Here is a 142861-nt window from a genome sequence, read left to right on the forward strand (position 1 = left end):
GGGATTTTTAAGTGCGTTCGTTGAACTACATTAAAACAAACCCGTCCACGTTCCCGACCAGTGACCTGATCTCCCCTCTTTTGTCCCGGCGGCTCAGAAACAGGCCGATTTTGGTGACGCATCACCGGTTAGCCAATCGGCGGCCTTCGTTAGGGGTTGTGTCCTGATGCTAGCATCACCGAGATGCCAAAGTGAGATTTTTTTTTTGCTCCCTCCCAGTGACACGCATGCGAGAATCCGACAGGGCGGGCGAATGGGAGGAGCTGGCGGCGTGGGTCGAGGGGCACGTGGCGCCCAACGAGGTCTCAGCTTGTCACAGGACATCAGCGTCAGCCCGCGAGCAGGCATGCGCACTTTCTAAACCTCAGAGGAAGGAAAGGGGAGAACGTGCAGGAAAGCATCCGCCAGTCTGGCTCAAACCTGTTTTTAAACACAGGGGTAGAACCGTGACCCCAATGAGAACACTGATCTAGTGTGACCAGAAAAGGTCTGAAACAATGTGACTTCATAAGAATATAAGGAAATCATATTCTTTGAGGATGTTTCCCTTCAGACGTCGTGTGTTTGGCATTAACCTAAGCCTTCGATCTGGAAGGGAGAGACGATCTTCTCGCAACTCAATTTCCTTTCCTAACGTGCCAACAGCCATCTGAGACACTCATCCTGCCCTACTCAGCCACATTTTTGCAATTTCTCTAAATTTGGGCTTGCACGTAAAGGGGACTCACTAGTGTGCAGAAAACTAAGACGGAACAAAAACCTTGCAGCCTCAATTCAAGAGAAATTGCGTGCAACAGGCTGGCTGCTGCTTCCTGTCCGAGAGACCACGGATTCTCTGATGCAGGGAATAATGTGGCTCTGCTGTGTAAAGTGCCGACCTCAGGCCGGTTTGACCCAATCAAAGAGCTTCTCCTTAAATTAAAAAGTTACGATTAAATTAGATTTCAGTAAGTCAATACTATCAAACACTCACCTTATATCTTTAAAAGTATTCACAGCTTTATTAAATCATTACAAAATAAATGTACATTCATCAATAGAAAAAAAAAAAAAAACAAGATAAAAACACAGGACTCAAATTTTGTTTGGATCCAAAATCGGCACACCCATGCAATTCAGAGTAAAATATTTTTTACAATAACCTGCAAAAAGTGTCCTTAAGTGCTTATCGGGGTCGCCCCCCCCCCCCAGACACACGCACGCAACTAGAGTAGATTAGATGTTAAAATTGAAATCAAAGGAAGAAAAAAAGAGTAGTGAGGAGTTTTTTAAAGTCCCTTTGCAGATGCCGTTGTAGTTTTTAAAAAACATTTCTGTAGTTTTGTGCAAAATGTCACAGAGCCTTTAGACACCTGACAGACAGTCTACATCTATATATGTACTGACAGTTTGAATACAGCTCCACATCGGTTCAGAGGCTCTGCAAAGTTGACTTACTGAAGAGGGGGGGGGGCAGAAAAAAAAAAAAAAAAAAAGAAACCTTCTTCCTCCCCTTGCACCACGCTCTGGGCCCATCATCACTTCGTTACAAGGTACAGCACAAGAAACAGGCAGGACGAGAGTTTTCACAGTAAGTTTTTTCCCCTTTTTTTTTTTTTTTTAAGCTGAGAACTGCATTGACCACGTCTTGTGATCATGTACCTTTTCTAACGACTAATGTTCAGACCCAGTTGGCGCGCTTCATTTTGATCAGCCACCCAGTTTATCAACCCACGACTGGAGTGAGACCCCCCCCACCCGCCCAAACTAATCCCTGACAACAGAAAAGTACAGAAAACACCAAGCAGAGGCCCGGGGCGGGCGCCGCACGTGTTACACTGACGGGGTCCTGCAAATTTTTTAGTGTCCGAGTGTGACTTTGACTATGAGGTGAGAGAAGCGCGGTCCAGAAAGACACCGCCGTGCCTCCGCTCCGGCCTCCTCGCTCCACCTCCTTCACTTCTCGTCGGTTCGTCCATCGTCTCCGTGACCGGAGCAGTCGGGTCTCCTCAGGGCGCGGGCTGGGCGTTGACCTTCTCCGTCATCTGTTTGGCACTGTAGTAGGACAAACTCAGTCCCATGATGGCCAGCATCATGGCTATCTGATTGACGGCACGGTCTTGTGGCTGCGTCTGCACCTCGCCGGCGACCTGCCTCTGCAGAGACGAGAAAATAAAACCAGATCAGTCAACATCGAGGCTCATCTCCGGTGAAACTTATGAGCAAACATTCACAATATATCTAAAAAGAAGCGTCTTGTTCCTCCAAAACATCAGACACTGCAGATATTGTTTCACGGTCATTTCACATTTGCAGGAACAATCATTAAACTTTCAGGAGGAGAAGGGATTTTAGCAGGAGGGGAAACACGATGTTCTCCACACAAAATGGAGCGTAAAGAACCAACTATGCGCCCAGAGTCAAAAAAAGAAAAAGCTCTGCCTCATAAAAAGGACCGCCTGTTTTAATTCAAGCGGTTTGCATGAGCCCTCTGGATGTACAGCCCCTCCCTTCAGACCTGGAGTGATCAGATGGGAATGTCAGCATTTTATAAGCTCAAGAATTTATGATCGTTGCTCGACACTAGTAAATACCCTTCAGCTTCAGGCAGAAACTTTTGAAAAGATCCGTTTCTTTTATGCCGTACTGAAGCAAAATATGAGGTAAATATCCAAGAATGAGGAACAGGTTGGCCTGCTGTGATCTATACTTGCTATATAAAAGAGATTCAACTATAATCAAAGTAATCCTCAGTAGATTTAAGTTACAGTTACTCAGGTTTGGTTAAGTCAATGTATCCGATCTTATGTAACAAGAGTCACTTTTCTCCGGTCTGCTGAGCTTCATGGTCACTGTACAGCCACAGAAAGGGACAGGCATTGTCTCCACATTAGTGCCATTCAGTGAACTGAAATTCCGCACAAAGGCCAGACATATGGAGGCTCACAACCGATGAAGAGATTACGATGACGGCAGAGGGAACAAAAGACGCTGAGGGGAAATGATTTGACAGTGATTAGTGTCACCCCTAATTATGGAGGTGGTGAAAGCAGATTGTGGGGCGCTCAGCGGCGTCGGGGGCCGCATGCTGCAACGCAACTGGAAATCCAACCATTAAACTCTGGAATTTTTTTTAAGCTGCAGTTTTCTTCTTCCACGTTTTATGATTGGAAATTGGGACTTTAGTGCTTATATAAAACATCTGGCATTCATTTCTCTAATATAAAACACTTGCATCAGATTCTGGAGTTTGTTTTTTTTTTTTTTTTTTCTTTTTCCCGTTGAGACAGTAAGCATGAAGAGGCTGTACAGACCTGGAGGAGGCGAAAGTATCCAGGTGTCAGCCTGCCCAGTCTGATGATCATGTCTGCTGTTGATGTGAGGTTCGAAACCGACGGAGGAACTGAGGTGGTCCTCAAAACCTGCAGAGAAGAAACCAGAACGCAAACATTGGTAACAGAACTAACTCAGAAGGCATTTCCAAGTCGCTGATGGGGGATTACAAACCGCTTTCAGACCAAAACAGAAAAGTCGATATTAAAACAGGAAGAAGCGGCGCTGCGGCTGGATTGCAAATAAACCAGAACCATCCGATTTAAGAATGAGGAAATTACATTCCATGCCATGACAGAAAGATTTGCTGACTAAATTCAATCTGACTGTTATGCAAAGAAGATAAAAAAAAAAAAACCTGAAATATGTCAGTTCTCATGTTCAATCTCTCACATCTGAATCAGTGGCAGATTTGCCCTATTTGGTCTTCAGTCAGTAATGCTCCTCCCCCCCCCCCCCATCTATTTCATGAAATCATCATGTTTGAACCAGAGTTGGACAGCGCACATATTCACACTGCGTCATACGCCGACACAGCAGAAAAAAACAAGTTCATTCATTTCCACAAAGGGCAGCTCAACATGCACCCCAGCGAGGATGTGGCGCTTTGCATAAGTCTGGAAATACATCCAAGAGTGAGCGCCAACGCAAAGGTGACGCAAGGATGGTCGGTTATGGTTATCCATCCTTTACTTAGTAACAAAATCTACCCAAAAGTTTGAAAACAGAAACTCGGACAGTTTCATGTGAATCGTCTTTATTGGTGCCGGGACGGGAAGAGGTGAGAAAGGAGGTCATCTGGAGAAGCATCCCAGCACATTTAGATGATGCATTACAAGATGCAATCCTTGACTGCTGGGTTCCAATGTACTATGGAAGTTAAGGGATGCGTTTGTGATGAAGACTCCAACACAGGTGAGGAAGAGGATTGTGGAGAATGCGAGACGTGTCAACCCGGTTGGGGTTACACTCCTCAGAAGATCAAAGAAACATAATCCAAACCAAAAGTTGGTCCGCGTGTCAGAAGTTGGTCTGAGTTATAAAGACCTGTGGTTTGGAATTTCTCACCTTCGAAGTTAAAAAAAATTAAATAATAAAAAAAAAAAAAAGAAGAAGAAGGCAAAGGCAGGAAATGCCGGTCCAGCGTCCCGGGAGGACCTTCTAACTCTCAGCCACGCTGAAAATCCGAACCGATGCCAACCAGTGGTGAACCTGAACAACAGAGAGCTCTCAGCGCTGCGCTCCGCCTATTTATACTGCCCTCCTCTCGCCCAACCAGATCTTCAGGCTCGCTCATAACGCACGCCCACTTTCCAACACATACACACTGTTGTCCAGATGCATTACTCTCAATGGGTCGCTTTCCCAAACCCACCCCTTCCGCCTCTTTCTAAAACAAGAACTGTCAAAAACCATTTGCTGTGCGAGTCAAGACAATGTGAGAAAATGAGTGAAGGAAAGAAATACAGCATTGGTAGACATTCTCAGAGCGTGCATGTCACAATATGTTGAGGGTGTTTTCATCTATTCTCAACTTGCAGTATTAAATGTCAATTTCAGCGCTGTCAGGTCCATCCTTGAAATATTGAACAATTTCATCTCATCTGGTTATTGCTGGTTTGACTTTAGAAAAAACAATTGGATGTCCGTGTTACATAACTTGTTTCCACTTCTCTGAGGTCACTTTTAAAAAGATTATGTTCACAATCGTGCAATCCGAGCTGTGAAGTACGCAAACAGGTTGTTCAAAAATGTTTGGTTGAGCTGGAATAAACCAGTTATCAGTTCCAATAAGGAGCTTTAGATAAGCCGACAGAAAGAAAAAGATCTCAAAGCCCTGCCAAAAGTTGCAACGAACTGGTGACTGAGCCACATTAGCAACTAGGTAAGCTCATTATTGGAAGTCAGTAATCAAGCGATTAGTCCAAAGCTTGTTATACCATTCCCAACCGCAGTGCTCCACCGGCAATGACCCGACATCATGACAAACCCTCCAATTTCACATTTACAAAGGAACACAAAGGGATTTAGTCTGTTGAAACATTTTTTTAGACCACTAGATGAAAAGATAAGCAACTGTTTGAGGTGTTCTTCAGTGGTTAATAATATACCAAAAGTGGGTTTTACATCAAATACCTGCAGAGTGGTCAAAGTTAAAGAAGGGGGTCATTGATCCTTGAGTTTTCAGCCCTTTGTGAATGGCATGGGATCCCCTCTGGAGGTTCTGACCTTTGCTTCAGTGAAAACAAATGTAAAAGTATATGGATTATATTTGCACCCTCTCTGCTCTCGTTGCCCTCGCCTAATAACTAACACTGCAGATAGTTTGAATGCTTGGGCTCTGTTAACCAAACACCAAATAGTAATAATACTTTGCCAGCAATCCTGCCGATTTTCCATTTGCTCAATGTTCACAGGATATTACACATTCTTGCCCTCAGCTGGTTTTTTGATGAGGTGTGTCGTACATCACAACAAGAATCACAAGCCACTTGTGGAAGATCCGCTTCTGCATGCGCCACATTCTTTGTAGTTGGCGTGTATTAAGGTGCGGCTCGCAGCTGGCACAAGCTGCAGTCCAGGTGAGTCGAGTGCAAGCTATTCATATTTACCTTGAGCGTTCCATAAAAGCAAAAGGGTGTTTCCCATGTACGCTTCACTTGTGATCATATCTCATAAAAGAAGAGCTACATAGCTACTGGCGTAATTTGTTTTGAGTCAGTTGGTGGATCATCTGGACTGGTTCCATAATAGCTGAGATTACTTTGCAAGCCACTAAACCACCTTGCAGGCATTTTCAAATGTCACCCCACACAAAGAATCTGTCTGATTTCAGCTTTGAGCCCTGTCTGCGTGGAGTCTGCATGATCTACCTGTGTGTCAGCGGCTTTTCTCTAGTTTCCTACAGTCTGAAGACAAACACTAGTTGTGGTGGTGTCTTCATACTGAGAAGTGATCGAGCTTGAAATGGCTCCAATCAAACCATACCATTAACTGTATTTGGACTGGCACTTTACATAGAATGGTTTGTTGCATGTGATGCAAGCCCAGTGTCATTTCAAGCATCATGAGACTGGACCAAATGTCCTCTTTAAAACAATAAATCACCCTGAGCTGAGCCAGTTTAGCCTTACCAGGAAAAAGGAGCACACAAACTCCAGTGACACCTGAACGCCATTCAGAATGATCTCAAATGGGACTTGAAAGGACACGCTTGCAGTGAGAACATGACCCTAAACACACATAAACACACACACAGTCAGATCAGACAACCAAGTCTTCTCATCTGAGAAAATGGAAAGCTGGAGAGAAAAAAAAGCATTTTTCACTAAAATGATGAAAAAGAAATAGAAATGTCAGCTCTAAAGGCACTTGCATTGCAACAACAACAGCGTTCTGTCGTGCAGTTGGACTGAACCGTCTTCATGGTACATCGTGTACTCTGCTCCCAGCAGCCAATCACAGTCCACAAACGCTCATTTCCATCCCCAAGTCCCGCCTCCTCGAGTCGCTGCTGCTGCTGCTGCTGGAACCGCATCACCCCGCAGCTCGGCATGCACTGCATGTGCGCGCGTGCATGAGTGTGTGCGCGCCCGCGGACATCACCAGCAACTAAAGCCGAACTATTGACCAAATCCTCCACCAGCAGCTGAATTACATAAGCATTAATCTGGAAGTGTGGTTTCACCGTCAGACCAGTCTGAGCGTCCTTCACTTTCATGCTCGTGGCATGTTGTGAGAAAAAAAGCTGCTGCAAAAAAGAACAACGCTGCCAATTAACCCCGGCCACACACCTACCACACCTTGGATATATTCTCAAAAGAAGAAGGTGATAAAAACACACCAAATGCCATGAAAACAAGAGATCTGCATCTCAGTCACACTTGAGTATTTACATCCGCATATGTTAAAGATCAATACATTTGATTGCACAAATATATGGATTAAAAAACGCCTAAAGTTAAACAATTACTTTAAAAAAATCTTTAACTTCACTGTTTCGTAAGTTAAAAATCAAAGTATGATAAAGTATGCGCGCTGTTAAACTAATCATGACTAAATAAGGTGCGAAGGCTTTAAATCCAGCCTGATGTGACAACAGCTGACCAAACAGGAGTCAAACAGACCACCTCTGATCCACAGGGGGGAAAAAAACATCTCATTATACCATAAAGCGCATTTCCTCTCCAGCATTTACCTCCAATTCCAAGAAAACACATTAAAAGCAAGGACGCTTCAGTTTCAGTGTCCCAGTACAAAATGTTCAGATGACCTGCCAATCACACCTGCTCTCCAAAAACACCACAATGGCAAACACAGGGGACGCACAAATAGAAAGAAATGTATAATAATACTCCATTATTGAAACTAATCATTTAAATTAGCAGCTACACATAAGTTACAGTTTATGAGACAAAAGCTGATCAGAATATGCGTCGAAAAAAGAAGAAAAGAACAAAGAAAGGCTTCAAACTTGCAGCTTCAGGGTTAAATTGACACCAGTTCTAAGTGGAACCCCTCAAATTAAACTCAATAATTAAATACTTACAAGAGAATATGTCAATTGATCTATTTGTTTTGAATCACGGATGGTAGATTTTAAAGGCTACACGCAGCTGTTCCTTTCAGGAAAAACTGTTTAACAGCTTCTAATTTCCAAAAACACTTACAAGAGCTTATTTTCATCTTCAATGTGAAGCTTTACAAAGATCAGAGGCAAATAAATTTGCAGCAGACTGAAATTTCAACAAACTACAGGAAAAAGTGGAACCAGCAACTCCAATCAGGTGATCAGACGTTTTTATCTTTTAAAAGGGGAAAATGGAAGATGGTTTAATTCTTTTTAAGTCTAAACTGAGCAAAAACATGAATGAAGTTTCTAAATTAAAAAATAGAAATCAAAACAGAGCAAGATAACTTTAAAACAGACAATGCAACACTTCCCTTGTGAACAGCAGACCGGCTGTGGTCGCTTCAGAATCAGCTCTGAAAACATTTTAAACTCATTTAAAGTACCTGAGGTGCAAAAATAAAAGCCTCACCTGCAGCAGCACCGGGTCCTGGCGGGTTTCTGGGGCTCTGAGGCTGCTCTGGGTGAGAAGTACACTGTGTCCACTGGGTAGAGTCTTTATAGCAGGCCGACCCGCACATGTTCTATAGGAGAAAGGGGAGGGACTCTCCAGCCCCGCACGAGACGGCAGGCATGCTCTACAACACGGATCCCCCCCCTACTCCATGTACTGAAATGGGCTCGTCCACTCCGTGGTTTCACGTGTAGTGCATGAAGGAACATTTTGTCTCAGTTCATATGTTATCATGTTTGAAATGCCCACACGTGTCATGTGTAGGTAGGTGAGAGTTTAAATTCTACGGAAATAGACGAGATGGGTTTGGAGAACTGGTCGCCTTTGGGTAGAGGATGAAGATCAAGGTTGATGAGGACTGGTTTGATCCATCATTCTTGGCAAGTCTTCATCACTGCTGATGATAAAAGGATGTTGTTTGTATTGTTACTTTTCTCTTTAAAGGGCTGTATATGAAGAATACACCTGATCATGGAATCTAGAGGAGTTAGTTTGATCTTCCTCGGCTCATGGTCATGTTTCAGTTCTTTGAGAGACCTTCCTTGTCAAGTTGGATTTGGACAATGTTTTGGAGGAGAGCTGGTGATTTTCAATGATTTGCAGCTTTTCATTAGAGATCTTTCGTGGTTTCCACCGTTAGACTTTTCTGTTGTTCCTCCTCCAGGTTCATTCCCACTGTTCTGAGGAGATGGGAGTTTGACCCTCATGGTCCTAGGGTCCCACCACTCTGCTTGTTTTCCCATCAGTTCGTCTCCCTCCTGCTTTAACTCTGCATGTGTTTCATTCCCATATCTCAAATAAAGGAGATGTTGTCAGGGTCAGCAGCAGATGCAGAATTTCTTGCATTATAATGTTTTGTTGCAGAGATGTTTTATGGTCATGTCGTAGGAGACTTCCCAAATCCCAAAGGTTGGTTGATTCTCTTGATGCATCAGTTTTCCATGCTGCGTTATCTGAATTCATTTGAGAGATCAAATGAAGTTTTTGGGTCAAGTTACTGCTTGTAAACAGGCAATTTTATTGGACAACTTTTGACATTTGATCTCATGGTGTCTCACAAATTCTTGGTCTGCTCCAACAGATGTACTCCCACAAATGTCGAGAGATCAGTGAAGCTGCGTGTTTCACATCTCATCCAAAGGAAAGACACAACTTGTCGAACTTGATTCCTTTTATTCTTGCTGTTCCACCAGTTGTTCACCATCTTTGAAAACCTTTTCATTCAGCAACTTGCCAGGCTTAATGATTTGGTGTCCTAAACCAATTTGGCCAGAGTCGTTCTGCTGGTCGATTCTCCATGCTTCCCACGCCTCAACTTCTACAACTGTCGATTTGCTGCTTGGTGACTCCCAGCCTGGGACGCGATGGTCAGCGATTCCTCGTCTGCTGTCAGAGGTTCAGACATTCATGGGCATGTGTTTCCTCGACAGCAGCGTTTTCTCACTGAACTCTCAGGAATTTACTGCCCAGCATATTTTAGGCTCTACCCAGCTCGAGCACACCTATTCAGATGGCCGAATGCTTTTCTCACGCTTGTGAAGAGATCACCAGCAACCCGTTCACTTGAATCAGGTGTGTTGTGGATGGGAGACTTCTGATGCATTACAGTTCCAACATAGTTTTTCTCTGATCCCATTAAACAGGGTGAATATATTCCAAACTTGCTTGAAATCCTCTAATTTGGAAGAGTTGCACTTTCCAAGCAAGTAGAGGGTTAATTCTGATACGTCACAGGTTTTCATGATGTGTGGGGGAAAAAAGAACACAAAAACATATCTTGAGCTTCAACAAAATTGAAATTCAATAATTTTCTCATAGTTCTATGCGAACAGTGCCACTTTGACAGTTCTGTTTAACTTAACTGTGTAACAGATGGAATGACATTTTTGCAACATTTTTAGATTTAGGTTATAGTGACATGTAGCAACAGTTTAAAGGACAAATCAACTAAAATTAAGAAATAAAACTTATTTTAAAACCCCCAAAACAATTAACCAATATGATCCTCACGTGAAGCTGAAAATTACATTTCTTATCTGTATGTAATAAACAGTTGCGTAAATTATGTTAATGAGCATCTGCGTTTGGTATTAGCATGACTTTGTTTACAATTGCACATTCAAATTTGTTTAATCTTTTTGGGGTTTTTTTTGGTTTACAAAGTTACATTTCACCCTTACATCAAGTCTATTGTCCAATTTAAATCTTTATGGAAGCGGATAAACGCTGAAATGCATCCATAAACTCTGCTCCGCGTTTCCAAACACTGAGCGTCATATTTGACCTACTTTCAGTGTGGGAGAAGTTGAGGAGGGGAAAGCTCAGCTGGAAGCCAGCCCGCTCCCCTCTGTGGTGATGACACACTGCCACCTACTGGTGGCATCGAGCACGTGCAGTGCAGACAACGTCCTCAGTACAACAGCTCCAAAAATATCCCAAAATATATATATATTTTTTGCTACGGATTTAATCTTCAATCCAGAAAAACACATTTTGTACTTTTTTTTTTTGGCTCATCCAGATATCATATTAATGTGTGTTTACAACAAATAAACATGAGAGAGTTTTCTTAAGAGCTTGAATATCAAATAGCTGAATATTAGTGTCTTGGAAGCACCTGAAAATACTCATGAAAATATTTAATACAGCCAAAGACTTATTCATTGTCATAATGTATTTACCTGCGGTAGTTTGTAGATTAACTTTTGTAACAGTGTTCGGTTCAAAGATATTCTAATTCAGGGGTAAAATACTGCCAAAATAACCTTTTAAGTTTAAACTTTAGAGCATTTCTTTGGTTTCTTTTCATGGAGCAGAGTACATGTGATGAAATGATGAAAACGTGTATATTTTTTTTAGCAAAACCAAACAATCCCCACAGAAAATGACTACAATCCCAACATGAAGGCAGGTTTATTGATGATTGAGTTATCTTGCTGGAATTTGAAGTAAAATATCTCTGGATGTTTCAGTGAACTTTGCAGTGTGAACAAGGTGATATTTTGATTCATCTGGCTGCTCTGAGTGGTTCACAGAATATCAGCAGTCTGGAGTGTGGTTGAGGGATTTGTTTGGAATTTGCATGTTCACCCTGTGCACTTCTCTGGTTTTGGATTCCACATAGTTCCAAACGTTGATTCGAGGTTATCTGCAGACTCTTGAGCTGGATTTCTATTATATGAGCTTTGCTGCAGAGAACAGAGCAGCTGTTCTGGATCAGCTTGACATCTGTGGACTGAGTGAACACTGGATTTGGTTCAATTGTGCTGCTTTCTAAAATGCTGGTTTTGGAGTTGTCTCTTACCTTTTACAAATAGTTATTAAATGCTACACTTTTTTTTTCTTTAAATCTGTACCAATTAGTTTTTCAGCCTGTAGAGAAATGACACTAGTCACCCTGGACCTCCATGTTTTCAGTGTCTCCTGAAAGTGATTCTCTCTAGAAAGTCTGATAAAAACCCACTCAGTCTGTTCAAGTGTCGAAGCCGTGCAGGTCAGTCCGTGGCCCTCCGACACCCACCTTTTCTTACCACCTAAAATGGATCTCCAGACAAAATGGAGGAGCTGAGGTTTGCTCTGTAATGACACCATTCAAGATCACCGTGGCACAACGTTTTGACATTTTTATTCAACACTTAGATCAACCATTAAAGTCAGAAAAGCTTTCAGAAACATAACTTAACAGAACCTTCATTGAGAGGACTGGGTTCACAGATTACAGGTTTTTGGGATGCATGAAACTTTTGACCTAATAAGTTTGTGGTGGCATTTTTTTTAAAACTCACTAAATCTCATATCGACATAGTGTTTCAAAACATTTGGTAAGCAACTCTTTTTATTAGGTCAACATCAAAATACAAGAAGATACAAAGCCAAAATTTCTCTTCTCCTGCAAAGTTTAAATTGCTTTAGCTGCCTCATAATTAGACTCAAAACACAACTTGTTGGAAAATAACTATTAATCAGCAGTTCGAAAAAAAAAAAAACTGGATTAGACAATCTATAAATGCCACGTCTACAAGATATAAGATATGGACGGAACTCGTTTTAAAATGGATATAAAATGAGATATGAATGTGAAAACAAACTTGTTACATCAAGTGCAAGCCGAACACAAACCTATAAATGACATTTGTAATATAAAACTTGGTAAAAAATACTTATTTAAAACTGTACAATCACCAAGTACACAGAGTGAGCACATCAGCTGTTCTTCATTTGGCTTCAGTGGCTTCAGCCTTGGGCTCCTGGAGGCAGAAAGCAAGACATAAGTCATGTCAGATGAATACTAATCCATTATGCATTAAACATCCTCACAATATGCGAGTCTTACAAAAAAGTTAATACGATCTAACAATTGTAAATGCTGAATAATAACTATATAATCTCTTTGTAATCTTTCAAATAGATTACTGTCCAACATTTACAACAGAAGGTAATTTCTTCAGAAATACAAACCTCAGCCTTGGTGCTTCCATTCTCGGCTGGCTTGGCCTTCTTTGCTTTGGGTGCCTTCTGCAGGAAACCACAAGACGGTAATGAATAACAGGCCAGAGCGCTATCTAGTGTACAGTTATCCAACATGCACAATGAACCACAAAGATTCAATCAACGGGATTTTAATGGAATGTCAATCAGTGCAGTTATAATTAAAACTTCATTGAGTGCTTGTGGTACATGGTGTCTTTGGGTGTTCTTAAAGTTCCTTGATTTTTTTTTTTTATTTTTTACCTTCGGAGCAGCTTTCTTCTTGGTCTCCACAGGAGGAGCTTTAGATAGTTGCTAAAACATAAATAATACATTAAAAAATGTTCCATTGCATGTGATCGTACACTTCCCACCACAACACAATCAGATGAACAAAGAAAAGTCACTATAGGAGTGTTTTAGTATATTTGCTGTCAACACAATGAACCTGACTCCTCAAATCACCAGTACATAGGATGATCACTCAATTCAGATCAGAAAAATATGCTAGTCTGAAAGAATAAACTATTGAGGAAGAGCTATATATCAAAGAGGAACCCTGAATACCCTAAGGGGAGCAGTTGAAAAGAACTTTCACAAATAGAAAATAGAGACTAAACATCACGATTGATTCTTTAGATCATAGTACACTGCAAGGTGAATACCCCTGGCCTGCTTTAGAAAGCAAGATTTTTGTTTTTTTTATCTGGTGTATTCTTTCTGCCTGCCTACATTGTATTTGAACATGAGTGCCATTCAGTCAAGTTACAATACAGTCAGCAAACTTCTTTTGGAAAACACTTGAAAAGACAGCTGGGTTTAAAAAGAAACCTTACAACCTTACATTTTCAAGGCAAATATTTGAAAAGATTTTCTTTCTTTTTTTTTTTAAATAACGACATAAAATACATGTGAAATATGTAATGAATAGAAATGTGGTTGTTTATCAAAAATCAATTAATTGCTTTGTGTGCTTTGGAATCCTTTAAGTTATTTTACTTTTGTAAGCAACTTACCGCTGCCACCCGTTTGGAGCGTCTTTGGTTCTATGGAAACAAGAGAAAAATATTTTACTTAATAAACTGGCATTTGTGCATTCTGAAAATAATATATATGTATATATAATGATAGCCAACAAACCTCAGGGGGCACGGTTTGCTGAAAGAGAAACAATAGAAAAACAAGATTAAATTGTGAGCAGTTTTACAAATGACATACATAACAATCTATTTGTGTTTTGAAAATGAGCTGAAAATATAAACAAAGAAGAAAACTGGCATCCGATCGGGCAGGCGACAAAGTACTTCCCGCGCGTTTTTGAATTCGAATTCGGGCAGAGCCGTCACCATGACAACGCCTTGGCGCCCTGACAGCTTCCTTTGTTTTGTATCAGTGCGCGCCGACAGACAGCTGTGGGCCAACTGATAAGATTAGGACGTTACTAATCTGTGGCTGCACAATAAATGCAGCCATACGTGAGCCTGTTCAGATTGACAATCAGCCACGGTCGCACTTTAGATTTAAAAAATAATCACCTATTTATGGAATTTGGTGTGATGACGCAATAATATAGGTCGAATGTGCGTTTGACATACATAGAATTAATATGCACAAATTAAAAAAAAATGCAAATTATGCAAACCACCGCGTGTCTATTGCAAACACTACATCTGCACGCGATAGTTTGTCTGCACTTTTTCATTTTTATTTTACTGGTAAATACATTGATAATTGCCGTTAAATAAACATATCTTTCGATTTCCTACAAACTATTTCGCATCAACTCGAGATTAAAGAAAAATAAGGGTCGAAAAGAACAGTTCTGAAGCAACATGCACAAACAAGTCGACTTTTCCGATTCAAAACAGATTACAAAAAAAAAAAAAAAAAAAATCCCCTCCCCCAACTCCTTCCTCTATTTCGCAGGCTGTATGTTTCTTCCTATTTTAATACATGGTTAAGCGTTCGCTATTAAGGTCCACGCATTTGGACGGCAGGTTATGCGTTTCTGTTGAGACCACGACATTAAAAACAACACAAACAGCACGCGTGGAACCGTGGCTGCTGCGTTTAAGCTGTCAATATTTTGCCCTGCCTCCCGCCATGGAGGGAAAACACGGTGACAGAAACCGAGCACAGCGCAATGTCAACGGCTGCGCAACGCTGAAGTGACGTGACAGTGAACTTCTAACCGCTCAAATGACTGTTTTCAGGCACATATAACCGTCTAATAACACCCTACGCTATTTGAGGATGACATTTATTTGTTTTTTTACCCCCCAACAAGGACTCATAGAGATCACCGTTATCAGACGCCATTGCTGCACCGTTTATTAGGGACGATGACGTTCTTCTGATGCAGAAAAAAATCAGGCGCTGAAAAGCACTTCTCCCCCAGTTCGCCGCAAAACTAAGACCCTTACGCGAAATAAATTTAATAAAAATCTTACCTTTGACTTGACCATGTTGCTGGCTGCAAAGAAACCAAAAGCTCACAAAAATATAATCGTGAAACAGGTTTTTTTCCCGGAGAGGAAACCGACGACAGGCGACAGGTCTGAGCGTAAAATGGCGAATGTGTAATGCAAACGAATGTTTTTGTAGTTTATACAGTGAAATATAAGAACGAAACCGGTCTGAACCGGTTCTGCATTCAGCCGCTGCTCATTGGACGCAGTCAAGTCACGTGACTTGGGGCGCCGCCCACTTGTTAAAGAGGCAGGGGGCGGACGTGGCAGTACCGAGTAGCACCGCAGAGGGGGCGCTCTGTCGAATAGCTTCCATTGAATAGGCCACTCATCAAAACAGCTCAAGTTACTGGTATCAGCTTTTTATGTAAAATAAGTCTACTTAAGTACTTTTAATAGCGTCTTCACTAACAGCAGATATGACTATTTGTGTAATAAGTAATCTGGGAGGGTCTGTTATTAACAGTCAAAACTGAAAGTATCAAATTCAAATGATCCACAATACAATAATGAGGAGTTATTTATATTTATGAGAACGTTTTTCCAAGTATTTGATTTTATTTAAATAGTAATTACACCTTGGAATCAGTTTTGTTATTTTCATTAACTAGGCAAATCGAATCTATCTAGGCAAATTCTATCAACAATGGATCAAAGAAACAAAGCAGTTTCTGAGCACTTTAACCTGAGTATTTGTTGAGAAAGCTAATTTTGATTGAATACAATTTAAGGAACTGTAGTTATACTTGAGAACACAATTTCAATTCTCTTTCCATTTCTGATATGAATATAATAGGCACCATTTAATGTTGATAAAGTAAACATTGTCGAAAACTTTTAGTATCGCAGTGTTTGCACTCTGATGGTCTATGATGGACTGCTGATCGGCCCATTGGATGAAGCTATATGTCCATTGGTTAACTATGTTTTAGTTGGTATAGAAGACAGATGGGATTATGTTTGTGACTTATTTTTATCTTATAAGCCCTGAGGTAACACTTGAATCCCTATCCTCAGCGTTCTTCTCCCTTTATTGCAGGATGCGATCAAAGTTTACACACACATGTCTGCATTTCACTGACAACCCGGTTAGTTAAAACATCCCAGAGAATTGTATGCACAGTAAGTCTTGTGCTTCCTGCTGTCATCTCACAGCTCTGGTTGAGGACCTTTCAGTTTGGTATTTGCATTTTCCCTTTGCATTGGTATGGATTTTATTTGGATACTCTTAACTTCTTTCCCCTTTGCAAAGACACGCCTGTTCGGCTGAGTGAATGGCGTCTATCTCCGACGGCTTTACGATGGACTGCCGTAGGTGTGACCCGCCTTCCCGTCCAGCCTTGGCTGCTGTGGACTCCAGACCCTTGCGACCTTAATCTGGTTAAAGCGGGTATAGAAGATGAATGGACGGCTGGAGAGTCCCGGGTCATAATGGGATAAAAGAGGATTTTGATCCTGTGGTGTTGCTACTTTCATCACTGTATCTCAGAGCTGGCTCTACCGCTGCAGATAAAGACATGCGAGTTATGTAAAATCAGTTTCCCATTGAAGAGCATTCAAGGACACAGACAGAATTAAATTATTTATAACATCACATCTGCTGAAAATGATAAATGTGAAAATCACTTCCACCAGTTCAAGGTTATCCGTCACTTGTTGCTTGAAGGGCCTGATAGAAATGATCACCATCTTCATAATTTTAATTACTCACCTTTGTAGTAATATAGTTTATAAGAATAATGCAGTATGTTTTCTTCTCTAGCATAGAATAAACACACGGCTAAGTCTCCTTTAACTGGGAGATTAGAAAAGGAAACGGTTTCAAAATTCTCCTCCGCCTCCTTTTTGACCCACACCTTGAAAAAAAAAAATTGAATGCCAACAACTGAATACATATTGGTTAATATCTCATACAAACTCGCATTCGTGATTGATAGTAAATGAAGAAAAGTATTCTTTGTATCATTACACAGTATTTTGAATAAAAGGTCATACTCAGAAATGTGCATTTTCTTTCTGTCCTGCTATGAAATGACCCTCCAATGAGCTGACAGTGGCTCCACTCAGCCTGGAACCTGTTCTACATCAGCAGTCAGGGTTTCATGAAGTTACTGAGAAGCGTATCGAGGTTGTGGAACATCTGCTGCCCTCCTGAAGATCCTGCTTGATTCATCATGGAACGCTGATCTCCGCGTCGCAAGGCTCCACAGGAAAAGAGTCCGGGAACGGAACTGGCAGGTCTGCAGTCCAGATGGTTCAAAAATCTTTTGTGCATCATAAAACAAATCTGAACAAGATGCCGAGGTGGTAAAAAAATCCTACATCACGCCGCAATTCCACATTCTGCTTCCTGAACTTCATATGGATAAAGGAATGACACACACATCCTGATTATATCTGACATATAGTTATCATTTTATTCTGCTTATGAAAGCTGGTCAAAATATAGTTATTTCACTAATATCACACTCAACACCAGCACTCGTCTCAGATCTCGTTCAACAAAACTGAACAGACGTCTGTTAACACGGATATGTGTGTTTGAAACGTTTCCAAAAACACACGGTCACAAGCTGGCACTCTCAAAAGCTCACCTTCCAGATCAATAGCATGCATTGGACACACAAATTACACATTTATTTAACTACATCTTGACCAGACATCTCCACGTATTAGACTTTTTTTTTTTAAATCTACAATCATAAATATCACGATTACTCTACAGCCCCATAGGGGTAAAATTTCCCTCTGGTCTCGTGTGAAGATGAAACGGCTCCTGATGTTGCTCTTCCGTCTTTTTCCACAGAAGCCCTTTTTTTTGGGGAAGAAGACAGGAGAGGTTTCATCCCCGCTTCAACGGAGGATTTGTTCTTCCTTAGCCCTCCCTAGGCCGAGACGGCTTCGCTGCATAAGTCGTTAAAGAAAGAGTCTCTCTTGTGCTTCAGTGCTTGTAGGAAGTCTCGGACTCGTTCTTCCCGGCAGGCGGTGTAGCGCTGCAGCGCCTCCTGTCTTCTCTGGGCGTCGGCGGGCTTCCCGTTCCCGTGATACTGCAAGTGCTCGGCCACGCAGGCCCGGTCTGCCTCCAGCTGCTGGAGGGCCTGATGCTCTCGATGGAGATCTCTGGCTTTCTGGAACGCAGAAACAAACAACACATTTGACCCTGTAACTGGCTCGCTGCTTCCCACTTCTGATCTGTATCGATCACGGCAGACTGGAAACAGCCCGCAAAATTTGGAAACGCTCTCAAACTGCTGTAAGCGCACCACAATTTAATCCTTGAAAAACTCGCTCAAATCCTCACACAATCCATTTTATCTGCTCTCAACTCGTCAAATTTGAAACAAACTTTGATCCATCCTTTTTTTTTTGTTTGTTTGTTTCTTCAGGCTGCAGATATCTGGTGTTGAAATGACAAACAAGCTCAAAAACTCTTTTATACCCACAATTCTATTTAATTTCTGATGGACTATGAAGTAAGCCGCTTCATGAGGTTATTAAATATAATCCTCAAACAGCCCCCCACCCATTCACAGAACGAGTTCCATATTTGTAAACCGTTCCTGCACTTCCCAATGTCGCTTTTATCACTATGAGAAAATAAATGGATGGAAAAAAAACCCTCACCTGGATGGATTTGTGATTTAACTGATATTGGAGGATCGCTTCACACAGGTTCCAGAAGGAGTACTCCGGCCACAGAACGGACTGAAACACTAGACAGGAGTGAGACGTCTGCAGGTGGAGGACAAGAGAAAATCAATAAGAAGTGTTTCGCTGAGAGATGCTTTCACAGCTCGTAACATCATCAAAGGGGTTAATGCAGTTTGTCATAAATTTCACCCCCAAACTACTATTTCTTTTTTTACAAGCGTAGAGCAATTAGACGCTCTGAAATCCCATACAGGCATCGGCAAAGGCTGATCAGTCTGTTCAAGCTCAACATCGGTTCAACACATATTTCTTTTTATTGCCTAACCCAGCGATGCTTTCTCAGCTTTGATGGCTCCGATAAATAAAAGAAATGGCCTGCTAAGTAATTTCACCTCAGCACTAAAATACATAGATCACCGACGGCTTCAAAAAGGAAACAAACATTGTACAAAGTGAGGACGTTTGTGTTAAATAGAAAACATTTCTTGGTTTTGGAAAATGGGACTTTTTTTATGAGGTGAAACACTGCTGCTCAAAAATGTTCAGACTGATGACAGTTTGGATTATTATTGGTCATTTACTTCTTGATCCATGTAAGAAAAGAGATATTTCATATTTAAGATCTCATTTGCTAAAATAGCGTTCAATAGAAATGTTTAATTTCTGACGTTTTCAAGTGTTTAAATGGAATTTTCAGGATGCAAAACATCTTCATAAAACGTCTTTCTTTTCCCCCTCACCTGCCAAAGAAGGAAGTCGCTGAGGCGCACCTCTCCAGAGGTGCGGATGAGCAAATCGGGATTGGGGGAGTTATTGCTGTACAGACACTCGCCTAGCAACGCCTCGGAGACGTCGCTGAGAATCAGAGAAACACGAGCAGCTCGTCGTCACGTGGTTTTTCTGGATTTGGAGCCAACGCTGACAGACTGTCCGTGTCTTACCTGGCTTTGATCAGGCTCTGCTCCACTCCCCAAGCCATTTCTCTGACTGCATTGGTGATTTCGTATCTCGACGTGTAGGCAAAGCACACATTGAGAAAACACCTGGAAAGTGGGAATTTGCATCTTTGTAGTCAACAAAAAAATGGCTTTGCAAGTCGCTGCATAATAGAAAAATACTTTAAGTTTGTTGATTCTCAATCATGTGCTGTATAGAAAGAGCAACACTGTGACAAGACAGGTTCCTTATTCTTTGTGCTGTGAGAGAAGCACACATTAATGAACGTACTTGTTGTGATCTCTGGTTGTGATCACAGCTTTGGCAATGAGCTGCTGGAGGTCCAGCGGCAGCATGTTTAAGTCGCCCAGCACGCGAATACAAACGCCGTGCTTCTCCAAATTGTCCCTGCAAGACAGAGGAGAAAAACATTTAGAGAGGAAACAAAGAATGAGAAAAAACAAGAACAGGCTACTGAAACATGTCTGACTGCATTTCCCACGTCTGGACTCGGAGGACTTTCCACTGAGTAATCATGAGTCCGTCCCCCTCAAACCGCCGGTGGTTCAGTGCTGCAGTTTTATCGTACTGACTGTTAATCTGCCCCGCTTGTTTGAGTCAGCTCACAGAAACAAACAAACACAGAAAATGGATAAAGAGTCCAAATACTCTGTTATCAAAGACACGCTGCATTAAGTGTGAAATTAAATGATGAACTGAAATAAGAGGACGTCTAAAACCTTCAGAAAAAAAAAAAACTTTTCAAGCATCTCAAGATCACTGATCCAACTGCACAAATATTCGGCCCTGACGGGGCGGATGGCTTCAGTATGTGCAGATCCCAGGAGGCCAGACTGCTCACCCGTACACCCGTCTTCTGCACTGCTTTACTGCTTTTTTTTTCTCCCTCTCAAAAACAAACTGAAGTTTTCCATTTGACTGGAATTACCTCTCAACCTCTGCTGCTTTAGTATTTCTTTATTTCCTCACTTAAAAACATGTATATAATTTTAATCACCTGTGTTTAACGTTGCTTTATACAATTCTATCTTTTAATGCCGATATGAAGAAGGACCCAACTCAATTTCATTGTTTTTGTAACAGTGACAATAAAAACATTTGATCAGTCATCAATATCTGTGTTGTCAAATGGGGGAGGTGTATTTTATGTATTATTTCAGGAATCTGGACGATTTCGAGAATGCACAAAAGTTCTGCTGCTTCAGGAAAGCCTCTCTTCCTCAAAGTAAGTGCTTCATCATAATTAAAACGCCTGTTTGGCCCGAGTTTTAACAATAAATTTAGTGCAAATGCTTTGTTGAATATTGATTGTATTTGATTTTTAAGGAAGCTAATGTTGATATATTTGTAGTCGGTAATATAAAAACCCCAGTATTGTGTCGAAAAAGTGGCTGTGATTTATAAGCCACGGGAAAGTGTGACTCCAAATATCACTTAAAAGATATTGATTCATGGCTCATAAAAAACTCAAAATCCTCCAGGCTTTTCAAGCTGTTTTTGTGACACTGCCTTCGAGAGTTACGCTAGTGGTGGGACATGAAATCCAGAAAATCTGGATATGCCGCCTTACCTCGGCCGTCTCCTGTCACCTGCTGCTGACATGCCACCAAACCACACTCCACCTGGATTCACAGCATTTTTTCAGGTGTCCAATAAAGATTTGCTTTTGCAGGAAAAGGATTAGTATTGTGTTATACAGTTAAAGAGAAAGCTAATTGTGATTATGCGCAACACATGTGAGATGTTTCCACACAATGTGAAAGCCATCGTGTCACATCAGTGAGAAACGGTTGAGTCTACATTTAAAAAAATGGCCTCCGGGGAAGATATTCAAATAAGTTATTGATGCCAAGACCAGACCCAGGCCAGGGCCTGTCTGAATTTGCATGTTCTCCCTGAGCGAGTGTGTGTTTATGGGCATATGGACCTCCTGAACAGCACTGTCTTAGCTAAAAAGCAACATAAATGGAGAGATCCTTTAAAAAAAAATCTCTTGGTCAACATCTAGAGGCAGTTTGTGGAAATGCAGAAAAACAGACTTAAGAGCTGTTGGCAGGTTTTGACCAGAAAGTCTAGAATTACACAAAAACTCAATGTATTGTGAAATACCAATGGAAACAACCAATACTGTCCATTTCTATTTATAAGTGAACTTTTCCTTCCTTTAGTTTCCAGTGCGTCTGGCTGAGCGTAGTGAGAAGCGTCTGGATTAGTTATGTTTGGAAGCACAAAGAAAAGATTTCTCTAGACGTTTTTAAATTCAAATAGACAGTGAACCTAAACGGCCTTTGGAAGAAAACAGGAATACCTGCATCTCTACTGGTTGAAAGCTTTTCTCTAACTCAACACTGACTGCTGAAAACTGATTTACTTCACACTTGGTTCCTCCCAGCGTTACTTTAAGGAAGCTGTGAATCATACGATCCACAAAATGTGACTCGTCCCACAAATACCAGCAGGCCGGAAAGCTGATACTCACCGCTCCTCCAGCAGCCTCTCGAATTTCTGCCTGGCTAGCTCCATCAACCCGTCCACCTCGTCTTTGGTGCGCTTGAAGTTCTCGATGCTGAAGGCGTACACCGTCACCTCCGGGATGTTCAGATGTTTGCACCAGCGCAGCGTCTGAACCAGAGGAGAGGAGGGTTGAGGCACCGGTTGATTCTCAGACAACATTTGTTTTCTGCGTCTCATTTCGACTCACCTCGGCCAGTTTGTTGAAGCCCTGCATGTGTCCTTCCTGACGCTCCATGTTTTTCTTGCGGGCGAAGCGTCGATTTCCATCCATGATGAAGGCCACATGTTTGGGCATCGGTCCCGCCTGAGAGACACAATCAACTACATGTTTACAAAAATGGAAATTTTTTCTGATAGCACGCTAAAGAATCATGCTCACCAGTCATCTACCTTGTTCTTTTGGGGAAATTAACTTGAAACCAAAAGGCTAAAATTTAAGAGTTCACCAAGTTTGCATCATTTACTTGGATGTTTTCCCCGTGTCTTCGGTGGTTTCACAATCAAATACATAACTGCTGGGTTAACAAGTGATACTAAGCACTTTAAATTTCTATTTTTTTTTCTTTTGGGGTGGTGCCACATGAATAGTAAATTGGAATAAATACAATAGAAAAGAAATGGAATAAAATATCATTAATTTAACCGTAATTGCAATACAGTTTGCACCATAAAGAGGAACTGGATTGATCTGCAGGGAGAGATTGAAGAGAATCTGAAGAAATGGAGGTTTGGATTAAAGAGGGAACGAATGAAGGTGAGGAGGGGTGACATATAGAGAATGTGTGTGACTGGGAAGGAGCACAGCAGTGAGCTTAGTACAGCAGGAGAACTGTCCAAAGCCGTGGAATGTGTGAAAGAGGACTCAAGAAGACGTTAGAAGCTCGATCCAGAAGTATCAGGTGTGATAAGAGTATCCCAGCAAGGTTGAAGGGAACGTCCTATTGAATGATGTATGAGAATTAACTCTAGTTATCAAGTTGAAAACTGAAGGGATGCATATTAACTCTAATAGATCAAATTGATAAAATGCATTTTTATTGTTCAAAGAAAAAAACATCCAGTTTCCTAAATCTTAAAGGAATAATAGCAGGTAACATTACACGAAAGGAGGTTAATCAATCATTTTTTGTTCATCACAACTTTTCGATACTGCCATCCAGACTGAATTCTCCTGAACTGGAGGTGGCGGACTGTTTTCACTGGGAGGGACCAGAATAGAAAGGATTATAAATGAGCACATTAGAGGGTCAGCTCATGTTGAAAGTTGAAGGTGTGAAAATGACAGAGCTGAGGTGGTTATGGTGAGATGTACAGCCATGAAGAGCAGCAGAGGGAGGCCAGTGAGGAAGTTCATGGACACAGTGAGGGAGAACACACAGGTGACTGGTGTGAGGAGCAGAGAGGATTGGACAAACATCATCTGCTGTGGAGACCCTGACTAGTGGATGATGAAATGAAGTTAATGTTGTTTGTTACAGATTGTGCCAACTATATTTTTCAGAATATCCTAAAAAGTCGCACTCGTCAGGCATCCCTGTGTAGTAAATCACTGCAATGAATCAAAACAGGCCATACAGACTGAAAAAAGGAAACATTGCTCGGTACTGACTTCGCAAATCTTCTTCACTGGCCTTTAGTGTGGGATGATCTTTATTTGATCTAAAAATCAGTTTTTTTCAGGGAAGTGTTGACATAACCCAAGTGGCACACGTTGTTTGACAAACAGCTCAAATACACAAATACAGGCTTACCTTCAGAACATTAGCAGAAATCCTTTCAAGCAGATTTAATTCTCCTTCTTTTATCCACGACATCTTCAGGCTTCCACTGATCTGAAAAATGGTAACTATTAGATTTAAAAAATAAAGGTTTGTCACCGTACAGCGAGAAACTGAGGCTGCAACTCGATGAAAAACACCCCGATTAAACGCCAGTCTTAACTGCGAGCTGATAAGAGTGGGTTATTACTATGGTATTAATAGAAATATCTGCTCTCCAGAGGAGCCTCTGATCGATTTCACCGTGAGCACGAGACATGCCATGAACTCAACTGCTCCGCTGTGGATTAAAAAAACCCACAAACGGAGTCACGAGCCGAGGGGGAGACACTCACTCTTCAAGGAAACTCTTTCTTTCATTCAAACTATTGAAGCCAGAGCGGATCTCTGCACATTTTCTTCCCGTTTTAACACATCAGACCTTCCAACTCACAGCCTAACGATGACGACCTCTTCCGCATCAGAGTCAGGTGATGCTGGCCGAGGATGACGACTTCCGGTGAGAGCAGCGGAGCTTTTCAAAAGAAGAGGATGGGCCGTAAAATAAAATAAAATAAAATAAAATAAAATAAAATAAAATAGCATGCGTAATTTGTTGATTTTTAAGCTTAACCATAGTTTGATCAAACGAAAGCCGATTTTTTAAACAAAAGTACACAAATAAGCAGAACGATTTCACCAATTCTAAATAATAAGCTGTGATGTATATAAAAAAGACAGTAGTTTCAAAGAGGTTCCAAACAAGGCTGGCACAGTGGAAGTTTAAGATTTCAACCCGTGAAAGGCCCAACTAAACAGGTAATGTATTTTTCACTCTGGATTTCTGCTGATATGAGCATTGATAATTCCTGGGATTTCGCTGCAGATTATCCTCCTACTTTAAATGAGTAAAATAATTTTTTCAGAGTAGGTTTGATTTTATGTGTTTAATTAAGCCATGTTTTTTTTGTAATGTTCCGCCTTTTTTATGTGTTTATTTATTTAATCATTCATTCATTCATTCATTCATTCATTCATTCATTCATTCATTCATTCATTTTTGGAATGAGTATAAAGTTGTGATATGAGTAATTAGCATTCAATCGTAGGTGGTAATGTACTTCATAACTACACAGTTAAACCTTGAATTTACTTGGCTTGGGCAACAATAAATTCTTTAATTTCTCAAATTGTTGAGAAAAATAATGTTACAATGAGAATGATGTTACTGAAAACAGATAAGTTGTGCTTTGATAGGACATTCAAACGTAGAGAACACCAACATCGACAGCTGTTTTATTTTAATGTTTTATCATTATTATGATTACATTTTTTTGTTATTTTTTTCAAACAGCACACAAGGAATGGAGGAATAAGACCAATATTGTGAGTGTCATGTCTGCATCAATGACGCAAAAGGCAGATATGGGGTTTGTCTTTTGCATTAATCATATACAAAACATCAAAACACACAAAACACACGCAAAACACACACAAAAAACCAAGTCGAACAATTTAATGGAATAATTAGTAATAAAACCCTAATCACTGTATCAAAGTACTACCAAGAGTGATTTTCTAAGTGTAGGGCTTGGCATTTCCGCCTCTTGGGGGCGTCAGAGAGTTTCTTTTCCCTGCATGAGGGAAGGAATCAAGGTGTGGAAAATAAAACTGTAAATCTCTTCAATAAAACGCATATAAAAGTATTGCAAAATGTTTTAAATGATAGAATACATTTACAGTAAAACAATAGATGTAACAGCGATATACAAGTCCTTACACTTCACAAGTCCCGCTTCTAACCATTAATCCAAAGAGGCCACAGTCAGGTTCTTTAACTTTCTCTTTGGTGACTGACCTTCAATAACATTTTGTTAGATTAAAATACTGTGAACCAGAGAGACATTCAAAGCATGCTTGATAGTGGCCCTGGGGGCAGACTGGTGCCGCTTCAGCTTGCAGTTTCACACTTTATGCAAGTGATGTATTCAGCTTTAATTTTGCTAATTGTTTAAAATCTCTTGGTTCACTCGTTTTTGTTTTCTAACCGATTCACCTTCCTCTAGCCTGATGCTCCTCTTGTTCTTCTGATGCTTATTTGGAGCACAGTATACCTTTGTATATATTGAAGACTGGACTTTCACATTCAAGTCACCCATATTCTTTTCAATACTTTAAGATTTTAGATAAGAATTTTTTTGCAATATATATATTTGAATAAACAATATATTAATAATGTTTTGTGACAAAACAATCAAATTCAGAATCACCTTTAAATTTTTTCTGAGCTTCTTTCCTTTCTCACTCTACTTATGTTGGGTTGTTTTACTATTACCTGTCTATTTGACAAGCAATTTTCTCTCCCCTGTAGTCTGTGCTCTCTTTCCTGTCTCTCTGTACCTTTCTACACGATTTCTGTCAGTGGAACTGGAAGTTCACGGTCTCAGCCTCCTGCAGCGAGAGGATTTATGACAGTGTGTTTGTTATGACAATCTGTTTGTTGCATCTCTGCTGTCTTGTTTGATCATTTTCTCTCTGTGTATCCCCTAACCTGACTCTGCATGTTTATGTCTGTTAAAAGGGAGTTTTTTTTCCTTTTCACCATCGCTTAAACTTGTCCATTTGGAATATTTGGGTTTTTCTCAGTAAAAGTGCCTTGAGATGATAGTGTTGTTGTTTTTGTCGTAAAATAAATACATTTGAATTGAATTGAATTGAATTTAAATCACCCAAACTTCCTGTGGATTCTTTGAGTTTAACATATGAAAACAAGAGGTTCTCAATTAAAACCATCAAACTAGTATCATAAGAGTTGTGCGTTTTGTGGCTCCCAAACAGCTGAGAAAAATATCTGTGGGAAAACATAAGGGACTTAAGAAGGAGAAGCACATTTTAGCTCAAGTTCTTCAAGTAGGGCCAATAAATGTGGCTGAAGTGTCGTATAACACTCTTATGTGATAATATCATGGGTGGAGTTTGCATGTTTTCCCTGTGCATGTATGGATTTTCACTTGTTACTGAAGCTGTGTGTGTGCCTGTGTTTGCCTTGTGCTGAACTCCAGCGTCCCATAACACATAACAAGAAAAAGTGATATTTAACAGATGGATCCAGATCAAACATCCTATATTAAATTGTTTTTTTTTTCTTGACGTAATGTATCGTCACAATTTCAACTGTGAGGTGGGAACAGACTCAATGTGCTGACACATGTCTGAGCGCATGATTTGCATATCTGCAGTGTAATTCCACGTTTGACCTCTGGGGTGTGACAGCAAGTTCATCAACAGTTCTTGTGCACTTTTTGGGAGCACAGAAGAAGTTTGAGATTTTTGGGGGGTGAGGGGCTGGCCTTTTTTGTTCCGCTGGAGAATCCTGCTTGAACGGATAGCAGGAGCACAACAGACCGAGCCGAAAGCACCGCGCCGCGGACAATCGGCCTGAGCCACAGCGCCGGGAGGGGAGCCGCCGCGCCGCCGAGCAGGAGCCGGTGGAAATCCGACGTTTATCGCCCTGCGGCTCTCCCGTTACCAGCTCCAGGGTCAACGGGCAGACGGAGCGACTGGCAGCTATCGCCGTTAGCCTCAACTCCTCTGCGGGTCTGGGGGGGTTCTGGTAGGGGCAGGGGGCGGGGGTACACCGAGAACAGGAGAAGACTCCACGCCGAGAGGAGGGGGCTGGAAGTCTGAGACGCTTCCAGCCTGAAGGGGCCGGCGGTTTGGCCACAGCACCCTGGACTAGCTAGCTTGTACCCGCGCGGCTAAGTGAATGGGATGGAGCCGGGACCGTCTGGCGCTGGTAGGTTTATTTTTACTTCAGTCGTCTAAAGCGCGAGAGGAGCAGAGTTATGGCTGCAGACTGCAGCTGAAATAACGGGACACCGTAGCCTGGCCTTAGCGTCGGGGTGGTGGTGGGGGGGATGTACGAGCAGGGAGATGGAGAGAGAGAGAGAGAGAGAGCTCCCCTGCAGTCTGCCTGCATGACAATTGTAGAAAACGATGTTATTCATCCAGAATCGTAGCTGAAGACGAGCCTTTTGGAAAGCTGACAATATCCTGAGCCATTGCGCGGGGGCAGGGAGGTCGTGGGAATCTCGGTGAGGAGGGACGAGGTGAAGCCCGCCTTCTAGCAGCAGCAGCAGCAGCAGCAGCTGGCTGCACCTCGCTTTCCCCTCACAGACCCCAGCCTCCTCATCCACTGACAGCTTCTGGAAGCTTGTCCAAATAGTGTTTAACACCATTACGTCCCATGCACACACACCCAGAACAGTCTCAGGCCTATATCAGCTGCAGGAAAAAAAATGGATTCACAATTGTCATATCTGCACATTTGGACTTTGACCGATCCTGTTTTTAGGATTGGACACAGAAGCATTTTTATGGGTGGTTTCGCCCTGTATGCGTCCAGATTTGCAGCCAGTGCTTATCAGTGCCAGAGACAATCTTTTTCAGGCAGTTTCCTTGGTTGACTGAGGTTTGGAAGCAAACACTTTGAGCAGGTAGTGTGAGACTGTATCAATGAGGCTAAAATGCATCTTTTTTTTGTGGGAAATCCTAGTTTTTTAATCCAACCCTGAATCTTCTAAAGATATTACAAACTTTTTTTTTTCTGATTTCTGTCTATTTTTCTGATAATGTTGTGAAAACTTAAGCAACCTCCAAATCGTCTTTGAATTTCTTGAGACTGGCCTCATTTTCAAATTAGAGCTGAGAATGAAATCACATTGTCATTCTTAATCCTGAACCTTGAATTCAGTTGAATAGGCTTGTTTTTATTTTTGGGGATGGGGGGAAGGGCCCCAGGGGCCCCTCATTTCAAAGTCTGCTTTTGTGTTTGAAGTGTAATGATTCAGTGCACAATTTTCCACGATTAATCTGATTTCCATGTTTAGCTCATGGTCAACAGCCAAATATTCGGACAAAACTAATTTGGCAAAAACAACTAAACACAAAATCGAGTCCCTCTGTTTTATCTGTGTGCTTGGCTTGTTGTTGAGATTAGTGACGAAATTGTCTACGTATTACCCAGCCCTGCATGTTTAATGTAGTCATGGTTTTTTTCGAGAGGTGTACAGTTCAAAAGTCTGCTTCCTTAACAAAATTAAATGTGAATTTGTTCAAAAGTTTTATACTAGGCTCACAATATAACAAATAACAAGGCTGACCCAAAGGTTTGTAAACTGCTTGAACTTGCCTTCTGGTCAGTGATAACCCAAAACAAAGTTTATTTAAACTTCAAACATGTTGCCCCAGATATAACTTTAAAATGCTGCCTCTCATGTGACTTTCTTACCGCTGGTTACGTCATTGTAACTACAGTAAGCGCCGAGCGCCTTGATGTTGTGATGCTGTGCTGAAGCTCCGAATTAAGTCCCACTGCCCGGGAAAGACTGCTATTGTGTTGGGATATGTGAGAGCGTTGGCTCCGCTTCTCACCATCTGCCTTCACTGGCACGAGGGCGAAGTGTGTGTCATTGTGTGTGTATGATTGTGCAACAATCACAACACGCACTAAGATGCTCGCACACTTGCACACGCATGTTTTGTTGCACAGGGAGTAAGTACATGTGGTCACCACATGTCTGGTATCTGTGTTTGCGCTATTTGTCAGACGCGTCTGTGAAATGTGTGATTTTTGCACGTATATCCTCGGAGCATCTCTCTGCGTTTTGTAGTTGTTGCTCCTCCTGTCAGTTTGACGTTTCATGAAGCCCTTGTGAACATATGATTGAGTGTTATGCTTAACCTAAACAGTTCCATTGGAAAGAAGGTAGAGTTTTCTATTTTAGATTACGTGGGCGCGTTGCTGCGAAGTGGGAACATGTTCACTGCAGGACCAATAAGGCCAAGGTCTCCCCAGCATGACCGTAGCAGCACCCGCCCTTCTCCCATCTTCACGGACAGCCCTACACACACACACACAGACACACACACACAGGTCCCCTGATATCCATGACAATACTGTGTTGCCGTGGTGTCTCCATGGTGAGGCTGGGAATGTAGAGGGGGGCCCCCTGTGTTTGTGTGTATATGAGTGTGTTCATCGTAGCAAGGGCGATTCCCTCAACCGCACACCCATGTATATATGTGTGTGTGTGTGTCTGTGTGATGGAGGAGCAGGGCAGCTGGGGTCTTTGTTGTGGTGGAGGAGGGCTGTTCTCTGGGGACTCAGAGGTTAAGGCAGAGGGGGCCTCTCAGGCAGGAGTCACAGCGTCTTACATCTTGCAACCAGTCTAGGATCCAGTTGATATGAGACCTTCGGACTCAATCAGTCCTATTTTGAAAAAGTGAAGTCGGAATTAGTTACATACTGTGTACCACTCATGTGCATCATACTAACTAAAATTTGCCCATTTGAAGAGTGTGGTTCATGCAGAAATGAGACTTATTTTTAAGTGCCAAGCTGATGACTGGCAAGCTGCTAAGTGAAAGAATTAAGTCTCAAAATAGTAATTACATGTTTTTTTTCTCCTTGAAACAGCTAATCACTTGAGCTCTAATTTTATTAATTTTTAAAATCAGATTCAGAGCTTAATTGGTATATTGAGTCAAAAACAGTGGGACGCATTGCATGTTCACAGAACCCTCTGTGATGCCTCTGAATTTGCATAATTTTTGAACACAAACAATCCAAAACAACAAATTAATAAAGATGGAAACAAGCTGGAAACACCTACATTTAGATAGCTTGATGAGCTACCTTTGAGTCATCAGTTAATCAGATTGTTTTAATATGTACAAGGGGGTTGAAATCCATCCATCTTCTTTAGTCATTTTATTCATTTCAGAGTCCCGGAAGTGCTGGAATTGATTCTGACTGTGGGTACACTGTGGACAGGTCACCAGTGCAGACAGAGAGAGATGGACACCTGAGTTATTTTTGAACTGTGTTAGGAAACACACATACACAGGGGGAACATGCAAACTTTGCACAGAAAAGGCAGCCAAGACATTCCCTGCATCATGTGGGATGATTGTGATAACTCAACCTGTTATTTTTCTGCTGAAGACTTTATTAACCTGTTCCTTTTCCTCTCATTGTCATCTTTTTTTCCCCCTGTCTCATGTCTTTGTCCAACCTTTCCTACATCTCACCGTACCACTTCTGTTGTGTGCCCCTCTGTGTTCTTTGCTCCCCAAATGCACAATCTGTTGCTTCACCTTTTGCTTCCTTAACCTTCCCATCTTCTCTCCCTCTGCCTTCCTGTCTCTGACTGACTCTTGTGGCCACTTGTCATGTCCTCTTTGCCCCTGCCCACCCTTCCTTCCTGGATCATGCCCGCGATGTTCACCCTCTTCGTCCTTTCCTCTGCCGTTTGTACCAACCACCTCCTTCACCGCCGCTTCTCGTAACTGTTTTCATCCCTCGTGTGCCTGTTTTTTCCCCTTTTCTTTTTAACCTGCTGTTTTCTGTTCTCACCATTACTCTGTGTACGCTCGCTGACCTCATTTCCACCTTCTTGGCGCCGACCCTCCTTTCCTCTGCTACCTGTCTTTGTCCGTGGCTTCCTATTCTCTCTCTGCACAGTGCCCATGGGGGTCTTCCCCCCACCCCTGCAGCAGGTGTTCCATGCCCCCCGCCGGCCGGGCATGGGCACCGTGGGCAAGCCCATCAAGCTGCTGGCCAACTACTTTGAAGTGGAGATCCCAAAGATGGACGTCTATCACTACGAGGTGGACATCAAACCCGACAAGTGCCCGCGACGAGTCAACAGGTAACGGCTCACGCCTGACGTTCGGAGTGAATTTTAAATGATCAGAACTCGTCATTTCTCTTGTGCCTTAAGCAGTTATTAGCTGTTAAGTAGCAACGAGACACACTTTTAAAGACGTTAACATATCTGCTCTGCGGTACAGCTTGAAATTGGATAATTGAAGCCCGACAGCCACCAGTAATTACTGGGTAGTCAGTCTTTTAGTAGGAAGCAAATGCATGTAACAACTATTCTTCGTGTTCCTGTGAGGCAGGCAATTTAAAGAAATGTTGCAGCGAAACCTAAGATCTTCACCTTCCAACTTCGCTGTTCCTGCCAATAAACATTTTCAGAGCAAGAGAAATGCTGAAATGGTGAGCAATATATGGCGACATGAAGTAATCGCTTCCTTAAATCAGAGTCTGGTGAATTGCACCTTGTGGCTTACCTCAGATATTTTCACTTTTGCAGCATTGTTCACAAGATTAAATCGTGTTGCATGATCTCAGCATATCTTCAGTGAAACTCATACTGACTTAAAAAAAAAAACCATGCATGCATCTGTGCAGAACCTAATAGGAAGGCAGCATCTTGTCTTCATATGTTTCATTCCAGTTTTAAGCAGGAGATAATCTTTTTCATTTATTTCTTTTTTTGCCTGCACCCAAGTGATGGGACTCGACAGATGGTGGAGTCAAAAGTGAATCTTAGTGGACTGACCCTTTCCCCTCGGCTGGTGTTAATGCTGCAGAGTATGCTTGAAGAAGCACATGAATTACGTGGGTGAATGGCGTGTTTTCTGAGGCAGTGCTCCTTTCAAAATGCAGTCAAACTCACTGATTTAAAAAGTCTAGTTTTTAAGTGATGGAGGAGGAAAAAAATTACCACTGAAATATCAGCGTTGTGTTGTGTTAAAATATTGTGTTTCCATACTCTACTAGTCACAAATATAGTCACCTTCTCAGTGTTTTTTATTTGTTTTCTTGACTATTTATATTGTAGATTCTCACTGAAGGCATCAAAACCATGGATGAACTCATGGAATTTTGTAGTAAAGCTAAAAGTGTAAATTGACTCAAAACATGTTTTATATTTTAGATGAATCCAAAAAGCCACTGCTTGATTACTTGCTTTGCACACTCCTGGCATTCTCCTGAGCTCTGTAATGTAGTCACCTCAAATGGTTTTCCAACAATCTTGATGAATTTCCCAGCGATGCTGAGCCCCTTTGCCTTCCCTCTGCGGTCCATCTCATCCCAAACCATCTCCGTTGGCTTTAGGTCCGGTGACTGTGGAGGCCATCTGGTGTAGCACTCCATCACATAGCCCCTGCACAACCTGAAGGTGTGTTTAGGGGAAAAAAAAAATACACGATGGACCAACTGAACACAAACCAAAAGGGATGCTGTGGTAGCCATGCTGGTTCAGTGTGCCTTCAATTTTAAATAATGCCTCAACAATGTCACCAGAAATGCCCGGCCCACACCATCACACCGGTGGGAACCATGCATGTAGAAACCGTCCGTTCACCTTTTCTGGATCACAAAAAGACACAGAAAGTGGAGACAAATATCTCAAATTTGGACTCAAATGACCAAAGCACAGATTTCCACTGATCTAATGTCAATTTCTTTTGTTTCTTGGCCCCAAAAAATCTTCTTCTTGTTGCTTTTCCTTAGTACAGTTTTCATAGCAACGTTTTGACCATACCGGCCTGATTTGCTCAGTCTCCCCTCAACAGTTAAGGTACTAGAACTCTGTGTGACATTTGTCTCGTCTCTAATCTGACCTGCTGTGAACTTGCAATTTCTGCAGCTGGTGACTCTGATGAGCGTACTCTCAGCAGCAGACGAGATTCTCGGTCTTCCTTTCCTGGGGCGGTCCTCATGTGATCCAGTTTAATCAAAGCGCTTGATGGTTTTTGCAAATGCATTTTGGGACACATTCTAAGTTTTTGGGACTGAATGACCTTCAGTGCTTAAAGAAATGATGGACTGTCATTTCTCTCTACTGAGATGACAGGTTCTTAGAATGATATGGATTGAAAACTGTTTCAGGTGACTAACTACCTCATGGAGCTCACTGAGGAGCTTGAGGGTTTGCAGCACTGTCATCAAAGCAAAGGGTAGCAAATGGTCAAGAAAAAACACTGAATGAGAAGGTGTGTCCGAACGTTAAACTCGTAGTGTGTCTGGTAGACTGAGCATTAGCCTCAGAGTTTCTGCTGGCTCTGAGCCATTTTTCAGACATCACATCCATCACTTTAATCCATCCAATAAACAGTACATTAAAAAGACTGCAGAAGTTCAGTGGAGAATTGGGCAGGCTTTCTGCCCCGAGGACTTTTTTGTCATCGCTCTCGAGAGAGAGTCAGCTCTTTAAAAGAAAATATAAAGAATGCCTGCTATGGGGGGTAATTGGCAACTTGCCACATAATACATTAATTTTGTCTTCTTTTTTTTTTCTGGTCTAGAAGAGCTCTTCCTTCCATGACGACACAAATAGTGGTTTTCTTTTGATAACACGCTGAAACGCTGTCACACTTGTGACTGTGGTGGCTGTCAATAAAACATGCTTGGCTGTTTAATTCCTCAGTGATATGATGTTTTGGAGTTAGAAGCTGGGATCATAACACTGTATGGAGGCTAATTTTGTTTATCCTGGCATATGGCACAAGCCCAGTCCATAAAGTTCAATATCTCAGCGTGGCTTCGCTGATGTTTACAGGCTACTAATAGTGATTTAAGCTATCTGCACACAGTAGCAGAGACACATTCGCCAGAGTGGTTATTTTAAGCCAGTTGTTTTTTTTTTTCTGCTGACATGATGTGCCCATTACTGTTCACATTCCTGGCGGAGCTCGTGCCATTTCGGTGAATTAAATAATTCATGTGCCTTTTGCGTCTCCTGAAGTAAAATTAATTACTCATCTCCGGAACTTAAAAGGAGTGACTTGACATTGTTTATTTCTGTGTCCTGAAACCATTCTGACACAGAGCTGGTGTCCTCATGCAACACTGTCTTTGATGAAACAAGTGATCTTTTGTTGAGGATCCTCATGGATATCAGCAGAGCCGGCTGAGAAGACTCTCCAGTGAATTCCTTGAGCCGCGTTCTCTTCTCAGTTCTCAAGGTTGTGAACAGAAGCAGGAACTAATTCAGAAAATTAGCAATTTCCTGTCGGAACTTTTTAAAGCATTGGAAAACTTGACGTTCTGAAAAATCCTTGAAAATTGAATTCGTGGGGGATCCGTGAGCTTCAGGCCCCTTTTTTTTTTGTTTTGTTTTGAGGCATCAGACAAAGGGTCCAAAAAGGCATGCAAAGGTCAAGCCCTTTGACCTCTTCTTTTCAGGACGACTTCACATCCCCCCACACTTAAATGAAGGCCAAGGCACCGCGCATTGAGCGGTGCACCCCACCACCACCTGCACCCTCACTCTTTTTGTCTCCTCTTCTCGCCCCATGACCATGAGCTATAGCCTCCAGCAGCTGTATCCTGCTTGATCAATATTCAATCATCTTTAGAGCGGCCCCTCTCCGCTACAACGGAGCATCCTGATGAGACAATGGGTTTAATTGGCAGCGAGGGATCCCTTTCAGCGTGTGACATTAATCCCACATTGTTGTTTTGTTTTTTTTTGTGTGTGTTGCTCGACAGAGAGGTGGTGGAGTACATGGTGCAGCACTTCAAGCCCCAGCTCTTTGGCGACAGGAAGCCGGTGTACGATGGCAAGAAGAACATCTACACGGTGTTAGCGCTTCCTATTGGGAGTGAGAAGGTAACTGTTTTGAAGTGGTTCCACATTTCACTTTTACGCCAAGTCGTTGTCGGTAACGTATTTGTCCTTGGGGATCAATAATGTCGAAAGTCCTGTCTTGATGGGAGCTGCCAACATTTCTCCAGGAGAAAAGAAGCTGTTTGAGTCACGCAGAAAAGCACTCGCATATGTCTTTAATTTTAAGAGTTAGGACAAGAAAAACACTCTATTGGAATCTTTAAAGATCTTGGAAAAAAAAGCTTTTGAAGCAGTCAATCACTCAATCCTGTTCAATAAGCTCAAACTATATGGTATTAGGCAGGTTGCCTGGGACTAGTTAAAAAGCTATTTAACAGAAAGGGTGCAAAATGTCAAAATGGGAATTAATTCATCAGAGAAACTGGGCATTTCTTGTGGTGTTCCCCAGGGGTCTGTTTAGGGACCAATATTGTTCAACATTTACATAAATGACACTCAATGTTTCTCATTCACTAAAACTCGTACTTTTTTCTGATGATACTAACATTTTCATAATTATAATGAATGTATAACCCACGGTAAATCAGGAAATAAACTGAAAATGTGGATGGACAGCAATAAACTATTGAATATAAACAAGACTAAGGTAATGATGTTTGGAAATCTTTAAACCGACTCAGAACCACAGATAAGAATACACAAAGTTGAAATTGAATATGTGCAGGAGAATAAATTTCTAATTGAAAGTAAATATTCATGGAAAGCCCACATAAAAACACAAATCTATAAAAGCTTTTCAATTATAAATATGAAGATCATACCTTGATGGAAATGCACTATGTAAATTATACTGTTCCCTGATACTCCCATACTACAGGTATTGGTTGAAGTGTGAGGAAACAGTTATCAATGCACAATTAGTCATTTAATCATATTACAGAAAAGGGCAGTGCAGCTTACTCATAATGTATGATTTCTAGAATGTGAATCTGTTTATTCAGTCCAAACTATTAAAACTGCAAGATCTTGTAAAATATCATACAACAGTGATCTTATTCAAAACACTCAACAAATGACTGCCTAGGAACATACAGCATGTTTTTAAAATTCGGGAGCATGTTCAAAACCTGAGAGAATTTTTTTTTTCTTTCTAAAATGTATGTATTTTGTCAAGTACTCGGAATAAACTAAACTAAACAAGCATCATTTCAGTTCAGTCTTTGTCATTGCCATAAATAAATATGGTAACAAAATTCTGTTTGAAGCATTCATATCCTGAAAAAGTACTGTTAGTGAGGAGCTCATATAGTATCAATTACCATATGTCCTGAAAAAGTTTATTATATTATTCTGCAGCATCCTTTTTCTAAAATGTGTTCTCTCTCCCTCCGTCTCTCCAGGTGGATTTTGAGGTAACCATCCCCGGTGAGGGTAAGGATCGAATCTTCAAGGTGTCCATCCGTTGGCTGGCCAAGGTGTCGTGGCGCCTGCTGCAGGAGACTCTGGTCAGCGGGCGGCTGCAGGTCCCCCTTGACTCGGTCCAAGCCCTGGATGTGGCCATGCGTCACTTGGCCTCTATGAGGTACGCTGTTGGGCCCAGTTTATTAGCGTCACCGGCACCGATGCAAACGCTCACAATGCAGCACCACTGTACCGCTCTGAAAGTTTGTCGGCGTGACACTTTTTGCTTGTTAGCCGCGCTTAATGCAGAACTTAATGCTGGTGAGTTCCTCTCACAGCTGCAGGCGTCAGTCACTGAACAAAAGATGCTTGTTAGCTGAAACCTGTGTGAAAGTCTCCTCTGAACAATGCTGAGCTGCACAATAATGACAACTGGCTTGAGGAAATGACCTCCAAATGGTTGAAAAAGAAACCCTGAAGTCACAGATATCACAGAATAAACTCTACTTACTCGGGAAAATAGTGACCGGTTGGAGCTGACTTGCTGTGAAACACCAACTTTACTGAAAATGAACTCACGCTGAGGTCACGCTCATCATGTCCACCTCTCCTCCCTCGTCCAATTAGGTACACTCCTGTGGGCCGTTCGTTTTTCTCCCCACCTGAAGGATACTACCACCCCCTGGGCGGGGGGAGGGAGGTCTGGTTTGGCTTCCATCAGTCGGTGCGCCCCGCCATGTGGAAGATGATGCTGAACATTGATGGTGAGTCAGTGAAGACGAGCTGGCCAGAATGTGTGCAGTCATCCGGTGATATCAGTCGGCTTTGCCGGGATTGTGTGACTAGACAGAACCCGTGGGACCCTTGTTAAAAAAAAAAACAAAAAACATCTAAATAGGGAGTATTCCTGAGCTGTTAGTAACCTTTGAAAGGTATCTCATCAATCTAGCCTCCTGCTTTTCTTTCTCTTAGCTCAACACCAATTTTCCTCAAGATTACTATAATAAGTGATGATGAGCCTCTCAGAAACATCCATGCACCTGTGCTGCTCTCTGCTCATGGCTTCCCCGCTGCTCTCTGTCTCCCTCTAGTGTCAGCCACAGCCTTCTACAAAGCCCAGCCTGTAATCGAGTTCATGTGTGAGGTTTTGGACATTCGCAACATTGATGAGCAGCCGAAGACTCTCACTGACTCACAAAGGGTCCGCTTCACCAAGGAGATTAAAGGTAGGCTAATTATGCTAAAGTATCTTTTGAACACCGTTATGAGCCCAGGGCGATGGAAATTAGAAAGCTTTTGACACCTTAGCGCTCCTATCTGAGGCATATTGCCTCATTTTACTGCTGCTTTTTGCTATGAGAGCACGAATGGTTCTCTTGATTGCTTTGCTTTAATTATTTGAATCAGCCTCTTTCTCTCCATCTGCATCAGTGTTTTATGTATTCCACATGTTGTCCACAGGCCTGAAGGTGGAGGTGACCCACTGCGGCCAAATGAAGAGGAAGTACCGTGTATGCAATGTCACCAGACGTCCAGCCAGCCACCAAACGTAAGCCCGACTGAAAGGCCGGTCATAGATTTTCCCATAAAGCAAATAACGCAGACTCCAATCCCCTCTTTTGTCTTTGTTACCCTAAATATCTGAAATTGGCTGAATAAATTAAATGATCTGCACAGGTTTGAAGAGCCTGCCGCCCGCAATGAGCTCCCTGGGAACTAAACTGAGAACTGTAAATTACCAATTTTACATTTGGAAACTCTTAATCCATTTGTCTCAAATTCGATCAGACATGAGGAAAAATGTTAATCTCCACACAAGAAGCTTTGTTTGTAAAAGATAGCTGTTTGCTCCATGTTGTTTTTTTTTTGTTGGTCAGAATTGCTCAAATAAAAATTAGATTTTTAACTACGTAATTAAGTCACATTTTTTTCTATTGATACCGTTGGTTTTCAGCACCTTTATATTTCGTAAAGGTACAATTGAAAAGAGTGACCAACCGTGTTTCCAGGACTACAAGCTGTGGCTCAAAACTACCAGAAGAGTCCTAGAACCACACTAAATTCACAAAATTGCAATTTCTGTTGTTAAAATTGCAAGTAAACCTTTCTCTAGTTCCCTTTAATGGCTTGAAATAAAAAAAAAAATTAATAAATTATCCTTAATTGTTAAGAACAACAAAGTGCTTGAACAAGTGTTTGAGCCAACATAAATTGATATAATTCAAAATAAATACTCGGTAATTGTACGTTTTGAAATGTGAGAGGATTTATTATTTCCTTTTATAAAGATATTCTTCCCAATCTGAAGCCTGAGCCATTGATCGGATATGAGATGAACAAATGTAGTTGAAAATAATCTGTATTTTTGAGACTAGCTGTAACGGTGGAGTATAATACATCAATATAAAATCACACAAAATCTCAAAAATCAGGGGAGTGCACAGTGATGCATTGCAGAAATAATCAGAATACCTAACTTTTTTTGTTTGTTTGTTTTTGCAGGTTTCCCCTACAGCTTGAAAGTGGGCAGACAGTCGAATGTACAGTGGCCCAGTACTTCAAGCAGAAGTACAACCTGCAGCTAAAATACCCCCACCTGCCCTGTCTACAGGTGGGACAGGAGCAGAAGCACACCTACCTGCCCCTAGAGGTAAGGAATGTTTAAAAAAAGGTGTTTAAATTATAGAGGAAAGCTTTTATCTCAATATGGATAATTGATGTTACCTTCCTAATGAAACTAATGTTGTCCGTTGCAGGTGTGTAACATTGTAGCCGGTCAGCGATGCATCAAGAAACTGACAGATAATCAGACCTCCACCATGATCAAAGCCACGGCTCGCTCTGCGCCCGACAGGCAAGAGGAGATCAGCAGGCTGGTGAGTTGCAGCGACAGCTGCTGTTTGGAGGCCACTCTGCTGGCATAATATATCCGCCTTGCGATTTATAGTGTAAGTCAGAGAAGCCACGAGGCACGATGCACGTCTTTCACTCCCCACAGATGAAGAACGCCAACTTCAACCTGGACCCGTACATCCAGGAGTTTGGGATCAAGGTGAAGGATGACATGGCCGAGGTGACGGGCCGAGTGCTGCCAGCGCCTATTCTGCAGTACGGAGGACGGGTAAAAAAGACAATATTTCTCATCTTGGCAGCGGCACACCGCGGTGTGCACAGGTTTACCAGAGACCTGACCTGATTGGTGGCGTTCGCTTCCACAGAACCGAGCTATAGCCACGCCCAACCAGGGAGTGTGGGACATGAGGGGGAAGCAGTTTTACAACGGCATCGAGATCAAAGTTTGGGCCATCGCCTGCTTCGCTCCCCAGAAACAGTGCAGAGAAGAGGTGCTCAAGTAAGTGCTCCAGAGCAGCCACTGTGAGAATTCATTTTGGAGTTATTATATCACTTAAATCACCTTGTCGTTAATATTTCAAGATAATGAATTCAAAGTTCTGAATACCAATGTCATGGCATAATGAGAAAACAGGATACACTGCACTTTTTTTTTTTTCTTTTTTTTTAAGCTTCAAATTCTTTTTTTTCTCTCTCTCTCCTTTTTTTTCTTTATCTCAGGAACTTCACAGACCAGCTCCGCAAAATCTCTAAAGACGCTGGGATGCCCATTCAAGGCCAGCCCTGTTTCTGTAAATACGCCCAGGGAGCGGACAGCGTGGAGCCCATGTTCAGACACCTGAAGAACACATATTCGGGACTGCAGCTCATCATCGTCATCCTGCCGGGAAAAACCCCCGTCTACGGTATTTCTAGAAAATACATTAACCTTGGTGTATTTAATTTTGTCGAAATAACAGATGCTAGAACTTCTACTATGGGGGAAAAAAACCCCTCTATCACTTAAACCATGTAAAGACGTGCTTGTTTCCTCCATGTTCCCCTTCCCCCCCCCAGCGGAGGTGAAGCGTGTGGGAGACACTCTGCTCGGCATGGCCACGCAGTGCGTCCAGGTGAAGAACGTGGTGAAGACGTCCCCTCAGACCCTCTCCAACCTCTGCCTCAAGATCAATGTGAAGCTGGGAGGCATCAACAACATCCTGGTGCCTCACCAACGGTGAGCTTCGAAGAGCTTCACTCTTCGCTGATTGATGAGAAGCTCTTTTTGCAAAAGCACTAGAATTTATTGCGGTTGCATGTTGGCGTTAAACACTTGCTAACCTTTCATTCATATCAACTGACTCTTGTTTACATAAGACCTCAGGTGCAACACTAATAAATCCCCCTTCCAACCAGCAGAATTATGTACCGACTAAAAATCTGATATAAATTTCACTAGTTGATCGTCTTTTAATTTAATCTCCTTTAACAGTTTGAAGCGTTTGAAGTCCCGCTGAATGATATATTGACCCAGCAGCGTTTCACTTAGTGATGGAAATATAACTCTTCAAAAAGGAGCCGCGGGCCGCATTAATGAGAGTGAGTGATTTGCATCTCCTCCTCCATTTGCTCTCGCAGGTCGGCCGTGTTTCAGCAGCCAGTCATCTTCCTGGGAGCAGATGTCACACACCCACCAGCTGGAGATGGCAAGAAGCCCTCCATTACTGCTGTAAGTGTCTGGACACACACACACACACGCACAAAAACAAAAACAAAAAAAACCTCATCACTAAACAATACTCGTTGACCTTGGACGCAATCTCAGGAAAAGGAGGGAAAACGAGGCTGGTTTGCTACACAAAGTGAGACTCCTCGTCCTCGTGCAGCGTGTGGGAAGCAGCGGCGGGTTAAGTTTTGAGTTTCTGGGAAGAAATGATCTCTAATTCGTTTTGGTTTTTATTCATTTTGATGAAGATCAGAGCTGGTTGTCCTCCAGAGGCAGCCAAGAGGGAAATTAAATTTGATCAATCAACAAAAAAAAAAAAAAAAAAAAAAATTAGCATACAAAATCCTTTCATTCTAAAGGTAATAGTTTTATTTTTCTCCTTGTTCGTAGTTCAAGCGGAGCTCCAGCCAGCCTCACTGTGTGGACATTTGTAAAGAACAGATTGCTGTGTTTAAGGATCAGGGCGTTAACTGTCATTATCAAAACAAACATTGAAGATTATTGATCAAATCAGGACTAGGAGCTTATCGAAATCATTTGACTCAAATCATTTGCTTTTTATTCAGAAGACTCTTTTGTAGAATTTAGTTCAGCCTCACGGTTCAACACTCCACAGCAGTCCTAGTTTACTCTTGGGTCCCGTTTGTAAAATTTATTTGTAAGAATAACTGATGCAGATGCTTCAGCAAGTCAGAGTCGTGACGCTGAGAGTTCAGGGAGTTTCTTCTTCACGGCAATAAACACAGCTGTGATCAGTGAGCTGCGGCAGACAGATGTAACAGACAGTGGATCATTAGCTATAACACTAATGCAGACAGTGGGTACCAGAACCTTTCCCTGTGTTTCTGTTGTGTTTTCAAACCGCAGTGATTTTCATTTTTAACTGCATTTCTTATTTCCACATTTCCAGCTTTGAGTTATTTTTTTTTATTACACCTGTTATTGAGAGTTCGTCCAGCATCAGGAGGGTTCTTTTTTTTTTTAATTGTGAAAATTCATGTTTACTGATGACTGAGCTGACATCAGCGGCACACGCACTCCTTTTAAAGGCAAATCATAACTCAGCATGGGCATGTAAATATTACAAATGACCTCAAGATGTCAACAAACGCACACAATTGTGGTTGCTTGGTGACAGTGGCCGCCGTGCATGCTAATGTAAGACCACAGCCATAGATGGTGGTTTACAACTCCCTCTCTCTCTCAGGTAAAACATTCATAACCATGCTATTTAAATGAAGAATTTTTTTTTAAATGGAAATGTCATCCTGTGAGTAATTCTTGTTAATTTGAGAGGAGATGAATACAAAAAAAATCAATTTTCTTGTATCAGGTGATCAATTTAGGATTTTTTTTAGCTTTAATATGCTTTCTTCAGTTGGTGATACAGTTCTTATAAGCCTCCCTCAGTGTTTACATTAATACAGCAGCATGATTCTTTTCTGTTGCAGTAAATTCCCAGTTTCCCCCCTGACAAGCGTCCACTGTTCATTCAGCTTTCCGTTTCAGCTCGTTTGCTTCACCAAATGAGTCCGAATGAGGAGAGAAAATACAGTAAGAAAGGCAAACAAACGGCTCGTCACTGAGTCACATTCGAAAAGGAAATTACGTCAGCTCCCATCCGCCCTTGACCTCAGCTCGCCGGTGGTTGGCTGTGCTGTTGCCTAGCAATTATGACAAACGATTGAGTCACAGGCTGAGGCTCACGGAGGAGAGCGAGTCTGCCTCGATCATCCGGGCCGAGGAGAAAACGGGTGAAAAATGATGCTTTGGTGTGGATTCGGGGGAAGATGATGAGTCTGAGACATTTGTCAGTGGCGGCCTTTAGGAGATGCTAATGTAAAAGTATACACAGCCGGGGAAATGACTCAGCACAGTGAGAAGACTGTGAAACTTCAGCAACAGCTGTTTGTTTTCTTTTTTCTTGGCATGTTTTCTTCTATATGACAACTATAAATGCTTTCAAATGAGCCGTCTCTGTGACATATTTGTATCTATCAAATGAAAACTGAGAAAAAATCCTGGCGCATAAAGGCTGCAAATCCAGAGTTCTAACCACTACTCCACAGAGAGACACATTTTCAGGTGCTTTCTTTGTGGGGAAACGCCTTCCAGCGTGATGTTCAGCCCTCTGATCCACTCCCTGCTGCCTCTTCCAGGTGGTAGGCAGTATGGATGCCCATCCCAGCAGATACTGTGCCACCGTGCGCGTCCAGAGACCCAGGCAGGAAATCATCGAAGACTTGTCCTACATGGTGCGTGAACTGCTCATCCAGTTCTACAAGTCCACCCGCTTCAAGCCCACCAGGATCATCTTCTACAGAGACGGCGTTCCGGAGGGCCAGTTGCCGCAGGTATGAAGGATCTCTGACCTTTCTGACAGCTTAACATCAAACAGTGCAACTGATGATGGTGATGTTTGTGTACAGATTCTCCACTATGAGCTCCTGGCCATCAGAGATGCTTGTATAAAGTTGGAGAAAGACTATCAGCCTGGTATCACCTACATTGTGGTACAGAAACGCCACCACACACGCCTCTTCTGTGCAGACAAATCTGAAAGGGTTGGTTTCTCTCTGATGAATGATGCCGCTTTTTCTTCCTGTGGCCTTTTTGGTTCTTTGATGCGTTTGCTGACCGCGTGTGTGGTTGCTGTTTTGCAGATTGGGAAGAGTGGGAATATTCCTGCAGGGACTACAGTGGACACCAGCATCACTCATCCCTTTGAGTTCGACTTCTACCTGTGCAGCCACGCAGGCATCCAGGTATTCTCAACAGAAACTAGACGATTCCGTGTCCCACAGCCAGTTCAGCTCTGTCCCTTTTGTTTACACAGCTGTAATTCTTGCCTGTGTTTTTCACCTCGCTCCTGCCCGGCCCGCTCTCTCCCTCCGTCACCAGGGCACCAGCCGGCCGTCTCATTACTACGTCCTGTGGGACGACAATCGCTTCACGGCTGACGAGCTGCAGATCCTCACCTACCAGTTGTGCCACACTTACGTGCGCTGCACCCGCTCAGTCTCCATCCCCGCGCCAGCCTACTATGCTCGTCTTGTGGCCTTCCGCGCCCGCTACCACCTGGTGGACAAAGAACACGACAGGTTAGTCTATGAAATACACAATGCGGGATTTTTCACAGGTTACAAGATTTTGTTGTATTTTTTTTTTTCAAATTTATTCTCAACAAGCCTGTCTTTAACGCGGTCTGGATGAGCGTGGCTGATCTTTGCTCTGTCTTCTGCTCCTGTCGCACCGTGCGCAGTGGAGAGGGCAGCCACGTGTCTGGTCAGAGCAACGGCCGGGACCCCCAGGCGCTGGCCAAAGCTGTTCAGATTCACCACGACACCCTGAGGACCATGTACTTCGCCTGAGCTCCTCCAAACCGTCACCGCCATCGATTCCTCCCACCTCATTTCTACTTCAGTGGGCAGATTGCTCACGACCACCTCATCCCCATCCCTTACTCCCAACGACTGCCCACTCACACACTCTATCACACACACACACACCCACACACTCCACAGACGTGCCACTCAGTCACCCAACTCCAATCACCATGAATCCCCTCTCCTGTAAAACCCAGGCAGTCTCTACAGACTCATGCACTCAAAAGGTTATGAATTTTGTTATTGTTATTGTTGTTTTGTTGTTTTTTTTTTTATTTTTTACTTTCACCGGGACTCTTGTTCTTTTTATGTTGAATTTTGAAAACGTGGGTATCATTATGTAATTCTATTGTACGCTACCTTCACACTCCTATATGTAAGTATGCAATACGGAATGGGAGAAAAATAGGCGATAAAGACAAAAAGGAAAAAAAAAAAAAAAAAAAAAACTTTTTTAACTGCCACCACAATGCTGCCTCTTTACCCATCCGAAAGCCGGATGCCAGTGTTCCAAGCCCCCGAGTACGGGGATCCTCCAGAGCGGTGGTACTGGGCACGCACACTTACATGTATCATTTTAATGTCGCCATGAACTACATTCATGTTTTTAATGTTTTTTGAATAATGTTATTTTTTTAAAACGGCCTTGAGGAATCGGAGGTATGGTACATTAGCACTTAGCGTTAGCATGTAGGTGCCGCCAAGTCCTGCACATAATAAAGGAGTTTGTTAGTACGTGTGAGGCCAGCCCTCTGGCGTTCGCACTAGCAGAGACACAAAGAGCAGGTGTAGCATATCGTAGATACCGGAGAGCGGTCCCGCCTCGCTCCCCGCGCTGGTCGGCCAGTCCCTTAGAGATCCAGCCTATAGAGGCGAGCTTAGCATAAACAGTAGAGGGACCATTTGCATAGAGTGTATCAAATATACTTGCACCCCATGCACCTAAACCAGCATTATTAACCAGCCAAAAGTGATGCCAACCAATGGAAAAGGGGCACTTAAACAGGAAGATGATCCATTTTCTGTATACATTGCTCTTTTAGGATTTCTGAGGCACTTTTTAAAATTTTTCTTGATTTATTTTACTCAAACAGTGACACTTGTCTTTCGCAAAACCTGGCACAGACTACTTTGAAGATTTCTCTCTCTCTCTTTCTCTCTCTCTCTCTCTCTCTCATACTCACATACACACTTGCAAAGCTGTCAGAACAAAGGCAATAGGCAAGGTCAACACTATCCTGTAGATTTGAAAACAGACGGGTACAAAGTCTGTGATCACTTAAGTGCTGCAAAGCTGAACACGCATTCAGCGATTGACCTTGCTCTGTTCATATTCTGCACATTCCAACCTGCATCATTCAGGATGACGCCAGACGGCGTGCTCTACACTACCACCCATGCAATTCCTCGCATACCTAGACACACACACACACACCTTTACCGCACTTGTGCCGTTGTGACACAAAGCTTTTCTCTTTGCAGGCGTTTACAACTCGGCCTGGAAAGCAGAAGCACACACACATTTCCGCCCTCTGTCCTTTTCTTAGCATGTAGTGACCAACCCGATGAGATGCACTTGTCCCCCCTCCCCCCTTCCTTAAGCCAAACTATCACCCATCAGCCTCTCCATGGTCACCTTCTCTTCTCGCTCTATTCATCTCACATGCAGCCACCCCCCTGCCCCAATCCTCTAGCTGGTGTTAGCCAATCCCTATTGGTGCTCTGTGTGCATGGGCGGCACAGATGGGGGATTGCTACATTGGACAGGGTGGGCCTCTATTACTACTACTTAATATGCCCTGCCTTTACATCTTGTCACTTTCTGGATTTATGGAGAAAAAGAAAAAAAAAAACATACACAAAAAAAAAAGACCGCATGTAATTATTTTTTATGACTGGATATTCTGAGCCACCTTACTTTGGTTTTATTAGAGGTAGGAGCCGTCCGGCTCGCCACTGCCTGTCAGTCGTTTTGCCTCGATTGTGTAATGGTTATAAAGACTGCTTTTTTGTTTGTTTCTTTTTTTTTTTTTTCTCGTCATTATTATAATTATGAATATTGTGACTATTGTCAGAGTGTTTCCTCAAGAGGGCACTGTGGAGACGGTCTCAAAATTCCACCTCAGTTGCCCTTTAAGCGCCTCAAATCTTGTCTGAGAAGTCGAAGCCCCTTTTGAGCTGAAAAGGGAACAAAAGATACGAGATCAGATGAGTTTGATTTTTAAATCATGTTTATGAACTTGCATAATCAAAATGCCTTTGTACACCGTTTTACTGATCCTTCATTGTGTCCAAGGTGATTTGTATATATAAATATATGATATTAACCTGTTATGTATTTTGGCCCACCAGTTGACGGGCCTCTCACGGTTTGGGGGGGCCAGCGCCCTCGTTCTCTGCTTAAAAAAAAAAAGAAAAGAAAAAAACTAAACAAAAAAAAAAAAAAAGAAATCAGCCTGGGGGAATTTCCCAGCACCACTGAAACCAGATGCAGTTCTTCACTCACTGAAGCCACAAAGCACCTTGCAAAGGGGGGAGACGTAATGGCAGTCACCCTGGAAATGTATCATGTGGACCCCGGAGAATCCGCTCCTCCTCCACACAGCCTCACGGTCTGACTAAGCAATATTGAAGCCACTGATCAAGAACAGTCCTTGTCATAGCACTTCCCAATAGATTTGAATGAAAGGACATGGAAGCATATTATTTTGGCTCTGTATGTGATAGTATGGGAACTCTGTTGGGGAGGGTTATTTTTTAAAGAAAATAAAAATTGTTTTTTATTACTCCTTGCTTCTGCTCTTGATTCAACTGCCTGCTTTGTAATTTGTTCTTTACCCCAACAACACACAAACACACTGACACACACTCCGTGTTAAAAGTCATTCATGGTTTCATGTCTCAGTGCTCTATCACAGCAAGGCTTAGAAAAACACCAGGAGAAAACAAAATGTTTTAACAAGGTGTTTGTTGTTATTTTGCCCCTCTGGCAGTTATTTCTTCAACTTTTAAACCTACAGCCTTTCTTTAAAATTGAAAGCTGACATTTCTCTGTTGGATCGTTGTCGAGCTGTAACTGAAATTGTCATGCCAGCTGCTTGTCGAGTAGCTTTCATCGACTCTCAGAAACTAGGTTTTTCTGTTTTGGCTCTACCAGATCTTTTCCTGAGTCTCCTTTAATTTTCACTTATCTCAGTAACACCTTAACGTTCTTCAAGAAAATCAAACAAAGGTTTATTTAATGTCATTTATGAATAGAATTTTCACCTCTTTGTTTTGTATGTAATCAAAGCAAACGAGGACACAGTGCAAGTCTTTGAATGATAGTTCAAGATAAGATTATCTTCAGATGCTGCAAAAAAGCCACTTACAATTTCATTTGTTTAGATTTTTTTTTAAATTTAGAAATTTGTTTATATCTTTCAGTTTCTTGAAAATGGATAAAAATGTTTGCTTACACTTCATTTTTAGTCGATAGTAAGAAGCTGCTGATAACATTGTCTCGATCCGTACGTTATTTCACTGCTTACTCTTGGTTCCTTTCATTCACTGCGTGTTCACAGCTTCAGTTTTAATAAACCTGGAAAAAAAAAAATTGAAAAACGAAACCCACCAATCATCTGAGCAGAACACTTTGTTTTCAGAGAGCTGGCTCTGAAAGTGGAGGTGCAGGCAAATCCTGAATCGACCAGGCACGGGTCCCAGTTTCAGCTCAGCAGATGGACTCTCTACTTGTGAGATTAAGACACCAATGTTTTATCAATCCTTTCAAATATGCTGGTATTGCTTTACGCTGTCATTGCATATCTTACAACGTTTCTATTTGACTGGCGGCGTTGCTATAGGTTTGCTCTGCCTGGGGATTTTTCACACTCACACTCTTGATCTATTTATAAGCCAACATAATAAGTCTGTAGCTCAGTTTGTCAGCAGCACTCCCCTTTGTCTTATATTTCTCAATTTGTACATTTGCACAAGTATTCATGGCTGCAGTTTGTGGCTTCATATGCTGATATTTTTTTTTTTAACATTTCTCGTGGATCATTTGTGGCTCTTCAGCCTCTCTGTAGTGGCTTTCACAAGTCTGATTGCACTTGACCAGTTCAGTAATATTTGAATTTTGTTCCACAGCAGACAGTCTTTTAAACATACTCTGATTACACACATAATATTTCCTGATTGTTCAGCTTCAGTATGCATCAGCTCTCATTACGTCACTTTTAAATTTCTGGCCCCAGTTTTTGGTGAACTATCCATTCACACATCCACAGACGTGATGGAGTCTCAGGAAAAAAAAATGAAAAAAAAAACTGTTTAACTGAGTATGAAAACATTCATTCAGTGTGTTATCTTCACCCTAAAGGTTAAATATGTTTAAAGAGACAATACGGGGGTGGGGGGGCAAGCAAAAATTAATTTTTGATTAAACCTTTACACTCCAACTCACGCTGGTCGAGACCAAATGGCAAATAATAGGATTTAATTCAGCTCAATTCATACGGTACTTATTATATTGTGGTCATTCGGATTCAATTTACATTCAAACTAAATATAGAGAAAACCCCAACAACTCCAGATGAGCAAGCACAAGCAGCAGAGGAGAGGAAACACTGCCTTTTACCCTCTGCAGAACCAGACTCAGAGGTAGGGGAATTCTACTCGCAACCAGTAACAGAAAAAAGGACAGGAGAGATAAAGTGAGAAGATGAAGAAAAACAAAACAAAAACATGGTGACATTAGACAGTAAGCACGTCAGCGTGCTACAGACTTGATGGGGGTCGTATGCACAGATGGCAGATTTCCACCATGACAGACAGAGATCCTGCAGGAAGGAGATGAAAAACGAGAAAGCCGATTACAGAAGAGAGACACAAAGTTAGGATTGAATAGATGTTTGCAGTTCGCACAGGTAGGGAACAAAAGTCTACTGATGTTACATGTATTACTTACAAACTCATCTCTCCAAATACAATATTCAAGAAGTATATGCAAAAATATACATAATATATGCATAATGTGCAGAGGACACACACACATTAAAATGTAGAAACTCTCTAAAATATCTAAAAATAGATACAAATGTACAAAATATGGAAAACATGGAAAAATCACATAAACAGCATGAAAGCAGACAGAATGCATACAGTACCAACCAAGGACCTAATAATGACCAATAATGTAATACCTGATAATAATTTAACCATTCGGGCAATTTTATATTTAATAAAGCCAATAATGTAATGATATTCCACTAGTTTAATAAAATATTTGAACTAATTTTGTAACACATTTTATTTAATTGATCAAGTTGTTACATTGTTAATTTGCTGTGACATTTTTGATGTATGATTTAGAAATAAAGTGATCGGTGAATCTAATAATGTAATAATATACAAATATGACTGAATTTCTTGAAAATAAAGGATTTAAAAAAATATTTTTTAAAAATAATTCTGTTGAATCATGGTTGAAAAGCAATGTCTGACTTTCATTAGTGAAATTTCATAGATTTTTTATTATTATTACTTTTGTCAGATTCAAGTTATTTCTCTGACCACTGTGAATTTTCTTTCATTAAACAAAGGGTACCAACAATTTCGTGCACATGTGTATTATATTATACTATGTTAGTCTCCCTAACTGGTTCCACAAGCCTGATAGCTGAAGCTCTGCCTACTTTTCTACTTTTAGAATCTGTGGGAACCTCCAGTAAGAAACTCTGAGAACAAAGAGTCCAGCTGGGATAATATGGATCAAACAGCTCTTTAAGATATGATGAAGCCTGTTTATTGAGAGGTGTGTACATTTCAAAGCACATTATTTATTTTACAGGAAGCCAGTGAAGAGAGTGTGTAGAGAGTGTGTCAAACATAAGGCCTGTGGGCCACAACTAGACCACAAGACACTCCAATCTGGGCCACAAAACCACCAAAAAACTTGTAAGAATTTCAAAGAAAACACAAATGTTTGTAAAGGGTAGCGAATGCAATGCAGCACTAAGACCTGAGCAAGTTTGTAAAAACATGCACAATGCAACAGTTATAAGATATTTTGACATTTGACAACATTTTTCCTGAGACTGTATCACTACAGTTGGCTTTATCTTGAGATTGTAGTCATTTACAATAGCTAATAAAATAACATATTTCCTGACATATACTGTGAATTTAAACAAAAAATGTTTTTTAAACTGAAATATTTTGTTATGAAACAAATGTTCTGCATAAATACAAATCTAGAAGATACACCTTCCACAACGTTTACCTACTGATCCATTGTTGGTGGCGCTGCCTTACTCCAATATGTTCACCAGATATTTGTCATTCTGTGGGTACGGAAACACAGAACTGCCACAGTGAAGAAATACATTTCTGAGCTGTATCTCGTAATAACGAGATAGTTTCTTGTTATGACAAGATAGTTTCTTGTTATAACGAGATACAGCTCAGAAATTTATTTCTTCACTGTGTTCTGCGTTTCCACATGTGGGACAATTCTTTCTGTGATTTTACATTGATACATAACTAAACAGCCTCTGGGGACTTTCCACGCCTCAATTTGTCTTCACTTACACTTTGTATACGTATATTTGCTTGTAATGTTGGAGTAATAAAGCAGTGAATCAGGTTTTTAAATTTCTGGGGAAATCCCTCCAAATTCATGAGTCAGTGGCTGACTGGTGTGTTTCCACATATATTGGATCAATCTTTATCTGTAATTTCTGCTTCAAGGCACTTTAATTAATATTTTTAGTGCAAATTTAAACATTGAAAATTGAATTTAAAGGTTGTTGTGACATTATTGTACCCACACAGGTTTGGGCTGTATAAAAATGACTCCTCTGTGGAGGTAACGGCCTGGGTGCGTTATCAAGAATGAATCCAGAGATCTCCTGCTGGATGCGGGGTTACCGGTACCTTTAGCGGAGGCGGAGCCGGTGCTTCTGACGTGGTGCGAGCTCAGAGCCCACCTCTTCCTGTCGGTGTCAGAAAGGCAACTTCACCATATTTAGCTGGCTCGCCGGAGCCCTGCAGAGTTGATCTGTCAACCGGACTGGAAATCTTCACTCTTATCGGCGGCTCCACCGCGGCGCTGACAGCCTTCTTCCGCCACCGGGGGACGGACTCCAGAGGACGGTGTGCTCGGGACTCGGTTCCGGGGGAGAGGAGGCCGTGTCGGCGGCTGTTTTTTCTCTCTTTTTTTTTGGACGCGATAAAAGTAGCCGTCGTCTGTCAGAATTCCAACTATCCAGCCTTTAGCTAAGCCAGCTAGCTAATTACGATAGCTGCTCCGACGATCGCCGAGCCGCGGAAAACTAATTTATATGTTGTGGGTTTATGTTCGGACATCGGTAGGGATTCGTCTGGACTCCACGACCCCGCTGGGATGATATCCTGACAGTCCCCCCGTCTGTTATTGACACTTTGCTCCCCTTCGCCGGGCTACAGCGAGCTAACTCGGCTAACTAGCAGGGTCGTGTACAGCAGCCAGCTTTCGCCGTGGCACTGAAATCCGATTGGATACATTGAGCCGTGTGCAGGCGGCTGTTAGACGACCCCTTCTCTGCCGGCGACACGACCCCAGCCGAAGGGGCCCCCCTTCCGTGTTTGGCGGGGAGGGGACGATCCGCCACTCGGCACAGCCGAAGGAGACACCGGATTGAACGGAGGAAGAGTCCCAACGTTTGACAACTGTGATCCGGGAAGTGAACCGGGCAGGGACCTCATGAATGGAAATCGGAACTACAGGTGAGTTAATCTGTAACGTGTGTACTGTTTTCAGCTGACCTGTGTCACATTTCCTAGGAAGAAAAAAAAAAGTTATGAAGTGAAACACCGGCATGTTGCTTCAGCCTCCGGGGAAAGTGTTGATCCGTGACCGGGGAGTTTCATCCGCCTCCGCGGTTATTTCAGCATCATATGTGTCACTTTGAGGGCGATTTCACTATAAAACACTTTCCATACCATTAGATCATCGGGATTTGAAGTCAAAATAAACAATATGCTGTCAGACACCAGTGAAGCAATGATCGTGAACTGCCTCATCATCATTCATAATTATAAGTGATACTGTTTGACTTATTACACAAAATCAAATTCTAATCTAGTGTTATTCTGTTGGGAAATTAGCATTTACATACATTTCAACTTGATGATTAGAAGATGAGAATCAAATGGAGTTTATTGTCATTCTACAGGTGGGTACAATGAAATTGTGCAGCAAAGGTACATTATGTGCAAAAGAAAATAATACATACTAGGACTTATTTAAAGTTATATAATTAACACTTAAATATATGTACATAATCAACATAATCTTTTAACAGCTGAATCTTACAAGGTGGGGCTGCTGATTCTTTCAGAGGTATTACAGTATTATGTCCTGTTAGAATTTGTAAGTATATAAGAAAGATTCGAGGTGAAGATCAGCCTTCACAAACAGCCTGTATTCATATCAAAAATGAGGCTCCTCAAAGTAGAAAATGGTTTGTAATTCCGTCTTTCTAAAACCGGTGGCTCTGTGTCATTTATCCTTCATTCATCCATTCCTTGTAGTCCAAAACTATAGTTGATATCACTAGTGTCGTTAATATCTGTTATTTGTAGTTTTCAGAATAGATATTTAAGTTGCCTACTTAGAGTGAAACAAGGAATGAAATCCTTGACTAAAGCAGAAGAACTTATTAATCAATGTGTAATTACCCATTGAGTCAAACTACGTGAGTATGAGAAGAAAAATATATTAGAAGTCTCAGAGTAAGGTTTCATTGTGCAGGTGCAAATAAAAAAAGAGTGAAATCGTGAAAAAGCTTCTTTTCTCCGTACAACAGACCGTCTACCAATTTAGAGATTGATCTTCCATGTAGCGAAATGATTTTATTTTCCTGATAAACCTGAAGTGACTCCCAGTTGACGTCAACTGTGGAAGTTTTATTGCCATTGTTCTGTGCTTCTCTGACTGAAATTAAAATCCACTTTCAAGAGCATTCAGATAGCACACAAAAAAGAAATGTTTTTGATTTGAAGCTCGTATTTCAAACTGAGGAAGATGGATTGTACCCTCAACTGCTTGTTGTGATAATATCATGTTTTCAGAAGTAGATTTCAGAGATGATTCACGAAGAAAATGGAAAAGTTAGCGATGTGTTCACAAATTAAATACAAATCTCTGCCCAACAGTATTTCAAAACCCAGTTTTCTCACATTTTGATTAAAAATCCAGCTGTAAGAACCCGATTTGGACAAATATCCCTGTAAAGCCTTCCCGTTTTGGTGTGTCTTGTCTTCATTAAACACCTTCTTATAGAAATCCCAGTATTCCACCTTGATTCAGAGAAGACTTCTGCCTTTAATCCAGCTGGACCGAGGGTGAGCTCCGTCCTCTCAAAGCCCTTAGGTCTTGGTTGGCAGTTGACCCCAGACTGACCTCGACACACACAGCTGATGCCTTCACGCACTAACTACACCCATGTCCTGTTCATCCTAAACAGAAACAAAATGTCAGTAAAACACTAAAACATTACTGTCCCATCATGATGGACTTGCTGTCGTCGTGAGTTGAACCTCGGTGGTTTCTTCTACATATTTCCCTGCACACAAGACAAAGGCTTTCAAAGATCGATTTTTTTTTTCTTTCTTTTTTCTCTCACTGAACATGCTTTTCCTGCTGTCGTGACCTCATGTATGCTGACAAATTCCAGTCTAGCTCCGGTGATTCACATTGTCTCCGACCTCATGGCCAGTAAACCGTCTCTGTCTTGGTCGCGGCGGCAGTTAAACAGTCTGCACCACCTGGCTTTGTCTCAGCTGTAACGGAAGCTTTCCACTTATGTGACCATCAACTGAATGCTCCAGTCATGATCAGGCACGGACACTTGATACAGCAGTTGGTTCCTTGCCCATCCCGTTCAGGAGGAGATCCCTGTCTGCTGCCGACCGCCTCATTAGTATCTTGCCTCCTCTCAGGTGGGACGATTCCCAGCATTGGCAGCACAATGGAGTGCAGGGTGTTTTCCAAATATCCGGCTGTTTATGGCACTGTCAGACAGACTGGGACATATATGTAACAATTAAATACTGATTAATATTATTAGTATGATTCATGCTTTCGTGATTGTTCAGTTTTCTCTTCACAAACTTCTCTTTCTGCTGCCACACACCAGTCAGACTCACCCATCAACATTCATGTCATAAAAACAAAGAGCTGGAGACTTTGCATGAAGGCAGTGGTGTTTGCTCACAGCACTGTGAGAACACAGCAAGTGCAATTCCATGCTGAGCACCCAGCGAGCCCCTCGTGCATTAAAGTCTATTCAGAGTCACTGCTTGGTGCTCTTCACTTGGGAAAACATGACCGCAGTATTATTACAGTCAGACAAATGTGAATTTAACTGCTGGATCTTCATGTTGCACGTGTTGGTTCACAATCCAATATCACTAATCACCACAGGCCAACCAATGAGCCCTTTTCCTGGGCGAATGATTTAAAAAGGGGCCCTCCATCAGCCAGTCCTGGAGAGTGGTGTGAGAAAATGTAAATTGATCACAGAGCCTGCTTACAAACTGACAATCACTCGGTACCAGCCTGAGCAGCAGCAGCGGCGGCGGCGGCGGCAGCAGCACATGTGGCATGGAGAGCTTAGCACCAGGGATATAATGAGTTGAAGGATTTTGAGCCTTCCACAAATCAAATCCCATTTTCGTGTGCTAACCCTGCAGCATGCCCGCTGACAGCTTGTCACTCCACTGATGTGATGTTGACACGCTTAGCCATAATGGCTGAGAATCTAAAGATTGTGACCTTGCATTGATTTTAAACTATGATAAGGAAAACTAACTGACTACAGAGTAAAGGCATTGAAATAGTGGAAAACACCATCGGCTTTCCTTTGCAGACTGCATTTTGAAGTAATTTCTTGGTCTGACTTTCTTAAAACCCATATCTATTCTTCTGACTGGAATCTCAGCTCCTTCAAGCATTAAAAGCATTCAGGCTAAAAAACTTTGCATTAATAATAAATATTTCTTCCCTCAAACTCTTAATATCCTCAGATTGAGTCTCTACTACTCGTGCATTCTTCATTTTATCCTTTGCGAAATAGCCTCTCCATCACATCCTCGGTCGTCTGAAGGTATCCTCAGTCCCAGCTGATCAGAATGAGCGAGTAACAGATGATAATTGACTCTGCAAGAGCTCGTTTCCGTCATTTGCGTCATCTATAAAATCCCTGTCTGGAGGTGCCAAAAACATTACACATAAACCTAGTCGTCATACTGTGAGATGCACCTTCCTGGAAGGCATGGAGGTGTTAAGCGCTGCCCAGCAGGGGGGCTCCCCCCACCCTCCACCTGTCACACAACACTCTGTAGCCAGGTGGGATTTGTGTTGGCTGGAGATGACTCAGCTTAGTATGAAAGGCAGGCTCGATGGGGGTGTACTGTAATAACAATAGACAAATATAAAATCAGCTTCATGTAGTCTTTTGAGTTTTCCCAGGCATCCTCTAGAACCCCGTTTCCTTACCCTTTTCGAACCCCCACCCCCCTATTCGTCTCTCACTGCTGCGTTTTCCCGCTCTTTTTTTGATTCACAGACAGTTACCACCCCTCCCTGTTCGCCTCCTTGGTTACTGCTTCTGTTTCTTTCTCTGTGCCCCAGTGGGAAACTCTGGCTTCCCTGTCATTCTCCTTGTAGGTCGATTCTCTGTGGATTTTGTACAGACAGTGGGGTCGGCTTTGAGGGAGGGCTTAGTACTTGATTTGCAGTCTCCCCTCATAATGCCGGGTTCATTCAAACGGCCCGCTGACAATGGCCAGCCCCCCGTCTGAAACTCCAGCCACCCATAAGGCTCGCCATTGGCATATTGTTGTTGGTTTCTATGGAGAATGCAGTTTGGCGTTGCTCTCCAGGCTCATTGTATCAGAGGGAAATTCATTTTCCCCCCCTTCACTATTATTTCACCTGAAACCTCTTTATTTACTCCTCTGTTAGTATATGCCATAACTGAGCAGCCTTTTTAATAATGTCTTGATGAGAATTTGCAGGGAGCTGCTGATGAAATGATGTCAGTGGGAAATCACTTAAAGTATTTGTTTTGTTTTTTTTTTTTTGCAATTTTTATTCTCATTCTCCTTTTATTAGAGTATTTGATTGGAACCTTGAAGGGTGTTCGTTACTATAATTGGACCCAACAGCCAGCATCCACTCACTCAAGTGTATATTGTAAGAAAAACAGTTGTTGCCAAATTGTCTTGAACAAATAATGCTTATCATTTTAATTTGAGGCCATGTTTACAAATCACTTCGATAGATTTCAATCAGCCTTTAAAACTGGGGCTGTTTGGTTTGTATCCTCTAAAGGTACACGCTAATCCTCATTTCATTTCTAAGATTATTTAACGCAGGGAGAAAGAAAAGGATTTCTTCAGCACAGCACCTTCCCCGACATATTGTTCACATCAGCTCTCTCAAACATTTTTAAATGCCTTTTTGAATCTTCTTGCTCTGTATAGCAACACACACACTACAGAATTAGTCATTTTGGTAGTGTATCGGACTGGGAGACTGCTGTTTTGGCTAAAACATGTGTGGGGTTGACAGCAAACTCTTGCCAGTGGGCTGGATGGATCAAGAGAAAAGTCAAGGGATGGAGTGTGAGAGCATGTGTGTGGGAGACGGGGGATACGGAGGAGGAGGAGGAGGAGGAGGAGGAAGGCTGGAGGTTGTGATGTGTCACAGAGATTAGAAGCTCGAGCAGCCAGACCACGTTTCTTTTCCACATCCTCCTCCCTTTGCCGTTACCCTTTCCGCAATCTGTTTTTTTGGGGGCGCCGAAAGGGGCTCATTTTGTCTGACAGGAAGTGAGCGACATAGATCTCGGTGCGTTTTGTTCGAAGGCTCAGTAGAGGACAGAAGGAAGCCAGAGGCAGAAAAAGTGGTTTTATTAGCTAATAGCTTCAGCTAATCACTTCAGCTTGACATGTAGTTGAAGAGCTTCATTTACATACTTCTTGATCCTGTAAGAAAAACTATGGCTGTGTTTTTGCTTTGGTATTGAGGATTCAGAGTAACAGTCGAAACTAAAGGGAATTGTTTCATAGGTTAGTCATGTTCTTCCTTTCATCCATCTGCCAATCCAATAATATGTCATTTGTTGCTGTCAGGCTGTTGGGAAACAGCATCTGTCATGCAAAGAGAGGACTGTTTGAGTTTGTCCTTAACCTTTAACAGAAGAAGGGAGTTTCTTTCATACTTGGATGAAGTTTATTAAAAGTGCCTTTGGCCACATGTTTTTGTTCTAGTCTTTTCAAATTGGTTGTTCGATTGTTTATACACTAATATATGCAGAATATGATCGTAATGCAAATGCGAAAAATTGTTCTCCAAAACAAGTTACTGCTCATTTTTACTGCTCTGACTATAAAGTCAGATATTAATTGTGTTAGAAGTTGTGATTACATGGACTGTCAAGATAAGTAAGTGTAATCAGAAATAAGGCTACTTCAGTTAAAGCCTCATCGCGTCGATAAAAACCGATTTGATTCACTATCTGATTAAAATTCCAGCTGGATGTGTTGATGTAACACCCTTCATGATTCTGTTACAGTTGATTTAAACGTAACACCAGATTGCTTCCCACTCTGACCTTTGTGCACTTTTCTGTTATGTAGCATTACCTCGTTAGGCTTCACGCATGGCGTTAGGAGAAAAACTGTTTTGGCATCCTGAGCGCAGGACTAATTGCGACCACAACATTGCCACATCTTGTAGCCACATCTTGCTTTAAAGAGCTGCTTGCTCATATGCTGATTTTCGAAGGAGAAAGGTTTTTTTTTTTTTTGTTTTGTTTTGGTTTTTTTTTGTTTTTGGTATTGCAGTTTTAAAAGAAACAGAACAAGCTTCATTAGTGTACCTGACAAATACATCCTCAGTACTGGAAGACTTCCCTGTAAAGCTGGATGTTGGATCATTTGCAGCATGCAACAGACAGCCAGTGTCTCACTGCAAAGCATTATGGGAGTGACTTGGAGGGTATTCTTGGTACAAACCTGCTCATCGGTCGGTCCACTTTATTCAGTGTTTTGAAATTAGACATTCTGATCCGTTAATCATATTGACAAAAAAAAAAAAAAAGGTTCAGTAAACACAGTTAACGTAAGGACTGCATCACATCAGCCAAGCCCTCTGTAAACAAACCTAACCGTCATTACTGTAAACTCTCTTTTTTGGGGGCCGTTTTGGGCAAACTGATCCTTCTAATGGTTCTTGTTGAGATGTTGACACGATATTAAGTGTTGCCTTGTATCGACTCTATTTAATTTATTAGCCTGAATGTAAATCATCATCATGACAGAGCATCCTGGAGCCTAAGTCAACAGTGAAAGTCAACATCCCCTGGCCTTGGGCCACTGTTCCACTCAGACCAGACCAGCAGGACAGAGCCCCTTTTAACCTGTCTGAATAAGTAATAATCGGTATAACATAGCTGGAACTTTGTGTGTAAGAATGTATACTGAGTGTGTATCCATGTTAGATGTCTGGGCCCTTCCCATTGGGACTACGTTAAACCTGACTTCTGATTACAGGGGATTTTTACTCGGTGTTTGTTTTCTGTTTAGTCCTGAGGTTGGTTCTGAGGCGGATTTTGACGTTTTTAAATGTTACTTTGATGGAGTCCTCTGCTGGCGTTGATCCCTGGTAGAGAGCGGCAGCGGCTCCATCGGATGCCAGCTGCAGCTCCCTGGAGGTTGACGAGGGGAACTCTAGGGAGGAGTCTTCACTGCGTGTGACGTTTATCAGTCCTCCCCTGCCCGCTATCGGTCCTCCCGTGCATGTCTGTGGAGTGTATGTGTGTATTTGGAGGTTCTGCCTGCTGTGACTGACGCCATTGTGCCCGGCCACTGAGCACTCGCCCTGTTCCCACAGCTCAGACCTCTCTGGATTAGAAACACAACAGCTGTATTGTGTGTGTGTGTATGTGTGAGTGTGTGTATGTGTGTGCGCGCTGGTTTGTGGGCCTGTGTGGACATGTGCACTCGTTAGCAGCGTGGACATTTGTGTATTGGTGGCGGTGGGGGGTCAGCAGGGACTGGATGTCAGCCGAGCTTCTCACCATCTAGTTATTCTGGCCCCCTTCCCACTGTGTACAGTGTGAGTATGTTGTGTTGCAGAGCAGTGGAGTGGAATGAGTTCACATTGCAGATATGTTTCAGCGGCGCATTCATATTTCTTAAAAAAAAACAGCCTCTCAGTTGTTGGTGTGTTGTATGATGTTTATTTACCTCATGTGCAGTTTGGTGTATCGCTGGCACTTGATTCTATCACTCGACTTTGCTTACAATCAATAAAACTGAACTCCACCCTCCTCCTTGCCACATGTTTGTCAGTGATACAAAGAAACCTCCAAAGCAGCTTATTTATAGTCACAGATCTATAAACTCTTATTGCCACTAGTGAAAACTGGATGTGGTCATGCTTCCGGTATGCTTTAATGAACTTTAGGTAGTTTTACATCAGAAAATGGTCACCAAAAAATGTTGTATTCTTTTTTAGGGTGTTTCATGTCTGATGACTGAAGTTTGGAAGCTTTAAAAAAAACAGTGCCGACTTGTTACATCTGGAGCTACAAGCATAACTTTGAATAATTCACAGTCTAAAAATATTCCCGTTTATCTTTTAATGCTTCTCTATGCAGTCTTATTGTTCATCATCTGTCTGGTTTCAGCTGCGATCTCAGCTGCTCCCTCTCTGAATCAGTCAGTGCGAACCCCCTGCATCAGTACTCGTAATTTGACACCAGTATCCTTGTTGCTAACCAGTCTTTTGGCCGCAGCACATCACTGTATAAAGAAGCAAGCGATCGGTTTATGTTAGCTTGTGCAAAGTGGGCACAAGCTGCAGAGTCACCAAATCCCTCTTTTAAATATATCTATTAAAATGTAATTACTCTCATTTCTACATTTTGGCAGGGAATACCAAGCATTCCTTTGTTATAGATGGACTGAAAAAACCCAATTATTCCTCTTCAAACTGAAATGTTTGAGCAGACTTCGCCTCTCGGGCTGCCTGGTTTCAGGCTGATTGGGATGTGTTCAAGTGGAGGCCAGCTGACCAGCAGAAAACTGAAGCTGTGTTCAGGAGGCACCTGGCAAGAATAGCAGTGTTTGGAGTATATCTGGCACGCTGGTAGACTGCAGGAACGCGAGTTATATTGCAGGACTCTCAGGAATAGGCTGGTACAGTATTCCTGCCACAGAACCGTGTTACACTGAGAGTACAGTGTAAATGATATGAATTGAAGCTGACCACGGCGGCTGCTCGCTGAAACTGAAAACCCTAACGAGCCATCTTAGGAGCCTGCAGTGTTGCAGTTAATCAAAACATAGATTCTGTTTGGCCAAGGAAGCAGTCAGCCTATTGACAGCACTAAAATGTATTTTGTTTCAGTAGTGTGTCTGCTGTTAAAATAGATTTTTAGTACTTTTTATCCTGGAGAAAAGTGGCCTGTTCGCATCAGGATATTTCAAGCAGAGCAAAAGCAGCTTGTGGCTGTGCATGTGCTCATAGTTTCCTTCTTGATTGTGAAGCTACACTGCATTTGTTTTTTTTTTGTTTATAAATTATTTTGTAGAGCTTTCTTACTGAAATCGTTTTTTTTTTTACAATTGAAAATATGAAATATGCTTCACTGCAAACCTATAAGTACAACAATTACACCAATTATAGACTATATATAGAATCACCAGATATTCCAAATTAAAAGAACATGAATTGATTTATTTTCAATGGGGAAAAAAATAGTACCTTATGATGCTATTAAGGAAGTTTTCTATTCAGCCAAAAATTGGAATATGCTTCAAGCTTAGTCAAAAGGAAAACTCGTCCTCCAACCCTGTAAAAAACAAAAAACAAACAAACAAAAAAAACCCCTTAGTTTACAGTGAATTGTTGTATTGTTACAATTCCAATAAATTCTAGCCCTGGAGTGAATGTTAGCCGAGGACGGGGACGTGTTTGCTTGTGGCTGTTGGGTTATCTGTCACCACTGGATGTGAATGACCGGGCTCCGAAAATGAGAACATACAGATAGATGGAGGAGGATTACATCTGCTCTCTTCTGTTTGTTAAGGCTTGTCCTTCCTGTAATTATATAAAGTGCACACACACACACACACACACACACACACACACACACAGTTCTTCAAATGAACGAGGCAGTGTTTCTTTAAAGCCTCTTGCACAAAAGGTCAATATGCATCTAATTGTGTGGATTTGTGGGTAAGTCCTCTCTCTGTCATGGCCAACTGTTACACGTCACCCAGCAGCGGTCGGGGGCGTGTTGATCCACGTGTCCATGATTAGTGTTTTGTGTTTAGACTTGCCAGATTTTGAAGAGTTCCTGTAAACTCACGGAACAATGTTTGTGTGTCGGGGTTTGCGCAGCGTCCCACACAGCCAGCGGTCTCCGAGAGCGGCTCTTCTGGGCTTAGTCATCATATAGAAGCAGAATTGCTTACATGTCTTTAAGATCAGTTCTTCCGGTAATGAGGCGCCTCACTCCACAGCACTCCGGTTTACGCCTGAAGTGAACAGCGACGGCGGGAGAGCCGTTTGATCTGTTCCTGAAGGTTTTGAGGTGGGCATTCAGGAAATGTGGCACAACACGTTTGTCTGACATGATTTTCAGCTTCTCAGCGTGTTGCCCGCCATGTGCGCGATGCTGTAAGGCCCCCATCGGCGCTCTCAGCAAGCAGTAAACGCCGCAGATGAATGCTGTGGTCAAAGTCGATTCTCTTAAGCTGTTTGTTCTTTTTTTAATGGTTGCTGCATATTGGTCACACAGGAAAGCCAAATTTAGCTTTGTGAAAGGAAAAATAATGCAAATTGGTGAACCTACAAAGAAGGCCGGTTCTTTGTTCTGTTTTGATCATGCCTTTTACCCTTTCAAGGGCACTGGGAATGGGAATGGTTCTGCCCTTGTGTTTTATTGTGGGATATTTGAAAACCTGTAATCACATTTATTCCCAATTCACAACTTAGGTTCCATTTTTTATGAGATACAAGTACTTCGCCACTTTCTCTTATGCACTACGGAGTATTACTGTCCTACAATTTCATGAGTTATTCACTAGTTATCTATATTACATAGGACTTACATTCGGTGTGTGCTTAAAAATGGACATCATTCTGCATGAGCTTCATATTCACACTGGCCAAAAATCATTTAAAATCATTATTAGAATCTGTTATGCTCTTTTAAGTGTCGTTCCTTCTCATAATTGTACAAATTTCAGAAATCATGGACATACAGCACAGACCTCAGTATTATTCCCGACTGTTTGTCACATATCATGTGACTGTCTTCTTGTTGTTGTGAGCCGTAAGCATCTGGAAGAAATGTGGAAGCTGTCAATAAGCTCTCTTGCCAGATGAAGGGATAAAACGAAATGATCTCCTCGAAACCGTCACTACTCAGGGCCCCAAAATATTCCAAAATCTCAAAGCATTTCATCTGCAGGGATCGCAGGAAGCCAAAGAATGCAGAGGCAGACGAGCCAGATACCACAGCGCGACGCTCCCTGTGTTGTGATTAGAGCAACACGAGTTGTTTGTTTTGATGCCCCTTTGCACCTTGTATGTGAAGTTGTTACCCTCCACGCTGAAATCGCAGCAGCGGTTGGTGGTGGTAGTTGTGCGACGAGGCTTTGTTTTGTGAGAGGAGATTGTGTACTGTCAGCAGGAGTAGTTTCTATAAAAAATGAAATTATCTGTTTGTCACGCTGCGTTGGGAAAACATCCAGAAAACACGCGGATGTGTCTGTGCAACATTCCCAAAATAGTAACTGCCTTCGTAATCGGGGAAATACAATGTAAATCATCATATTTGTGTCTCTGCTGCATCAGTGTACGTGTCTCTGTGACTTTCATATGGAAACAAAGAGTAAGCGCTTGTGTATGCTTTGCATATTGCACTCATAGGTGAAATACCGGAACTCACGTCTGTCTTTCTTTTTTTTTTTCCTGCTGCGACTCCACCAGTGTTGCTGCTACAGTTCGGTTCATTCAGAAACAGGATGCTCCAGTGTGTGCCTCCCTCTCTGCCTGTGGTGGTTCTGTGACTCACGTTGAATGGTGGCCAGTTCCTAAAGGCAGATGAAAGCTGGAAAACACGAGCCCTGCCCGCTCCATAATCCCGCCACACCCTGCTATCCTCTTCCTCATTGGCCACTTCAGCAGGACATCGCGGCGCGGAAGAAAAGTAATGACGTCCCTGTTGACGTCTCCGTCAAGGGATTTCTGTTTTAAAACCAGAGTGACTCAGGACAAGGCTTTTTTTTTCTTCTGGGGGTTTAATTAAGACTTACCACAGGGTCTGTCCGCCTCCTTTTTGTCACTGTAGTGTGTGAAATTGGGTTTACCTCACAAGTTTCGCCGAGGGCCCCCAGGGGAATTACCATAACAAAGTTTGTGTGCGCATAGTTTTGTGTGCGCAGAGACAGCCGTGGCAGGAATTCCAGACTTTCCTCTCTTTTGGAGAATTTTCATCCCAGCAGGCTTTTTCAAACAAGGGGCCTTCACCCTCCATCAACCCTGCTTGCCTTCACAGCACAGCCCACCGGAGGGGAAGCTGAAAAACAGGAGCGGGGCAGGAAAAGAAGGAGGGGGGGAAAAAAATAAAAAGAAGCACTGACTTCCAAAGCCCCAACTGTAAATAAACAAGCTCACGTTGTCGGCCTGATACCTCACAGAAGGTTTCTGTTCTGTTGTGGGGTGGTTTTTCGACAAACTTCCCTTCAGCGGGGCCCTCAACCCCGGCTTCACCCACATATGTGAGCCTGTGACTCAAACGGGTGATGAATCACTCTCCAGCATGAGTCTCATTTCTCAATGACACATTAGGGGCACTTTTTTTTTTTTTTGTGTATGTGTGCTTGTAGTCAAAAAGAAAGTTAAAATGAACCTCGTGGGTTGAAACGGGGCAAAAACAAAGCAACGCTTGAGTTTCTGTGTCAAACCCATTGTTGTGTAACTTCACCAATTTCATCATACGTTAATCCAAACAGTGCAATAGCGGGTCATCGGAGTCTTTTGTTTCGTCGTGTGACGTGGAAGGCAGGCCAAAGCGGATCCAAAAATAGCGCGGACACGAGTGTGGCACATGAAGCTGAGCAGAACCCAGTGTTTCTGGATCAAAGTGACTCAGGTCCCAGACGACTCTCGGCCTTTGTGAGAGCACACGTGTCAGCGATACATTTTGAGAACTAATGCGTTGAACTTTGTCATGCAGATGTTCACCTTAAAGCACATTTCCTTTTGCTTTTTTGTTTTTTTTTTTAATCAGAAACATTCAGAATTGTTGCTCCGTATCACATAATAATCCGAAAAGCAGGCGTGTGGCAGATTGTTTTTATCATCAGTGTGCTTTGACTTTTTTCCCCTTCCAGTTCCTAAAAAGTAAGATGTTGCATCATCTGAAATTAAAACGGAAAGTTCTTCACATCTTGAGAGGGACATTTTTTAACCCCTACCGCAGTAAAATACGATCGTTACAGGGAAAATCACTTCTGAGAAACTTGCTGTTGCTCATTTGTATTTTTTTCCCCCTGTCTTTTCAGCGCCTGTCACGTATCATAAAATTGTTTTATTGATTCAAGACTCCCTCATTTGCTGATTCAGACGCTTACATATTAAATGTGCCAGTCTGAAGCTGTTTGCTTACAGCACATTTCAATGCATGTACCATCCTGACGGTGTGTGTGTGTGTGTGTGTGTGTGTCAGTCTAATCATGGCCTTTTGGGATTCATTTTCAAACTGTCTTCATTCTCCTGATAAATCTGTGTCATCTCCGTACTGTCCTCTAAAGGTCAGATGAAATGAGTGAGTTATCGCTGTATGGCGTTTAAAATGTCAAAATTCAGATGTGTTGATCTTTGGCGTTTCCACTATACACAAGCTTATCTTGACATTTTGAACTTTCTGTGAATTATATTTGTAATCTGCCAGTAATTGTCTATTTTACAGCGTGCCCTTTTTCAACCAGTCATTGCGAGCAAAGTTCTTGTAGTTTTGTACCGTTTTGAATCATCCGGTGACATTCAGTTTAGCTCTTCTGTCCGATTTTCATGTTTTATGCCAATAGTGATATTTGAGAGGGAGAATTGTAAAAACGAATTTCAAACACAAAGCCCACGGCCAGAGCTGCTCCCTCAGCAGGGTCAGTCCGGTTCACAGAATGACCTTGCACAGTGTAAAAAAATTAAAAAGACCCGAGCCTCTTGCAATACTGTAGTGGTTAGGGAGAAAATGTCGACTCTTGCTGTGAGACGAAAGCGCTGTGTGTGTGTGGGTTTTCTCAGTTTACAGAGAATAACATTAATATGAAAACACATACTATGAGGGGAAATTTATAAAAGCATCCATGCTGAAGGCTGCAGGAATCGTGCCGCCGTTTAGGCAAGAAGATTTTTCCAGCATTGTGGGGAGAAACATACGGTTTTAGTTTTGAGATTGCTCTCATTTTCAAAAGAGGTTGTTTGTATAATATTTTTTGGTAAGAGTACATTAAACATTTTCAGAGTATATGGAGCAGTCAATATTCATAGGTTTTAATGACATGATCTGTGTCCTGCCGAGCTGAAGTCAGCTTAGCCCGTTGTCACTTTTTCTCTGTCAGGACTAAAATTCCAGTGACGCATTGCCACATCCATGATACTAGCAGGCAGAAATTCTAGTTTTGCCTGCTAGGTGTAGAGTAATGAGCACATTCTCACCTCGAATGACCCGAGTTACAACATTTTGAATCCATCCTTCCCGTTGTCATTGTCCTCGTTCAGGAGCCGTTGGGGCCCAGTCCCTGTTCTCCATGCCACGGCGGCCTGGCTATGGCACCATGGGGAAGCCGATCAAGCTGCTGGCCAACTGCTTCCAGGTGGAGATCCCCAAGATGGATGTCTACCTCTACGAGGTGGACATCAAGCCTGACAAGTGCCCACGGAGAGTCAACAGGTCGGGATCACTCTGTTAAACCCCTTTCTTTGGTTGAAATGCGTGAGTAAGCATAGTTTGGGTGGACAGATGGACTCGTTTTGTTGGTGATGATTGTTGATTGTTGATCAAGCGAGTCCAACATGTCAGTGTTTTACAGGTCGCAGTGTAACTGAACATCTGTTTTTGTGCATGTTGTGCAGGGAGGTGGTTGACTCGATGGTGCAGCACTTCAAGGTGACGATCTTCGGGGATCGAAGGCCAGTCTATGATGGAAAGAAGAGTCTCTACACAGCCAACCCGCTGCCCGTGGCACCCACTGGGGTGAGCTGGGAAACAAATAAAACAACACTCGAACTATAAGAAAAAAATTCACCCGCACTGAATGGAGGGTGCATCGATTAAGCCGTACCTGCTGTCATCCGGCGCTCTACCACAGGTGGATCTGGACGTCACTCTTCCAGGGGAGGGAGGGAAGGATCGGCCCTTCAAGGTTTCCATCAAGTTCGTGTCGCTGGTCAGCTGGCACCTGCTCCACGAGGTGCTGACCGGCCGCAGCATGCCCGAGCCGCTGGAGCTGGACAAGCCCATCAGCACAAACCCCGTGCACGCCGTGGACGTGGTGCTGCGACACCTGCCCTCCATGAAGTGAGCCGCCGTCTGTCTTTCACTTTTTTTTTTTTTTTTTTTTAGTAATTGATATTTAATAATCTCCAACCATTCCACTTAATTTGTCTTTTATATCATCTCATGAAAAATCTAGCATGTTGTGAAATGGACCTTTCTTACACACACAGTAAATACTTTATATTTGTGTTGTCTTAGTCATGCCAATATCAGCACTCTGATCTCAGCGGAAATCAAACCCGGCATGCACGGGCGCTCAGACAGCGCCATCCTGACACGCTGCTGGAGCACAATCGTACACTATATTGGCAGAGCTTTAATGAAAACATTTTCTTTATTAAAAACTAGTAATATCAACACTTTTCCTTCGGCCCTGCGCACCGTTGCTGGACGTCAGCGTTTCAGCGGCATCGTGGCACAATGTCAGACTGAAATCCACGTGGAGAAACATACCCTAGATTATAGTGTGTCTTTTTAGCAGGGTTCTAGAAGGCAGACCGTCTGTGGGGATGTCATTGCTCTCCCATTTTAGAGATTTATGTTCAGACCACATTAAAGAGCAGCTGAATGTGCTGCTGTGATCACAGGAATTGACCAACTATCAATTCATGACATGCCAACTACCTTTATCTTCTCATCATGCCTTGCATCCCCTAATGCTTTTGAGTTTTTTTTTTTAATTAATTAGTTATTTTCATCCCCATTTCTTTGATTTATTTTATCTTTAATTACGATCACTCTCTATCTCTTTCTCCCATCCAGGTACACTCCAGTCGGACGATCCTTCTTCTCGGCTCCAGAGGGCTACGACCATCCTCTGGGAGGTGGGAGGGAGGTCTGGTTTGGCTTCCATCAGTCTGTGCGCCCTGCCATGTGGAAGATGATGCTCAACATTGACGGTGAGAATCGCCTCCGCCGTTGTATGCGGTTTATATTGGGGTCACTTCAGACAAACACTGCATTTCCAGTGTTTCTTCCATCAATGGAATACTGTCTTTTCACACAGCCACGCAGAAATCGATTTCACTGTTCCTCCGTCACAGCTGGGAAATGAGATTTTAATAATTAAACAGATCAGGTCGAGATGGAGCCCCCATGATTCAGGCTATTTTTAGAGGTTTGCACACGATCAGTTTTCTTTCATTGATGTTTTGTTTTGAGGAAAATTAATAGCTGAGTTTAACATTAATCTAGAGTTGCTCATGACGAAGCGGTGTTGCTGAACCCGAGGAAAGGCCTACAGGGTCTCTTTTCCATCAAAGAGGAGCATGTAGGCCAGATAGGAAATGAAGAAATATTATACTGTTGCTTTAAAATAATCATACTTTGACAACTATATTATATACAAAAACAACTGGGGAAAAAAACTCAGTCAGGGCTTTAAAGCTGCTGTGGTCAGGGTTGCTCCCAGTCTCCTCTCTACTCCTACTTTTTTCCTCTGTTCATCATGTCCACTTATTTCTCTCTGACCGATCCTTCAAGTTTGTTGTGGTGCCTCTGCCAGTGCAGCTGTGCAAACAAACTGCTGAAGTGGTTGGCAGTGTGTGTGTGTGTGTGTGTGTGTGTGTGTGTGTGTGTGTGTGTGTGGGGTAACACACCAGCCGGGTATGAGCTGATCGTGTATAAGCAGGCGTTAATTTCTGTCCATGAAAGAAAAAAAAGTCTTTATTCTGTAAGTCCTGAAAGTATGTGACGAGTACGACAGTTATTGTAAACCTAGATTCTCACTGATGAGGAGGCTGGATTTGGTTTTCGTAAAGCTTGTGAAGGATACCGATAACCGTTTACATCGTTGATTTTGTACAAAAACTGCTTCTTAGTAAATCCACCTGTTTGATTGATTGGAAGTGAGACTGTTCTTGTGGTGGGTGCAGCTCTCTTTTGTTTGGGAGCACGGGAAGCTCTTGTTGGGCGGTCAGTCTCGTTTCAGAAGCTCGGTAGTGCACCGCAATTGCAGTCTGTTAATATTTGTAGCAAACATGAAAGAAAGGATGGCAGAAAATGTGTTTTTCCATATGCACGCTGCAGGAGGCTGCTGGAGCTCAAGTCTGCTGTTGACAAGAGAGGAAGTGTGTGTATATGTGTGTGTGTGAGAGAGAGAGAGAGTGTTTAAGGAACATAGAGGAAGGTGGGTGCTTGGCTGGATGCGAACTGACTAGTTAGTTGCTGTGGAGACAGAGGCCGGCTTGTGTGTGTGTGTGTGTGTGTGTGTGTGTGTGCGTGCGTGTGTGTAGTGGTGCTTGTGTGAGTGAGACTCGTGGGTGTTTCTGGGGGTCATGAGGGGAGCTGCGTGGAGCATTTCCTTGAGACGGCTTTTGTTTCGCTCCAAGTGCTCGGAGCCTCTTTCTCTCTCTGTCTTTGCGTCTCCATTCTCTGATTCTCTCTTTGTTTCATTTTCCCGCCCTCTCATCCCTTTGGTAATCAGTTTGCCGCCTCAAATCCTCTTGTCGGCTCTCCACAGACAAACTAGAACTCCGATTGTTTACAGAGTGTCGAATATGTCATTGTGCAGAGGCGACTTGTAAGCCCATTTAAACACAAAAGCGTGAATACGACAAACACTGTCCGGTACACACTCTGTCATACGCAGTGAAAGTGCAGGTATCATGTGATCATGATGATTTAAATATGAGACCTGTTTGAATTTTTACATTTACATGAGTCACACACACACACTCACTTTTATGAAACATGCACACAAATGACACCAGTGTATGGAAATGACGTCACTTCCGGTCTTGTGAAAGGTTTTGGGCAGGAGTGTGTGTGTGTGTGTGTGTGTGTGTGTATGTGTGTGTGTGTGTGTCCACAGTGCAGTTGTCAGTGTGACGCGTCACTCACAGATGTGCTCGCGGTTCCGTCAGCCAAGGTTTTTTTACATCACAGCAGCTGAGCCGCACTATTCATCCGCCAGTCTCTCCACCTCACCACCGTGCTCTCCAGATTTGCTCGTTTATTTATTTATTTATTTATTTTTTCATCTTCCTCTGTGCTTTGTCTGCTTTTGGGATATTTCTCTCACGCTGCATGTCGTGCTTCGCCATCTCACTTATTAATGTTTCAGTGCTTCCTGTGTTCAGATTGAGAGGAATGGCTCTGTTTCTAGACGCGAGCGTGTCTTTATTTTTTACTTTTTTTTTTGTAAAGGAAGGAGCCATTTTACTCGGCTGAAGCTGTGTCTGCGCTGTGTGATATGTGCTTCAGCTTACACACTGTGTGCATTGGGCACTATATCTGTTCAGATTCTCTCCAAGATGCGTGGGCATCGCCTTTCTATGATCACATGAGCGAGATTATATGGAGATTACAGGAGCCATCACAGAATCATCCCTGTTCAAGCAGATATCGCTGTTTATTCACGTCCTGGGAGCAGTGGTTACCCCCAACAATGGAATATGGTGTTGTTAATGCAAAACTCAGTGTGAACAGATTGTACCATTGTAAACCGTGACAAAGGAGCTGCAGCCACTCAGGCGTCATGCTCTGCTCTCATAGGTGCTCTCTTGCAGGTGGAGCAGCTTTATGTAGTTTCACTCCAGAGTTACCGCCGATGCCTGATCTGGATTTTAAAATACTACGTCTGTGGCTTTTTTGTTTTGTATGACGTTGTCAAAATAGTTGATAAAAGGGATGAAACTTGCTTTGAGTTGTTCAGGCCTGAACAACGTCAAAGTGTGCTAGAATTCATAGTATTAATAGCTGCCTGTCCATTTTAGATTTCCCTTTAATTATTCCTTGAGGTTTCATGGAGTTTGATAGAATTGGATTTTGTTTTTATGAAATGACTCTTATCTTTGTTTCATCCTGCAGTATCTGCCACCGCCTTCTACAAGGCCCAGCCAGTCATCCAGTTCATGTGCGAAGTCCTGGATATCCACAACATCGACGAACAGCCTCGCCCTCTCACAGACTCACACCGAGTCAAATTCACCAAAGAAATCAAAGGTAAAGATGGTGCTGGAAAGATTAGCAAACGTGTGTGTTTGTGTGTGTGATGGGAGAGAGAGAGAGCTTAAGCAGGAGAAAGAGACAACACTCGTTCATTATTCACCAGGCTTGAAGGTGGAGGTGACGCACTGTGGAACCATGCGGAGGAAGTACCGTGTCTGCAATGTGACCCGTCGGCCTGCCAGCCATCAAACGTGAGTCAGCTTCTTGGTGGGCGCGGCAACAGGAGACTGTGGCGTGCGGAAGAGGGGGGGGGGGGAGACACGCACCACAGAGGACGCGATCACCAATTCACCACCAAACAAACCAGATAATGGCTGACTCATCCCGCAGCCATGCGGTCAACATTAGTCATCCACTCGAGAAGCGGCTGTGTGGCTGCAGATCAGCGTTTCTGAGTCCATCTCTTTTGTGCGTTTTCGGCTCCAAAAAACGAGCTCCTGGAGTTCAGTACGGATTCCTGTAGTGTCCTCCACAGATGAAGAAATCCAATTCACCAACCATAAATAACCTAGTTATGGCGCTGTTCCTTTTTTTAAATTTTTTTTTGGCCACTCAGCTGGATATAACCTGTTTAGAGTTTATTGAAGTTTGCATGCTAACACGTGATTTCGCTCAGTTATTTAGTTTCAGTCACATTTTCTGGAGTGAGAGATACAATAAGCATGAGTGACATTTTTGCAATTTGCGATGTTTTTAGTCCATATTTTCATGGAAATAAATATGACCAAATGGAAGAAGATACAATCATGCAGTGCTAAAATTACATGAAAATATTTTGGCAAAGGTAGCATCGAATTTTCCATTGTTTTTTGCACAGTAATTGCTAAACACGCTGTGGCAGGACTCGCACCGGCGGTGACCTTGATCCAGCACTGGTGTGTTTGAATAAGCCTCAGTCATTCTCATTCAGACTGCTCTTTGTCCTTGCAGGTTCCCTCTGCAGTTGGAGAACGGCCAAACTGTAGAGCGCACTGTAGCCCAGTACTTCAGGGAGAAGTACAACCTGCAGCTCAAGTATCCGCATTTGCCCTGTCTACAGGTGGGCCAGGAGCAGAAGCACACCTACCTGCCCCTGGAGGTGAGAGAAAAACAAGAGGCCGTTCCCGCTCAATTTCTCTGTCCAGCGTTTACCGTTGAATCGAGTGTGATGAAACCTGCGGTGCCGGCTCTGCCCGGCAGCTCCCAGGTGTGCCTGTCTGCCGACTGTATAAACAGGAGCAGCTGCAGACAAAAGCCCGGGGGTGGACAGACAGTCCTCCGCCGGCTATATAGTAGTCGAAATGATTAAAAATACATGTTCCGGTACAACTTTTTTTTTTTTTTTTTTTGCTTTTGTTTTCTTGCAGGTGTGTAACATTGTAGCCGGCCAACGGTGCATAAAGAAGCTGACAGATAATCAGACCTCCACTATGATCAAAGCCACAGCTCGCTCAGCGCCCGACAGACAGGAGGAGATCAGCAGGCTGGTGAGTCCTGGAGGTCTGGTGTTACCGTTACAGATACTGTCAAGTGCAAAAATGGCCATGAATGGTTGAGAATTTTCAATTAGTATGCATTTAAAAATATGTATGCTGCTTTTTTCCTTTTTCATGACATGAGATGATTTGATTTTAATTTTCACAACCTCACAGAAGGCAAAGTGAACCCCAGCACGGGAGCCATTATATTAGATTTGTACAGAATGCTTTTCCAGTGGCATTTCACAGCTTTATACAAGCTGCGATTTGTCTGCTGTTCATCTTCATCTCACAATGCTGGATTTCTAATCGCCTCACTCATATTGGCCTTTAACATTACTGAAAGAAGTTATGTCTGCCTCTCCACCAAATGTTCCAGCTGTTAATGGCTTTGATGTGAGCCGCTGCATGTTGTTTATGGAGGGACCGACAAACAGAACATTGACCGCCTCTGGCCACCATCAGATCAGCGATGCACATTTAATACCTGTTGTTACCTTATTAAACCCGTCTCTTCTTATCTGCTCACTCTGGGGGAAAAATGACTGGACTTGCACACAGGAAATCATTGTAGATGTCGCCGCGCCGGTGTTTTCATTTAGGTGCACTCAGTAGATTAGGCGGACCAGCGGTGAATGTCAAAAAAAAAAAAAGGACGGAGAAAAGCCGAGATAAGCTTTGTCTGTCAGAACGACGTAATGAATTTCACGGCAGAGCTGCATGTTCTCCCTGTACGCTGGTTGTCGTTTTGCTGACAGTTGACTTGGCGTCCTGTCGGTGATCTGCCTCAGTTAGTGACAGAATGATAGAATATTAATTGCTACAACTCTGTGACTAGTTGAAATTAAAAGAGAGCGTTTTGTTTTTCCTCTTCTAATATTGAATAATATTGAGGTGAGACGATACAGTTCTCGCACCAGACAGTCAAGTTTCAATTTGAATTACATTTGAGGTTTTTGACCTGATCTTGGAAAAACCTCAAACCCTTGAACTGACCTCAGAACGAGTCCTGATCAGCCCTGCCTTTTATTTACATGCTTTATTAAACTAAACAACTTTAGTGCGGAGTGTCTCGTTACACTTAGCTCTCTGATTAACAACCTGCAGCTGATGATATAATATGTAACACAGTCAGGTTTCATTACCTTCGGACAGACCAGCCAGCTGGTCGCAGTCGGCTTCTGTAACCTCATATTTAACCCGCTCAGACTCGGGACGACGTGCACGCAGTGTTCCCCGGAGACGAGTGTGACTTCTCTGAAAAGATAGCAATGTAAAACACAAAGAAATGCGTTGTGGAAGACGGTGAAATCATATTAAATTCAAAGAGATGGATTTAGTTTAAAGAGATACGTGGAGACGTTGCTTCAGTTCTTGAAGTGTGAGTGGACACACAGGAGAGTCTAATTCGTTTACGCAATCTGCTTGAACAAAGACCAGCGCCGTGCGACAATACATAACCAAAACCTCTCAGTAACGCAGTGGTCTTGTTTCACGCCGTCACCCGATCCCACCCCGGCTGATTCTCCCATCTCTCTCTCTCACTCTCCCTCTCTCTCTCTCCTTCCAGGTGCGCAGTGCCAACTACGAGGCCGACCCGTTTGTGCAGGAATTCCAGTTCAAAGTGCGCGACGAGATGGCCCACGTGACGGGGCGAGTGCTACCCGCCCCCATGCTGCAGTACGGCGGCAGGGTGAGCACAGAGCACTTTATGGTACCCTTCTTTTAAATCACGCCCATTCTCTCTGTTTGTCTGACACGCCGTCCCCTCGAGCGGCCCTCGCTCCCACCGCCTGTTCGAGGGGAACTAACTCTCCGGCTTCTGTTTGTGCTTCACGGTGTCAGTCCTGTTTGACCGCTGGGGTTGAGTCTCGATAGCAAAGGCTTTGTTTCTTCAAAACAATGGTATGAAACAATTGAAAAAATGCTTTTAGTTTTTCTAAAGAATACCCACATCATGGCTGGGTCACTGATAGAATATTGCTAAAAACAGTGGTTAATGATTGGAACATGTTGAGAGAATCTGCTTGTCGAGACTGAACCACAGCCTTGATTAACATCTGTCTGTTTATCTTTAAGGAGACACACCCACTCTAGATTATGCCCTGAGTTTTTTCACTGTCAGCTATGAACTAGTGACACACACACACACACACACACACACACACACACACACACACACACACACACACACACACAGTGCAACACCTGAAACACATAAGCGCATTACACAGTGTGATGATTTTATTCAAGTTATTCCATGCAGATGTTACATATTCTTCTCAGTTTTATTAGAGATGGATGTTTTTATGTCACAGTGTGTCTGTTCTGTTCTGTTGTCCCATGTTGTGTGTGACTCAGTGAGTGAATGAGTGTCTGTGTGTGTGTGTGTGTGTGTGTGTGTGTGTTTGTGTGTGTGGTTTGAGTGAGTCTTGACAGAAAGTGTGTGCATGCCTGTTCATCTGTGAGTCCGTATGAATGGCATCAATGTGAGTGTCCGCCCTCATAATCGGGTACCTGTGTTGAGCCGGCCTTGTTGTTTCAGAACCGCACCGTGGCCACGCCCAGCCACGGCGTGTGGGACATGAGGGGGAAGCAGTTCCACACTGGGGTCGAGATCAAAATGTGGGCCATTGCCTGCTTCGCCACACAGAGGCAGTGTCGAGAAGAAATCCTCAAGTGAGAGCCTTTTTGCTGTCGTCTCTTTTCCTGTGCAGTGCTGTGCCGCCGTGTTGGTCGTACCGATGGTGCTGAGCTGTCACACAGTGTCATGATGATGGAGTCTGATCGGCATTTCTAATCACGTCACTTTTGCTTTTCTCATTCTGCTGTTCAGACGTTACAAATGAGTTCAGTTGACTATCAACTATCACGATCAACATAAATACACATAGGCTTGAATTTGGGCTCAGTATTTTAATAAATAAAGATGGAAGAATGTTGGTACTTTCCCAAAGTTGAATTTTGATTGATGTACTTTTTTTTTTTTTTTTTTTACAAACTTACTCTCAGAAGCTTTTGGCACTTTCAGACTAATCCTCCTCTCTGTTTTTCCTCTTGTAGGAGTTTTACAGACCAGCTTCGAAAGATCTCTAAAGACGCTGGGATGCCCATTCAAGGCCAGCCTTGTTTCTGTAAATACGCCCAGGGAGCGGACAGCGTGGAGCCCATGTTCAGACACCTGAAGAACACCTACGCTGGACTGCAGCTCATCATCGTCATCCTGCCGGGAAAAACCCCCGTCTATGGTTAGAAAACAGCCTCAGCATGTTTTTGAACTTCTATATTCTAAATTCTATATTCCTCTTTACGGTAAAGATCTTGAATCTTGATTTTTATTTCTGTTTTTTTAATCCACTCGCAGCGGAGGTGAAGCGCGTGGGAGACACTCTGCTCGGCATGGCCACGCAGTGCGTCCAGGTGAAGAACGTGGTGAAGACGTCCCCTCAGACCCTCTCCAACCTCTGCCTCAAGATCAATGTGAAGCTGGGAGGCATCAACAACATCCTGGTGCCTCACCAACGGTGAGACGCGCTCTTCCACCGCCGTGCCCCTCAAGAGCTCAACTTTGAAGAAATATGAGGAGAAGCAGAACTGAGTTCATGGATAATTTGTTCAGCAGTTTGTTTTAAATGTGTCGACTGAGTGTTTGTTGTACGGGAGGAGATCTTGAGCGTCGTATTATCCGACTCTTTGAATTATTGACTCTGGTGTTTCCTGTGATCCGCAGACCATCAGTCTTTCAGCAGCCAGTTATCTTCTTGGGAGCAGATGTTACACATCCGCCGGCTGGAGATGGGAAGAAGCCATCGATTGCAGCAGTTAGTTTTTTTTTTTTTTGTTCCCCCCTCTTGAATTTATTTCCATCTTACTAATTATTGTGTAATTTATTAACTTGTAACTGTTGAGTCCAGATGCCAGTTTCCTTCTGCATTCAGCTGTTCATTGTCACGTTTTCGTGCTCAGGTGGTCGGCAGCATGGACGCTCACCCCAGCAGGTACTGTGCCACTGTGCGGGTCCAGAGGCCCAGGCAGGAGGTCATCCAGGACCTGGCCTCCATGGTGCGAGAGCTGCTCATCCAGTTTTACAAGTCGACCCGCTACAAGCCCACCAGGATCATTTTCTACAGGGACGGAGTTTCAGAGGGCCAGTTCAGACAGGTGCGTGTCTCTCAGCAGAGCTTTGATAAAAGGAGGAAAATGGCACTCAGCTCGTCGACCAAATTCAGACTTTCACCACCGGTTGGTGCTGCAGTGCGAGTCACACGCTTGATATTATTTTTTTTTAACTGGAGACTGTCTTATGCTGCCCTCTTTTCTTCCAAATCAGCTTAGTCTTAGAAGTTTTTGTTTTTGTTGTCCTCCCCCTCCTTCAGGTGCTGTATTATGAGCTGCTGGCCATCCGCGAGGCCTGTATCAGCCTGGAGAAGGAGTACCAGCCCGGCATCACCTACATTGTTGTACAAAAACGCCACCATACGCGCCTCTTCTGCGCCGACCGCAACGAGAGAGTGAGTCCGCAGCAGCTCGCGCACACACTCCATTTTAACATGACACAGGGAATGCACCCATTAAAAGCCAGCACAGTGCGCCTTCTTTTTTTATGCTCTGCGTTAGCACGTTAAGCCCTGGAAATGCTCTCTTTAATTACCTTTTGTTGTCAGTTGGACTGTTCACCCTCCTAACCCGTGTAATTATGTTCGATTAAAGCATTAGGGCCCAATGCGAAGCGAGAGCTCTGGAGTGCCACTCAAGGCCCCCAGAGTAAGACTCGGCCTATAACAACCTTATTTTCCATGCAGGCACTCACATGCTGAGCATTAGACTCTCCAGAGCTTTTGGCCTTTAATTGGTTGTTTTGAAAAGCACTTGGTGAACCTTTGGCTTGAATCCCGCCCTCAACTAGTTCTCCTTTCCTCGTCTTTTTGTACCTTCCTGATGTAATTTTAACTTTTAAAAGCTTAGTTTCCTGTTGTTTTCCCCCCCTGCATCCTATGCATTATGTCCCTGTTGTTGTTTTTTTTTTAATGGTGAAAAATGGAGTAAATAAACCGATTCTTGTCTTGCCAGGTTGGACGCAGTGGAAACATTCCTGCTGGTACTACCGTGGATACAGACATCACTCATCCCTATGAGTTCGACTTTTACCTCTGCAGTCACGCTGGAATACAGGTGAGGCTCACCTCTCGCCCTCCCGGCCCAGACTGTGGCCTTCCTCACACACTTCCACAGAATTCTGCCTGGCTGCAAACGGATCATTAAAAGAAACCGTGTACTAAAGCTCGCGACAAACTATTAGATGATTTTAAAGTCTCTGAATTAAAAGACAAGTTTTGAAGAACACAAAACAATTCCATAAAAAACTATGTTTAGATGATATCAAATACATTTTTTAAAGTTCTTTTTAAAACTTTTCAACATGATTCGACACAAAACAAAAAAATGGATATTTCATATATTTACGTGTGTTCATGTAAAGCAGGATGTGGAGGTATTGTAGACGTACGGGAGGCTGGGGATGAGAGAGATTGACCCTTAATTAACATATTAACAGAAAGTTTTCTGTTTTTTGTTCTTATTTCTTGTTGATTTTTTTGATTTTTTTTCTGCCTTTACAGTTTTGTGTAGCACATTTCTTAATGTTTATTTCAGACATGAACAAACTTGGACAATTGGCACTGAAAAAGGTGGAAATAAAGAAAAAAAACCCAAAATGAAATCTAATATATCAATGATTGTTATGCAAATATTATAAAACACCAAAGACAATCATAGTGGTCCTATATTTTCATGCAGGAATTAATTTGTCAAGGGTTATTTTACATTCTTGCACATGACCTGTGTTGTTATCTGCCTGCTTCAGACCGAATGTGTGATTTGCGTTCCTCCTCTCAGGGCACCAGCCGGCCCTCCCACTATCACGTGCTGTGGGACGACAATTGTTTCACCGCCGACGAGTTCCAGCTGCTCACCTACCAGTTGTGCCACACCTACGTGCGCTGTACCCGCTCAGTCTCCATCCCCGCGCCAGCCTACTACGCCCACCTGGTGGCCTTCCGCGCCCGCTACCATCTGGTGGACAAAGAACACGACAGGTGAGGGGAGGAGGAGACGGATGAGAACGGAGCCGCCATGGGGCGTCTCACTGGTCTCTCAGTAATTCCAACAGGAAGCCCAGCTCCGTCTTCATTTCTCCTCTGAATCATTAATTAAAATTAAGTGTTAATTGGCCGTTTTAAAATTTTCACTGCTCCCGTCTTGTCTGTCCTGCAGCGCCGAGGGCAGCCACGTGTCTGGCCAGAGTAACGGCCGGGACCCCCAGGCGCTGGCCAAAGCTGTGCAGATTCACCACGACACCCTGAGGACCATGTACTTTGCCTGAGCTCCACCCCCCCCCCCCACCACCACCACCGCCGCCTCCACCGCCATCTCCACCACATACAGAAGAATCACACAAACACAACCACGCACGCCCGGCTTGCCAGTCAAGGAATCCTCGTAGGTGCAAGTCCCGCAACCCGCACACCCCCCCACCCCCACCCCCACCCCCACAACATGCCTAGTCAATCCGGACCTGACACTGTGCAGAGGAAAGGAGGGAGGGGAGGAGGCGCCCCCACACTGGACTGAGGATGCAAACGCTGCTTTAAAAACAAACAAGAGAGAAACTCAGCACTATTATGCAATATCAAACCAGCCAACTAGTTTATTTTCACCGTTATCAGCCCCCCCCCCCCCCTTCATCGCCCCTCCTATCTGTTCTTTCCTGTTTGCCTCTTTTATTTGTGGCGTAGTGGGTCATTATTTTTTCCACCCTCTACTTCCATTTTTTCTCCTGTCACAGCCTTTCCTTGAGTCTGTTAATCTGTTCCTCTGCCATCTCCAGTACCTCAAGTCAGTTTGAGCAGCAGCACTTTTCACATTCAGTCAGTTCTACTGTCGTCTCTCTAGATTCCCCCCCCCCCCCCCCCCCCCCCCCCCCCCCCCCCCCCCCCTCATCTATAAAGCGAGGGAGCAGAGAAGCGAGGGCCAGACGGCTCTCTGATTTATTTCCCCACATGGTTTGGTGGACCTGAGGTCCTCCCAGACGCCACATTTATCCTCCCTCTTCTTTTCTCTCCTTTTTCACCAGTGTGTGATATCAGCAGCCATTCTCATGGAGCTACAAAAATTCTTTTGAGCACACTGCCACCTGTTGGCGACGAGGTAAATGCCCCCCTCCCCAAAAGTCACAAGCAAAGAAGTTGTCGTCTTGTAAAGGTTTCAGAAAAGTTCTGAATCGTCTCTTAATTGTAAGCTGTCACGGTTTCTACTGGCTGGTATATCACTCGCTGAACCGCAGCCATCTATGGGTTTTATTTAAAGTATAACACTGTCATTTGATTCTGCTCTTTTTCCATTATGTGAAGCATTTTTTTTGATGATTCTAGCTCTCCGTGCTGAAAGTACTTAATCACGTGAGATTTCATTTTCAACTCCAGTAATCATCATCGATCCATTTTCTCTCTGCTTTATCTGGCGTTTCCCTCCGGAGCTCGGTGGATAAATAGAGATCACGCCGATGGTTTCCTCTAGTGCAATAATCAGCTGAACGAAGGGAAGAGAGGATTTTAGGGGACTTAAATGACTCGAAAGTACAGTTTCGCATTTCATTTGGAAGTGGGTGTCCTCCAAAGGAGAGAAGTTTTGCCACTGTGCAAGGCACTTTCATCCGCTGCTCCTCTGCGAGTCGATTGACAGGCGTGTTTTATGAGTTTGCCCTTGCTGTCGGCTACAAACGGCGCAACTGCAGTTTTCGTGGTTCTTGCATTTTTTTACTTGAACTGAAGGATTTTCCGCTCCTCTGCGGTTTGAGGATACTTTATGATCATATTGTGAGTGGCTTCACAATATTCCTGATCGCCGGTTTGCCATGGAGGGCTCGCTCAGATCGCAGCAGCACAGTGGAGAATAAAGGCCATAAAAAGGTTTTAGTATTCAAGTGCCTGGTGGAAGTTAAGTGTGTAACGGTCAAAAGCTGCAGCCTTGATCAGCGGGGGTCTTGTTCTTCGTGGGGCAAAAATGATCACAGAGTATATTCTAACAAATGGACAGCATAAGATAGTTTGAAGCAAGAAAGTTTCACTCGATGCCTCTTAATTCTTCTCTACAGCCGTCTACTGACTTTTCTATACATCTCATTCAACTCAACCTAAGATTAATATATTTATTGTATTTGCCGACGCAGCAGAGTCGGCCGTTGGCTTTGCTTTAGAGCAGCGTTCAAGTGAAGCAGGCCGAGTTGTCTCCTTCGCTCGACACACACCAAGTCATGGATCCCAGCTGCTAACGGTGTGTCTGGAACTGGAGGGCCGGGTACACGGGCCGCCCAGCTGGCCTTGACCTTTGATTAAACTCCTCCAATAACGATATTTTTTTTTTTTGTTCAGTAGAAATCCTAATTTCAAGGCCAGATTGGATTCCCGTCCATGTGAACGGCCCGGAGTCGGGGCTCAGATCAAAAAAAGCCGGGGAGTTAAGCGGATGACACAGAGAAATACAGCTGACAGTTTGTGAAGTGTGTATCTGGGTCACCGCGGAGCTCCTCGCATCCGCCGACGACTTGAAGCTGGTTTCGGGGTGGGCTGGGTGGGGGGGGGGCTGTTTAAAAAAAAAAAAGTTATCTGCACTAAAAGAAGCATGTGTTTGGGGACTGAACACAGGCGTGGTGCTACTCTGTCTGAGTTAGAAGCTGAACCTCTTTACGAGACTTTACATGAACCGGTGGCTGAGGTCGGAGTCTGAGAAAAACAAAAAACAAAAAGAAAAAAAAAACAAACAGAAAACGGTTAACCTCACTGGCTGATGGAGAGGAGAAAAAAGTCCCACTGCTATGGTTTGTTGCGTTAGAGGTCTACATTTCTTGTAAACGGTACAAAGACAGTGAGGTTTGGTGTAGGTCTGTGCCTCTGCTGTTCGCTGTTAGCCTCTCACAGGCGAGCCTTCCCGTGTGTGTGTGTGGGGGGGGGGGCGGGGGGGGCCAGTGGGTTTGAGCCTTCATGATTTCACTAGTATCTGAAAGCCTTTTTAAAAAGCCAGATTGAAAGTATATTTGTACATTTTAAATTATGTAATGCACACCACTTATTTTTGCTAACAGAAAAAAAATAATAAAGTAGTCTAATTATTAATCTTAGTAATAAATGTATCATGATAAGTGACGGTTAAAAAAGAAAAGAAAAAAGAAAATGTATAACAAAATTTTTATTATTGCAATAGACTGTTGACTTGTTCCTGTGTCACTGTATAACGTAAAGTGTATGTGTGAACATTGGTGGGTTGTTGCAACTAGTGACGTGTGTTTGGACTGTCGTACTGTTATTGATCGGGACGTGGACTTAAAACCACCTCATGCTTCGATGTTCGGGGGAGAAAAAAAAAGCAGGATGCTGAAAGCTTTTTTTTTTCCTTTACATTTTTTTTTTTTTTTTTTCGTAGATGTTCACACAATTGGAGGTTTGGAGATGAAACGTCAGCATACTGTCCTCTGAAAACCTGGTCGTGTTTGATTCACCCGGCGCTGAGGCCAGCTCCTCGGTGGAGATCGGAGGGTGGAAAAGGAAGGGTCGAGTGGTTTTTAAAGTTTTGATTTATTTGAAAGAAGAGTGAGAGATCTCTGAATGATAAATCGGGAGTAGTTCTCCGTTTCGGGGGATTGAAACCTTCCTGTTTGCTGGTCTCCGTCTTCAAGACCCCAGATATATATATATATATATATATATATATATATATATATATATATATATATAAATAAAAAAAGGAGTTGTCCTCGAGATTAATCTGTGGTGTGACAAAGCCTGTAATCATGTTTTCGCTCCGTTTCCCTTTTACGTCCGAACATTTACTCCGCGGTGCCAGAGGAGCACATTCCAGGGCCGAACAATCTCATCCACAACACCCCCGGGAGGTGTGAGGAAGGTTAGAGCTGAAAGACAATGTCGTGGGCTGTGATCCAGTCGAGTATGTGTGCTTTGGTGTGTGTGTGTCGGAAGGAATCAGTGAGAGGAAAAAGAAGTAAAGGTTGTGTTGGAAGTGTTTTTGTAGGGAAGGAGATGATGGACTCGCTCACGTCTGTAGCGGATGTTGGGGCGGCGTGTGAAGTGCACCCCGGAGGGCGGTTGAACACATGTTTACATAGCAGATGTGTTTGCCTCGCGTACATTTGAAATGTCATCAGCTCGGCTTTGTGAATACGAGCTTGTAGAGAAGTGACCGAACATGAGCTCGAACCGTTCTGGGGTGGGGGGGGGGGGGGGGGGGGGTGGGGGGGGAGGAATACACCGAGATGTTATTTATGTGGGCCGTTTTTCATCAACAGACACTGTGTCAAACAGCAAAGGGGGAAAGCGTTGTTTGTCCTTCCAGTTCTATTAAAAACGACTTGTTGGATTTGATTGAAATAAAACGGCGCGCTAATCTCTCGGCTCGCAGGAAGCCGCGTCCTTCGGCTCTCGATTAGGCTCGCTAACGCGGACGAGTGTTTATGGAAGCTGGAGAACAAACACATTACCCCACAAACTGACGACTGTCTGCTGAGGAAAATTGGCAAATTAACTTTTAAAGGTCAGTGTCTCCATCTTATTTTTTTTTTTCCCTTTCTTTCTTCGTTTTTTTCTTTTTTTTGAATGGAAGTGAAGGCGTGTTCCATTTCGAGTGATCGATCAATGTTTCTTGATTTTGGTTGCTCTCTGTTGGTGGTGGAAGGTAGCAATGGAGCGAGAGAAAAACAAAGTCCACAGAAAGTGCCTTTCCTCTTGATGGTGCTGTAAATTGAAAGCAAACAATGTAAAATCAAAGAAATAGAATCTCCTTAAAAAAAACAAACAAACATTGCAATGCAGGAAGAATTGCATTTTACACTCACTGTTTTTTTGTTTTGTTTTTTTTAGAGATGGCAATGCAAACGTGTGTCATGTATTTAGACATCAAGCCTACGTGGAAATAGAACATAATGCCAAGTATGTGGTTGTGGTTGAGCTCTTGCTTACTAGTGCGTTTAGTGTCTTGGACCAATGGTGTTGTTGGTACAGTGGAAGGAGTGTTTGGGTGGGTTCGGGGGTCAGGGGTCGGGGGTGGTCAGCCGACACTTAGTGGTGTGTGACGCAGCCCAGCCCGTGAATGACAAACACAGCACAGCACTTTAAGACTGCCACTCTCGCTCAGACACACACAGCCAAGAGGTTTCCATCGCTGTCCCTCCAGTCCGCTCCCGTCCGGAGGACCCGGACCTCGGCGCGCACGGGGAGCCCAGGGGACGAGTGTCACCCAAGACGGAAGCAGTCGGTCGTTAAAAGTGTGCCTCATGCTCTTTGTGACTTCGGCTCGGCGGAGTCGGCCTGCTCTCGGGCGGCGGCCGTCCGCTCCGGAGCCGCCGCCGCCCGACACTCGACACTTTGTTACAGCCAGGGCTGGGCGTCAGACCGTCACCCATTGGCATCAAAACCTTTTCTTTTCTTTTTTTTTTCGGTTTTTGCACTGTGGAATTAAGGTTTTCCCTCGCGAATGGCATTTATCCTTCCACTCAGAAAAGCAGCATGAGTGAGATCTAACACTTCATTCAAGTGTCGTTTTCCAGCAGGTATAGAAACGAACCTACCAGAGCCAGTGTCAGTATTGAGACCCTCCTCTTGACGCCCAGCCCCAGCAGCAGCCCATGGCGCGTTCTTTTTTTTTTTTTTGTTTTTGTTTTTGTTTCTCCATCCTAGTGCAATGCCCTGCCATGTGTCTTGTCCCTGACGGAGGGAATGTGTGCCCAGCAGTATCCTTGTCTTGAGCCGGTAGGGTGTCGACTGAAATCCGAGGGGACGGTCGCTGTCGTTCTGTGGGTACCTTTTCAGTCCAGGGGGGGTGAAATCTTTCTATTACAAGGAATCTCAACAAAAAAGAAACGACAAAAAAAAAAAAAAACCAAGAAAACACTGCACCTCACTTACCTTGGTATGCTGCATATGTTATACTACATGAAAGAAAACTGCAAATTGCTTTTATTATGACATATAATGCTTGAGTAATGCCTGATTGCGATATTCTTATACAGTAACTATTTTAGAGTCAAAGTAAGTATAACTGTACAAAATATTCTGTTTTGTCTTAACACTTATCCGATTTTGAGAAATTGTTCTTGAGCCGACTTTTTTTTTTTTTTTTTCCTTTTGTTGTCCTATTTAAATGTGTTGTTCTTTAAATATATATATGAATTATATATATGCGGAATATTTTATGGTGTATTTATTGAGAGTGCGTATAAGCGGCTGGAGTCTCCGCATCATTATTTTTTTGCGACATGGTGGGGGGGGCGGAGCCAGGAGGGAGAGACCTTTAAGCCCCTCCCCCTCTATGTTGACGCCTTATTCTCCTAGACAGCAAGCACAACAATATGGAGGGGGCGTGCGAGGGGGGAGGACGAGGGTTCGACCCGCTCCGCTTTGGCGTTTGACGGGTCGACTCTCCCTCCCTCTCTTCTCTCTTCTTTAACCCTCCGCTCTTCTTTCACCACCTGAGGAATGCCAATCCCCCCCCCCCCACAACCCCCCCACATGTTGCAGCTCATCTCTGACGAAGGGAACCATTTCGAAGCCACATTGCCGACTTTTCGTCCCAAAGCTGCTAATTTGGTACATCAGCCATGTAAATTTCCCAAGCCAGTAAAAGGGCGAGTGAACCGGTGTAGGATGAGTTAATGGCGGGGGAAGGAAGGAAAGAAATATGTTGAAAAGGTTTTAAAATAATAAAAAAAAAAGGTCTTGTTGGATTATGGTAAAATTGTTAGCGTAGGCGTTGCTTCTTTCCTCTTCAAAGTGTCTCCTGTCAGTTTTTCCTCCCTCTTGTGCCAGAATATTTTACCACAGGAACAGGTCTCATTCCACAAAACAAACAGACATGCCTCAGCCTTAAGTGCGTTCTTACATAATAGTCAGAAACCTCTTTCTTTCTTTTTTTTTTTTTTTTTTTTTTTTAATGTGATGCCTGCGTCGGGTGGCCTATTGAGAACACAAGCCTTCGTACTTGATCTGCATTGATTTCCCCGACCCGGCGTCCTCATCTCGAGTAAAACCACTAACACTGCGACACGACTGAGTGGACTCTGACGCACGGATCCAGCGCGAGCTTCGGAAGATCGCTCCATCTCATTTGTACCGATGTCGGGACAGAAACGAGGCCTGGGTCGGACCGCGTCGGGAGATCCGTCGCTCCGTCCGGGTTCCGCCGGGCGGGCAGTGATCCGGATGTCCCGGCAGGATTTCCGGATGCGGTCCTGGCCCAGTCTGACACGAACCAGCAGGTTCTCCGGTGTGCTGGATTACAGAGACCTGTGCCTGTACCATGAACCAAGAATGAATTGTTGTTGTGATGATTTGTATATTTTCTTCTTCTTTTGTTGTTTTGTTTTGTTTTATTTCTGTTGGTCGTCCTTCACCCTAATCAGAGGATCAGAGACATGGACCTTTTGAGTGTGTTCCCAAAGCGAGTCGGCCCTGTGTCCCATCAAACCAAACACCCTTTTGGTTAAATAAATGTTTGCCGTGACGTTATCGCCCATTATCGGCAAGTTTCACCCCGTTTTCGTCACATTTTGCATTCCAAACGATTTCAAACCAAATAACTGCAGAAGAGATTAGGCTCCTGGTGTCGTTTCCAAGACGGATAATTTCACAGCGGCCAAGGATTCACGGCGTTTCGTGTACTCTGTCCTGTTCGAATGATCACGATTCTCAATGTAGCATCGCTCTGTCGTCGGTCTCATTTCAGTCTAAAGATCTTGGGCTCTGATTCCTCTGAGTGAGGCACCAGCAAACTGATGTACTCATTGAACAGTGAACCTTCACCGTCGGACGATCTGTGTCTCAATCTGTATTTTTGCAAAGGCTCTGTTGTACCAACAGCTCTATTCCTTTCAGTTTTCTTTTCTTTTGTAACTCTCTTATAAGTTGTTGGCCCTTTAGTGTTGCTTTGCTTCAGTTTGAAGTGTATCTTTGACTAATACTTGCAATAAAATGCTTTGCTTTACCTTCATCGTCTGTTGTGGCATCTTTTTGGTTTGACTTCGTCAAAAATACAATGTCTTGAAATATTAGAATTTCTCTTTGTTTTAGCCAGAGTCTAACTTGGAGATAATTTTAGAATCGCAAAATAATCTCTAGCACGAATTTTTGCATTGTTGGAGAAAATGGGAATACACACGGAGAACATATTAACTTTACACAGAAATTCCCCCTGCAAGATTCAGGATGGATCAGTTCTTGCTGTGCAGTGATAACCAGTGCAGCACCACACGCCCCTTCCATGGAGGCTGTAAGAAATTGCTTTGTTTTCCTGGAGGCTGCAGGACGCTGCATGTTTGTTGAAAGATAACTGAATAAAGCAGGATTACAGGCAACTGCAGAAATGTGTGCATGTTGCGATTACAAAATAAAACCCCACATTTCACAAAAACTATAGAAAACGGGCTCCATTATAGGAGAAAAAGATGAGATAACTGAGCGGATTCATTCATGGCATCACTGAAAACACTGAGAAGTGGGGCCTTGGAGACTTCATGTAGATTCGAGAGTATTCACTTCTTGGCAGCTTGATTGAGGAAAGTTGAATCAGTGCTTCTACTTTCATCAACTTCTTCATTTTTCTGTTCTCCTGCTGAAGTGAAGGACTTGTACTTGTGTCACTCCTGCACACACGCTCAGCGTGTCAAACTTAAACAGAGGGCTTTATTCACCCAGACACCTGCGCGGTAATCAGTAAACCGCCCGTCTGACGCTCTCCGTACCGCGGGCGGCGTTCGCCCTGATGAGCTGGAGTGATCGCAGGTGAGGTTTCAGGGGTGGAAGTGAGCAGGATTGTCAGTCCTGTCACACTCGGAGCGTTTCCAGAACGCAGGTGTTGTCACTTGCCTCCCCTGATTGCTGTGCATTAGTGTGTGCAAACTGTTATTGATCTGCATATCGTTTCCTCCCCTGACACAGATTAGGTTTGTACTGTTACTGCCGATACATGAAGCCTGAGCTCACATAGCTCACCTGAGCGGAGGTTTTAATCTGCAGCAGCGACTTGAAACAGCTGCTGTTGTGTGGAGGGTGATACGCTGGAGCTATTAGCAACATGTCATGTCAGATATATTTGACACAAAGGGGCCAAAGACATGGTTTCATACAGGCTCAGGGTGTGTGATGTGCACAGCAACCAGCCCAGCCATGAATAAGAAGGCGATCAGCATTCACAGAGATGAGCACAGACACAGAGAGAAACATGCAGAAACAGTCTGACCAGGATTTGATTGAACTTAATCATCATTTACAAGCATTGATATTACAGCAGCTCCAACATCATCATGCTCTGTTGTTTGAGATATACTAAATAAATAAATAAATAAATAAATTCAAAAAATATATTTAAAGAAAAAAGCAACCAGTAACCAGTCTGACAGCTGTCAATATCAAAAAAAAAAAAAAAAAATTAAAAAAGGGAAAAAAGTTAAACATGGTGTCTGAATGAAAAAAAAAACATTAATAAAATGGGGAACAACGCATCACTGTAGTGGTTTCATTTCAGTAAAGTTTCACATTTACACTGCAAGATTTTAAAAATGATGCCCGTTTACAAGAAAATTAGCCTGGCATGCCAGACTGACTTTATTTGTGTTACACATATATAAAGACATGTTTGCCCATGTATCTCTGATCATGGAGAGACAGTCTGGCGTGCCGGGCTACAAGAAAATGGCAGAAATGCTGAGAACTGTGTGGTTTTCCCACAAGGCCACTAGTGGGTGCTCTTGTTTGTTTTTTCGTTTTTAAAAAGTTGAATTTTCCTCCGTACACACAGAGACATAGTCGGAGCATTTCTGGAAAGTTTGATCTTGGGAGCCGCTTTCTAAAAGTTGTTTTCAGTAGCTCCGAGCACTGTTTTCAAGTAAACGGAGCTCGATTTGTGCCACATTTTAAAAAGACTCCTGTGACTCAAACACGTTCATATAATGTTTTCTTCTCACGGTGTCGTAAAAACAAAAGGCAGTTCACTTGTTTCTCCATCAAGCTCCATTAACCTCGCTTTTCCAAAACAACATTATCTAAAGACGGTCGTTCTTGCATGGGACCTGAGAAACGTTGCGTTGCGGCACAACATAATGTGAGCCCACTAACCGGCGAGCGGCGGCGTCATTGAAAACATGGCGGGATTGAATTGGATGCGAGGGAAGCAGATGCTCGGCAGGGTGCGTCTAAACACTGATTATGTTCAACCTCCTAACCGTCAGTCCCCGAGCACCCAGCTATGTCCAATCGACAAAATGATGGTGTTAATTTGTGTACATCATTTAAATACGGGAGAGCCGCTGCTCAGTCGAACAGACGTCCCTCTGGGCCTAAATGCAGCTGCCGCCGTTTCTCTGTGCCGGATAATAACGCGCTCGTTGCTCGCCGCCGCCGTCGCCACCTTCAAAGGCCAAATCAACACTAAACCGCCACCTGAAAGTAAACAACACTGTAATTTTCCAGCGGCTCCCGCTGTGTGAGATGTCAGGCGTCGGACATGACGATTTAAGGTTAGTGTTACCTCAATGCGAGCACCAGAAGAAAGTCATATAAAGCAGTATTTTTCCTTTTTTTTTTTTTTTTTTTTATCACCACATCGAGCTGCAGAATGTTTTCTGATAAAATTGTTGACACGGCGAAAATGGTACCAAATATTTTGTGCAGCCCGCAAAGCGAGACATTGGCACAATTTAAGTCCACTTCTGCTCATTCCGGAATGCAAATCATTATTTACTCTCCTCCGAGCTTTGTGCACATTTTGTTTGTCAGTCTGTGATTCTTTAATGCAGCCTTCCCCAATGCAAACCTCACAGGGAAACAGTTTTATTTAGCAATAGATTGCATCTTCAAATGAGCCTTACCCAAATACAGATGAATAATAAACAGTTTTTTGCCGCAGAAATAACATTACCGTCCAATATGTATGCCAACAATTCCAGCGCTCTGAACTTAGAGGAAGCAGAGTGGAGGATTTAGAGGGGACATATCAGCAGAAATGGAATACGTTATTTATAATTATGTTTCTGGAAAATAATCCTGAAAAGTCAGCTATTGACGCAGCAGCATTTCAAACACTCAATATGTTATGGTAATTACAGAGGTGGCAGCACAAGGTTTTCCAATCAAAAAGAGCAGAACTTGGAAAGAACTTTGGAAGTGTAACGAATTCAGCAATATATTTGGGAAATTTATTTTAAATTACGTATCTGCCTGCACTGAAATGTCCAGTGCTCCAGGCCAACACTGGAAACATACAGGGTTAACTCGGGGGGTGTCAATCTGTGCTGCACAAAGGTCGACGTCCTGCATGTTTTAGATGTTTCTCTGCTTCAGCACACCTGAAACTCATGTTGACATCAACCTCGACCTTGGAAGAAGCCCAGTAACGAGACCCTCATTGCAATCAGCTGCGCTGCAACTGGCAGGGCCCTAAAACATGAAGGACGCCGGCCCTCGAGCACCGGCAGGGGATGACCCTGAACTGCCTGGAGGTGTGAGTCCGCGTGGTTGTCTGTCTCTCTGGAAGGATGACAACACATCTCATGATTTTTCCTGCTTACTGTGGATGCTGTGGTTGTGCTTTACTCATATTTTCATAGGTATTGTAAGCAAATAATAGTAGTCAGGATGGCGTTCAGTCTCCCTGAATAAGATATATATAATGTGCACGGTCCCCCCTGCTGTATAGTGAGAGAAACAAAGAGTGAGCACAAAGGTCAGCAGGCTGAAGCAGCATCTCTGATGTGTTTAGTGAAGAAGGATGGAGGGTGTGTGGGCTGCTGCTGCTGCTGTCGCTCAGTGTGTAACTGGCTTAGTTGTGGCTTAGCTTAACCACACAAGGGATTTAAAGGGAGCTGGAAATGCTCAAAACGGCATCTTCGCGCAGTATATAATAAGGTTTTGTTTAAAATTCAACAGTGGATTCACAAACAAAACTTAAAGGGATTTCAGGGGGACACAGCAAACATGATGCGGTGATTTCACAAGGTCGCCTCGGGATGAGCTCTCTTTCACTAAGAAAAAAAAAACGGGCTGAAAGAAAAACGAAATGCATGTCTGCAAATGTATTTATTTATTTAAATATATTTTTATTCAGAACGCATGAAACTTAATGGAGACTGATGCAAAAACTTACATTTTGTCAGTAAACTGTGAGTGTGATAGTAAACCATTTTTTCGTTTGATGCAAGTTGCACATCATTAAGCGAAGTTGTTAAAAAACCATGGCACTTAATAAAAATAAACATATATAAGGCTTATAAAATTGCTTTCATTAAATATTGCCATAAAATGGACCCAGTCTGGACTAATGCATTTCTTAAAGCAGCCTGGCTTAACATTATGTCAAGTCCAGGAAACACAGCCTCTCCAGCCGCTGTGGATTGCATTAATATTTATTCACTGCATATTCTGCAGGAATTATCAAGCATGGTCGTAGTTTTTACTGTTTCATTGCCTTATACTGAAGTAAATTTAATGTTGGCTTTATTACATTTAAAAAAAATGTCAAAATCAGGATGTTATTTTCCCTATGTTTGCTTCAGATGCAAAAAAAAAAAAAAAAAAAAACCCCAAACAAACAAAAAAACAATGACTCTCTCTTTCATCAATATATGTCCAAAGACTGAGTGCAGCTTTTATCTGTAATGGGCATGAGTTCAAATCTCTTTAGAAGAACCGTGATCTGAAGTAATAACAGCTGAACGTTAAAAGCAAGAGAACGTCTGTTTTGAACGTCCTGAATGTTTCAGTTTCTTCTCCATGCTGCAGTTCCTCCTTTCACCAGGAGTGGGAACAGTTCACCAAGGCAAAGACTGTCTGACCTGATCATGGGATGGACAGTGTGTGTTTCCACTTGAGGTGGCGCAGAGCATCAACAATGGGGTGTGTGTCTGTGTGTGTGTGTGCGTGCAGGGCGTTTAGCCAGAGGTCAGACACGTAAAGGAAGTCGGGGTGAGGGCTGAACTGAAAACCTAAAGACCCTGGAAGGACAGAAGGATGTGCGGACGTGGACAGAAAACCTGCAGCGGATTTGAAGTGATGCTCTGAATCCGAAAGCCAGCTCCCACTCCGGCGATGCCGTCCATTTTTCAATGCTATATCTTGACTGTGACGTTTTCATTTTACCTCTAACCCCCACCAGAGCTCCTGTCAGGGGGGTAGATGATATACAGGGGAAAACAACTTGACTCCCAGGCCGCGCGCCGCCACTATCTGCCGTCCCACAAGTGACAAACGACCTGCTAGCACAAGGAATTATCAGACGTCACCCCGAGAAGGAGAGTTTGCCGGCTGCAGAAGGCCGTCCTCGCAAAAGACCTGGCATTGGCTGGACGCAGTCGGCAACAAATATTGATTTAACAACACCACAGTCTTTCTGTGTGGAAGCGAAGCGACGGCCTGTGATTGAGCGCCAGGTAATATGTGGACATTTTCTCACAGGTTCCTGGAAAAGAGCTGGAATCAATTTTAATGTACTTTTACTCAATTTCCCAAGCATCTTTTTCTTCTTTGAATCAATATTACAATTACAATAAAAGTGTTTTTATGGGTTTTTTAGTGAAGTAAAAAGGTGGTTGATGAAGGCAAGGGTTCAACGTTTGTGCACTTCAGGTACTTTGAAGAAACTACATACATATATATATATATATGCTGCTTGAAGGGATGTTCTGCAGCATTTCCATTGATAAAAATGACTCTGGTGCTGAAAATGGCTGTCAGAGGTAAAGATTCAACACCTATCAAAGATGTGGATATTCCATTTTCATGGCACTTTCTCGATAATTTTAATAAAACCGGAGCTCTTAAAATGGTCTCTAATAACTAGAAGAAAAAAATAGTTCATAAATCTTGAATTCTATGACTTTAAAGAAGAGTGGTTTTACTCGTTATCTCTTTGATAATCTATCCAGGATTTACTTGATCCATGCACTTTGATGCTGTGTCTCCCTGAGATCCTACATCCTGGTGCGTCTGATCCAGTGGTGCTGAGAACCAGCTCTCGGTTCTTGTTAGGTTACACGGTCCACATCTGAGCTTCAGCATGGCGTCTGAGGTTGATGTCTGGCTCTGAGTCTTGTCTCCTCCGCCTGACACCTTGATGACTCCTTGATTGCCTTCGGTTGTGCCTCCTTGTCTCCTTCCTGTCAGTTCATTGCTGCCACATCAGCCTCGATTAGTCAGACGGACGCGCCCGCCTCCTGCTCCCGTGTCAGGGTGAAGCCAGATGTGGGATCATGTCAACATCTTACGGCGTGAAACATTATGAGAGTGATCCGCTGGCTTCATCAGATGAAATGCCTGTCGATGATGTCTTCAGCGTTCATGGGAATGAGACAATAAAAGCTGCATTTTTCCTGTCTCTGAAAAAAATGGCCTTGAGCTTGGACCCGCAGATGTAAACGCAGAAAGATGAGAGACTGACCAGCTTTCGAGATTACATTTTGTCAACTGGGATTAACTCCACCGTCTTGTCTCCCTAGTGTGGAATTCATACTAAACAGGAAGTGTGGATTCCCCTTTCTTGTAAAAATGTGCAATTGTCCCTCAAATTTGTGGAACCCACCCAAATAATTGTTCTCGATAAAATGTTCTGTTTAATTCTTCCCCTTTATAGGGATTTCAAACCTTGTCCAATTTGATAACATGGGCATAAAAGATGACTAGATGGATGAATATCCTCAAACTTGATTACTTTCCCATCTGTCGAAAGTAAAAATTTGAGCGATCTCGACTTGAATTAATTCCACCACATCCAAACCGTTCCAGTGTTGCCCCTGAAAGTGTGTAAGCATGTACAGCTTAAGCTCAAATACAACAGTGATGAAACGCAAACATTTGCTCAGCTTTTTAAAAGCTGCCAATATTTTATTTTTCATTATTCTCAAACATTTCTGAGAGAAAAAAAATAAATCCAAAAGAACAATTAATACTTGGACACGTCTCCAAATCGTCTGTGTCCTCATGCTGACGATGAGCAATCCTAAAAATCTAAAAGTTATTTAGTTATTAAAATGGTTTTCTAAATGACCATGAAAGTAAGAAATAACTTCAGAGTTGGATTCTGCTGAACTTAGGAACCATTCTGCAACCAAAACTGTTGCGTTAAAAACAATAAAAATCAGAATGTAGAAACAGTTTGCATGAACACTTTTTAAAATATATATTTCAGCATATCGTCTCTGCACTCAGCTGGAACCGGCATCGGAGGAGACTCTTTCTGCTTCTCCTCCACATGATGTATGCGCCCGGCCGGCTCCTCCATCTCCTCTGTAATCTGATGGGAGGCAGACGGATGCATGGGAGTGCAGGGTCAGCGAACAATACAATAGGTGCGCCGCTAATGGGCTTGTGACAGGGGGGGGATTTTGGCACAAAATCTGGGCGAGGGAGCCATCTGAGAAATGCTCTGCCCTCCTTTTACAGTTATATACTGTCGGAGCGCTCGCCGGAGGTATATTCCGCTCACGGGGGCCTGGACGATCTGTTTGATGCGGTGTGTAATGTCACACTGTATATTACCTGCATTTTGCAGCCTTGCCGACTGACATCAGCCCGTATCTAAAGTTTGAATAGGTACATTTAAAGGGCAGATGCTCGCAGTCCGACTTCAGGGGAGCGATTTGTATTTCACTCCAGTTTTCTCTCCTTTCCTCAACATTACATCATTGTCTCTTTCCCCTGCAGACACAGCCTCAGAGAGCGAGATCTACTGTTCACCAAGCTATATCGAGAACATTTGCAGAGAACGGAGTGACTTTGTTTGATATATTTTAAAATATCAGCACAGGCAGAGGAAACGCTGCGGCTAAAACTCCCAAAGGCACACCTAAACTTTTGCGGCAGATGTTTTATTGCTGCATCCTCCGACGCTCGATAAGACCCGTCCTCCCCTCGACCTCTGGATCTTCAGTTCCTTTTTCATCCGTCGGTCCACTGTAGCTCCGCAGAGCACAGCGATAACCCCAGCAGAGGTCAGAGGGGGGCTCCGGCATGAAGCGAACATTAGCAGACTGGATAACGTGTCCACGGTGGAATTTTGCAGCTTCATGGATGGAAACCAGAAACATCTCATCCAGCCGCAGGAAAAGACACAAAAACACAAAAAACTGAAATTACTAAAGATTCCTGAAGATAAACTCTCCCTCCAAATCACACAAGTGGAATCCAACGAGGTCGCATCAGACTGAAAACAGCCTTCAGAGCCAAATCTGAACCGTGCAGATGGGCGATTGTCAATCTGGCTTCCTTGTTGCTGGACTAATTTATTCCACTCTCGCCACACTGTTGTATAATATTTATGTTTAAATAAAAAAAGTCTAGTCCCTGAGGTCTGTCCCAGACCAGATGAAGAGATCGTACATCTTTGTTGGCCTGGAAGGAGCACAGGGTTCTCCCCTCCTCCAGCTTGATAAAGCAGAGGGGAAACAGGGAAGTGTAGGTGACCTCATGTGGACTAAGTGGGCCAGATGGATGGATGCAGACAAGGCTTTGCTGTTCTCAAAAGAACAGTGATGCCTGAGCTATGAAAGGAATGATTTCATTGTGAGATTCACCACCTACAGGTGGAAAATCTAAAACCATTTCAACCAGGAGGGATCACGCAGCAAAGCGTCCAAGAACCCCCAGATTTCATCAGCGGTGCTTTTACACCTGCAGGAGTCCGAGTGCAGGTGAGTTCAGTCAGAAGGGGACTGCGGTCCTGGAACTGCATGAGAGGAAAAAAACCTTTGCTTGTCGAAACAAACCTCAGTGCCAAGCTTCAGTTTGCCAACGAGCAAAGAGGGAAAGACGGGACCTTTGGGAATATTGTGGACAAAATTTTGGCCACAGTGAGACGAGGCAGGTTTGGTGCAGGCTTTAAAAAACCATCAGAACCTTTTACCGTCTGTGAAGCACGGTGGCGGAAGTGTTCTGAAGGGGTGGGGGTTGTTATTGCTGCCTCGGGGACCGGACAGCTTGCAGTCACCGATTCCACTGTGATCTCTGCAGTATATCAAAGGGAGCTTAAAGATAATGTGAGGCCATCTGCCCACAAGATGAAGCTGAACGAGTTGTGGATGTTTTTTACTGGATAATGATACTTAAAAATCCAGAATGGCAAAGATGGAGGCTTAGGTAATAGAAAAACAAACAAACAAACAAAAAAAACAAAACCCCAGACTGAGTCGTAGTCAAAAGTTGAAACGTCAGATGAAAACTTGAGCAGACAGTTCAGTGGGTGAATGTCACTCAGGTTGATCCTCTCAGGAACAGCAGGAACATCACTGGTGTGTGTCCAGGTTTCTGAGGGTTTTCCTGGAGCAACCAGCAATACATTGATGACCAATAACGCAATTCCTGCCTATAATTAAATAATTTTGACCATTTTAAATGTAATACAGCCAATAATGTAAGAACGTGCCATTGTTCTATTAACCCGATGTAGTTTAAAACAAGTCTTTGAAAATGTATTTGATACAGTTAGAATGTATAATAAGTAGTAGTAGTGGTAATTATTAGTAATAACACATCAATACGTACAGCTAATAATGTAATACTACACAAATCGAGCTGATTTCTGGGAAAAGAATGCCTTTTTAAAGTTGTGTGCAGATTGCTTATGAGAAACAGACACAGTGAATGGGACAGTCATCATACTCCATGGTTGTAAACATTTTTATTCTATTTAAATTTGTTCTATTTTATTACACATTATTACATCTTCATTACATTCAAAAGGGGCAAAATTAACACAATACTGGCAGGTGCAACATGAGGGATGTAACATTAGGATACCTTCATGCTTTATTGTTCAGATGTAAATGCTTCTTGCATGAATAGTTACAGTAAAACAGACATCAAAAGTCATTTTGTGAATTGTCAGATCAGCCAGTGCAGAGGAAATACAGTACAAATCAATACAATTCATACAAATGAATGCTTCAGTTTAATGCACAGTGTCAGGAGCAGCCCAGCAGGAGGCACTGTGAGGACGCTGCCGGCTCCTCAAGCCACACATCCTCTTTTGGATATCTCTCTCTCTCTCTTTTTTTTTTTTTGTCAGAGAGCAGTTCACTCTTCACATTATTCCAATGCAGTGTGAGATCATGCTGCTCACAGGACAGTGAGGGCCTCCTCCTCCTCCTCCTCCCCCTCCCCCTCCCCCTCCAGCCCCTCCCCCTCCAGCCCCTCCATCCTCTGCTCGGCTCCCAGAGACCTCTGAGTAGCTCAGGTCTTCTTTTAAATGGCGTCATCTAAATGATTGTGCAGCCTCTCTCTTCTGTTGTTGCGCCTGTGCCTCCTGAAAAGAAACCCCGACGTTCAATTTAGATCAAACAGTGGTGGCAAAAATGTCCTGGCTTGAGAAAAAAACCCCAAACAAAATCAATTGTTGTGCAGACACAGGCTGGCCTGCCATGCCTCACATGGTCCTGTGAAAGGACGCCATGTCTCATTTTACCGCCCCCCCCCCCCCCCCCCCCCCCCTTCTCGCCTCCCGTCCTCTCAAAGCAGGTACTATCGGTGTCTTATGTTCTCACGGCATATGGTTTTATCGTCAGCCTGAAATGAGATTTGCGTTCCTGTCTGCCATGCGTCCGTGCGCACGACTCTTACCTCCACAGCAGAAAAGCCAGCAGTGCTCCGAACAGCAGCAGCAGGACGACGAGACAGACCACGGCCGCCGGCGTCCCCCTGCCCTCCGTCTCACAAGGTCCTGTCGGCCGGGAAGAAGACGCCCGGTGAGAGCCGGGGCCAAGAGAAGCACAAGTCATCTGACATGGCTGCCCTCGGAGGCCACGGAGGTCTGTTTACTACAAGTCCTCGCCGTCACTGAACTGACTGCAACAGCAAGTGCTAACAGGAGGCATCCGAAAATTCCCCCCCGCTGTCTCCGGATCCTCACCGCGCCTCTTGGCAGACCCAGAAAAGTTGCATTTGTCTTGCCTGTTTAGCAGCAGTGGTAGCGGCAGAAGCAGCGGTGGCGGCAGTGATTTATTGATTGCTCTCTGGAAAATCCTTTATCACTGAAACTCCACCAGTGATACGATACACAGAACAAAGTGCAATCAGTGCACAGCTCCGAGGAACACAGGGCGCCATGTAAAGAGGAAAATTTCGAAATAACCGTGACGACACGCACGGTCAACTTTGAGGAGGACTTCATTCTTAATTCCCACATTTTTACTGTTTAAGCCACTGCTTCACCTAAAGAAAAATTTAAAAAGTGGCAACAACGTTTGTATTTCTGACATCAGTTACAATGTTGAAGGTTAGGCAACACACTCCTATTGAAAAAGCATGAGCATTGAACTACAGCAACTATGGATATTAAGAATGACCATAAGGGGTCTGCATATGTTGCTATTGTTGCAGTAATAAACCTAATCCTTTATCATCATATGGATGCACTTAAAGTTCTTTGTACTTAGATAAATTGCAAATGATACAAAATATTTCCATTTAGACTTTTGAATTAAGCTTCCAAGTCATCAATAAGAAAACAAACAAACATTCAATCTCATATATCATATTTGAAAATATCATGTTACTCCTTTTTTAAAATCAGGGGACGTAATTATAAGAATCAGTATTTCAGAAAAGCTTATATAAGTTTATGTGTTATAACTGTGTGTTATGATATTCAGTTTTCATCATGCACATGTGTGTCACGATACTTTAAGGGGCCTCAATAAATTGAGTTAATTTTAGTATTAAACATTTAAAGCCGGACATTTCCATTTATGATCAGCGGCTCTTTACATTCTGGCTGCAGGTAAAGTGGTGGAGAGACTTGTCCTCTGAAGGGCGACCCCATTGGACCGATTCCCGACTCCTCCCGTCCACCTGCCAGAGTGCCCTTGAACCAGCCACCCAACCACAAGTTCCTCCCAAAGGAGGGCGAGCACCTTGCAAGGCAGCGCTGCTGCTCTCTGGGTGTAAATTAGGTTGAAAGCGCTTGGATCACTATTAAGGTGAAAATGTGCTGCTGTGTGTGTTTTCACAATTCATCACCTCAGTTTGCCAGGTAACAGCGGCTGAAGAGGCCGGATTTAGTACAAGTGGTATAATAAAGACAATACTAAAGATTTCCAGTTGATTCTGCAGTCATGGAGCATTCAGGTTTTTATCATAATTGTGTTTGTAGCTCTTGGTTTGATTCGAGGTCAGGTCATTTCACTTGAACTTCCACATTCTTCCTGTACATGCATGGGATTTTTCTAGTTTTTTTATGCGTCTGCGATTGTGAGTCTCTGGGTTAGGCGTTGTTCTCCTGATATTAGCTGGGAAATAGAGATCGGCTGTCTCCAGCTCCCTATGACCTTAACTCGGATAAAGAAGGTAAATGCTAATGCGCAGTCTTCAGTCACTTTTGATATTGAAAACACTCCCTGCTGTTTTTAAATTATGTTGAAAACAGCAACAGCGAAGATGAGGGTCAAAAAAACACCACAGAGCTGAAGGGGGCTGAGAAGCACAGTGATAATTGCGACTGTCAGTGAGCCATTTTCCTTTTACTCTGCCTCTGTTAGGAGCAATTGGCTGGCGCAGCTTTAGATAAATCAAGGCCGATACAAACCTTGAATATTTCTAAGATCAGCTTTGTTGTTTTCGCGACGATCTGAAAGCTCATACCTGCAGAGTAAGTTGCGGAGCTGTAGCCCAGCTTGTTGCTGACCAAGCAGGTGAAGTGTCCACAAATGGGATTCATGGATAGAACCAGCGTCGTCCCGTCTCTGGAGACTTGGCCCACAGTCTGAGTGATGGCGGCTCTCTCGTAGAGCCAGCTGAATTTGGGGTCCGTCCCCCAGGCTTCGCCACAAACCAGCGAGGAGTGAGACACGTTGATGCTCAAGGAGACATGGTGGACTGCCTCTGCGAAGACAGATGGACAGAGGTGCCGGATCAATATTAAAATAGGGACTTAATATGAAGGTGAAATTCATTGCTGGATGGAAGGAAGCAGGGGAATGCGTTGCTCAGCCATCTGTTATGAAATAAGAGTAATGACACATGGCTGTCCAAGAGGGTCTAAGACAAAGAATCATGAGAGACATTTAATGCTGTCAGGAGGAACTGGCTCAGTTTCAGACACAATAATGAGATCAGAGAGTGCAGGATAATGTTGGAGAATGGGATGATGGAAAACCCTGGAAGCTGAAAGAGCCTAGGTGGAGAGGAGCAGCGCTGATGAATTGATGCCGTTACAGCAGACGGATGAGAGTAAAAAGCACGCGAGCTCTGACGGGAAACTGGAAACCTGCGACGAGACCAAAACGATCAGGAGAGGCTGAAACGAAAAGGGGAAAGCAGAACAGTGAAGCCTTCAGGCGAATTTAATTTCAAGTGTTACATTATTAAATGAGACATTCACCATCAGAAGAAAACAATGCCCGCTGGTGTGAAATTGAAGCACATTCATTATACTGTTGGTAATTGTTGAATTAACACAGGAAGAGCCAGAACAAAGTCAAGTGATGAGCTTTTGAAATGTTCCTGCTTTCATGTTGTTACCCAGAGACTTATTTACACTATTTTCACGTAAACTGCCTTCAAAATATTGTAGGAAGGCAAAACACATTTACTTGATTCAATTACCTGTTTGCTTTGCCTAACAGCTCCGGAATCTGTAGACTTTTTCCAACGTGAATAATTAGTGTTACAACCAATGTTATTAACGTCTACTATTTTTTTTCACACCACCTCATCCCCCTTGCAATTACCTGACTTGTTCAAATAACTCACATAACAAAAACAGATGCATACACTGGTTGCTTGCTATGGCTGCTGTGTTTTAATTGCTTTGTCAAAAACTTAGTACCTTCAGAAGTTTTCACTGTTCTAACTGAACTTTAACCCTCAACCTATTAAAGTACAGAATGCAATATTTTAGTGTTTAAGCATTTCAGTATAACCACAGATATCAAGCAAAATGAACTAAAAAGAAAAGTCACAATGTTATCTTGTTGACAAATTTGTGATAACCTTGCTGTCGATATGTACCAGTGTTTCAGGTTTGATCTTGCAATACAGATTTACACCACAAGACGTTCACTTGAAGAAGCAGCTTTATCAATAGGTAACTTGGAAATATCTGAAGCTCACCCAGCGCCACCACCTTGATCAACCAACATATGTAGGCGATTCGCTGTGAACCGTTTCCTTAGAGGACATGTTTATGATAGAGGACAAATTGTGCCAAAATTTGATGAATAAATAAATATACAATTAAATAAAATCCTAAATTTGTCATTAATTTCTTAAAATATAAATTCATTTAAAGAAAAAAACATATCATTTCACTAGTTAAGTGAGTCTGACAGATAAAATAAATTCATGAACCACTGCAACAACTGTGAAATAAATAATTATTGAAATTATTATACATATATAATTATTTCAGTTTATTTCTAAAAATTACTACGATTAAGAATTTTATGTTGTTTATTTTTATTACAAGTGGAAACTGTATCATATGATCTACCTGTAACAGTGAATAAACAAATCTTAAACTACCCCAAGGTTGTAAAATATAAAGAAACAAAATGTGAGGACATTTTAGGATAGCTGGAGACGGTACAGTGGAAGTTATTTACCTCTATGGGACTGTATCGAGCCGCCACTGACTCTCTCCAGCTCCCTATCAATACAGGATGAGTGGCTAAATGTGGTTTGCTCACAGTATGTTGTCGGCTAAAATGACTTGTTCACAGCTGAGTATTCCTTTAAAGACAGAACTAATCCTCTGTTTGAACGCTAACTGGAATCATTCATGTAATTCTCTGTGTTCAGGGGGATTTAAGTAAAGGTGGGTCAACAGCAAACAAACACCAAACACCTGAGAGCCGTGCTAGCATGCTAGCTAGCTACTCCTGAGTCAACATTGAAATTCACAGTTTCCCTTTAAGCCAGCTTAAACAGAAAAAAAGTGAAAAGTTTGAAATCTGCATTTCTGTGCCAACCAAAGGCAAAACTTCATCCCCTGATAACAAAAATGTATTATGATAAACTTCAGAGCAGCTACTGAAAGGACCTTGAGGTGAGGTGATTGTTTTGTCAACTAAGGGATTAAGCATAAGATCCTCAGACTGGGGGAAGCTATAACCTTCAAAAGTTGGTTATTTTCCTTTTCAAAAGAAGTTAAAGAGCATCTCGGCAATGAGTTTTTTTTGGAAATGCCTTCACAAGTTCAGAAAGGTAAATTGAGTTTCATTTTTTGCCTCGTACTGCAGGACGATGCAATGTCAGAGCATGTGTTTGGAAAGCTGCAGAAAAAGGAGCTGCACCAACGGCCAGTGTAATAAAATGACTATACACATAATTTACTCACTAAAGTGGATTTATCTGAAAGTGTCACACACGTGCCGGACATGCTACTGTACCATATTCCCTGACGATGCAGTGCGCCGTGGTTTTCGTTCCTGCGTTATCCGTCACAGTCACGGCGTACACGCCGCCGTCCGCCCTGCTGTATCCATTAATCTGAAGTGTCGTCTCCTGCTGCTTGGTGTTCACATGGACGTTTGGCCTCGTACCAGCGCACTGGAGGCTTCTGCCAGGGCACGTGGCCAGAGTCACTCTCTCAGGAGCCCTTCCGGTTTCAGGCACGCGCTCCCAGGTTATCATGGAGACCTCCTCCAAGGGTCCCTGCTCAATCTGAGCGCTCAGAACCAGGCTGGAGCCGGGGATTACATGCACGGGCTCTTCGTTGAGGACGTGCACTGTCAGACAGCGGAGCCCACAAGGCACTGCAGACAGAGATTCAAGAATGTGTTATTACCTGCTCCTCTGTCTGTTGCTTACATGTGATGATTGGGGAAAAATGGAAATTCAAATGTGGTATTCTTACAGCTATAATACTTTCAGCGCTGATTTGTATTTCACTTCTGGATTTTCTGTCATACTTTTGGTGCCGCGTAGTGCTGAAGTGAAGAACATCCTCATTTGATTTGGAGCTATGCAAGATCTTCTAGGTGGAGTTCCTATGTTATCCCTGTCTGGATGTGTTTTTTTCCTCAGTTACAATGGTTTTGGTTATTTGTGACGATAAGCCGACAGTCATACGTATTGGTATTTTTGTGTCTCTCCAAGCTGGATCTGCAATCAACTGGTGATACATCCATGCTGTAACAAGCCGCATTCACTCCATGACGGTCGATGGATGGATGGATGAACGGATGGTTTAATGCAAGAAAAGATTTAAAATTTTAAATAGAGGAAAACTTGATCTTTGAATCATTGCATGTCAAGGTACAAACATCACAAACCAAGATACGTTTTTGAATCCTCTATATTCATTTTTTTTAAAGGTGATTTTGTAAATCTCACCCTATAATTAATTGTAATCGCTGCTCCCGTTCATAAATGAACGTGGCAAAAACACGAGAGAAAGGCCGTCTCTTTGTGGGTTCAAAAGTGCGTTATATAACAACAGACCTCAAAAGATGACTTGTTCAGGTGGAAATACATCTATTGAATGAGGGTGTGACAGGGAGAGAACAAACAGGTTGAAAGTAAATCAGATAACGCAGGCAGAGGAGCACAGTGGGATATTTCCCATCCACGGTCCTGTTGAAAAGAGCTGTTTGATGTTTGGGACGAAGAACAAAAACAGCTGGTGGAAGGGTTCTTCAAGAAATACTCTTTTCTTTTACACTCTGAGCACATTCCAGATCCTGTTTTTTCCATCTTTATCTGAATATTAGCCCCCACCCTCATTTGCTATTTCTTTTAGAAACACTCCAAATCCTATGTTGATGTTTATCATAGGTACATGTACTTTAGCATTGTCCACACTGTCTATAGTGTGTGTGTTTCTGCTCAACTGACCACAATAACCCATAACATGTAATCAGATTTGACCTTTTATTCCAGAGTATTTTCTTCCTGTGTACAGAATGGAGACCTAAATAAACAAACAGCTGCACAATACATCAACCAGAACCCCAGCATGCACTTTATGAATATATATGGCTACTTTCTGTCAAATAATGTCAGGTGGTGATTTATGGAGCAACAGCCATGCCTAATGTGATATCCATCAAACCACATCAATATCCTAAAATCTGTGTCAAAGCCCGGTAAGCCTGGATGCATTTACCACCGAGACTATTAATCATGTGCCTTAACTTGATAGGCACATGATGAAGGAAATGTAAATAATGCCAGTACAGTTGTTAATGCAGGAGGTGGTTTATTACAAGTCGTAGGTTTCTAAAGCATCTGAAGGTGTTTCTGATGTTTATTTGTGTGCTGAAAACATATCTTGTCGTCTTTTGCTTCAGTTATCAGATGATTTTTTTGATACTTTGAAGTTAGCAAAAAACATTCCTGTGAGAAAATGAAATACAACAAAAAATGATGATCACACAGGTCGACCAAATGTTTGTCCTTTAAAAAAATTATTCAATCATGAGTTTTTCATGATTTATGTATTATATCCTACATTTCAATGCATCGATCAGGTGAGCCGACTGGAAGGAAAAGATGCTTGAGGAACATAAAAAAAAGCAGGCAGCAGCTTTTCTCCCAAAAACTCGCAAAACAATCATATCATGTATTGTATCAATGGTTTTTAAAGTGTGGCAAGGGCCTACAAATCACTGGGATAGTGGGTTCAACACAAAAAAGAAGGCTTACTCAAGAGAAAGAGTGGGGCAACTCTCCAGCACAGGAAAGACTGTAGATCCATAACACCTGCTGATGCAGACAGAGAGCAGAGGAAGAATTTGTCCGTGACCTCAGTGGCAGCGCACCGTTTCCTCTGTACCCAGGCAGCAGGAATCACAACACCACCTCCAGAGAAAATGTGAAATTAAAATGACTACAAAAAAAAGAGAGAAGGAAACAATTACGACAGCATGCCCTTCTATTACAAAAAATAATGTTTGGGATAGTCTTTTTTTCTTCTTCCTAATTTATTTGTAAAGTATCCAAAGAACAACAGTTCTGGCATCGCGAGCTGCGCTAAAATCACAAGTTGGAACAAAACAGTGACGCTTCTGCTGCCAAAACTGAAAATGAACCCCCTCAAGCACAGCCACTACAACAAAAAAAAAAAAAAAACACACACCGAGAGGAAACAGTGATAACAGTGCGAGAACACAACCAAACCTGCATACATTATAAAATAACCCAGAATTCCCCTCTCTCTTCACCCACTAGTTATCCTCACATCAAAACATCCAGGAATAAAATTTCCACCTACCGTTTCAAAGCTGGGCAGAGAACAACACATGCACAGTCGCTCTGTGCTCACTTTCCCAAGGTGCACCTAAGGTCACGGTGAAGGTGCGAGCGCAGTTCAGTCAGCTGACAGATTTATGGCCCCCAATGAAACAGCACCTTCACAGCAGTTGTCATTGCACGGTGAGAAATATCAAAGTTTCGCGCAGGAGAGGAGAGAAATGCTTTCTTTTTCTCTTCCCTCTGGCCTTTTTGTCTTCCCCCCGGTCCACTCGGAGCATGTCACGTAGGCGTCACCTTGTTTTCAAGCGACTTCCTCCCCCTCCCTGCCCCCCCCCCCCCCCCCCCCCCCCCCTTTCCTGTATGGTCAATGTGTCTTTTAAATAAGGGGAATTTTCCATTGTAAAATCAAACCTCTTTAATTTTCCCACCCTCGCCAACCCCACCTTCCCTCCTCTGACCTGCGTCCAGCCACCAACAATACAGCACGGCCGGCCACTGGGTCTTTTAAACAACTGTTGTTGTACTGTTTGTAAACCGCGATAAAATGCAACGGTATTGTTTTAGAAGGGAAACCAGTGACAATGTTGAGATGCAGTCTGATGAAATAGGCTTTGTACTGTGGGCTTCTTATCCGACTCGAACACTATTTGCCCTGCAGACAACACATTGTCTTGGCTTCGGATTATAGAAACAAAGAAAAAAGGAGGTAATGCGTGATTCAGTCTATTCTTTTTTTTTTTTCTTCCAATAATTGTTCCCCTCATGCAACTGAAAAAACACTGTCAAAGAGTGTGAAAGCGAAGGCCAGCAACTTTTTTTTTTTTTTTCCTTATTTAGAAAAGATTAGACAAAACTAAAAGCCTCCATCATTAACAATGGATCAAATGTTGATTTGGAAGAACCACTGAGCTCATAATCCATTTTTTTCCTCACATGTACAAATCACAAGCTGACTGCAGGAACATTGAGAAAAAAAAAAAAAAAAATCTTCCAGACAAGATGATTTTATCCAATCGAAAGTTCCAGAACAGCTTCTAAACCAACCTTGAGATGAGATTGTTTTGTCAGCTACACACTACTGGAGCACTGGAACATAATGGAGCATCACTTATTCAGAGGTTAGCGCTGCAGTTTCTCACTTTGGGAAGCAGATCCTGGGGCACAGATATAATCAGTGATTTAAAAGTGATTATAAATCCATTTGTATTTGCAGAGGATTTATGAATAATCATGGGAATCACAGCTGCGGCTCCCGCTGAGTCCTTTGTCTATGGAGAAGTGCTGTTAGCTGGAATTAACCAGTGGGTGGCACCAAGACAACAGCTGAGAAATACCAACACTTTCGGCCCTCAGCTTCAGCTGCCTTTTTTGATTTTCTTCTGCAGACATCATCTGTATGCGTCAGTCTCCTCATGCACATTAATTACTGTTAGGTTTTATTTCTTCTTGCATAGACGAGCAGGTTAGTCAAAGAATGAAAGTATATAGATGCTGCTATGCCGTGATTTTATGCTGCACATCGCACTGTAACAAGAAGACATTAAATGACCTTGAGTTCTGAGATCAAGGAATCAATCAAAGTGTTTGCGTCGCAGCTTTCGTTCAGGTTGATGCAGTTCGAGGTGATTCGGAGAGAACAAGAAAAATCTGATCAAACTGATTTGAGGTCTCGCCAGGAATAATAAAGCCATCTGAAAAATGGATTAAGATAAGCATTCAATAAAATGCACAAAAGGATGAAAAGAAGTACGAAGTGGTACTCCTTTACTGTCATTATATACACATTTTAGAGGTTTTCTGAAGCAGAATTAAGACAGATTACTTACATTTCTGAAGGAAGGTGCTTGAGTCCACACATGTCAGAAAACCAACAAACATCAATACAATAACAGAGAAAACCAAATATACATATATGAGTTAGAACTCCTGATGGCCTAGGGGCAGAAACTGTTTTTGAGTCTGTTTTGTTTTTGCTTTTCACGCTCCTGTAACATTTTCCTGAGGGCAGGGAAGCAAACTCTTTATGACCCAGGTACATAATGTCTTCAGTTATGTTTTTGGTGGTAAATAAGTAACAAGCTCCAGAATAAAGCTGCACTGAATATAGCAAATAACAATGCACCATATATAGAGCACTGACTTCAGACCCTCTTGTTCTGTTTCCAATTTGACAAAATGTCAGAGTGAAGCCACAGTGTATTCAAACGTCTGAAAACAAAATCCTTCAAAACAATGGCCGGTTCTTGGAGTGAGGCCTACAGAGCGTCAGTTTTCCTCAAGATGTACGAATGTGATCTGACATCCTCGATGCAGATAGAGCCTCGTTCCCCTGTGACCCCAGGTTGATAACAGCGGCTATACAGGAAGACGTCCACATTCTGACCCCTGGTTGAGGAGCTCACACGTCCTCTGACAGGCTGCTTCAGTTTGAAGCAAAACAAAAAAAAAAAAAAAAAACAAAAAAAAAGCAGGGAACAATCCTACCACTCCAATTGACCATTTTTCTGTTTGATTTTAAAAGAAAAAAAATTGTGTATGCACTTTTACACCATGTGATCATATAGTACATAAAATAGTGTTTATCTCATTTTGCACCTCAATAGCTTTGGAAGATTCAGCTGAATAACTCATCAGACGCTGAAGAGAACAATGCAATTATTACATGTACAAACTAATATATTAATGCCAAAACTGGAAAATGTAAAGCCTTATGTATCTTAGAGGAATAATTAGCACAGGGAAAAAAAGGTGCAAATATTAAAATCTGTCAGTGGCTCCTCAGATTTGCCACTTTTTTGAGACTCTCCAAGTTTAACTCTTGATATCATAAAACTAATTCATTTATGTTAATTAAAAACAACAGCAAACCCACCTTTCCGCCCTACCTGATGTCTGAGGAGTCATTTGAATAAAGTCAGTGTATTGGGTGATTATTGGATAATAACTTGGGATGTCTTGAATTCAGTTTCAAATCACAGACCCAGCTTTGACTGAAAATCATCTTCAGTCTACAGTTTAGTGTTATATGACATTTAACTTAGGCATTTTGTGACGATGGGAAGTCAAACTTAATGAGAAATGTCAAATGAGCCATCAAGTTTGAATATAATTTAAAGATTTTCACCAATGTTTTTTAACATTTAACCTGCAAACTGAAGTACAATAAACTTGCCCTGCACTGGTTTATTGGAATGAATTCTTCGCTGATGTGCTTTTATTCAGCACTTTCTTTTGTTTGCTTGGTTTGATTTGGTTTTACGGTTTTGCATTACTAGCACTGTGCCGGTTTCCACCTCGCTGCTTTTCATGAAAGAACCAAACTAATTGCATTGTGATTTTCAATTGCATCAACAATAAAACCTCCTTATGTCTTTAATTTTCATGTGTTGTTGCTACGAAGGAAAACAATCAAGCATCAAAGATTTAAAAAAATGAATTGAATCTTTTACCTGAATGAGAAGCAGTGAGTTCATATCTGCTATATTTTCAAGGCAGAGCTGGAAATTCTTTACTTAAGTACAAATACTAGTGTTTAAATTTAACTTTCCCTAACTGGCGTTTTTATCCACTAGTGTGGATATATTTATTCTTATAGATCATGAATGTACTGGTATCAAAGACATCATTTTCCATGATCTAAAAAATAAAATAAATTGACTGGACTTTTAACGACACACATCAAATTAAATTCTAACTGGGTAGTTTTTCCCAAGGTGTCCTTTTTATAATTCTTTTTGTTTTTCTCGACGGAACAGAGATAAAGAAATCTAGAAAACATAGGATTATATAAAGGCAGTAAGTTCATTTGCATTTGGTCAAATGAAATAATACGTAATTGATTTTCAAGCAAAACAAGAGGTATACTTGGTGAAGAAACCCTTGGCGGCATACAAAGAGTACTCATTTTGGTCTTGTGGCTGTCTATAATGTCATCCCTGACATCCTTTGGTAGTTCTGTGGTGTTGCTCGTAGTGATGGACAGGATTGAAGAGAAGAGACTGATTCTATGACAGGCGACTTTCGAGAGTTGAGATGAGGACAACTTTTTTTTTTTTTAAATTGACTTGACTGATTTGCGTGCTTCGTGGGCATTAACTGGTCTGTGGGGGCCAGAATTCTTGTTGGTTGGTAGCAGACCAAGTAATTATTTCACTCAGTGAAATGCAAATCGATTTATAATCTTTTCATAACATGTTTTTTTGAGTTTTTTTTTTTTTTTTTGGGGGGGGGGGGGGGGGGGGTTGATTTTCTGTCTCGCTCTGTTCAAATACATCCACCATGAAAATTATACACTTTTCATTTCTTTGCGTCGGGGAAAACTTTCAAAAGAAGCAGGGGGTCAAATAATTATTTCCTCCTCTGTATTTTCATTCTATTAAATAATTAAATAATGAAATAATATTTTGTTGATATTGGATTTTTTTTTAAATCCATTTAATTTTCTGTTGTGGAGTAGTATGGATTATGTGTGCAGTTGTCTGTCTCTCTCTGGGTGTTCGGCCTGACCTGTGACGGACTGGCGACCTGCCTGGGGTGAACTCTGACCTCGCCCACTGAATGAAGCTGAACAGAAGATGATCGGATACATGGATGGATTGTAGTATGGCTATCGTGGGTTGTTCCAAGGCAGCTGTGTTTCCTGTCAGTAACAATATGCATGTGAGGTTAACTGATGCTTCTAAACTGCCCAGAGGTGAGTGTATGTGAACTCACGATGGATGGATTTCATTGTAAAAAAAAAAAAAAAAAAAGTTGATGACTTTCCTCCATGTACCACTAGAAGGAGCTCATTCTGAGGACAGATGCCACTGAAAAATGGCTGCGGTCCCTTTAAGAGAACAGGTGCGCCGTGACAGGTAACAGCGGAGATTCAGGAAATACAGCTTTAGTCAAGAAACACAAAACAAACATGGAACTGAGTTTCAGCTGAAAATGAACATGAGTGCCGAGGATTCATATTTTGGTGAGTTTTATTTAAAAAAGTTGTCTTATGAATATTTGTTTTATCCAGGTGTGTACCCACCTAAAATATATAGAGATTTTGTTTTTCTTGGAGTGAGTGGAAATCAGTTTAAAAAACAGAAAAGAAAAGCCTTCACAGCAGAGGTAATTCTGTGTTTTAAAGTGTCTAATCTGTCCACAGACCGTCCTGACTGACGACATGAGACAACCTCTGCTCCTTATCAGTCTGTTGCTGGCAGGTAAAACTGTTCACGCCGTCTCTTTCCTGTCTCATTCAAAATGCTCGGAAAAAAGGCTCGGTAAAGAGTCTGTACTCTGAAGGGAAACAAAACAAAAAGAAAGAAGACAAGCCAGGGGAAGAGAGCTGTGGTATTCAAGGCACGTATATAAGACAATTGCATTTGAAGCAGAAAAGCTCCGTCTTAACAGCTCTTAAACCTGCGAGGCTGCATTCCGTCTGCCTGACGTGATGCCTTCAGGGCCCCCTCTCAGGCTCCGACATCCCAGCGCTCAGCGTGTGGTGCACAGTAACGAGGAGCTCTCCTGCCTGTGCTGTGTGAAGTTTTTGTTAGTTTTCTTTGTGGGGGACAGACTGCGTTATATTTTTGTGAATGCGGCACCAAGAACAGCTCTCTTACCTACACCCATACCTGGCTGTTGTTAGTTGAATTATTAGTGAAACTCCAGGTTTGTATGCCAGTTATTTTTTTATGCTGCTATAGAAATTTGGATTAATTGTGAATGTTCAGCCAAGTGACCTTTTTTAATAACTTGTATATCACTTTATGCAACGTCCAAACTAGCTAATAAGTTATTGGCAACCGTAGACTAAATGAGTTGATGACTAACATTTGTGTTGGCTTTGTAAAATCTGATAAATTGTCACAGTCCCCTACATTTTTTGCTTTTCATTTATAATAATAACATCAACATCATATTTTAACAATTTCTATGCACCACATACAAAACAACAACAACAACAACAACAACATAAAATAAACTAAAATAGGGCAATATGAATAGGCTCCCGCTGGACTTTGTGAAGTAATAAGTTGGAAAATCAGTGTACATCATTCATAACATTATATGTAATGTTGACCATATCATAGTATTTGGCGCCCCGATGAGCAGAGCTGATGGGCTCCGCTTCAGAAAAGAAGATTTATGAAAAGTTTATTCTTTGACAGAAACATGAGCAAACTTATTTACTAAAATCAAGCAATTGTTTTATGGTAAACAAATAGTTGAACTCAAGCATTAAGATTTGAATCAGGCATAGCAATCAGACTGAAGCAGATGTGAGCTTATCAGATCTATAGCGCTATACTAAGTAGAGCTAAAGTCCAGTTATGACCCCTGTGGAAAATGAATTCCCCAGTTTTGAATTACCCTTGTGGCCCACGCTCCCATATTATTGCATTTAATGTCTGCATCTGTCAGTGGGCCATCACCATAAAAGCAGACATAATAATATGTTAATTCCACCACAGGAGGAACTTGATCTTGTCTGTAATCAGATGGATACAAATATGTGCATATATTGGTAGCGGTGTCGGCAAGCGGCCAAGAGACTTATCAGCGTATCAAATACTGGCAAGAAATCCAATATTATTCGTCCTATCCAGTAATTATTCTTAAAAGCTTGATGCTTCGTGACATGAAACAAGCTTAAAATTGTTCCTGTGTGCCATGTTTACGTATGGAGACGTGTTGTGGCTGCGTCTGTCAGGGGGCATCACAATATGAGCAGACATATGTTAATTTCCCAACAGGAGAGATTTGATGTTGTTTCCAGTTAGATACAATTAGCATGTGCATATATCAGCTCAGAGAATTGGAACATATTAGCTTGTTGGATGTTAACAAAAATAAACCCAGTGTAGTAAACCTCTTAAGAGGCCGCAGGCCTGCCCGGCTCTGATGTGTCCCTGCTCCAGCTTCAATCACAGGCTTTCCGAAGAGCTTCACGATGGCGTATTTATTAGATTCAGGTGTTCTTGGAGTCAACAGAAACTGGCAGGACTGTGACCCCTCCAGCCCACCTCTCCAGGGTCACCGGCGCGACGCACACAGCTGGAACTTTCTGCTATTTTATGTTTTTGCTTTTACCCACCAATTCCTCATAAATCCCACAACTAATATTTGTCTTTAAAGCTTATTCCTCCGTTACTTGGACATAAAACTAACAAACAAAACCATGGCCAAGAGACACGCTGTGCCCTTCTACATAATTTATTTTGACGCAGTCCTACACTGCAGCAGTGTGCTCTAATTGTGTATTATTCACCAGATGTTAACACTCAGGTTTGCTCATGTTTTTCGTTTGGATTAATAGAAGACGGCAGTCCCCTGCATCGAGCACTCACTTGTACCTCTCCACTTTTTGAGAGAGAAAACAAGTATTTGTGAGATGTTTTTAAAGATTTATGACTTCAGTAGGAAGAAATGGCCTCTTGGCGGGGACTGTCATGAACCGGGGCTCAGACAGTGTGGAGTGGTGGGAGAATACATTTGCCTGTTTGGGGGATTTATTTGTGAAATGTGTTGTCAGTAACAAACATCCACATCCTTTGAGCATTTTTTTTATTTTTTTTTTATTTTAATGAAAATCACAATGATGAAGTTGCTCCAGTTATTTGAGCGGCTGCAGCAAGATGAGCTAAGAAAATTAAAAGCAGGGATGTAAATTATATTTTAATTTGCTCATTAACCAAAGGTTGTTGTTCATGCATGAAGGAGAATAATTAAAATAGTAATCATCAACAGTTTCAGATTAAATATTTATTTGGCTGCTGTCTGTCTGCACTTCACACTACCTAATCAAGATTCAACTTAAATTCCTGCGGCTTGGCGCATGTACCTCTGATGAATTAAACAAGAAGCGATTTATTTCACATTTTCAGAGACACCAAAGAGAAGCATTGCTGAGATTGATGCTTCCACCCTCCGGGTCAGCGTGTAATTGTTCTAAATGTGAGTGATTTATTAGCTGTGCGGTTACTTATTAAAGTCGGACTCTCTCATATCAGGAGCACACCTCAGTCGTGCCGCTCTTGTGTTTTGGCCAGTGAAAAACAATGCAGCAGCCCATGAACGCCTGAGATCTGTGCTGCATCACTCCTGGGCGTTTCTCACTTCTGACTCATCCTGAAAAAACCCCCCCAAAAAAACAACAGATCTAAAAGCCCTAAAACACTTTAGTTGTCTTTCGCGGCTCAGCGTGCGAACCTGAACACAATCCATTTGGCTTGTTGTCATTTTATTCTCTGCTCTCCCGTGAAAATCGTGTAAAGCCAGTCCAGCGAAACTGATCAGGAACATATTGATTTGACTCACTATAATTCACTGGCCGGAGTGTTCTTGTGCGGTTGCTTTATAAGCCAGTATTGAAAATTCAGCAGGGTCTTTCCAACCTGAATCTGAAATAAAACACAAACAAGAGGGAGGACTGGCAGCCGAGTATAAATATACATTTTTTCTTCTCCGCTCCCATACAGACTGCAAATGGGCCAACAGCTCACAATGCTTACATGCTTGAACGAGCGAGATCAATGCTTCTTCACAACATAGTTGCCTAAAGATTGCCTTTGCACCACCGATTCTTGTGAGGGAGGAGAGATGGCAAACATGATTATGATATGGCTTACGTTAAGTCGGACCAACAAAAACACAAAATAGATGTTTAGCTTGGGATCACTTACAATCCAGAAAGCATGGTGTGAAATCTATGAGGAGGAAAAGAGTGTGTACCTTACTAATGGGTTTCTACCTCCTCAGCCTGCTCTATTTATGTATAGATTTTTTTTTTCTGCCGTGCAGGGAGATATATTATGATCCCTTACCTGGATAAAAGTATAACTGAAGAGTCCTCAACTCTATTTCTGTCTTCTGCGCCTTTCCTTCATGCACACTGGAGTCACGGGTGGCTTGTGAAATTTCAGCAGGTGAATGACAGGTCGCCGAATTTACAGGAAGCAGTGAACCTCCCAACTTGCATGTCTTTGGCGAGAAGCGAGGCGACCAAGAGAAAACAAAATACTGAAGGAATTCATGTCACACAGAGAGACCAAAGATCCATGTCGAGGTCAAAATAAAAAATGTTCAGTCCTGAGGGGCAATTTGTAGTAACGCCAGCAGTAAGACGTATATAAAAGAAAACACTGTTTTGCACGATGGATGCAAGGACTCACCTATCTGCAGTTACTGAGCAGACCTCTCTTGATCTGCACACAGGATGGAGCCGACACAGGCGGTCAGTGTGTGGCTGTACTGTGCTATAAATAAATGAGATTCACACTCAAATGCAATATAATTAACTTCAAATACCAAGTGAACATTACAATTATACCAGCAAAATGCACATCACTAGTTTTTTTTTAAAGCTTTTTTTTTTTTTTTTTTTTTTTAAAAAGATGTTCCTTCATCCAATTTAGTGTCAATTTAACTTGTTTGATTAGTTTAAGGCTCACATGAAAAAGGTTCCTGGAACAGCAGCATAAAACAAATAATTAATTAAATAAAACAATAATAATAAAAACATTGCTATGCAAGATGAGTTAAACGATGAATTAAAAAAAAAAGTGAAGTCAGTAGATAAAAAGTCGAATTGACAGATGCGTATGAATCCATCTAAAATGGAGGACACTCAGTCTGATTGTCAGTCATACTGTTCTGAATGTTGGAGAGACGATCCGCTGGCTGAATGAGCCGTAGGTCATGCTCGTAGTTTGCATGTTCTCCCTGAGCCCGTGTTCTCTGTGCACTGTGGTCGTGTCGGTGTGGGTGTGTGTGGCGTTCGCTGGGATCTGCAGATGTTCAGGCTGGTAAAGTAAGCAAGTATGGAGCGACTGGCTGAGGATTATCTGCACGTTGTTATTTAGGCACTACTTCACTTTTGAAGCTGCTTCAAAAGTGTGTGAAACGTGTTTCAGTGTGTGTTCTAATACGTTCCTGATGAAATTTTAGAAACTCCAATGAACAATAAAACAGGAAAGAAACAATAAAAAGCTCTGCTACATTTGTTTTAGGACTTTTCTAATCTCTGCTCATTTTCTTCAAACTGCAGTTTCGCATTTTTGTGCCTTTGAGTAGTTTAGATGTTGAAGACGTTTCGAGGGGGAAATGCTCAAGTGAAATCGGTTAGAGTCTTAAATTGACAGAACCTTTGTAGGATTTTTTTTTATTATTATTTTGCATTGTCATTAATGAGCTTATCTTTGTTGTTGTTGTTTTGTTTTTTTTTTTAATTTGGAACAAAAATTCCTGTAGCCACCAGAAAAAAAGCGTTGTTACTCTTTTCACTTCAATTCCGGCGGCATAATAGGCCAGTTTCGGCGCACAGGTATGCTGGTGACATGTTTCCGACCTTAATTAACACGATAATCTCTCATCTCTGCAGATGCACTGGCTCAGAACCAGGTGCCAGTCGAGTTCCAGCAAGACCCGGTGCTGGTTCAGACCGGGACCGACATATTATTCACAGTGCTGACCGCGCCTCAGGTCTTCAGAATCACGTGGCAGTACCAAGATGGGATCGTTCTGGGCTCGTGGAGCTCAGGAGCTGCTCAGATTAACCCGGTGCCTCAGTTCCTGGGGAGGGTCAGCATCACTGCCACTCAGCTCCGAATTGGAAACGCTCAGCTGGGTGACGCCGGCAGCTTCACGGTGGAGGTGGTCCCTCTGGGCACAGGCCAGTCCAACTCCAGATCCGCACAGCTGAGGGTGTTCGGTAAGTGAAACAGAAGTGTGCCAGTGAGTCCACAAATGAGAGGGAATTAAAAATAGAGGGGGGGGAAAAAAAAGAAGAGGGGAGCAATGGGAAGGTGGGAGGAGAGGTTGTGTGTGAGATAGAAGGTTTTGAGGGGAGTGATAATGTTGAGGAGGGACAGAAAGCAGTAAAGAAAAGAAAAGGGAGGATCGTGGGAGTCAGAGAATTAGTCTGGGAGGTATAATGAAATTAGTGACCCATAGGAGGCACGGTGAAAGTAATGAAAAAGGAGGGTTTGAAGCCAGTGGCTCAGCGCTTTATGCTAATTAAAACTCACATGATATGCTGCACTCGTAGTCCTCGATGTTTGATGTGGTAGGAGTCTAAATGTAGCGTTGAATTTACATGCGGTACATACTGTATTCATTAGTATCCAGCGCTCTAATGGTGCCTGAACAGCTGAGTGTCTCTGGATTCTCAGTCGTCCGCCCACGCTGGAGAGATGATGTTCGGTCTTTCTCGTCCTTCTAACAGCCAGCGCTGGTGGGGTGGCAGGGTGACTGAATGGTTAGCAGCACCAGTCTGTTCTTGTTGAAAGGTCACGTCCTTCAAACGCATGACTGCGAGTCCACGACAGGGAAAGAGCTGCATCCTTGACCAAACGTCCAACTCTTCTATCCCACAACTTGAAATGAGAAGCATCAAATACTCCTCGGCTATTGAAAAGGCTGCCGCCGAGTCGCAGGCAGCCGGACAGCCTGCAAAAAAAAAAAAAAAAATTAGTGATTGATTAGGAAAGTTCGGCCGTTGCTCAAGTATTTTTGTTTGTTTGCTGCTGCTGTTCCGTCCTCCTCCATCCACACGCCCCCCTCTTCTCCCTCTCCAATTATTTAACTTAGGCTGCTCGCCAAGAGGCATGGCGGTTACCGCTCACACCGTCTGCCCCCTCATTCACCATCTGTGCTTCTATCTGAACGCTGTCCCTTCTCTGCTCTCTCTCGCTTTGATTACAACAAATTATCCTCATCAGAAACACAAAACTGCCCACCATCGTTCCATATCGCCAACTTTTGAAGTGTGCCTGCTCTCTAACTCGCACACTCTGCCTCAGTACCTGCAGCGATGATGAGCTCCCCTCTTCGTTCCTCCTGCAGATGCAGTGTCCGGGGTGAGCGTCTCGGTTCCCTCGACGGCGGTCGAGGGGAGGACTGTCAATCTGACCTGCACGTGGACCGCGGGGACGGAGATCACGGTCCAGTGGGGCAAAGACGGCTCGGCCGTCGCGGCGGACTCGAGGATCACCCTCTCCGGCGGCTCTCTGGTCATCAACCCGTCCAGACGGAGCGACGCCGGGGAGTACACGTGTACCGCCAGCAATCCTGTCAGCGCCCAGAGCGCCTCGCAGAGACTCACCGTCTTCTGTGAGTGGGAACATTGATCAAGACAAGAGGCGGCTAATCTGCTGCGGCCGCTCCAGTAGTAGTAGCTTATCTGCTTCATCCACATTGCGCCACATGAAGCGTGCTGAACTGCGCGGCACGTTCTCTCATACTCTTGTGCCACTTCTGGCTGTATCTCCATAACGTCATCATTTCTGATGTGACAGTTTTAGAGGACGATGAGGGCAGTCACTGCAGTATGGGACATCACTCCAAAACCTTCACTCAGTTCTTTTTTCTTCAGAAGTGTTTGAGTTAAGAAAAGTGATTGTCGCTTTCTGCTCTTGAGCAGCATCTGTGCATTATCACGAAGCTGCTGTAGTCCTTCCTGGCTGTACCTTGGAAAACTGCAGGTGGAATCAATGATTTTGATCAAAGTCTTGATATTTTTTATTCACCATCCAGTTAATGAATTACTAGGATCGTGTGTGTGTGTGTGTGTGTGTGTGTGTGTGTGTGTGTTCTCGTATTTCTATCCTTGTTGGGGCCAAATGTCCCCACAAGGATAGCAAAACGTGGAACGACGTGCCTTGTGGGGACCTTTTTCCGGTCCTAAGTAGGAGAAACAGTGTTTTCTTGACCATGTTGTTGTTACTGAAAAAAGTAAAAGTGCAAAAACATTTCTTTAGGGTTAGGCTTTGTTTTAGTGTGGGTTAGGGTTAGGGTAAGGGTCAGGGTTAGGGGCTAGACATGAATGGGAGTCAATGGACGGTCCCCACAAGGATAGAAATACGAGACTGTGTGTGTGTGTGTGTGTGTGTGTGTGTGTGTGTGTGTGTGTGTGTGTGTGTGTGTGTGTGTGTGTGTGTGTGTGTGTGTGTGTGTGTGTGTGTGTGTGTGTGTGTGTGTGTGTGTGTGTGTGTGTGTGTGTGTGTGTGTGTGTGTGTGTGTGTGTGTGTGTGTGTGTGTGTGTGATGATATACCCACAGACGCACACAAGAGCATGTCTCGTCAGAGTCATGGTGAATCTGAGCTCAATAGCTAAGTTTATACAGATTTTCAGTGTTCTAATAGAAACTTTCCCACCATGTGCGACCTTCATCCACTGATTGAAGAGCGCTGCAGGACACCCGCCATGTCAATAAATCACAGACATTCCAGGCTGTTTTATGCTTTAAAATTGAGCCATTAAAGTGTTTTTATGGAGGATTATGTGCCGAAACGTCTCATGTATTTCAAGATTGAGTTGTCAGACAACCAAACATTGAAGTATTACATCTATTTTTGCTCATTTGATGACACACCGCCCAATTTGAATTGACCTGGGTCAGACTAACGACATGCAGTCAATAACTAATATTATTGTTAAAACTATCATGTGCAACCTGAATATCCTTGCATTTTTTGTTTTTTTTTTGTATAATCCAAGCGGCCACAGTGTTTCTCAGACTAATCATGCAGCCATTAACTAGCAGTAAGATAAACGATCAGCTGGCCACCAGCTAGGAACATTTTTGCCCTTTGCTGATGAGTTCTGTGTCTTCGAGTTGTTTTATGACCTGAACAGAGCCACGTTTTATATTGCATTACCTAACTCAGGGTGGCAGGGTGCTACAGCCGATTGCACTTTACAGTGGGTGATAATCAGGATACACCCTTGGGCAGGTCGCCACTGTTATGACCTCTGCTCTTTGTGAAATACTGCAACAATAACAGTTACTTCTGATGAAAACTTACGTTTGACTTATTATTTTCCTTTATATTTTCACTTTGCAAAGTCATCCTGCGAGTTGGACTGCACTCTCTTGTCAGTAGAGCTACTGGACTTCATGTCTGGTGTTGCAGCTTAAAAGAATCTGTTATTTTTTTCTGTTACTTGAGTAAGTGGCAACTTTCTTTTGCTGCTGAGAGTTTTAGCGGGTGGATGCCAGTCATCTGCCTGTCAGATTCTACGATATATTAATTTCAAGTGATGTTGATCCAGAAGTTGTTGTTTCATTAGCTGAGTGACTTGTTGAGAAGATTAAAGTCGCTTTACTGGAGTGATTTTATCCTGATGAGAAGTGAAAACCTCATTAGCAGAGCACCAGGCTTTACTGCCAGCTTGATTATTATTTTTTCTGCTAATTATAATATAAATATTTCTTTTTGCTCTTGTTAATCAAAAGCTTTTTGATGCTGATTCTTGTTTTTCTCATTATTAACTAACCAGATGGCCCTGACACCCCCGTGCTGACCCTGGAGACCCCGAAAGATTGTGTCGGTGAGGGGGACGTGATGGTGGGACAGACGGCGCGCCTCACCTGCGTGTCCGACTCGCTGCCTCCCGCTCTCTTCTCGTGGCAACGTGACGGACAGCCTGTCACGCCAAGCCAGCCAGACAGTGGGGTTCTCACCCTCCAGACGATATCGACCAATGAGAGCGGGCGCTACGTCTGCATCGCCAGGAACGCCATCTCCGAAGGCACGTCGGAGCAGGGCAGAGACTTGGCCGTCGTGGGTGAGTTATGGTGAATGCTGACCTTTCTGTGACTGATAATGATGACGGTTGGTTTTGGACTGCGTCCGCTTATCTGTCTTCGTGACAGGAGAGGGACAGAAAGTATCCTGGGAGATTGATCTGGTGAGAATGTGGTCAAAGTCATTCAGTGACCTTCCTTCCCACTCCTACCCCGCCTCTTCTTTTCTTTTTTTTTTCTTCTCTCATTTCTTTCCTCTGCTGTCTCTTTCTTTGCAGTTACTTTGTCATCCTTTTTCAGAATCTTCTCCTCCTCTCCTTTATCTTTTGTTCTTCTTCCTCCTCTTGTCTGCTCCGGCTCCAGACTCATTATCTTTATTAATTCTCCTCCTATGACACCATTCTTTCTGTTCCAGGTGTGTGTTTCAACGGAGGAGAAGTGGCGGGGATAGTCATCGGCTCTCTGCTTGCACTCCTCATCCTCATACTCCTCATCGCGGTCATTATTGTTCTTGTGCGGCGGAGGAGGGGTAAGTCTGAAGTGAAAACATACACACGACTACTCTCACGTTGCTGAAATTAGACACAACTACACTAAAAAAAACTGCTGTTTTACTCGAGCAGTAGTACAAATTAGCTGTCTCTAAAACAATAAAACATATTAGTAATAGTCTAACTACAAGCTACAGTTTCACAAATGAAACCTTAAAAAGTTTTTTTTTAACAAATTTAGAATACAATAGAATAGAATAGAGTTGACTTTATTTATCTCACCATGGAGACATTTAGTTACAGAGGCTCGTAGAGCACACGGGGGGAACACAACAAAATCTAAACTATATTATATGAGCTATAATACAACATACAAATATGTGCAAATGTGTTTTATTGCAACAGAATGAGTGGAATAATAAGGTGACCATGATTGCAGGATATTATGTCTAGGGTATTATGTCAATATTGAGATATAAAGTGTGACATTTCTCTGCTAAAAGACTACAACAGTTGACAAAGTTGTTATAAATTTGTTGCAAATTGTGAGTATAAACATTACAAATGTATGATTTTTTTAAAGTGGCAAAGTAGATTATGGGGTATAAACTGTAAATTGATATGAATGTAACTAAATCATAAAAGTACATATATTCCAAAATACAACATCATTAGAGTAATGTGAGTGCTTGTGATTTATTAATCCCTCCCTTGGTATTAAAGATTCTGGTTTTCATTTTGTTGATTTTGTTGACAAAGTCACTGAAATATTTTTTTGTTTTCAAATAAATCATCTGAATTGTAGGTTCAACCCCAAAGCAAAATGATTTTTATTTTTCAAAGCAATTCATTTAGATTTTTGTTATTCCAATAGTTTATTTGATGAAAAACATGAACACACACACACACACACACACACACACACACACACACACACACACACACACACACACACACACACACACAGAGTCTTGTATTTCTATCCTTGTGGGGACCGTCCATTGACTCCCATTCATGTCTAGCCCCTAACCCTGACCCTTACCCTAACCCTAACCCACACCACAACAAAGCCTAACCCTAAAGAAATGTTTTTGCACTTTTACTTTTTTCAGTAACAACAACATGGTCAAGAAAACACTGTTTCTCCTACTTAGGACCGGAAAAAGGTCCCCACAAGGCACGTCGTTCCACGTTTTGCTATCCTTGTGGGGACATTTGGCCCCAACAAGGATAGAAATACAAGAACACACACACACACACACACACACACACACACACACACACACACACACACACACGCACACACACACACAGACTAATGGCGACAGCTGCTATGTGCCCATCCTCCATTGAGAGTAATTTTGGTTTCGGTAACAAAAGTTGCTTGTTATGAATGTTTAGTGTGATTGTTCAAAAATTTGATAATGTTTTTGTCATTTTTGAATCAAAATGGTTCTAGTTGTCCTTTATTGGGGTTTCCTGGCACCAGATCCCTCCTGATGTCTTCATATTTCACCCATTCTGTGGAGTGTTTGTTCGCGTTATTAGAATCATTATCATGTTGAAAGGAAACTTCTGGCTCTATATCAACTTTCAGAAAGAAGGCCTGTTGATATATTTAAGCTCTCCTTGAAATGCTGTTGCTGAATCAATAGCTGCTGTTTGGTCCCCGAGGCAACAAAAAACCCCTAAAACAGAACATTTCTACCTCCATGTTTCACAGTAAGTGTGAAGTTCTGCTCCTGACAAGCTGTCTTTGGTCCGCTCCGAACATTTCTCCCGTTACTTTGGGCAAACAGTTCTCTTCGCGTTGTCTGCCCTGAACACATTATTCCTAAAGGCCTTGTCTTCACCTCGACATTCATTCACATACTACAGCTTCAGAAAGGCTCTTTCCTGCTCCGTCTCACTCAGGTTTCTGCCACCTCCTTGTTTTACACACATGCACTGAAACAGCAGCCAGCTGTCTGCAGACTGACAATTTTCTTTTAAAATGCTCCGTTCTCAGGCCTGCATTTGAAAAATGGAGTAGTTTGAGCTTTAGAAACGAAGCAACTATATACTTGAATCGCCCAAGAGTGTTTGAAATGGCGATGCTATATTTCATAGATGAATGGCCTGAGCTATAAAACTAACTCACCATCAAACTTTGATTCATTCACCTTAGTTTTTGATTTTTGGTCTTCATGGAGGTCAGATGTGGGTAATTCTTGTGGATTGATGCAGGTTTTTGCTCGCCGGTGTTAGCTCATGTCACGATTAACACGCAGGGACATAATGATTGACACACTGCTCTGGCCAATTCAGTGTCACTTATTGTAAAATACTTAATTTTTTTGTTTACCCGAGAAAAAAAGGCACAGACTCTGAGGTTGAATGTGCAAATTTTGAACAGAAATCAGCCACTAGACGGAAGATTCGAACCACTTCCAAATCCTCTCATCCGAGACGGCCATGATCTCAGAGACCTTAGCAGAGCCAACTCTCTATCTGCAGTGTATTCAGCCGTTCACATGACCTTTACATCAGGTTGAGGGTCAGATATGTTGCATTGACCTGATATTTATCTCTATTATTTGTGATATTACAGTGCAGCAAAGACAGAGGGATACTGTCCTTGTCCCAAAGACCAACCCAGATCCACAAATTCGAGTGAGTCACTGAAGGTTTACATATAATTCACAGTAGATGTTTTGTGTCTGTTCTTTGTGTGAATGCAGTGGACAGTTTCTCATGGGTTAACTCTCATATTCCATGTTTCTTTTTCTGGATCTCCCTGCCCTCCTTTTTCACTTCCTCACGTAAAGCCCCCAGAGCCACAGCCTAATGGTGTGAGGGAACTGGACCAAGGTCCCGACCCCCCCCCTCTTCTACACACAGCGCACTGACCGCTCAAATGCCGCCTTACGCGGAAGCCGTGGCGATCCACAGACACTGCGGCTGAATGGACTGCGAAACTCTGACATGCATGGACACAATGGTCGTACCCACACAAATGGACTCCTACACAATGCCATTCAGAATACCAATTTATACCCACACAATGGCATTGACAACCAGGCTTTCACACACACCGATGCTCAGAATGCAAACGCCCTCACAAACACACAGCAGCAGCAGCAGCAGCAGCAAAATCCGAACATCCTCATACAACCTGGCGCTGTCCAGGGCGGCGCGCCGCCCCCAGCAGTTCAAGTCAGCCTCAACACACTGCCACAAACTAGCCAGCCAAACGGCAATGCACAAGCGCCAACCATTCATGTCAATCTTAACTCGTATCCCGCCAACACCCAGCAGCCCCAGCAAGACAGTTCATTACCTCTCACCAATTCCACCAATGTGTCACAATTTCAGCACAGCCTGACACAGACCACACCTGGAAGACAAAGTGTTCAGTCCTACTCTGGTGACCCTCGCCCCAACGGGCACGTGAACACCGGCCAAGGTCAGATTCCAACTGGATACTCACATTTTAATGCCAACATGCAGGCATACCAGCAGGGCCCAGAATCTCACCAGAGATCAGACAGGGAGTCGGGAAGACGCGTGGACACGCCAAGCTCTGACCGTCAACAGATGCCTTGGGATCAACTCAGGGGAACCCCAGCTTATCCCAACGACACCTCCGACAGTACGGAGTACACTACCCATCCTCCCATCAGAGAGGCAAGACGAAACAGCAGACCACAGCCCCAGAGCCAGACGGCGTCCCGCAGCAGAACGCCACCCAGACGGGACGCATCATCATCGGACCGGAACATTTGGAACCGTTTAGCTGATCTCCGACGCACAAAAACTAGCAGTGTACCACAGTTCAGCCTGTCCCGCCACACACAGAGAAGCTCCGGCACACAAACGGAAAGTGCTCAGGCAGACATAAGAGGTCTGCCTGTTCGCCAGAATGCCCCCAGGCAAGAAGCCACTCATAGCAATAACCCCCAGGCACTTCCTCTCATAAGCCAGCAGGCCTCTGTGGGCCGCTCTGCCGTGTCGCAGGGACCAGCCACACAACAGGGACTGACTGCTCTACAGGGGGCAGATACCAGAGCTTTGGCTGATCCTAATCACCTTCAGCAGGCGCACATGGCTCAGCAACACAGAGCCGCGCCGATCCAAACACTGCCACAAGGTCTGCGCACACAGACACAGCCTGCCGTACACAGTGCCAGTCAACCTCGCCAAGGCGGCTCTGCTCCAGTCGCTCGCCCCTCAGAACAGCCTAATCCCAGCAACCTAACCCAAGCTGCACTTAAAGCCCACACTGAGAACGCTCGAGTGTTTAAAAGTCGGCGACAGCAGACCCAGGCTGCCTTGCTCCATGCTGGACAACAAGCCCACGCTCCGACGACTGGAGGTCAGCAAGCACCCGCCCCTCCTCCCGTTATTCCCCTTGCACATTTCCAAACCCTCCCCAGGGAGCGCACCCAACACAAGTCCCCGGCCAGGGGTCCGCAGCCCCCCAGACCTCCTGTCAACATACCGACGGCACAGCGACCCAGGCACCGTTCTGCCAACCATCATCATCGTCCCGCAAACGGCCAAAGGCATGCACATGTGCAAGGAAAGGACCACGGGCACAATGCCCACCCCACCCACGCATGGCAGGTGAGTGTGACACTCGGCATGGTACTGTTGAAACAGTAGCCAACAAATGCCATATGCTTAGTTATACTACTGATTTGAAGCATGCGGTTTTCTCTCAGATATGCATTTATGGCTGTCATTTTCTGTTATGACTCCTGGGTGCATCAGTGGGTTGCCTTCTACCTGCGATGTCTTCTAGGCAGTCTGTGCTTTTTGTCTGTATTGCACCTTTCCTGAAGGATGCTTGACAGCTCCTTTAAGTGAATGTTGCATTTTTTCGATTGACAGTCTTCCCGGTGTCATAAAAATGTATTTAGTCGAGAGTGTTTGTGACACTGTGGCAGTTTTTTTTAAAGCAACACTGCATGTCAGAGGTTCTGCTTCTTCTTCTGCATGACATGTTGGCAATGAAGGGCTTGTTGTGTCTTTCCAGCAACAGGCTCACAGAGGGAGACCGAGATGATGACAGATGTCAGCCGACTGCACTCCACAACTGTCCCGCATGCTCTGACACAAACAAACAGCTGACAGACGTGATCCAATATACCAGCAAGCAAGACTGACTGCACAATGCTCTGCACTTAAAAAGCTGTCATCTCAGTCCTAAAGTGCCCTCCACCCACTTTTTTTCCCTTTTTTTTTTGTGTAAAAGAAATGAACGTGTCTCCCATGGGGATGATAAAATGTGAGATTTAAAAATGCAATCACTTTTTTCCTTGAAGGAAAAAGAAAGGAGGCTTGATTAGATATTTTAAACATTTAGTCAACCAAATAGGCTAAATCATACAAAACCGACCAAAATATTCCCAGAAACCTGAAAAGTCCCTTCCAGACAGAGTCTTTGTAAACACTGATCGTGTGTCAAAATTTACCAAGAGGCTTCACAGAAAAAGTTCATTGATCCATGGCGCCTGACCTTTTACTCAAACAACAACAACGTAAACAACACTCCTTCCAATAAAACGCTCTTGAGGTGCTTGCATGAATAACTGCGACTACCTCAGCCAAAACGTGACACACAATAAATGAGAAGGGACCTTGCTCGAGAAGGACTCGGCCACGGAGAGCAGTGACAGTCTTGATTTACTCTGAGCTATTTGTCTTGCGCCTTCTGTTTACAGATGCCTCTTATGACACTTCTCAATTAAGGGGATTCGCCTCAGTGGTGCTCGGAAATAATGCTCGGCTAACTATGAGGGAGATCCCACGAATGGATGGGCGCTCATTAATTAACTGCTTTTATGTGACTTAAATGACTTGGAAAGTAATCACACCCGTGCATGAATGAGGTCAGCTCAAAGACCTGAGCTGACACGCTTTCTGCTGAAAAAGCAGTGTAATAATTCACTGGGTCACAGAAAGCACATAGAGAAAAAACGACTTTTTATAAAATGTTTATGTATTTATTGATTTTACATTTGTGTATTTTTTTTTGTTTGTAACTCAGGGGGTTTTGGATTGTTTATTTGTTTTTTGTTAAAAGGTATCAGGGCTGTTATTTGGGGGATAAGGTCTTTTCATGTTGTCAACAAAGTTTATGATGACAGCAAGACCAGCGATGCATCGATTAGCTGTAAAGCTCCACTGTGCACCAACAGCTATTAAAGGCACTGCTTTGAGATCCAGAGCTGCACCAAATAACTTTTTTTTCTTACAAGTTTTGAATGCCCGTCCACATGATCATCCTGCCACTTGTGAGAGTCGTGCCAAATGTGTTTTCATCTCCTGCAGAAAATACTCCCAGGAACAGGTCTATTTGTTTACAGAAACTGTGGAGAGAAGAGAAGGAAGATGGTTTTTATGTTATTGATTGACAATAATGATTAAAAAAAAAAAAAAAAAAAGATGAATATCCGCGTTTACTTTTGCAACTTATTAGCTCCATTTGACAAGCATGCTGTAGAAACACACAGCACGTCTGGAGCAGGACATGTTTACAACTCTCCTCCAAACATATGTAGGAAAATCATACTGGTGTTTAACATACTGTATCCACAAACCTTGAAGGAGCTGTCTTCATTGTTGGGAATTTGTGATGTTTGACAATGTAAACAATAATGAAACCATAATTGCCATCCATTGACTGTATCATTGAAATGCTATGCATCACTTTGCTGTGTACCATACTTTTCACAAGGAACCCACAAAAGGCACAACTCTGAGACGAAGAGAGTTCCTCCACAAACTTGTGCATTGTTAGTCTGGGCGCATACCATCCTGCTAAATGTGTAGCTATTCATCCCCTGCTGAAAGTGGATCCTCAGAACTGGGCTATTTGCTGCAGTGTGAGTGGCATTTGCCTAAAACTACACTGCCCATCTGTTTACAGAAACTATGTCTGTAAAAACACAGATTTATGCAAAGGAGTTAGCTTTGTGTGTGACGATCGGACAGAAAAAAACACCCCACAGAAACATCTCAGATAATTCTACCTTTAAATACATCCCCAATCCAGCAACAAAAACATTTGAAAAACAGTGTGAACACTACACAGCACATCTGGTGGCACCAGTCAGACATATGGGGCTTGACATTTTTATCACTGCTTTCTAATTATTCTCTTTTAGTGAAATTAATGCATGTAGATCACACAGGTGTTTCACACGAGTTTCAAGTGCAGTATTGTATCCACCAACCTATAACCGAATGCATTCATTATTGTGGATTCATGGCTTGTTTCAGCATCTTTTTTGGAATATTAACAATGTGTGAATATCATATGTAAAGTCCAGAAAGAAACATTGAAATTCAGCGAGCAGACAGTCACGCAGCCGTCACAGAGGGGCTTACTTGTCTAGACTATTCCCAGCAGATGGCACAGGACTGTATTGTGCCGCTCTCAAAAATGAGCATACTTTTCCAAACATGAGCATCTTTTGATTTTCCAGTGGGAGGAAAAAAAATACCTCTTCATGCATGTTGACAGTAACCGGGTCCATAAAAGCACCTATTTATTCTGGCGTTCCTCTGAATCACAGGGCTGTTTGCAGTCTGAGCATATTTCTGCTCGCTGTGTCTATAGTGCTAATTATTCATGGCGCCTGTGTACACCGAGTGCTGCTGTTGATTCTCTTCAGATAAATCTGTTCCTTCGGCTTGTTGTGGAGGTGCGGCGCGTGTGTTTGGATCACAGCTCCATCAGTCTCCCAATCCCCTGCTCCCACTTGTACGTCACCTCTGATGAACAGTCCTGCTGCTCACTATTGGAGACACTTCACGCTCGTCTAGCGCTGTAATGAGTGGAGATGGAGTGCATTTGAGTACTCGCTACCAGAATAGGTTACAGCATTGCCTCCCAGTTCCAGGTGAGAGCTGTGATTTATTGAAACTTTGGAGCAGTTTTACAAAAGCAGTACTTTGTATCCAACAACCCTGCCTGCTGTCTAAAGCCTGAAGTGTGTTGTTTATGGCCTAAACCGCTAAAACTCAAACTGCAAGTCAGTTTGTAGTCTTGAGACGCGCGCCGCATGGTAAACCTCAAAAGCTGATGTGGCTACCTTCCCTGGACCAATTTGCATGTAAATCTGCCCGTGTTGTTTTAGTATACTGATTTACAATGATTTACTGTGACTGCCGCAAGTAATTGTAATTGTTTACGCATCCCTTTGGAGGCATAAATTAAAGGAAAACATAACTCAAGTGCTGTGTGTGCAAATAGGGCGTTTTTCGCATTGATGAATAATCATTTTGGTGTATGTCAAACTGCAGCAGCAAGCTTTTCTGACTCGAGTGTGCCGAGAGCCGCTGTTGACTCTACTCAGGAGACTGCAGTAGATTTGCAGAGAAAACCTTAATACCGCAAGATGGCCAATATAATCCTAATCCAATTTTAATTTAAATTTAGGAGAGCTCAGCAGGCAGACATTTTTCTCTACTTGATGGCGTTTTATTGTCTGAAAATAAAGTAGGAGCTGCCACACAGTCCACAGCACCTGCAAGTGAATACAAATTCAACACGCTGTTGTGGTTATTGCTGCTATCTCACAATAAAAAAGAGCTCGGTTTGATTCAGAGCTCAATGGCTTTCTGAGAAGAGTTAGCATGTTCTACCGGGTTCATGTTTAATTAGTGCTTTTAAACTGCCTGTAGGTTTGCATGTGAATCATTATATTTCAGTCCTGGTCCAGGACGTACCCTACTTTTTTGCACAATTTCAGATTGAATCAGCACGAGCCTCAAAAGACCCAGAGTTTGATAAAGCGTGACAGTGCTAGCGATGTTCTCCTTCCGCCAGGGACGAGAGAAAGGTCACATCTGATGGCATTCATAAGTCCATATGATCATTAAAACAAAAAGCGGAATTCCCTGTGAGATCTACATGCGTGCCCATCCCTGTCAATGTGTCCTTGAACGAGCCACCAGCCCCCTCCCCGCAGCAGCACTGACCCCTTCAGTTCACCGGCACGTGAATATGAGTCTCACAGGGGCGTCGGGAGGGGGGAAAAAAAGTAAATGTATGTTTAAACTTCACACACAGGACAACTGAAACAAAAGCGCTCCACATTTCAGAGTGGGACGGTGCGCCCCCTGAATTTATAGCCTCAGTCTGTGCCACAGTCATCTATCCAGCCAAAATGTCCTTGAGTAGGACAGACAATCCCCAACAGTTCACTAACTGTAAATCGCTCTGCATGGGAGTGTCTGAGATGTAAATCATGAGACGAAGCTGTGCGCCGTGGCAGTCAGACACTCCATGCCTTGTCACCCACAAGGGGGAGCCATGTGAGAGGATTTTTTTTTTTTAAGGTCGATTGATCACTTTCCACCATTTTTTTTTTCCTCCCCTCCTCAAGGCCTTCGCCATCTGCGCGCCTCAGACAGCGTGTGCTGAAATTAAAACACAAGCCATAGGCAAAGCTATGTCTGTCTGTCGTCCAGCTGAAACAAAGAATGCAGCGCAAAGTATATAAAAAAGAGTCATGTTCAAGGGAAAAACGGAAATCCTCAGTTGTCACAGACCTGTTTATGGATGCTTAAAGTTGAACTGCTGCCGTTGGGGATACATCTCAAACACACAGACTTCAAAGAGTTTAGGCTTCGACCGTAATCTTTTGCTGAATCAATGCAGTGTACCGTATTGTGTTTGATATTTTTCTCCATGCTTTCTCTTTCAAATAAAGACAGGCTGCTTTATTGGTATTCCACTGTAGAATAAAGCAGAAACAAGCCACAGACCTCGTGGAGATTCAGTCTCTCTTTTTTTTTTCAAAGCCTTTTCAACAGATCTGTGAGCTCATTCTTGGATCTGAAATGCAAGAAAGAATTTGCCAGCGTTGTTCAGTAGACAGACATTCACAGATGTTTCCTTTTGGTAAACAAAACCTCAAAGCTAGAAATCCCTGATTTGTTTGGGCTTCTTAATAAAAGGTACTTGACATTATGATTAATGCTCAACCGGCTCAAAATAGTTTCATACATAGTCATATTAACTGAGTTTGCTAAATATCGATGAAGATACCTTCCCAGGTGAAGATAATGTCTCTCGATCGTCCCTCAGCTAACTTGACCTTGTATTATTTCTTATTTTCATACATGCACCTCATTCAACACACCTTCATGAATTACAGATGACAATCCTCCGGTATGAACAGATTGCATTTCTTTTCATTAACTATTCCGTATTGCCCAGTTATGAACTCAATATTTTACAGTCATATCTGCTGGTGCAATAATAGGCCAGATTGCTAGATTGTGATCTGTGCCGCTTACCATCAAGTCTCCACCGCTTGCTGTCGACGGCAACTTTTTGCTGTCTGCCTGTGTTGGATTTCCCCCTCACTAAGCCTTAACCTGGTCTGGCTCAGGAAGCAGCCACCTGTGAGGCTAATTGGTCATTGTAAATGGTCTGAGTGTGACTGTCTGTGGCTCAGTGGTTTTCCTGGGATGTACTGGCAATTCAATAAAGAGGCATGAGCAGCACGGAATTAAAAAAAAAAAGACAAGTTGAGAAAAAAAACAGAATATAAAATACTTCTAAAAAGCTTAATCACAAGAATAAGAGACAAAAAAGGGTTATTAACATGTGCTTTAAAAACTTTCACATTTGGATTGATGTTATTCTGTTTGTAATTTGTTTAATTTGTGTTCAACATAATGGCTGAAAGTCATTTTCACCATGTTTGGTCTGAACTCTGACCTGAGTCTGCAGATCAGAGACGTGCTATGTTTATGTTGGACTGATGCTACATCAGCTTGTTCTGCAACTAAACCATTGAGTGACTTCTAGCACAACTTTTCACTCTGTTCTGCAACTGGCTGCCAGCCAGCCTGAAGACTTCAGAACACAATTGATATACTCTGATCTCTTTGTGGTCAGAACTGGAGCTGCAGCTTTCAGGATGAGCTGCAGATGATTGACGCTCCTTTGAGCAGTCCAGTCAGAAGACTATTACAATCGAGGTTTGAACATTAAAGTCAGGATGAGCTTAAAAGCCTTCACTTCTGAAATGTTTTTTTTTTTTTTAAGTTATTTACTACTGAAGCTGTTTCTGAAAAGTGTATTTTTTGTCTTTATTGGTCAAGATCATCATCTCTGATGTGGCCTAATTGTATCTTACTTTGTTTCTGTTTACATAATGTCCTATTGTTTGATCACTCAGGGTGACTCAGCATTTGGCTTGATAAGAGTAAAATTTGGACAAACCCTTTGAGCTTTGTTCTCCTGTCATAAAGCTCCTTTATTACCGAAGGACAAGGAACTTCAAAGTCAGCTCTTACTGACAGGCAATCAACAATTTAATTTATTTCATTGTGTGTGTTCGAGCTGCATTACTGATTTTGAACTGTCCTCAGGTCCACCCATACACCTTCAGCGCTGTAGCATAGGCCTGCTCGCTGGAGCCACTTCCTGCTACCAGTTCCTGCAGTTTCCCCATGCGGGACAAATAAAGGACTTTTAGTTCAATTCAAAGAGTGAAAGCAGACTGAACAGGCCATCGGCCTGTGTCACGTTCACGTTAATATTCAGGTTTCGGTGGGACTAAAAGGAGATTTGCCTTCCTCCCCAGTGCATTCCTACCAGACAGTACTGTGCCTGTGCAATTTTGGCTATGTCAACACAAGGCATCAAAGATTGCTTATCTTTAATTATTACACATCTGCTTGTGTCTGCATGTGTGTTTTATTGTATATGTGTCCACAAAGGCAAAAAGGAGGTGTCTGGTAGGTATGGGGGGCTTCTTTACAAACATAAACATGTTAAAAAAAAAAACCTGCTAATGTATCATGTAACTTATGTAACCAAACTGAATCACTCTGGAGCTGTTCGGCAGAGTGGATTGAGACTAAAACTGCTCCGCCACCTCCTTACAATAGAGCTGAAATTCAGCCTGCCAAGCATTTAAAGTATTATGTCACCCTCTGGTCTGAGGCCCATTTCAGTCACTGCTTCATTTTCAGAGCGATAAAAAGTGGGCAGGAGGCGGGGAGGGGCTGCCCCACACATCCAGCGCCATCAGCACAGTCCTCACAAGCCCAGTTAACAGGTGGATTATCGAGCTGTTTCAAACAAAATGAAATCCACATTGTGGAGGGATAAATCATCAGTGTCGATACGAACGCCAGGATTTACATCTTGCGTCGCATTTCCATTACATATCTCGGTTCACAGCCCGTATTCAAATGTGCAGTGCTTCTGTAAAGGAACACCGAGGTTCACAGACTGCAGCGAAAAACCACAGATGACATGTTTCACATAAGAAAAAAAAAAAAAAAAAAAGCGCACAGACAGCTTTTGTTAGATATTCCACGAAAAAGCAGATTCGTCGATTTGCAGCTCAGATATATCATCTCATTAATAAGTCATGTGTTGCAGCAAGAAATCCAACATCAGCAGGAAAATAAATAACGATGATTGTACAGAACAGTCACATAAAGTGTGTGTGAGCCAAAAGCAGAGGGAGATCTGCCAGATCACAGTTATTGGTGGTCAGAGAGGAGTCTAAACCACAGCTCTTTCTCTCTCTCTCTCTCTCTCTCGCTTTCTCTCTCTCTCTCTCTCTCTCTCTCTCTCTTTAAATTGATGCTGAGATAAAAGGACGACTTCATCTGCTAGTTTGACAGGCCTGTGAGCTTACAGATACTTCCATCTGTCATATATTGAGTTGAGAGGCGGAAAGACTCTGGTAGAACGGTGTATGTGTGTGTATGTTTGTGTGTGTGTGTGTGTGTGTGTGTGTGTGTGTGTGTGTGTGTGTGTGTGTGTGTGTTTGGAGACACTGAGCAGAACTGATCAATCGAGGCACTAAAAGTAAGACCACCATTCATGCTCTTCATCAAGAGTCGGTTTAAAGTTACCAAATAACCAAACAGGCGTGTTTTTGTTCCATATAAACAGACAAATGGACTTTAGTCAACTATACACACACTAATGTTGACAGCATGCTTGCGTTTGATAAACTCATTGTCGTCCCATTAACATTACGAATCTGAATCCCAACCCACCCACTGCGCCATTGCACTGGATTTTTTCAGATCATTTTTATTTCTGTTTGTAAAAAACACAAACAAAAAAAGTATCTCTATATTTATACAGGCTGAGATGATGCAACCACTCAGGTCCTCAGGCACGACTCTGTTAGTTCTCCCGAAGTGCCTGACTAAAAAAAAAAAAAAACATTTGTTGAGGCATCCTTCATTTTCTCTTCTGTGAGCGGCTGGTACAACCTGCCCGAGGACCACACGACAACTGGTGAAGTGTTGAAACTTTAAATGAACATTTAAAACCATCCTACTCAGCTTGACTTTTAATTAAGAAACCCTGTCGACTTTTTTTTTTTCTTTATTAGCTTTGTGGCATATTTTCAGTACTTAATTGAATTTTGTTAACTAATTCCACTGAAGTTTAGTTTTGGGTTATAGGGTGCAATTTGTTAAGCGCACAAGAAATAAAGATTAAAACTATTAATTGATATATTGAACTATTTTTCTCCACCAAACACACACTTTTAGAACTACATCTTCTTTTTTTTTCATTATTGGACCACCATGAGTGTAACAGCTACATTTATAACCAAGCTGAGGTCCGATTTCTCTTAAAAGCTTCTAATTAATGAATCTTTGATTATTCTTTTTTTGGATTGCAGCAGCCATTAACCACAAAAACCTTTTGATGTGTTTTTTTTTCTCCACATTATCAGAGGGAGACAGATTTGATCCCTCCTGTGTCAGTGGAAGTGGTGAAGGGTTTACCACAGGCCATCACGAGTCTTTTTGACTCTCAGCTATCGAGATTAGTTATAAAGCTACTTGTTTTATAGCTGTTTTTTTTTGTGTTTTTTAGACAAATTCACTTCTTAGCTAAATGTGTATAATTGGTTTTCTTGTGCTTTTTGTTGTACTTAAAACCAAAAACAAATTTAAATTTTTTTATTTATCATAAAATTAAAAATTCATCACTTTGTCTAAGTTTTTACTATTGCAGTGGTACATGTAACTAACCTGAAGAAAATGTGTTTTCCAAATCGATTTTAATTCATTTATTTGGTTTATATCAACATATTCAAGCATTATGCCACCACTTCAGTTCAGGTTCAAGTTCAAAATGTATATAATATATGTATTTTTTATTCCGATATTAATAACTTAAGGTATTTTTTTTTAAGCAAAACATACCACAATACTTTTTGCATAAAGCTGTTGACTGGTCCAGCAGTGTTCTCTTGTGGCAGAAACTCTCACTGCCATGCTCTCACCTGTTCACTTGCCTTGAGGTGAAAAATTCTCGCCCTTAAGGCATCAGAATCCGCGCCACTGATTGGGTAAATTCCTGCCGCCTTGTACAAATCTCTTTACAGCGATCGGCTTCTCGCTGCACTGACTGGGGCTGAATGTTGTCGCCCCAAGCAGCCCCAAAGTGATGTTATATTTTTATATATGACGTGTTGTTGCACACTTACACACACAAGTGACTTAAGTGATTTTTGTTATTTTAGTTTTTTATTTTTAAAATAAACATCAAAAAGTCAGATGGTGGGGCGGCGCCCTATCGCCCTCTATTGGCCGGGCGCCACGGTTTGTGTGTGGGTTTTCCACAGTTCTAAAACATGCATGAGGTTAATTGGCGAGCCTGAACTGCCCCTGTGTGTGATCTCGAGTGTGTGTCTGTCGCCCTGCGGTTGCCCGGTGATGGACCGGCGACCTCTCCAGGGTCCAGCCTGCCTCCATGAACACTGCTGAAGATGGATGGATGGTCGCCCTGAGTTTGCCCATAGCTGTGTGATGGCAACCTGTTCAGGGAGTCCTCGCTCTTCACCCAGAGACAGCTGGGAACTCTCAATTGGATAAACGCAGCATGGATGAAGATGGATTGATGTGGAATTTATGTCAGACTCAAAGCATAACCAGCTTTCGGTAAATAACAGCCACTGAGGCCGCAGTAGAACAAGCAGAAGTGAGTCAGGATTAACTTTCCTGCCTGAAATGATGGCAAATCACAGTAGACAAAATGTCCAAAGTGAAAAATGAAATTATTTGAGCGAGAGGAGTTCTTTTTTTCCCTCTTTCACTGCTGCCAAACTGAAGCTTTATTTGCACCAGGAAAAAAAAAAAAAAAAAAAAAAAATGTGTTGCTTCGCGTTTCCAAGGAACACAGTGGCGTTTCAGAGGTGAGATGCACAACACAGTCCAGTGTGATGTAAAGCTTCGTCAGAGCTCTGCGTTGCATCAAACATCATTGCAGACCTGACAGGGATCATGAATCCAGCAGCAAACTGCGGCAATATTACATGAAAAAAAAAAACGCTCCCCGGAGTTTCCTTTCTCTGTCTTTGATCCACGCGGTGAAAGATGGAAGTGAGAGGGTTTGCTTCGTCCATTAGTTTGCTCTTCCTGACAGTCCTGGTGAGGCTTCGCTGCAGTATGTCACAGTACAAAGCCCGATTAACCAAGCAGGCAACTATCTGTCCTCTACGCCATATACCTGCAGTGAAGACCCACATAGCTTTAATCATAAGGCTGTCAGTGGAGCTTTAAATACCCCTGCAGGACAGAAGCTTTACCCGGTTATTAGGTTGTATATTTTTTTCTTCTGTTATCCCAGCTGGCTGCAAAAGACTTCTTTCTCTCCTGAATGTCCTTCTGACATCAACCTACTTTCTTGCAGCAAGCAAAACAGAGTGGCAAGGGGTTTTCATGGAATCCAAATCGTCTTTTCTTTCTGTAGGTGTTTATCAAATTCCCGCTGATACTTGGTACTTGATTATATTTAGTTGAAAAGTAGGGAAAAACTGAGAATAAAAAGTCCCTTGTTGATTGAAAAAGTAGTCCATCTATTACTCTATTAGCAGTCCAAATGAGTCCAAGTCCAGGAAGTTTAGTTGAAGTTGGAGAAAGTCGTAACTCGAGACGTGCAGTAAATCCGTGGCGAACACAAGGGAGATCCACTTTTCAACAGTTTTCCAAAAGCTCATCATAAGACGTGCTCCAGAAAGAAACAGATTTTTGAACTCATATACAGGAGAAGAAGCAGCAAGTAGCTCAGACAAACTACCAACATGCAGACGGCTCTTCTGATTTAATTTCAAATCCCTGCATACATCTGTGTAGGGAAGTTAATATTTATATATCTTCAAGTGGGACATTCTTAGAGGACTGATTTACCAGTAAAGAGGTGATTCTCCTCCAGTAAACAGGAAGAATATTTAACGCTAACAGGGGGCACAGGAAACAAATTTTGAAAGAGTTTGATGTGTTTCAAATTCCCTAAATCTGGGGTAAACAAAAATCAACGCAACATAATGTGTAGACGTAACCATGATTAATTGTAGTGGATTGTTCAATACGGCGGCATATGTGTTTACACATATAGGCTATTGTGTATAAAATGTATTTCTCTTACTCCTTTTTGAACAAGTTACACCTGAATTAGCTTGTTTATTTTCGATAAAAAAAAAATCTATAGGTTAAAAAATACTGCTTATCACTTATTAAGAGCTTTGGAGTTCCTAATACTGTGTCATTCTCCCAGATTTAAGGGCATAAATGTATTATGCTGGTGTGAAAAGGTTTTTAATCACACATTTTGTTGTTAAAATTTTAAAATACAAACAGGACATACTTTACAAAAATCTTTATTTCAGAAAAACAACAACCAGAAATGATTCATCAGTAATTTTTTTTTTTTAACAATTGCAATTATTAAATGTCAATGAAAGGGCATTTGTTATATGTCCATGGAATGGTCGAATACAAAACCCTATGAAAAAAAAAATGCTTCATTCAACAGAACAACACTTTTTTTTTTTTTTTTTTACAAATAATAAACTGAAAGGTGTGGTGTGAAAAAATACTCATATCCTCTAAACAGAATCCAGCAAAGTGCCTTCAGAAGTCACTTAATTAGTAAATAGAGTTCACCTGTGTCCAGTCTAATCTAGTCCAGCTGTTCTGTGAAGGCCTCAGACTTCATTTTGAACAAACCGACTCATCAAGACCAAACAACAGACTGCACAAGTAAGAGATAAAACTGTGGAGACGCTTAAAAGTAAGGTGCAGCTGTATATGTATTATGTATATAAACATCACAAGCTTGGAACGTTGAGGCACAACTGCAAACCTCCATAAACTCACATATGCTTCTTTAGATTTTTGTGCATCTCAACATATATATATATATATATATGTGTGTATGTATATTTTTTTAATGCCTGTCCAAACCTCCATGCCTAGTTCAAACCCTCAAAATATCGTGTGACATTTAAAAACTATATAAAGGCAAAATAATTGAAAGGGGCAGAGTCAGGACCAGAAATAAGGTTTGTTGTCGGAGAGCAATTATTTTAAACAAGTTACTATATGACTCATTTTCCCAAAGCGGATTGTCATTTACTTTCAATTTCCTTCATCAGAACCTATTAACATTCACCTGGCTCACTCTGAACCTGCTCCATCTAGTTTTTACAGCACATCTCAGAATCGTAGGGCCGACACTAAACCAGCCATACTTTATTGATCCCCTTGGGGAAATCCCTTTTTTCCACATTGATCCATCCTATTTGTCGGCTGCAGTGGACAGCGACGGTACAGCCGCAGTGGTGACCCAAACCTCTCTAGCCTCTAGGATGCAGATACTGAGTGGCTAACATATTAACACATGACTGAAATGTTGTGCTGCAAAACATCCAGAGAAGGACTAATGATGGTGATCAGTTCAGTTCAGTGATTAATCACTGACTTTCCGGAACACAAATGTCAGTGAGAGATCAGGTTATGATGAGGGCTGATCATAGTGATGATCAATAAACTCACGACAGTGTTGGTTTGACATTGAAAAAACCCAAGTTTGGTGTAAGAAAGTATCTTTTGTGGCTGCATTGACGGCTGTGCGGTTCGGCTTATTGTCCCTGCAGATGTACAGTGAACAGGCTGACATTACGGCTGCTGACAGGTGAAGTGAATAACACTGATTATCTCTTCATCATGGCAACTGTTAGTTAGTGGCATAAGACAGCAAGCGAACACTTTGTGCTCAAGAATAATGTGTTTGAAAGCAGGAAAAATGGGTGACTGAGGATTTGAGTGAGACAGACAAAAGGCCAAATCATGACGACCAGACGGCTGAGTCGGACCGTCTTCAGAATCGCAGATCTTGTCGGGTCTTGTCGGCCAGAGCGGTCCGACGGAGGGAAGGCAGTGAACCAGCGACGGGGTCAGGAGCGCCCATGGCTCAGTGATGCATGGAGAGAACACAGCCTGCTCAGTGTGGTCACATCCAGCAGACGACTTTTGGAGGAATTTTTGCAGTTCATAGAATGTGTGTGTGTTGCTTGGTGAGTGATCATGGTTTAACTGCTAGCTATGAATCCAATGTGGCTTTTCAGTACAGTTAACAGTTTGCTTTAATACATTGTAGACGTTCTGGGTTGTGAAAACAATGGCTGTACACATGGAAATGGCAGAAACAACACTATAAACATTAAAACGGCTTCAAACTGTCTCCCGTTGATGTTGGTATCCTTATAAAAGAAGATAATGTCTCTTCACATATGATATACTTGATGCTATATTTAATGGGCACTTTATTGGAGAGATATTGTTGAATCTAAAAGAGTAAGAGGCATAAACATCTGGGTCCTTCATGGTTATTGGACAACTCCTTGTCCATGTGCAAAACTACGATTGTCATCAAAAATGTAGTTTTTGTTATTGATTCAGAGATGGAACGTTTTAAAACTGTCGAGTTTTCAGTGAGTCAGAGCATCTTTTGAGAAAATCAACACCCAAAACACAAAAATTATTGTGTAGTGAGCCTAAAGTTTATTGTCTCCTTTGTCAGTGTGTTGAACTGGGTGAACTCACTACGAGTCCTATAGTAGAAGCTCTCACTTCTTCTATTACTGCAGCTTGAGCACGTTTATACAGCAGCCCTGTTATCAATAATGAGTCAAAGTTCTCCTTACAAAATGGTGAGATGTGAGCAGAGTTTCTGTTACAGCTCACCCTGAGCAGGCTACCAGGGACACTTCCCTCTTTGTACTATAGGTTAATGTACAGCTTGTGCTGCAGCTCCAAAAGTCAATTTTAAACCCTGTAAAAACGTTTGAATTTTAATTTGAATTCATTTCGATCTCAAGTCTTAAGAAATGTCTTCAAAATTAACATAAATAACATAAATATCTAAAAAAAAAACCATGCACACAGCATCTGGTTTCTCCTGTGTGGATGTGACGTCTGTGCATCTTGTCGTTCGTCCAGGCAGGAAGCGTCATTGAATCAGGTCAACCGTATTTGCTCATAACTCTTGGAAGACGTCTCGCCTCTTCATCAGTTCACGCTCTTCCCTTCTGGCTCTTTTTACAGCCGCGCTGTGATACGGCCCCATCAGCTCACGTGCTTCCAGAGTGCAATAAAGTATGGCGTCCACTGAACACACACACTCACACGCACGCTTCTCGTCAAGTGATTTTTTTTTTTTTTTTTAATAAATAACATCTTCCGCCCCTGCTGCACTTTGCACTGTCAATATTTTCAGCCTTCGTGCACATCACGTGTTGGACGACGGTCCGTCTTCTGCTTACATCTCTTTATTCTTGTCAAATAGACGATGTGTGTTTTTAATTGAGCGGGACGAGATGACCCACTTAGCCGGGCTGCGCCGCCCAGCATCGACTTCTTTTATAGTCTAAATATATCTTTTTACAACCGCAGCGGCGGTTGAGAAAGTATCTTGATTGACAGATTAGTCAACTGTAATAAATTTATCTCTGTTTCAGCAAACTCATTACACATTTTTGATTGCGCTTCGCAGTGAGTCGAGTCGAATTTTGTCCTTAGTCACAGTTGTAATCTCAAAGGTTTTAAAATAAAAAATTAAAAACCCAAAATGAATTGTTAATGAAAACAGCATCAAAAGTTATTATAAAATGGAATAAAATCATTGAGGTCACACTTTATCTTAATCCTTTTCATAGTATAATGAGACGCAAGCTGGAAACCGAAGCACCATATTTATTATCATTATTATTATTATTATTATTATTATTGCAACATACACATGAAGACTGCTCAGTTGCGTGATGTTCTTGCATCCTAGTTAGAAGATTCCCAGATTGAGTTCAAATAATTAAGTAGCAACAAGCTCCTAAATAGTGTCAAAATGACGTTGTAGACTTGAGCCTCAAAGCCTCATTAGTAGAGTTAATAACTGTATTATTCATTAAATTTTGATGATGTAGACCGACTTTGATTTGAAGCAGATGGTCCCATTCCGAAGCACTCACCAGTCTCTCTAATGTATGCATGTATGCATGTATGCGTGTATGTGTGTATGTGTGTGTATGCATTCTGGAACATATCAAACAGCATGTCAGATATAAAAGAACAGGCTCACATAAACTTTTCTTCTCCTTCCTTCTTTTCAGACATGATGTGTTATGAGTGGGTTTATGTACAAGATAGCAGCAGGGTTATGAGTATATAACGCACAAACTGTACATATGGAAATGTATGTCAAAAAATGTTAGTTTATCTCACATATCTCAATCCTAACATTGTTATTTTGTCCCTGGGTGCGGTGGTTTCTCACCACAGTCCCAAAACACACACACACGTGAGGCTAACTGGTGAGTGTAAATGTCCTGTAAGGATGAATATAGTGTGTGCAGTTGTATGTCAAGTGTGTTTGTTCTGTGACACAGTGTTAGAAAGGTGAATGGGTGACTATACAAATTAACAAGCACATACAAATACAATGTAAATTAAACGTAAATATTGTTAAATACAGTGACAAGGAAGAAAATATTTGAACTCTTTGGTTTTACCTAGTTTTCCATATTTGCTCACTATTAATTATGATCTGATCCACATTTGAGTCACAAGATTTGACAAAAACAAGCATACCGGGTGAGGAGAGATTAAAGCGGCTACACTACAGAATACCAAGTTGAGACTGATTTATTGACCTCTTGAACTTCTGTTGTTATAGATATATTTGTCCTATCATATCAGCTAAAGTGTATTAGAAGGGTTTTTTTAATGTATGTAGATCGCCCAAAATGTTATGACAGAACCTAAAATAAGTTATTTTTACAGAAAAAAAGCAATAAACAAGTGAGATAATAAAAACTGATGGGCTGACACTTGAAAAACTTCATTTCACACCAACCCTGTCTCCACAAAATTACGTTCTGAGAAAACTAAACTGCATTCTCAAATACGTTTCAGAGGAACCTAGTTTGTCCCTTATTATGTTCGTCTTCAACATATCTTTTTTTTTATTTTTTCATTACGCTAGTTCTGAAACTGATTTTTTTCCTGCTTTTTCTTCATCGTGTTGGTGGGTAAAAATGAGCCTGTATATTCATCTGGGATGCATTTCACTCTTCTGAAAAGACATTATGTTTATTTACTCTTTTTTTAGTGATGTTTGAAGGTTCCATGCAGTCTTTTTCAACTTATTCTTGCCGTTAATTATATGCACGCACACCGAGCTCCCACATTGTGTAGTGACGAGGGCTGTTTTGGAGCTAATAATTCCCTCCTGATGTATTTCTAACATACCTGTTTTGGGGTTGTTGTTTTTTAAGAGCAGCTCCAACAAGATCTGCCACCAGAGAAGACAGCTGGAGCTTCTCCGACGCTGCACTGCGGGTCTTGATCACCATGGAAACCAAGACGCGGTTCTGCGGTCATCTGAAAGTGATTACAACATTATCGTTCTTCACTGTTGTTTATTTCTGATAAAATAAACGTGTATTTCCCCTTACAGCGGTCTGCATGCTCGTCGTTACTTCCACCTTACGACAAGTCCCAATATGAAACGACCACATGGCTCATTTATGATCCAAATATTAATTCATGGTCCAAGTTATGACCAAGATCTATATTTTAAAATCAAGTATCTCCTATTGGTCACGTAAATATTATCACGGAGAATCACGGACTGAAGGAGTGTTTTTTTTTTTTTTTTTTTTTTAACAGATCGCGTTGCTCCGAGAAGTTTGAGCACAAATACAATTCTCTGCATTAAATAATGACTTCAGGTAGACTTTCAAAACATAACAAAATCACTAAAATAGTTTCTGAAACAGATCAGAAGCCACAATATGAAACATTTTAAAAAAATGACTATCGAACGGAGAAGTCTCTAAATTATAATTTACACAATGCCTCTCTAGCAATAAATGTACATTTTTATCTTCATAGTTTCCACTCGGGTTATGGATGCGATCTGCAGTGTTTTTGTTTAAATGCGCAGTCTGTCTGTTTTGTCTTCTAAAATGCCGCCCCGCTGGTTGCTAGGCTGTTGCTATGGACTCTGAACTCTGACCCGGAAGTACGTCACGGACTGATTTTTTTTTAAACGGAGCGAGTTTTTGATCTTAAACTAATTATATTTGTCTACAAATACGCTTCTGTGCATTATATAACAAGTTCTGTTTAATTTTAAGAGTAATATTTATTTTGAATCAGATGTGTGTTTTCATCTTCATACATTTGCTGAAACAAGTTTGTTATAAATCAAGCAATCATTAAATCGATCACTCTGTCTGCATTTATGTGTTATAACATTAAGATCAAACTTTTTTAACTGTTTTAATAGTAT

At 42.5% G+C, this 142861-nt stretch overlaps 5 protein-coding genes and 2 long non-coding RNA genes across 14 annotated transcripts; 3 read left to right on the forward strand and 4 right to left on the reverse strand.

Moving 5' to 3' along the window:
* Window positions 1-1546: 1546 nt before the first annotated feature.
* LOC115397134 (uncharacterized) lies at window positions 1547-8429 on the reverse strand. The gene is made up of 3 exons (XR_003932436.1): window positions 8355-8429; window positions 3294-3401; window positions 1547-2135 (listed from the first exon to the last, which is right to left on the reverse strand). It is a non-coding gene; the product is annotated as an uncharacterized LOC115397134 (long non-coding RNA).
* Window positions 8430-12006: 3577 nt separating this feature from the next.
* Window positions 12007-15534, reverse strand: LOC115397133 (uncharacterized). Its single transcript, XR_003932435.1, has 6 exons — window positions 15314-15534; window positions 14004-14021; window positions 13880-13909; window positions 13128-13178; window positions 12855-12911; window positions 12007-12643 (listed from the first exon to the last, which is right to left on the reverse strand). It is a non-coding gene; the product is annotated as an uncharacterized LOC115397133 (long non-coding RNA).
* A 2428-nt stretch (window positions 15535-17962) lies between these two features.
* On the reverse strand, window positions 17963-24696 carry dhdds (dehydrodolichyl diphosphate synthase). Of its 2 annotated transcripts, none has more exons than XM_030103328.1 (9): window positions 24567-24696; window positions 24205-24285; window positions 22641-22757; window positions 22419-22561; window positions 20210-20326; window positions 19924-20025; window positions 19723-19837; window positions 18956-19063; window positions 17963-18459 (listed from the first exon to the last, which is right to left on the reverse strand). In XM_030103328.1, exons 2-9 carry the CDS (start codon window positions 24265-24267, stop codon window positions 18217-18219), a joined length of 1008 nt encoding a protein of 335 aa, XP_029959188.1. In that variant the 5' UTR covers window positions 24268-24285; window positions 24567-24696; the 3' UTR covers window positions 17963-18216. The 2 variants fall into 2 exon arrangements, with proteins under 2 accessions (XP_029959188.1, XP_029959189.1); XM_030103329.1 differs by having other exon boundaries at window positions 24665-24685.
* Window positions 24697-27529: 2833 nt separating this feature from the next.
* ago1 (argonaute RISC component 1) lies at window positions 27530-47147 on the forward strand. The gene is made up of 19 exons (XM_030103327.1): window positions 27530-28006; window positions 31736-31922; window positions 35561-35681; window positions 37040-37221; window positions 37668-37804; window positions 38132-38266; window positions 38502-38589; window positions 39543-39690; window positions 39797-39916; window positions 40039-40161; window positions 40259-40392; window positions 40614-40798; window positions 40950-41109; window positions 41511-41601; window positions 43758-43952; window positions 44028-44162; window positions 44262-44363; window positions 44500-44699; window positions 44861-47147. Exons 1-19 carry the CDS (start codon window positions 27982-27984, stop codon window positions 44967-44969), a joined length of 2577 nt encoding a protein of 858 aa, XP_029959187.1. The 5' UTR covers window positions 27530-27981; the 3' UTR covers window positions 44970-47147.
* A 4810-nt stretch (window positions 47148-51957) lies between these two features.
* ago3a (argonaute RISC catalytic component 3a) lies at window positions 51958-82413 on the forward strand. Of its 3 annotated transcripts, XR_003932434.1 has the most exons (20): window positions 51958-52733; window positions 66820-66991; window positions 67174-67294; window positions 67410-67618; window positions 68360-68496; window positions 71408-71542; window positions 71652-71739; window positions 72479-72626; window positions 72895-73014; window positions 74576-74719; window positions 75551-75684; window positions 76069-76253; window positions 76370-76529; window positions 76736-76826; window positions 76972-77166; window positions 77382-77516; window positions 78076-78177; window positions 78901-79100; window positions 79279-79503; window positions 80138-82413. XR_003932434.1 is itself a non-coding variant. In XM_030103325.1 (19 exons), the coding sequence occupies exons 1-19, from the start codon at window positions 52715-52717 to the stop codon at window positions 79385-79387; spliced, it is 2604 nt and encodes an 867-aa protein (XP_029959185.1). In that variant the 5' UTR covers window positions 51958-52714; the 3' UTR covers window positions 79388-79987. The 3 variants fall into 3 exon arrangements, 2 of the variants coding, with proteins under 2 accessions (XP_029959185.1, XP_029959186.1); XM_030103325.1 differs by lacking the exon at window positions 80138-82413 and having other exon boundaries at window positions 79279-79987; XM_030103326.1 differs by lacking the exon at window positions 80138-82413 and having other exon boundaries at window positions 74576-74698; window positions 79279-79987.
* A 14835-nt stretch (window positions 82414-97248) lies between these two features.
* Window positions 97249-105501, reverse strand: LOC115396547 (uncharacterized). Of its 4 annotated transcripts, none has more exons than XM_030102457.1 (6): window positions 105259-105501; window positions 104691-104747; window positions 102434-102799; window positions 99687-99926; window positions 97668-97767; window positions 97249-97353 (listed from the first exon to the last, which is right to left on the reverse strand). In XM_030102457.1, the coding sequence occupies exons 2-6, from the start codon at window positions 104740-104742 to the stop codon at window positions 97293-97295; spliced, it is 819 nt and encodes a 272-aa protein (XP_029958317.1). In that variant the 5' UTR covers window positions 104743-104747; window positions 105259-105501; the 3' UTR covers window positions 97249-97292. The 4 variants fall into 4 exon arrangements, with proteins under 4 accessions (XP_029958317.1, XP_029958318.1, XP_029958316.1 ...); XM_030102458.1 differs by having other exon boundaries at window positions 104691-104750; XM_030102456.1 differs by having other exon boundaries at window positions 104691-104846.
* Window positions 105502-110111: 4610 nt separating this feature from the next.
* si:dkeyp-97a10.3 (V-set and immunoglobulin domain-containing protein 10-like) lies at window positions 110112-129540 on the forward strand. 2 transcript variants are annotated; one of them, XM_030103696.1, is made up of 9 exons: window positions 110112-110202; window positions 110383-110440; window positions 115600-115929; window positions 117063-117329; window positions 119500-119787; window positions 120162-120275; window positions 122828-122889; window positions 123045-124842; window positions 125255-129540. In XM_030103696.1, exons 2-8 carry the CDS (start codon window positions 110401-110403, stop codon window positions 123123-123125), a joined length of 1182 nt encoding a protein of 393 aa, XP_029959556.1. In that variant the 5' UTR covers window positions 110112-110202; window positions 110383-110400; the 3' UTR covers window positions 123126-124842; window positions 125255-129540. The 2 variants fall into 2 exon arrangements, with proteins under 2 accessions (XP_029959556.1, XP_029959555.1); XM_030103695.1 differs by lacking the exons at window positions 110112-110202; window positions 110383-110440; window positions 115600-115929; ... (2 more) ...; window positions 120162-120275; window positions 122828-122889 and having other exon boundaries at window positions 123123-124842.
* The last annotated feature ends 13321 nt before the right edge of the window (window positions 129541-142861 follow it).

The sequence above is a fragment of the Salarias fasciatus genome, chromosome 11 (genome assembly GCF_902148845.1).
Source record: "Salarias fasciatus chromosome 11, fSalaFa1.1, whole genome shotgun sequence".
NCBI lineage: Eukaryota > Metazoa > Chordata > Actinopteri > Blenniiformes > Blenniidae > Salarias > Salarias fasciatus.

What these genes read in the sequence shown, in the direction of transcription:
- dhdds (XM_030103328.1), bottom strand. Translation starts at nt 24,267, where the DNA reads ATGTCGTGGATAAAAGAAGGAGAATTAAATCTGCTTGAAAGGATTTCT. An exon ending in GCTTCAACAAACTGGCCGAG is followed by an intron (nt 22,562 to 22,640) that starts GTGAGTCGAAAT and finishes CCTCTGGTTCAG; the next exon opens with ACGCTGCGCTGGTGCAAACA. An exon ending in TAAATCACAAATCCATCCAG is followed by an intron (nt 18,460 to 18,955) that starts GTGAGGGTTTTT and finishes TCTGCGTTCCAG; the next exon opens with AAAGCCAGAGATCTCCATCG.
- ago1 (XM_030103327.1), top strand. Translation starts at nt 27,982, where the DNA reads ATGGAGCCGGGACCGTCTGGCGCTG. An exon ending in TGCCCGCGACGAGTCAACAG is followed by an intron (nt 31,923 to 35,560) that starts GTAACGGCTCAC and finishes GTTGCTCGACAG; the next exon opens with AGAGGTGGTGGAGTACATGG. An exon ending in CGGAGGGCCAGTTGCCGCAG is followed by an intron (nt 43,953 to 44,027) that starts GTATGAAGGATC and finishes GTTTGTGTACAG; the next exon opens with ATTCTCCACTATGAGCTCCT.
- ago3a (XM_030103325.1), top strand. An exon ending in TGCCCACGGAGAGTCAACAG is followed by an intron (nt 66,992 to 67,173) that starts GTCGGGATCACT and finishes CATGTTGTGCAG; the next exon opens with GGAGGTGGTTGACTCGATGG. An exon ending in ATCCTGGTGCCTCACCAACG is followed by an intron (nt 76,530 to 76,735) that starts GTGAGACGCGCT and finishes TGTGATCCGCAG; the next exon opens with ACCATCAGTCTTTCAGCAGC.
- LOC115396547 (XM_030102457.1), bottom strand. Translation starts at nt 104,742, where the DNA reads ATGGATCTACAGTCTTTCCTGTGCTGGAGAGTTGCCCCACTCTTTCTC. An exon ending in TGCCCCACTCTTTCTCTTGA is followed by an intron (nt 102,800 to 104,690) that starts GTAAGCCTTCTT and finishes CTCTGTCTGCAG; the next exon opens with TGCCTTGTGGGCTCCGCTGT. An exon ending in CTCCGCAACTTACTCTGCAG is followed by an intron (nt 97,768 to 99,686) that starts GTATGAGCTTTC and finishes CCCGGCCGACAG; the next exon opens with GACCTTGTGAGACGGAGGGC.
- si:dkeyp-97a10.3 (XM_030103695.1), top strand. Translation starts at nt 123,202, where the DNA reads ATGCATGGACACAATGGTCGTACCCACACAAATGGACTCCTACACAAT. An exon ending in ACCCCACCCACGCATGGCAG is followed by an intron (nt 124,843 to 125,254) that starts GTGAGTGTGACA and finishes GTGTCTTTCCAG; the next exon opens with CAACAGGCTCACAGAGGGAG.